This window comes from Euprymna scolopes, chromosome 25 (genome assembly GCF_053919585.1).
Source record: "Euprymna scolopes isolate OS-2025 chromosome 25, ASM5391958v1, whole genome shotgun sequence".
Classification (NCBI taxonomy): domain Eukaryota; kingdom Metazoa; phylum Mollusca; class Cephalopoda; order Sepiida; family Sepiolidae; genus Euprymna; species Euprymna scolopes.
Genome location: NC_136506.1, coordinates 74,579,207 through 74,703,020, shown reverse-complemented (window position 1 = coordinate 74,703,020; position 123,814 = coordinate 74,579,207). Strand labels below are relative to the sequence as shown.

The 123,814-nt window shown below is 32.3% G+C and overlaps 2 protein-coding genes and 1 pseudogene across 3 annotated transcripts; 2 read left to right on the top strand and 1 right to left on the bottom strand.

The window, feature by feature from the left end:
- Positions 1 to 40,791: 40,791 nt before the first annotated feature.
- On the bottom strand, positions 40,792 to 67,477 carry LOC145247436 (peroxiredoxin-6-like). Its single transcript, XM_080109199.1, has 6 exons — positions 67,049 to 67,477; positions 55,332 to 55,488; positions 51,560 to 51,697; positions 49,128 to 49,201; positions 43,807 to 43,879; positions 40,792 to 41,191 (listed from the first exon to the last, which is right to left on the bottom strand). Exons 1-6 carry the CDS (start codon positions 67,132 to 67,134, stop codon positions 41,060 to 41,062), a joined length of 660 nt encoding a protein of 219 aa, XP_079965325.1. The 5' UTR covers positions 67,135 to 67,477; the 3' UTR covers positions 40,792 to 41,059.
- On the top strand, positions 57,443 to 57,576 carry LOC145247697 (U2 spliceosomal RNA; annotated as a pseudogene).
- Positions 67,478 to 86,626: 19,149 nt separating the features above from the next.
- Positions 86,627 to 97,084, top strand: LOC145247433 (DNA repair protein RAD51 homolog 2-like). Of its 2 annotated transcripts, none has more exons than XM_080109196.1 (2): positions 86,627 to 88,214; positions 90,180 to 97,084. In XM_080109196.1, the coding sequence occupies exon 1, from the start codon at positions 86,755 to 86,757 to the stop codon at positions 87,868 to 87,870; it is 1,116 nt and encodes a 371-aa protein (XP_079965322.1). In that variant the 5' UTR covers positions 86,627 to 86,754; the 3' UTR covers positions 87,871 to 88,214; positions 90,180 to 97,084. The 2 variants fall into 2 exon arrangements, 1 of the variants encoding a protein (XP_079965322.1); XR_013863262.1 differs by lacking the exon at positions 86,627 to 88,214 and adding an exon at positions 89,322 to 89,739.
- The last annotated feature ends 26,730 nt before the right edge of the window (positions 97,085 to 123,814 follow it).

Genomic DNA, 123,814 nt, shown 5'->3' with positions numbered 1-123,814 from the left:
ATGATTTATATCTCTACGGATTATGTGGCAAATTACAGCTCTGAACTAATTGTGGTTTCTGTTTTACAGGTGTTTGAACTGAGTCAGGTGTGAAATGGAGCCTGTTGAATGTCAAACAGTGATCTGGTTTTTGTATTTGAAAGGACGCACACCACATGTGACTTTTGATGAAATGAAAGAAACTTATGGTGATAATGCCCCATCATATGACCTTGTAAAATGCTGGCATCGTAAATTCAAACATGGCCGGAAGTCTGTGGAAACAGCTCCCAGACTTGGCCCCCCCCCCTTCTGCCATTGATGAGGAATCTGTCCGTCAAGCTGAGGCTGCCATTTTGGAAAATTGGCGCATTACTATTTGCCAAATAGCCCAAGATGTGAAACTATCATTCATGACCATTTGCATATGCATAAGGTGTTTACCAGATGGATTCCCAGATTGCTCACACCATTCCAGAAGTGAGAAAACATAGAGTGCTCGAGGATGAATTTGGAGATGTGCCAAGAAGATGAGTCAAAGTTTTTCAAAAGACTGCTTGCACAGGATGAAACCTGGATCCATCACTATGATCCAGAGATCAAAGCCCAGTCAATGCAGTGGAAGCACTTGAACTCACCACCTCCAAAGAAGGCAAGGGTTCCGCCCTCCACTGGCAAGGTCATGCTCACAGTCTTCTGGGACCAGGATGGAGTAGTGATGACAGATTTCATTGTAAAGGGGGCCACAATAACAGGAGCCTATTATGCTTCACTTTTGAGGAAATTTAGGGAAGCTATCAAAATCAAGAGGCGGGGCAAGATCAGCAATGGTACCCTCCTCCTGCAGGACAACGCTCCAGTCCACAACTCTTATGCCGCCAGATGAGAAGCATGGGCGTGTGGTTATTAAATACTCCCCCATCCTCCCTACTTTCCTGACCTTACACCCTGTGACTTTCACCTCTTCCCAGATATGAAGTTGTTTTTGAAAGGAAAACGTTTCCCAGATGGTGCATCCTTGATATCTGAAGTCACGTTGTGGTTGGAGGACCAACCTGGGGTATTCTACAAAAACAGTCTCCAGAGCTGCATCAAACGATGGGAGAAATGCATAACTCTGGGTGGTTCCTATGTAGAGAAAGACTAATAACTGTGCCAAGTTTCGTTGCTCTACTGCTATGGGAAGTGGGTCAGAGGCATTACTTATTGCACGCCCCTCGTATCGATCGAGTCGTGATTTCAAAAGTGAAAAGAAAGTATTCAGGTGCCATCAGCTAAAATCGAAACCAAAGGCAAAACTAGCATTCAAAGCTGGTGACGTTACCACTACCACCAGGACATGCATATGAACTGATTAAAAATAAACTAAGATGAATGTACAAAATTTATAACGATTTTTTATTTTCAATTTTGAACCATTTTTGACCCCTGCAAAACTATTTTAACTGGCTAAAGACCCATAAAAGAACGGTCTAAAAAAATCCAATCATTTGAGGCCCCTAGTGTTGCGGTGCAACTTTTAGTTTCAGAAGTGATAGAATTTGAAAATATGGAGACAGACATGTAGCCTTATATATATATATGAGCAAACAGTTAATAAAACATGTTAAAAAACACTTTGAAATGAGTTAAAAAAAAAAAACATATTTAATCTGAAAAGGAACAACTAGATAAGTGGATAGTCCTTAATCCGCGGAGTTTCAAAGAAATACTTTCCTTCTCATCAGAGGGTAGGAATTAGCACTGCCCGGGTGTTTGGAGGTGAGTATTGAGCAGAAAAAAAGTGTTAGTCGGCAGGGAAGCTTAAAATCGTAACGCACATTGCCCAGGTGTTTGGGTGGGGGGAGTGTTAGGCAGACAGGTTCAAACCTGTGACGCGAAGGCGGAAAAGAAAGTGAAAGAAAACATGAACTTTTACCGCTACGCTACACGAATCCATAGGAACTGAAAAGCGTTAAAATTTAGCAATGTCAATTAAAATGTTGACTTGCAGAAACGAACGTTTGCCGGAGGCTAGTTCAGCTTTCCGCTGTTTCATTTATTTGTTTCCCACCATGTTGGGGAAGACCAGCTCCCCATAAAAAGGGGGTGTCCAAATAAATAGCAATTGTCTGATATGAGGTGTTTCCCCCGGATTGATCAAAGCTGATTGCTTTCTGAGAAGCTGACTTCACTTCTGATTCAGTTTCACTTTTATACGAAAAACACCAACAAACACACGAGAGGATGGAATAGCGTGAATTTTATAAAAGTTGATCAAAATAAATGTAGACCTGATGGCCCTTCGCAAATCGTAGATATTCTGATCTAGGAGTATATAAAAAGTTTTTAAAAAATAGTGAAATTGTCTGTGTGTGTACATTTCCCTACTAAATAATTCTGTCAATTTTCAGTCTACAGACTCGAGATTTGACATAAGGGGCATTGAGATTTGAAAAAAAAATTTTAATCGGTTTTCAGCCAGAAATTTGGTTGCCGAAGGGTCAAAGTTCAACAATTTGACCTTTGAAAACGCTACCAAACTCCTCTGCTAATTTTGGGTCTAAAGACTTGAAATTTTAGATGTAGGTTACTTCGACATGGATCAAACTTTTAAATTTGATTTGAACCCAAAATAATAAATGTTAAGGGGTCAAAATTGGAGTCAAAGTTTTTTAAAAATTTGACCTTTGCGATCTCTATCAAATTACTCAGCCAGTTTTTATCTAAATATTCAAAATTTTACATAAAGTGTATTTAGACATAGGGCAAGCTTTTTAAGCGGTTTTTGGCCGAAAATTTGACTGCCAAGGGATCAAAGTTCAAAAGATTTGACCTTTGCAGTCTCTAGCACACTATTCAACCAATTTTGGGTCTATACACTTGAAATTTTAGATGTAGGTTACCTGGAAATGAGTAAAATTTTTAAATATATATATATATATATATATATATATATACTTATGCACATAGTTATGAACAGTACATAGGGCCCGAACATGTAGAACTGAACTACTAGTGTATAAAATAACTAATAATATAATGAGATGAATAAATATAATAATATTATTAAAACCTTACTCTTAAGAGCCCTTCTGTGATATGTTAATTAGCATATAAAATTACATAGGAATGAAGATGCATTAAAAAAAATGCTAAAGTATTTTTGATACTAGACAGGCAAATGTATATACATAAGGAAAGAAACCTAGCCATACAAATCTAAAAGTCCAATATAATATATATATATATATATATAGCCTTTGAGATTTAAAAAAAATCACTCGACCGCCGGTCGAGTGTGAGGGAAAATTTACTCACCCCAAAATATTTTTACTCATCCGACTTTGTCTTTGTTTCAGTCAATAATAGTAAATAATTTTACAACAATTCAAGAAATTACCATGTGTATAATCTAACAAGAAAATATTTGTTTAACTCTTGTAAATCAACTATTTTATTACTACAAACATTTCAGTAAATATTCAACAAAACGTTAAAATACAACACCAGTTTCTTTATATAGCATCATTCATATTGTTCCATAGAAATAAGAATCATTTCTTGGGATGCTTGACGGAACGATCCGTTTTTTTCCTCTTTCAAATGTTCGTCTTTACTTTTGTAAGCATGAAGTGTATGTAGTTGAAGAATTTTTTTTCCAAATGAATTTCAAAATAAGAGAGCTAAATGAAGGCGACATTTTGACTACATGCCGAATGTGTGAATTTGACCTTTAGCGTGACCACTCTTTTTTCAATACAATATTCCAATGGTCTCACAGCTAGAGATGAAAGAATTCACAAATAAGACATAGTTCATTCTAAGTCACCACATATTTGAGGGTTGTAAAATAAATGAGTTTTTCCAGTTTCTTTATTTAAAGAAATTTTATCGACTGGCGGACGAGTGATTTATGACTTTTAGTTGCCCCAAGAAATTTTCAATCAACTGTGGCGACCTGTCATGTAAAGTCTCAAAGGCTGTATATATATATATATATATATATATATAAAGCAAAAAAAGATATCCATCATCTGGCAGTTATTAATCAAGCTTCAAGCTCTAATTATTGTTTTTAGATGGCTAACATATATTACATATCTTTAATATAAATCTGTTGTAGTTAAAAAAATAAATTATACTTGTCATTTAAATTACTTCCCTTGGAAATTAATGAAATTAATATTTAAGGCTTTGCTAATTTATCCTTTTTTTCTTCTTTTTTTTTCTTTTTTTTAATCATTTTAATTAACTGCTGTTGTTAATATCAACAAAATTGTACGAGAAGTGAAATTTCACATTTATTCATCTATATTCATATATCTCCCAACAAAAATACTTGCCGTTGTACCGGAATGAATGGAGAACTCTGATTCTGCACCCCCAGCACCGAACAGAATGTTATTGTATTGTTGTTATCAAAATTTATCACCTCCCTTTCCTCCCTACTCAACGAAATCATTTTAACTGCCATCTTTATAAAATGAGGTGAAGTTGAATTTTTAGATTTGGATCTGATCCCGACATTATCAACCTTGTTTTTGATTTCGTCATCAAATAAATTGCACAACAATAATAATACTCATCATTTTCATGCTGTTATTTTTGATATTGTTGATAATATAACTACAACTATTATAATTAATTATAATGTATTAACTGTAATATATTAACTATAATATAATCTGTTAAGCATGCATCTGTTGTTAATGATTGATCTCACAGCAAAATAAATGGTATATTTGGAATCAACTGGTTCCTGTAGATATCTGAACCTGGTTTTAAAGAATTAAAATTGTGTTTTTTTTTTCTTTTCTATTATAATACATGTTTGAGTTATTTTTCATGACATATCAACCTTTTTGGTCATTTACACAAATGCTTTTTTTTTTATTATTTTTTTTTTTTTTAGAAAGTTATACTACTTGACCCCCTGAATTAGGTACAAGGACAGTTTATAGTGGAAATCCAGATCCTCAAAAAAAAAAAACAACCTGGTTGATGTGATCAGCATTTTTTTTTTTTTTTATGCATATGAACGCTTCAAGTTGTTTGAAAACGTCGCATTTGAAAACGGTGAAGGCTTTTTTGTTCCATGGTACTTTAAGGTGTTCATTCTTGATTCTCATTAACCATGATTGGTCGCTGTAAATGAGTGATAAATGAGTGAAGATCGTGTATAACCATTTTAACATTGCAAACAAAATTGACTCCAAGGGGGTGTTAAGGGGATTCATACCTTCTGCAGGTTTTAATAGTTATGTTCAACATTTAATGCTCAGGCGATGCTGGATATATCTGTTAGTTTCTATTCATGTGTATATATGATGTATAATGTACTTTTTATTCATTTTTTTTATATAAACATTTAGGTATCGCTACACAGTTATGAATATGTTTCAGTTAGCGTTATAAATAACTAGACATTGTTACGCAATGTTTTTGTTTTTTGTTTTTTTACAAAAGCGAAATTCTCAATAAAAATTGGAGAAAATTTCACAGAAGTTTTTTGTTAAGCAATCACATAATATTAAAAATAAATTAAAGGTTAAAATAAACGGTTTTTAATTTTGTAGAAAAAGATTGGTATTGAGCACTTTTGTATAAACCTCGTTAAACTCATTGGATGTTTTCACCTTTGAACAACATTAACCTGGAATAAAAAGAATTATAATATATGATGTATATAATTGATGTGCATATATATATATATGTGTGTGTTTGTGTGTATAATTTGTTTGTTTTTCTGTTTGTTTTTTCCAAAAAAGGTAGAGCTATGAAGACAGGAGTAGTACCATTAAAATGAGCGACCTTTTATGCTTCAGAACTTATTTTTCTACATAGTCACCACTATCCTCTATGTAATTTTGCCAGGAATTACATGACGCGTCTTTGCTTCTGACACACGTCCATGACAGGGATTGCTTTCTTTATCTCATATCGTGAATATCTACAACAGAGAGATGAGACTTTCAGATCATGAATGCATAAGTTTGTTGCAATCTCCACTGATCCATTTGTGTGAAATAAAAAAAATAGGAAGCATTACTTTTAGAATACCCTTCATATGTATACCCTTTACTCCTTATCTTTTTAATTTATTCTATAAATTATTCCTCTTAATCGGATAAGTTTCGATGAAAATAGTAATTTAAATTTATTTATTTTTGAAGTTTTAAATAAAATGTGTCATAATTCAGTGGGGGATGTACTTACGTTTTTGTAAATGCTTATAAACTGAGCTAGAGTTTGTAAGGTGCATGGTGAGTTCGCAGAATAAGGTAATGGTTGTTAAACCAATGTAGCTATTAGCTTTATTATGCAAGTTGCATTCTCTCCTGGGGTATTTAAACTTATAAATGATATTGATTCTTTTTAGTGTTTTATTTGTTGAGGAAGAATTGTTTTTTTTTTTAACTACAGAATTTTGGATCTTAAATTAGTAAAAACAATAAGTAATGTTGCTGATCCTCTTCTAAATACAGTAGAGCAACGAAACTTGAAACAGTTATCTTTCTCTACATAGAACCACATCTCCCATCGTTTAATGCAGCTCTGAGGACCGTTTTTGTAAAACACCCCAGGTTTGTTCTCCAATCACAATGCGATTTTGGAAATCAAGGCTGCATCATATGGGAAACTCTTTTCCTTTAAAAAACAGCTTCATGGCTGGGAAGAAGTGAGAGCCAGAGGGTCCAAGATTAAGAGAGTAGGGAAGGATTTCATAGTCATACGCCCATGCTTCTGATCTGGCAACATGTACATTTTGGACCAATATGTTGTCTTGCAGGAGGAGGAGGATACCTTTACTGCTCTTGTCTCACCTCTTAATTTCCTCAAAAGTGAAGCATAATAAGCTCCTATAATTGTGGTACTCTTTGCCAGGAAATCTGTCATCACTACTCCATCTTGACCCCAGAAGACTATGCATGACTTTGTCAGCTGAGAGCCTTGTTTTTTTTGGAGGTGGTAAGTTTAAGTGTTTCCACTGCATTGTCTGCACTTTGGTATCTGGATCAGTGATAAACCCAGGTTTCATTCTGTGTAATGTTTTTTTTTAAAACTTTAACTCATTTTCTTGGCACATATTCAAATTCATTGTGGAAAATGGCTCTCTAAATGCTTACGTCCACATTTTTGTTGTCTGTAAAGGCTATCACTGTTGGTTGGCTGTAAGTCAGCCCATCTCTGGTTCACTCTAGCTGTCCTGATCTGCTCAGAATTTCAAACTGAAAACTAACTCTGACTCCTAAATTTATTGACTCGAATTCATTCTGTGCTTTTGTCTTCTTAGTCACTGCCACACCTGATTAATAGAAACTTGCTACTTCTGCCTTATCAGCCACTCCTAGTAGACTATTTGGAAAGTAACTGGCTGTTAATCATTATCTTGTTTGGATAATTCAAAAGATCTTGGCAGCCCCCATCCCATCATTTTAGTTTTTACTAATTTCTAGTGATGGGATGATTCCAATATTTTTTGCCTAATTCTGATACAATTATCGATTCCATACTAAATTCCCGATTCCGATACAATTATCGATTCCATACTAAATTCCCGATTCCGATACAATTATAGATTCCATACTAAATTCCCGATTCCGATACAATTATCGATTCTATACTAAATTCCCGATTCCGATACAATTATCGATTCCATACTAAATTCCCGATTCCGATACAATTATCGATTCCATACTAAATTCCCGATTCTGATACAATTATCGATTCTGATTCTCTATAAATCTTTAAATGTTTAACTGTAGAGTTGTTATTTGTCCCCGATTACTGTAAAACACGTTAAATGTGCATGTATTTTCTCAAACGTAAAAACACACTTGTGGAGGTATTTTAGTTTTACTGGTCTTTTAAAATCAATAAATATTTATTATTACTACCAGCAGTGGTAAAATTTATTTAACCCTTAGGCTATGCTAGCTGTTAATTTTTTAACACCTAGTTTTCTATTACAAACAATTGCAACAATGGTGTCTCCAAGGACAATGGAATTCTTCTTTGCCCTAACCGCATTAATCAATGAATGAAACCCATGTTTGGATGTTTGTATTGATTTTGATAAAAAAATTATTTTTCAAAGACCCTACCCTTGATTTTATGTGATGTGAAAACATTTCCTCCCACCGTGGGCAAAGGGTTAAAATTGATTTTATAAAAAAAGATAATTAAAAGAATCGTTTTTGGCATCAGAAAATAGGCACAAATTTTTCCGATACCGATTTCAATACCCTAAAAAGTTTCGATTTTTCTGATTCCCGATTCCAGTTAATCGTCCCAACATTACTAATTTTCACATTCTATACTTTTGATCTGCTAAAAAAAATAATTTCCTCCTATTGTCCCTGTAAACTGTTTTTGACTCCTAGTGAGGGGGTATGAGACCAATGAATTTGCCAACCATTTTTATAACCACCGGCTGTGCTAACCAACCAATGAAAACCTTCCAAAGTTACTATAAAAATTGTCGAATTTTGGATTCAATCAGTTTGCCGTTAACTACGTTACGGACTGCATTTGATTCTTGACCGCCATCTTGGTTACTGCGAATTACACTCAGGATCTGATCTGAACTACGTCGCCATCTTTGTTCAACATAATGTCTCAACACTTAACAGTCCCCATCTTGACTGTAGGAGGTGAGGGGGGGGGGCGTTCACAGTATCACAGAAATACAAGAAATGAGATTGATGCTTTTCGTTGGCTGATGCAAGCATTCATATCACACTTAGTATGTTTTTCTGTTAAGCCATTTAATTTGTAATGTTTATGGAGTGCATAGCATGTCTAATTATGGTTATAGTTGTAGCAGTATTTTACAGACTTTCGGCTCAACAGAACAAATACAGCCTTGCTTAATACAGGAAATTCACACCAGGCAAATAAAAAGCAAACAAACACAAAACTTGAATTAAGTCAAACTAATGTTGATAGAACACTTTAATCATATACAAATGATTAATGTAAGTCTTAAAGGCAAGCTTAGATCTGATGACCTCAGAGGAAAATTAACCCTGGACAATATGGAGAGATGTGTGTAGAACAGGAAACTCTGGTGATATGATCATATTAAAGAATGAATGAGAGTTCTTGAGTTAGAAGATGTAGAACAGTTGAGGTAGCAGGATCAGCTCGCAGAGGAAAACCAAGGAAAACACGCTAGAAAGTAATAAGAATGGATCTAAGAGTAGGAGGGGGTAAAAAAAAACTTGGACAGAGATAGGTTAGTTTGTAAGTGAATTTCTTAAAACTGTCCAATGTATGCGACACGTATGAGGGTTGTTTCAAAAGTAAAGCCTTTCTTTTTTTAAACTCAAAAACTAAAATGTTGAAGAGCTACGCAGACAGTAATGGTACCGTATTCCCTCAAATATCACGGTAGATAGGGATCGATATCACTCGTGATATTCGAGAATCCGTGAGGTAGGACAAAATCATTATTTTTATCTTATTTAATTATTTATAGGTTGTTTAAAACCATCCCTGGAATGTTTATAATCCACCCTTTAATATATGAATAATAATAGAAAGATTGTAACACTAGTTAGGTTTTGTACAAAACATTATTACAGTTCAGTACAGCACGTAAATAAATATTCAATCAGTTTTTATGGATTTATGGTAGAAATCTGCAATATTAATATATTAAAAAACCCATCCAGTAGCGAATCCGTGATAATCGAACCGCAAAATAGCGAGAGGTTACTGTACCATTAAAACAAGTGACCTTTTGCATTCCAGAAAGTATTTATAAAGTTAGGTATGCCTTTATATATCTGTATGCATTAGATTCACTCTTAAACTAATTAACCGATCATTATGAATTTTGAGACATTGCAGTCCAAATATGGGTTATATTTTGTTTAACTGAGCTTTTAAGCAATGGGGGTAAAAAGTGGGTGGAAACCTTCCATTTCAAACTCAGATATTTCTGATTTTTGTTTTATATATCAATCTATAATATTCTGCTTGTTCCTTCTTAAGTTAGTCCGTAAGATATACTTTGAAAAAGGCCAATTACAATTTTTGAAAGCGAATTTGGTTTTAAAAAAGTCTAAATTCACAAAATTTGACTTTAAAAGGGTCAATCTGGCAATCCTGGACAAGAATATGAGAGTGCATTCCCTTTGATCTAGCCCTGTTTTTGAATATCATTATAATATATGACCATTGTTGCAATGGTGTGAGAAAGGAAGTCGTAATTTCAATGTGCAGCGATTCATCACCAAAGGAAGATAGCAGCGAAACGTTACATAAAAAAAAGGAATATTCGAAAAGAAACATGGCAAAAAAAAGAACATTTTCTGCCATGAGGTGCTGGACTGAAAGAGTAAATCAAAGATTGTCTTTCACAATGTGATTTTATTATTTACATTGAACTATGTAGCACAATATTACTTTCTGGGTATTTATTACTTGTTAATTTATTTCATTTGGGTCGGTTTTATATTTAAAATACAGATACTATTTTTATAGAAATGTTGATAAACTCATATTTGCTGTATGTTTTTGTTTTCTGCAAAAAATATTCTTTGCACTATCCAGGACAATATCAGCTTTATGAAAACATACGTTTTGATCACATGTATTTCTCATTCCGTGGAATTTACACAGGTCCTGCTAGTATATATAAATCTATAATATAAATCTCATCTGTTTGTTTAAATGCATGTATGTATGTTTGTATGTCTCATAAAAACTTTCAACAGAGGCGACGGATTTTCACGAGATTGGTATCATTTTAAAGCTCGACCCTTCGAACAACAAATATCGAAAAATTGGCCAAAAACATTAATTCCTTCACTCTCAACTGGGCACTTTTCAACAGGGTGAGGTCGCTTTTTCCGCTGATATTTTCATAAATCATCGCCTCTTTTTGATTGTCTAGCCTTAATTTAAACTTACATCACTTCCGGTTTGGTGATGGGCACACCAGCTAATGTGTCACATTTTTTTTTTTTTTCACTTTCTTTTCCTCCTTTGTGGTACGGGTTCGAGACTGCCTGCCTACTACAACTTTTTTTTTTTTTTGGTCAACACACACCTCAAACACCCGGGCAACGCCAGGCACACAGGCTAGCTTACTATAAGAAAGCAAACATTTTACTCTTTTTCACCCTAAACCAGGTATATTACCACTTGACATGTAAGGGACTACTATTTTCCTGTGAGCATTAGGCCAAGGAGTTTAAAAGAAGTACTTTGAGGTAATGTATCTTTAGTTATTGCTTAGAATGTGAGTAATTTTCTAGCATGTTAGATGAAGCCCATCTACTTAGCAGCAGCTTTGGCAATGTCTTCAGTGTATTTGTTCCAGTTCATGTTACCTATGAATGCTAATCCAAGGGGGTTGAAGCATAGACTCTCAGGTAAGGTGTTATTTTTAAATATCTTTATATTAGGAATCCGAAACAAAACAAAGATTTCTCAAAACATTAATGTTTGAAGTTTATTGCTCCCAGGCATTATCAGGTTTCCTCACTAACATCTACTAGATGTCATATTATCTATAATATAAATCTCACCTGTCTGTTTAAATGTATGTATGTTTGTATGCCTGCCTAAAACTTTCGACAGGCGACGGATTTTCACAAGACCAGTATCCTTTTGTAGCTCGACCCTTCAGATGACAAATATCGAAAAATTGGCGAAAAACATTAATTCCTTCACCCTCAACTGAGCACTTTTCTAAAGGGAGGGGTCGCTTTTTTCCACCAATATTTTCGAAAGATATCCCCTCTTTTCGATTGACTGGCTTTAATTTAAACCTTTGCCACTTCTGGTTTGGCGATGGACACCACAGCAAAGATGTCGTGTTTTTTTTTTTTTCACGTTCTTTTCTTCCTTCGTGATACGGTTCGAGCCCGCTTGCCTACTACCACTTTCTTTTTTTTTTTTTTTTTTGCTCAACACATACCTCCAAACACCAGGGCAACGCCGGGCACTCAGGCTAGTGTAATATAGACAATTACATATGACATCTAATAGATGCTAGTGAAGAAGAAAATGAAGAGAAAATATCAAAGTCATTATGTTGCAGGACTTTTTCATAAATTATGAAATCAAGTGACCTATTTTTTCTTTCTTTCTTTTTTTTTTTGTTGTACTTTCTGATTTTTGATTTGTTCTAAAAGTAAAAAGCAAAAACTTTTTTGCTCCAATTATGTCATTTTAGTAAAGTTGTTTTTTCCACCCTTCTTCGCCTCTCTTCCTTTAAAAAAGGTTGGCGAGCATAATATTTCAGTTTTTAGTATGTGTTAAGGATTCTTTGCAGCAGTCAGTTCACAAAATACAAATATATATATATATATATATATATATATATATATATATAGGTGTTTGTATATATATATAAATGTGCGTATAAATATATATATGTGTGTGTGTATGTATGTGTGTAAATATGTGTGTGCATAAATATATATGTATGTGTGTGTGTGTATAAATATATGTGTGTGTATGTGGATAAATGTATATATATATATAATGTGTGTATATACATATGTATGTATATATATATATATATAAAATCTGTTTATTATACAAACATTATTGGTTACATGATACAATTGTATAATAAGCGGACTATATTCCAGCTCTGTCCTCCATTGAGCACTTTTTAATAATCACACGAGTTTCATCGGATTTACATCTAAAAAACTAATCTATACAACGATTATATATATATATATATATATATATATATATATATATATATATATATATATATATATGAACAAATGATTAATAAAATATGTTAAAAAACATCTTGAAAAAGAGTTAAAAACATATTTAATTTTAAAAAGGAAGCACAAGATAAGTGGATAGTTCTTAATCTTTGATTACCTTGGTAAACTTATTGTAATTTATATATATATATATATATAATCTTGTGGGAAAATGCAGAATTTTATAATGGCTATATAGAGACCAAATTTATTCAACATAATGAATTTAAAAGTAAAAATGAAAAACCTAACTAACCGGTTCAGTAAGGTTTGAAAACCGCTAGAGTTTTTATTTTTTACTTTTTAATTCATTATGTTGAATAAATTTGGTCTGTGTATAGCCATTATGCATACATGTATATATTTATTTAATATTTATCATTAGTTTTATGTCCGTAAATAAAACTATGATCTGATAAAAACCAATCTCATTTTATTGAAAAAGTAATGGAGTTACCCAACTTGCCTAATAATAAAATAATTAAAACAATAGCATAATTAAAACAATAACATAATTACAATAAGATCAAAGTGTTGTATCTGTTCCGGCAGATACTGCAAGCAAAGACCATATGTGGGGGCAACCCCACATATAAGACCTTGGTCAATGTAGAGGCAACTCTTCATACCAATTGTCACTATCCAGCTCCCCTACTCCCCGGGAAGTTGGTCCCCATTTCCCCTTCACTCCTCACATTACAAATCGGCCTTGTGCCTAATTTGCTCGGTGGGGAAGCAAATAAATACCCTGTTCTTCAGATGCTGCACTTCAATTTCTTGTTCTCTGTCAAGGGAGGAGAAATCCTTCACGACTGAGACAATTTTTATTTTTGTTCCTTTTTTCTCCACGTTAAAAAACGACCGTGGTGTCTAACTCTGTCCCGTGGAGAGGCATTGTAAATAGGAATGAGATAATTTAAAAGAATAAAATAATTACTATAATAACAATGAAATAATTACTATAATAACAATGAAATAATTACTATAATATCATAATTACAACAATAAAACAAATGTAATAAAATAATTACAACAATAAATATAATTATAACAACATTATTACAACAATATAATAAATACAACAATAAAATAATTACAACAATAAATATAATTATAACAATATTATTAAAAAAATGTAATAAATACAACAATAAAATAATTACAACAATAAATATAATTATAACAACATTATTACAACAATATAATAAATACAACAATAAAATAATTACAACAATAAATATAATTATGACAACATTATTACAAAAATATGATAAATACAACAATAAAATAATTACAGCAATAAATATAATTATAAAAACATTATTACAACAATATAATAAATACAACAATAAAATAATTACAACAATAAATATAATTATAACAACATTATTAAAAAAATGTAAAAAATACAACAATAAAATAATTACAACAATATAATAAATACAACAATAAAATAATTACAACAATAAATATAATTATAACAACATTATTACAACAATATAATAAATACAACAATAAAATAATTACAACAATAGATATAATTATAACAACATTATTACAACAATATGATAAATACAACAATAAAATAATTACAACAATAAATATAATTATAACAACATTATTACAACAATATAATAAATATAACAATAAAATAATTACAACAATAAATATAATTATAACAATATTATTAAAAAAATGTAATAAATACAACAATAAAATAATTACAACAATAAATATAATTATAACAACATTATTACAACAATATAATAAATACAGCAATAAAATAATTACAACAATAAATATAATTATAACAACATTTTTACAAAAATATGATAAATACAACAATAAAATAATTACAGCAATAAATATAATTATAACAACATTATTACAACAATATAATAAATACAACAATAAAATAATTACAACAATAAATATAATTATAACAACATTATTACAAAAATATAATAAATACAACAATAAAATAATTACAGCAATAAATATAATTATAACAACATTATTACAACAATATGATAAATACAACAATAAAATAATTACAGCGATAAATTTAATTATAACAACATTATTAAAAAAATGTAAAAAATACAACAATAAAATAATTACAACAATATAATAAATACAACAATAAAATAATTACAACAATAAATATAATTATAACAACATTATTACAACAATATAATAAATACAACAATAAAATAATTACAACAATAGATATAATTATAACAACATTATTACAAAAATATGATAAATACAACAATAAAATAATTACAACAATAAATATAATTATAACAACATTATTACAACAATATAATAAATATAACAATAAAATAATTACAACAATAAATATAATTATAACAATATTATTAAAAAAATGTAATAAATACAACAATAAAATAATTACAACAATAAATATAATTATAACAACATTATTACAACAATATAATAAATACAGCAATAAAATAATTACAACAATAAATATAATTATAACAACATTATTACAAAAATATGATAAATACAACAATAAAATAATTACAACAATAAATATAATTATAACAACATTATTACAACAATATAATAAATACGACAATAAAATAATTACAGCAATAAATATAATTATAACAACATTATTACAAAAATATAATAAATACAACAATAAAATAATTACAACAATAAATATAATTATAACAACATTATTACAACAATATGATAAATACAACAATAAAATAATTACAGCAATAAATATAATTATAACAACATTATTACAACAGTATGATAAATACAAAAATAAAATAATTACAGCAATAAATATAATTATAACAATATTATTACAAAAATATGATAAATACAACAATAAAATAATTACAGCAATAAATATAATTATAACAACATTATTACAAAAATATGATAAATACAACAATAAAATAATTACAACAATAAATATAATTATAACAATATTATTACAAAAATATGATAAATACAACAATAAAATAATTGCAACAATAAATATAATTATAACAATATTATTACAAAAATATAATAAATACAACAATAAAATAATTACAGCAATAAATATAATTATAACAACATTATTACAAAAATATGATAAATACAACAATAAAATAATTACAACAATAAATATTATTATAATAATATTATTACAAAAATATGATAAATACAACAAGAAAGTAATTGCAACAAAAAATATAATTATAACAACATTATTACAAAAATATGATAAATACAACAATAAAATAATTACAACAATAAATATAATTATAACAACATTATTACAAAAATATGATAAATACAACAATAAAATAATTAAAACAATAAATATAATTATAACAATATTATTACAAAAATATGATAAATACAACAATAAAATAATTACAACAATAAATATAATTATAACAATATTATTACAAATATATGATAAATACAACAATAAAATAATTACAGCAATAAATATAATTATAACATTATTATTACAAAAATATGATAAATACAACAATAAAATAATTACAACAATAAATATCATTATAACAACATTATTACAAAAATATGATAAATACAACAATAAAATAATTACAGCAATAAATATAATTATAACAACATTATTACAAAAATATGATAAATACAACAATAAAATAATTACAACAATAAATATAATTATTACAATATTATAACAAAAATATGATAAATACAGCAATAAAATGATTACAGCAATAAATATAATTATAACAACATTATTACCAAAATATGATAAATACAACAATAAAATAATTACAACAATAAATATAATTATAACAACATTATCACAAAAATATGATAAATACAACAATAAAATAATTACAGCAATAAATATAATTATAACAACATTATTACAAAAATATTATAAATACAACAATAAAATAATTACAGCAATAAATATAATTATAACAATATTATTACAAAACTATGATAAATACAACAATAAAATAATTACAACACTAAATATAATTAAAACAACATTATTACAACAATATAATAAATACAACAATAAAATAGTTACAGCAATAAATATAATTATAACAACATTATTACAAAAATATGATAAATACAACAATAAAATAATTACAGTAATAAATATAATTATAACAACATTATTACAAAAATATGATAAATACAACAATAAAATAATTACAACAATAAATATAATTATAACAACATTATTACAAAAATATGATAAATACAACAATAAAATAATTACAGCAATAAATATAATTATAACAACATTATTACAAAAATATAATAAATACAACAATAAAATAATTACAGCAATAAATATAATTATAACAACATTATTACAAAAATATAATAAATACAACAATAAAATAATTACAGCAATAAATATAATTATAACAACATTATTACAAAAATATAATAAATACAACAATAAAATAATTACAACAATAAATATAATTATAACAACATTATTACAACAATATAATAAATACGACAATAAAATAATTACAACAATAAATATAATTATAAGAACATTTTTACAAAAATATGATAAATACAACAATAAAATAATTACAACAATAAATATAATTATAACAACATTATTACAAAAATATGATAAATACAACAATAAAATAATTACAACAATAAATATAATTATAACAACATTATTACAAAAATATGATAAATACAACAATAAAATAATTACAGCAATAAATATAATTATAACAATATTATTACAAAACTATGATAAATACAACAATAAAATAATTACAACACTAAATATAATTAAAACAACATTATTACAACAATATAATAAATACAACAATAAAATAATTACAACAATAAATATAATTATAACAACATTATTACAAAAATATGATAAATACAACAAAAAATAATTACAGCAATAAATATAATTATAACAATATTATAACAAAAATATGATAAATACAACAATAAAATAATTACAGCAATAAATATAATTATAACAACATTATTACAAAAATATAATAAATACAACAATAAAATAATTACAACAATAAATATAATTATAACAACATTATTACAAAAATATGATAAATACAACAATAAAATAATTACAGTAATAAATATAATTATAACAACATTATTACAAAAATATAATAAATACAACAATAAAATAATTACAACAATAAATATAATTATAACAACATTATTACAAAAATATGATAAATACAAAATAAAATAATTACAACAATAAATATAATTATAACAACATTATTACAAAAATATGATAAATACAACAATAAAATAATTACAGCAATAAATATAATTATAACAACATTATTACAAAAATATTATAAATACAACAATAAAATCATTACAACAATAAATATAATTATAACAACATAATTACAACAATATAATAATTACAATATAATAAACAGGGAGCTGGTTTTCCCCAAAGTTTGTTAAAAACAAACAAACCAGTTTATTCACCTCATTAAAAACTGTCCCGCAGAAAATGTTAACTGCTCAATAGCTATTGCTTACGATCGCTGCATATGCATTAAGCTTTTTTTGTATAAAAAAAGAAGACTTGCACTCAAAGTTCACGTCATTGACTCGGCAAAAACGAGCACCTGCCAGGTCGCACGTTTTTTTTTTTTTTCACACTTTACTATTTTCCAACTGCGCGTCAAGCTTCGTTTTTTTTTTAAAACAACCGACGATTTTTCTTTCCATTTAACCAAAAACACACACACCTACAAACACCTGGATATAAATCTCACCTGTCTGTTTAAATGTATGTATGTATGTATGTATGTTTGTATGTCTGCCTAAAACTTTTGACAGAGGCAACGGATTTTCACAACATCGGTATCCTTTTGAAGCTCGACCCTTCAGGCAACAAATATCGAAAAATCGGCTAAAAACATTAATTCCTTCAAACTCAACTGGGCAGTATTCTACGGGGAGGGTTGTTTTCTTTTTTTTTTTTTGCATCACCATTTTTGCAAGTCATCGTATCAGTTTGAATGACTTTACTAATTTCAACATTCCGGACTTCCGGTTGCGTCATGGAGTAGGGGTAAGACTTATGTTTTCTTTCACTTTCTTTTCCGCCTTCGCGTCACGGGTTCGAGCCTGCCTGCCTACTACCACTTTCTTTTTTTTTTTTTCTTTTTTTTTTTTCTCAACACACACCTCCAAACACCCGGGCAACACAGGTACCCAGGCTAGTTATAAATAAATTTCCCAAGTTTGTTGGTTGATCCCTATTTGCTGTCAGTGTTGTCACTGGAAAATAACCATTGTTTCTAATCATTCATTCCTGTTACTTGTTATTTAAAAGTACAAGAGACTTTTTATATGTGTGTGTGGGGGGGGGGGGTACATCTGATTGTGGAGGCACACATAGTTGTACAGATTCAAACAACCCCTGACAAGCGATCCAACTAGTTTTGTGAATAACACAACACAACTAAAAGCACAAAGCTGGAGACTCCACCAGACCAGATGAATTCTTCTCCTGGAATCCAGTAAGACCAAGAGACCACAAGAAAGGTATGTTATAGCATAACATATTGAAATGTTCAATTGGGGAGAGGAAAACTATGTTCTCGACTTCTTTACTAATTCAGTGTTTGAGATGTAAAGAAGAACTTTAATGGAATATTCGAATAACCTCTTTTCCCACAGAAGAGACGTAGCGAGCTTGTCTCTGCTTTATCATTATTTTCATGGCAGATCCTCATCTGAACTTCAATCTATAGTCCCCCCTTGCCAGACTTTCACGTCAAGCCAGAACCACTATCAACAATTTCCCACACTCTTTATCTGTGCCTACACCTAAACGTAGATTCCATGAACAGGGCTTCTTAGAACTGTTCGCCTGTGGAACTCTCTTTCGATTGCCTGCTTTCCAGCTGACTACAATCTGATTGTCTTCAAGTTCAACGTGAACAAGTTCTCATTGAACTGCCCTCCCCCCCCAAGTAATCCAAGTTATAAAATTCCCACTAATGTTTACTACGCTAAAATCAAAATAACTAATGTATACCCATTAACCCCTATCCTCGAGTGGCCTCTGGGCCTTGATAGGTGATGAGCCCATATAAAAAGAAAATATATATATATATATCTCATATAGAGATTAAGTGTTAATCCCAAGAACGGGGGGGGGGCTTGATTTCTGAGAACTTTGACTGAAGTAAAACGAAACAAAAATAGATTACAACTTGTGTTTGTGTATGACTTGTTTCAGAATGTTCTTTCTGATACTATATGCTCTGAGGTGCATATAGTATAAGACAATGAAGATGGCGTGAATTCAGGTGTTGATCAATTTTAAGTCAAAGTACTAGGTTTTAGATAAAAGGAATAAAGAGTGATAAGTGCTAAATCAGAGTACTAGATTTTAAATAAGAGTTATCTATATATATATATATATATATATAAAATATATTTTAGTCATCGACATACAGATCTGTTTCGTTGTTTCACAACTCATCAGTGCCGCTAGACTAACACCTATCCCAAGCCGAGGATCGAACCTAGAACCGTCGTGATGACAGTCGGCAGTTCTACCCCCTGACTACGGAAGCGGTGGCCGCAATTAATCTGTCCGAATGTCTATTTAAATAAACATCCGTCCGCCGCTCGTAAAGGGCTCAAGCGTTTGTTTGTAAACAAACCGCGAGCTTCGAATTTTTTCAGCTAAATTAAGTGGCGAGTGAGATTATTTACGATAGTGCTCAACCCAAGAGGGGGGCTTTATAAAATATATTTTAGTCATCGACATACAGATCTGTTTCGTTGTTTCACAACTCATCAGTGCTAACACCTATCCCAAGCCGAGGATCGAACCTAGAACCATCGTGAGTACAGTCGTATATAAAAGTGAAATTGTCTGTGTGTGTGTCTGTGTGTGTACATTTCCCTACCAAAGTACTCTGTCAATTTTCAGTCTAGAGACCCGAGATTTGACATAAAGGGGTATTGAGATTTCCGGCCATAAATTTGGCTGTCAAGGGGTCAAAGTTCAACGATTTAACTTTTGAAAACTCTACCAAACTCCTCTGCAAATTTTGGGTCTAAACACTTGAAATTTTAGATGTAGGTTACTTGGACATGGATCAAACTTTTTAATTTGATTTGAGCCCAAAACAATAAATGGTAAGGGGGTCAAAATCGGAGTCAAAGTTAAACAAAATTTGACCTCTGTAGTCTCTACCAAATTACTCAGCCAATGTCTGGTCTGAGCAAGCTTTTTAATCGGTTTGGGTCGAAAATTTGAACTGTCAAAGGGTCAAAGTTCAAAAGATTTGACCTTTGCGGTCTCTAGCAAACTTCTCAGCCAATTTTTGGTCTAAACATTTGAAATTTTACATAACGAGAGTTCAGACATGCAGCAAGCATTTTAATCAGTTTTGGGGCGAAAATTTCGCTGCAAAAAGGTCAAAGTTGAAAGAGTTTACCTCTGCAGGTTCTACCAAACTTTTCCGCCAATTTTGGGTCTAAACACTTGAAATTTTACATGTAGGTAACTTGGACATGGGTAAAACTTTGTATTTTGATTTGAGACCAAAACAATAAATGTTAAGGGGTCAAAATTGGAGTCAAAGTTTTAAAAAATTACCTCTGTGGTCTCTACCAAATTACTCAGACAATTTCTGGTCTAAACATGTGAAATTTTACATAAAGAGTATTCACACATAGGGCAAGTTATGAACAGTACATAGGGCCCGAGCAAAGTCGGGCTGAACTGCTAGTAATGTAATAATTCTATTTTGAAATGGCCATATATGATTGGCTAATCAACTTCAGTTTGGCAGGCTGCATGCAAAAAAAAAAAAAAAACTGCAGATTCTACCAAACTCTTCTCCCAATTTTGGGTCTAAACACTTGAAATTTTAGATGTAGGTAACTTTGACATGGGTAAAAATAGGACTTTCTCCTTAATTTGAATGCGATTTATTTGAATCGAAACAATTTAGCAAGCTGTCGATCTTTACTTTTCTAAAAATCACTTTCAAAGGGTATCCATTGTTTCTAAAGACAGAAAACACTGATATTATTATTATATTTATCTGTTAAATTTTAGTTCATTTAGTGGATATAATTTTTGCTGTTGGAGAAGGTATGTTCTCTACGGAGTGCCATTCAATTTTCGACTATAGTTTTATGATATACATCTATTGTGTAATGGGCAGTTGTCCGTGTGTTTGCATGTCCAGCTAACAGTCGAAAACTACCAACCAAAGAGCAATAAAGTTTATACTTTTTGGATTGCCCGGGATGTATAATATCTAAATTAAAAAAAAAAAAAAATCTTCTTCGAAGGTAAACTGGGCCTGGTTTTGTTAGAGACTAAAGTTAGAGTGAGAGATGGAAGTTTTAATATAAAGATGTTACATATACTATTTAACTTATATTTAGTTTTTTCATGGACCTGTGCAATTAGAGACTGCAATTGTAAAAGAATTCGTAAATGTAATTACTGCTTGGCCCATTAAAATGAAATAATTTTGTTGAAATCTGTTGAGTCATTTTAAAATTGTGATGAGTAATAAAAAGTTTGAACACAATGTGTCACTGTTTAAAATGTCTGTTGAATGTATTTGTATCACCCTGGTGATATGTTTATTATTAAGTTTTGTTTCTCACACAGAGAGAGCAAAAACCTTGGGAAACACAAATTAATCTACTAATAAATTGTTTTTGACAACCAAATTAAAATCGAGATTTGGGAAATAAATAACACTTTCTATTTTTCGTTGTGAGACTAGATTTTAAGAATTCCAACATATAAAACAAAGCCAGTCATATTTTTCAACTTAGACTTACATAGCAAGGCATCTCACAAATCGATATTTGATTCTGACTAGTTCAGCAATGATATTTTTAACGTATTCATTGCCTATTCATTTCTTACAACTATTATTTGACTAACATAACAGGAGGCAAAATTTTTTCTTTCAAATAAATTATATAAAAATTATTTTAAAAAAAAAGAAAAAAAAACTTAAGCGTAAAAAAAGTAACAGAATAATGCTAGGTTATTATAATGCTTATCTCTACTATTATATAAAAGGAACTTTGTCTGTCAGCGAGTTCATTCCTTATGGACTCCACAACGGCTGAGCCGATTTTTATGAAATCTTACACAAAGGTACTTTATGTGTCTGGCAATGTTCTTAGATAGGTTTTGTATCAGAATGTCTTCGATAAGCATCGATAATCGAAATAATCCGATGAAAGAAGGAACGAGTGATTTTGACCAAAGTTAACACCTTACACAGCCTAACATCACAAGTGCATTTGAGAAATTTTATTACAACACAAGCCGTAAGGCTCGACATATAAAATCTACAGTAGGTTCTTTGATATGACAGGGGCGCATTCACAATGAATGTTTCTAAATGCTCTAAAGGAGCACAATTGAAGTATGGTGCTTGATCTAAAGATTTTAAACTCTAATTCAAACCATTATATATATATAAATAATTTTATAAAATCAACAGCAGGTTCTCTACAGTGCAATGTAGACTACAATGTATTGTGAGCTAAGTCACTGCGAGAGGCATGTGAGCTTCCTCCTGGTGCACCGCGATGGGTCCCCAACTAGAGCAGGCAATCAATCAATTTTATTGAAAGATTGGCAATTCCACCGATTTCAATGACAATAAAAAATATAGGAGTGTGAAACGTTCATCAATCATCGTTCAATCCCGGGCAACGTCGTGTTACCCTGCTAGTTAATAATAAACAAAGTGGAAATAAGTAAGAATTACATGATATTTTGTCTTCACTTCCTTCTTTTTGTTTTGTTAATAAATTAATCATTTCTGTTTATACTAATTTTACAGTAGATAAGAATGTAGATAAGTCTGTAAGTATTGATAAGGCATATTATTTCATGTTCAGAATAGTATTACGCAATGTACCAGCATAAACTCCTACCTATTAAATTATTTTTTCGTACATATTCAAATAATGCTTTTGCCCCACCTCCTTTTTTGGCCTCAAATACTACCTTCAAAAAGTTTTCGTGATCAAATAAACCAAAGAAAACCTTTTGCGCATGCGCTTTGAAGGATAAATGATTAAATAAAAACACCAGGGTCCACGTTCCCCGTGAAGTACCAAATTTTCTAAATAAAATGTTTGTTTTATTATTTGATAATACAAGAAGTGTTTTTTTTATTATTTGTTTCGTAATAACACAGGAAATGTTAAAAACTAGAGTATTTTTTTAGAAATATATGGTTTCGTTTTTCGTGTCTTTCGTTCGGTTTCGTTGCATAATCAACCGTATCCATGTCCGGTAGCTTGATTTTTTTCCGAGCAAAATATTATGGGATGTGTATTCTCTTTTAAAAATAATATCTCATTTGTTTTCAATCGATATTTATTCAATAAGGGACCAGTTTTCCTACCTAGCAAAAGGAGACAAGTTTTCCGGGGTTGAGTTTTCCGGGGTTGAGTTTTCCGGGGTCGAGTTTTCCGGAGACGAGTTTTCCTAAATTCATATATATATATATATATATATATATATATTTATTTATTTACCAGTGGTGAAAAAACTGGACTAGAGTGCTCAATGTGTAGTCAGAGCAGTATATAGGAAATTTATTACTGTGAGTCCAGAATGAATTCTGACGATGCTAGTTGAATATTTCCTCTCTTTGAGGATTTTCCTCTAGCTGAAACAATTTGTAAACTTATTCTGGACTCACAGTAATAAATTTCCTATATATATATATATATATATATATATATATATATATATATATATATATATATATATATATATATCAAAACGTATTGCAAAAACAAAAACAAATAACAGTAAAATCCATTGAGTGCGTACGATGGTTATATGAGAAAATAAAGCTGTGTACGCATTATCAATGTTTCTTTTCTGTGTCTTATGTTATACATTAGTACATTAGGTGTCATTTCGAGTTGAAAGTTTATTTACTGCACCCATCTGAACTAGAGAAAATCATGTCTCGTCTAAATAACTAACGATGAATATCTAATATGGCCGACCAGACGGGTGATCAAAAGTCTTACCCGAGCTATTAGCGTTGCCAGCTGTCAGCGCTCTTTCTCGAAACTGAAGCTCATAAAAAACTACCTTCGATCAAAATGAGCCAGACAAAGCTTCCAGAATTTATTTTCATGAGGAAAACTTGGCAATCCTCTCATTCAAAAACAATTTTTTTAAACTATTTTTAAAAGGATTGAAACATTATTAACAACGACACATTTCTTTAATTTTGTGCTTAAAGCGAGTGGTTACACACACGAATTTCAAAAAGCATGGATACAAGAAATTTTTTCTTTTCAGGCGACTCGACCTCTTAATAATAACATTATGAAGAAAAAGAAAAACTACATCGGAGTAACTTCTCCTTGATACAGCTATGTTTTTTGTGAAAATTCGGAAATAACAATAAAAAAGTAAATGAAATAATTTTATCATTTCTTAACATTTCCTTGTTTTCAAATGTTCTCATTTAAATTTATAAATTCAAATTTCAAATATTATCATTTAAATTTATAAAAAAAGTTTTCTAAAATGTGTGACTTTTCATTTCTTAAATTTTTCGCTTAAATCGAGCGATTACACCCAAGGATTTCAAAAAGCGCAGATACAAGACGTTTTTTTCTCTTCTAGAGGCTCGACCTCTTAATTGTAACATTATGAAGAAAAAGAAAACAAAACTATATCGGACTATCCTCTCTTTGATACAACCATGTTATTTGGCGAAAATTCGGACTTTAACAACAACAAAAAAGTAAATAAAAATCATTCCATAACATTTTCCGGTGCCCAAATGTTCTCATTTAAATTCATTATTATATTTTTTGTGTTGCCAATTAATTTGATTAAAAAAAATTTTTTAGAATTTTAATTATACGTTTTTGTTTAGAAAAGCAATATTTGGTTTCTTTTGTTTCATATTAACGTTTACATAATTCCCTTCAGATTAATGTTTACATACTTATTATTATTAAAATTATTGAAAAGAAATTGTTATATTAAATTAAAATTAAAAAAGGGGGATTGTGTAAACATTAATCTGAAAGAAATTGTGTAAACATTAGTTCAATGAAAATAAATATTTTGAGAGCTTTTTGGAATTTTGAAGGTTTTAACTGGTTGTCATATGCCAGCATTGGGAGTACCTATTTACTATGCCTCCCCACGGGACAGAGTTAGACACCAGGGTCGTTTTTTAACGTGGAGAAAAGGTACAAAAATAAAAATTGTCTCAGTCGTGAAGGATTTCTCCTCCACTGAAAGAGAACAAGAAATAGAAGTGCAGCATCTGAAGAACAGATACTACACTTTGATCTTGACCAAACTGAAAGTAACCGTGGGAGTAGGCGGCAAAAGAGGTAATCATATACCAATGGAGGAGGGGGGGAGATATAATCATATACCAGCGGGAGGGGGGCAAAACATATAATTATATGCCGGGGGAGGGCAAAACACGTTATTATATACCGGGGGGGGGGGCAAATTTTACAACCGCCCCGGTCGGCAAAAACTGATGCTACGCCACTATATATATATATATATATATATATGTATTTATTTGTTTTTGTTTTTGCGATACGGTTTGAATGAATTCAATTATATTTACGAAAGTACATCAATTTGGTATCCCCATATGGGGATCGGTATATATATTGTTTTTATTTTTAAATATAATTATCCACTGACACGTGTTTCGTCATCTACAACTCATCAGTATGGCTGAATCTAGCAAGATTCAAAATCGGGAGATATATATGTGGAAGTTTTAAAAGCCAAAAACAATGCAAAGAAAGACCAGAATCATGAAAGTATAGAAAAGAAAAACAGATAAAAAGTAGACGGGTATGTTGGAGTAGAGAAATGTCTAACTGTTTATTCGTCTATCATTCCTCACCTCAGTGTATAATTATTTTATTTTATTTTATATTAATATTGATTATATATTATAATTAAATAAAAAAATAATTATACATTGAGGTGAGGAATGATAGACGAATAAACAGTTAGACATTTCTCTACTCCAACATACCCGTCTACTTTTGTTTGTTTTTCTTTTCTTTACTTTCATGATTCCGGTTTTTCTTCACATTGTTTTTGGCTTTTAAAACTTCCATATATTCTTTTACCAACAATGCTCAAGCAAACTACTACCTACTCTTATATATATATATATATATATATATATATATATATATATATATATATATATATATATATAACTTTAAGATATTGACTTCCAAACTAACCTATATCTTGCCAGATCTTTAATTATCCATCAAATCCATCCTTACCACTTCTGTACATGTTTTCCTTTGCCTTCCTGTGTGAACTGCACCTGCTGCCTCAACTGTTCTACATCTACTAAGTCAAGAACTCTTATCCATCATTTAAACATGGCCATAACCATTGAATTCTTTTCTGCCACACAATTCTGATGAGCTCAGAAGAAAATACTTCTGAGCTCAGCAGAACCAAGCCTGTCTATAACGACTCCATCATATCATTCAAGCCTTACTGACCTGGTTTTACTTCCCTGCATTATCACACTGTATACATGCCTGATATACTCTTTTCTTATTATTCCGGCATATTTCTTGAGGCATTTTATGTTGCATTACCTCCCCTGTTTTTTAGGTGGTGATAGATGATGCGGTATCCCTGACGAAACATCTTCCAACAGATATTATGCATTATAATATATAATATATGTTGCATAATATTATAATAATATAATTTTATTATTATTTTTTATTCATATTTTATTCATATTTTATATGAGAATAAGTGAAACAATGTGAATAATTCTTACTTTTATTTAGTAAATGCGTAATATTTATTTCTTGTAACTTAACTTTTTTTTTCTTATGAAACATATTTTTTTACAGAAAAGTATCATTCTTCTGTAGAACTACTACTATTACTAATAATAATAATATTATTTTTTATATTTTTTTTATATTTTTCAATATTTTTTTACAGAAAGTATCATTCTTATGCCGAACTACTTATAATACAACTGCTACTACTACTACTACTACTACTACTACTACTACTACTACTACTACTACTACTAATAATAATAATAATAATAATAATTTAATTTTTTGTATTTTTTATATTTTTTAATATTTTTTTACAGAACGTATCATTCTTATGCCGAACTACTTATAATAATACAAATACTACTACTACTACTACTACTACTACTAATAATAATAATAATAATAGTAATATAATAATAATAATGAATATTAATAATAATAATAATTCGTCTAAGAATCTGATAAATTTCTTCAGTTAAAATATCTGTTGGAAGATGTTTCGTCGGGGACACCAAATCATCTATCACCGTCTAGAAAACAGGAGAAGTAATGCAATAATGAAATGACTCGAGAAATATACCAGAATGCCCTTTTCTTACTTAAAAGTAGTAACGCTCTGCTGGTTAGTAATGGCAATACATTTAAGTCAATATGATTTTATTTTACAGTCATGCAGTTTTATTTCTTTTTCCCACTCACTGACTTGTGACCTGAAACGCCTTGTTCCCCAAATATATGTCAACAGCAGAAGATAAATAGGTTGTGACAGATTATATTACATTGCCATTACTCAGCTTAAAGTGCAGATGAGGAGAAAAGGAATTTGATGGAAGAGGCCGAAAACTTCACTTGTGGAGAAGGAGGGGCAGTTGGAAAAGAAAGATCAGACATCTAAACAAATAAAATAAAATGTATGTTTGTCTTCTACAGCAATGGCCTCCAAACTATGGCATCTGGCCTGCCAAAAACCCCCAAAAAATTCGGCCCACGGAGCTCTTATGGAAAACATAAAAATATTCAAGACAAATTTTGAAAAAGTAAGAAGTTTCGGAGAACCAGTTTCACTAAAAACGCACAGCTAATAAGCAAGCTTGCATAGCTCTAAAAGGTCAGCAATATGCCCCCCCCCCCCGTTTTTTTAACTTTGGAGACCCCCTGCTCTAGAGCAGTATGTACTGGAACTCTTGCAATAAATACTGATAGAAGTTTTAATAAAAATATGACACACTTTTGTCTGTCTATTAATAACTGATTTCTTTTTTTTCACAGAGTTATTTCTCTTACACAAACTCAAGTTATGTGTGCGTGTATGTCAAGAGAGAAGAATGGGCTGGGTGGAAAAGCAAGAAGGGTTTGGGGAGAGGAAAAGGGGAAACGGAAGATAGGAAAAGAAAGAAAGATAGAAGCTTGTTTGTTTGGTGTTTAACAGCATCATCAACCACTTTAGAATCATTTTAAAGCCAAACTATTTGTGTGTATGTGGGGGGGGGGTATAATTTTTTTTTAAATTTTCTTTTTTGAATCAACATATATGAAATGTAGTTTTGCCAGGGCTAAGGATCACTGGGGCTATATTTATTCTGAAACAAATACAAGATGAGAAGATTGTGGATGCGTTTCTAGTTTGTGAAACCTTTTTGTTTTCTAGAAAAGGGGTGGTTGTTATTCTATTTTTAGATTTTCCAGTTTAGTCAAATTGTTTTTTAGGAAATTTAATATATCTTTTATTTGTACAGTGCTGAAAAGTTTTTCTAGCTTGTTTACTTGGAAGAACTGAGATCTTGTTGTTTCAAGGTCTTTATATTCAATTAGTATGTGCTTAATGGACATAAATTTTTGACATGATATATATATAAAGGGGGTCTTCTCCTTTTAGCAGGTGTAAGTGTGTAATGAAGGTACTCTGGCTAAGATTACTTCTCCATTTTTTTGTTTCCTATATCCCAGTTGCCATTCTTTGATGATAGGGGATATGTGATGTAATTTGTTATTTGGGCAGTTGTTCCATTCTTCCTATTTAATGGAAATGTATTTGTTAATGTTTTGTTAGAAATCTGTGCATGGAATCTTCATACCAGATAGCTTCAATATAATGGCTTCTTTGGTTGTTGAGTCGGCCTTTTCATTTCCCCTGATGCCCGTGTGCCTAGGTATCCAACAAAATATAAGATTTTATACTCCCTGATAATATGGTTATTTTATTTTGTACAGAGTGAAACGATAGAATTGTCACCCTAGAAAAGACGACATGATTCCATTCCCGTTTGATGAAAATCGCTTTTTCTTTTCTTTTTGTTGTAGACCATCTACTATCCCAAGAGCAATAAGAACCTTTTATCATGTCTGAAAGTGACACAATGTTCAATGAGTGAGATTGGAGATGCGCCGTAGTGCAACTCATATTCTCTACAGATCCAAGTTATGACAAGAGTACCATTGCCAGCACCCTCAAAATGCAAATCCGGACGGTTTAATGCTTGAGGGCACAGCTCAACAAAGTTTCCTGCCACAGTTTTGGTCCTTGGTGTGGTTTCAAGTGAGGGTCAAATCATGCCAACTCATGTCTTCGAAGTTGGCTTGAAACTCAAAACCAAAGTGTACCTGGATGTGCTGAAGAGTGTAGTGATCCCTTGATGCAATCAAGTGGCCGCTGGCAGACCCTGGGTGTGGTAGCAGGACTCGGTGCCAGTCCACAAGTCCAAAGAGACCCAGGCTTGAATTCAGAAGGAGTGCTAGAACTTTGCACCCTTCTCTTACTGACTCCCCTCCTTCCTCGACCTGAACCCGCTGGACTACTTTGTTTGGTCATGCATCAAGAACATCAAGAACATCACCAACATGACCTCCCACAACACCAAAGCCAGCCTGATCGCCGCCATCTGCTGAGTATTTGTTGAGCTCCCGCCGGCACTTGTGGAAAAGGCATGCTCCCAGTCCCGGAGCCATATCGAGGCGGTGATTGAGGCTGAAGGTAGCTACATTGAATAGATGTCAGCTCTACTACATAATAAAGTTATCTGAATTGATTTTATCAATAGACGTCTTAAAATAAAGCTGTAGTGTTGTTTTCTTTAGAGTGACAATTTTATCGTTCCACCTGGTAGTCTTAATTTAATAGAACTATTTAATAGGAATGTGTTACACTTTTGTCCTGGGCAACATTAGATAGTTAAACTAGTAATAACTTGAGAAGATCTAAACATGAAACAGAGTGGATAATCAAAGAAAGAACTAGGAAGAACTATACTAATACAAAAAGTAAGTGAGAAAAGAATAACTCCAGATAATTACAGACCAATAACCTGCCTACGAATCATATGAAAAATATCAATGGCACAACCGAAATAACAGATCTACAACTCTCTTAATAACCATGTAGTAGTTTTTCTTTTTTTGTTCAATAACTCTGATTTTTTTTGCAGAGTTATTTCCCTTATGCTGACTCAAGTTATGTGCGTGTTTATGTCTAGAGAGAGGAATGGGCTGGGTGGAGAAGTAAGAGGATTTTGGGGAGAGGAAGAGGGAAAGAGAAGAGAGGAAAAGAGAGAAAAATAGAGAAGGAAGTAGAAAGATGGGAGTTTTAATAGAAATATGTCACTCTTTTGTCCTAGGAAACGTTGGGTAGCTATGCTAGCAATAATATAAAACATGAAAAACTTGAGAAGATGTAAACACGAAACATACCAGAGTAGATAATCAAAGGAAGAACTATATTAATACAAAAAGAAAATGAGAAAAGAATGACTCCACGCAATTACAGACCAATAACCTGCCTACGAATCATGTGGAAATCTAACAGTGCCGTTGACGCTAGGTCATTAGCAGCAGCCATATGCAAATGGCCAAGCCGGCTACACGATGTGACGTCACAGCAGAGATAAAAAGGACACACGTGTTCAAAGAAGGACTCGAGACATAGAGGATTTGAGACGTGTTCAAGACATAGAGGATTTGAGACGTGTTCGAGACAGATGGATAATGTCAGAGTAGAGACACAAAATCACACGCGTCTGAAAAAGAAGAAATGAACTGTTTAAACATTTAGGAAAAAAGTGCATCCTTTGAAATAATAGATATATATATAAAAAAAAGAAAGTGAGTTGAGTTTTTTTCTTTTCTTCTGTTCCTTGTGACAGAGTCTACAATGTGTTGGGTCCATTAAAAGGGTAGCGACACTGTAAAAAATAAGACATACGATGTTACAGAAAATATCCATGGTACAACTAAGATAACAAATCTCCCACTCTTGTGTGCGTGTGCATGTGTGTGTGTGTGTGTGAGTGTGTGTGTGTGTGTGCGTGTGTGTGTGTGCATGTGTGTGTGCGTATGCGTGTGTGTGTGTGTGTGTGCGTGTGCGTGTGCGTGTGCGTGTGCATGTGTGTGTGTGCGTGGTAGCCTTATTTCTCTTCTCTCTCCTCTTTGCATGCATCCTGTATGCTAGCACTTGCCTAGGTGGTAAGTGCAACTGTATTTTTTCTTATTGTTTTTATTAACATTCATTATTATATATCCATTTCAATGTCATTACTGTTGTTTTTATCTTTCTTTAGTTATTGTTGAGTGTAATTTGAGCTTGTTTCGGATAAATTTCTTACCTTTAGAACGGATTAATTCTGTTTTTTTTTTTGTTTTTTTTGTCAAGTGGGAATAATTATTTTGAGATACAATTATTTTTCGAGATATGTCGGCGGTTATGGAATGTATTAAATTCGTATCTCAAGGTATTACTGCATTAGTGCTACAGAGAGTGCATGTAGATGCTGGAATTTTTCATCTCAAAATTCACGGTGGTACAATTGTTTGCAACTAGATTCAGTTAAAAGTATTCATTATGTCCAGGTCTAGGAATAATGCTTGGCCATGAAAAGAAAAACTTACAAAAAAAAAAAAAAAACACAAACAAAGAACTAAACATTTAAAAAATATTTTAGTACCTAGCTTAACTTAACTTCTGTTTATGAGAGTTATGAGAAGGCATTTGACAGCCAAATGATGTTTGTTGTCCCCTCTCGTTTCTCTCTGTAAATCCATTATATAAAGAGCGAATGCCTGTTTGTTTGTCCAGCTAAAATTTGAAAAATACACGACAAACACCCATAAAGTTGGTATTTTTTTTTACATCGTCATAACCCCGGATGTATAAAAAAGATTCATTTTTTGGGGGTCAACTGGCCATTCATATCATTTAATGTTGCACACATCTTTTAATAATATCATGCAAAGGATATGTCCAGAGACCGTGTCCGTGCGTGTGTATGTCCAGAGAGTGGAATGGCCTTGGCAAAGAAGAAAGAGGAGGGGGAATGCAGAAAATGGTGGAGGGGAAGAAAGAGAGATGGATAGAAGTTATGTTACACTTTTGTCGTAAGCAATAGCAAGTAGCCCTGTTAGTCTTAAGTAAAATGTAAATCGCTTGTTTTATTTATTTATTTTTATTTATTTATTTATTTTTTTTTTATCTTACATATCATTTTTCTACACACTGAAAAGTCAGCTTGAAAGTAGAATTGTATTTCAGATTTTAGCAAATTTTTAGCTTGAGAATAAAGTCAATAATCCAGAAAGGTAGAGAGAGAGAGAGAGAGAGAGAGAGAGAGAGAGAGAGAGAGAGAGAGAGAGAGAGAGAGAGAGAGAATGAGATTGGGAATTTCTAACACAAAAAATGTGGCGATATCAAATTGCATTCCCACACTTTTTGAAAAGAAAGAAACAATGGAGAAAAAAAAAAAAATGTGAACAAATGTTTCTCATGAAAAATGAAAAACGAACAACAAAAACAAATTCTCTTTGGAGACAATTTAAAATAATTTTTAGTTGTTTTGTTTTACGACATATTAACCCTTTTCGAGTTATTGAACCTCGAATCTGGTCATTTTGGGGAAAAAAGTTTTTATATTTTCAAATATTTATTCATAGTGTTTGGTTTGGTTGTTTTGTGGATGAAAATTGAATTGAATTCTCGATGCATGACATTGCCAATAAAAAGTGAACAAACTTAATCCATTCTTTCTTTTTTTATTTTTTTCTATTCCTGTATTACTTGTACTTCTATCATTTTCTCATTCTATGTTCGTATAGGATGAATTACATAAACATCAACCAATTAGCTCAAAGAGAAAACATGGAATTAATGTAACGCTACTCAACACGTTGTAGCCTCAGTCGCAAAGGAGACAATAGAAAAGCACTTCAACTGGCTTTTTTTTGTACAACGACATTTATTTCCTTGTTGTTACGGCTGTGACGTCACCTTCACATGATCGTCTTCTCGGGCGTCATTCACATCTCTCACTTGATCTCAAACGTTATCCCTGTCTCTAACATGATCTTTTTAATTTTTATTTTTTTTATTTTTCCCTACTGGTGACGACAGTTGCATATGCGCATCTGTGCTGTTACACTGCCTGACCAAAGACAAGACGTAGTATTAAGCAGAATCAATATACATACTTAACGCACATATACTTACTCAAAGTGGTTCACCTTCTGTGTTCAACTACTCACAGTCAAACATATTCTAATCAACTGAACAAAATGCAGGAATATCAGCAAAAAATACAATCACACACTAAACCACACCATGTTGTTCGTATATGTGCCTACTTCCCAAATAATAGACTACCTAATAAAAAAATAAATCTTTACCATCTTCTATATCAAAAATGCAATTAAATGACTTTCTAAAACTTATCCAATAACAATTTTATTAATATTGGGCTGACTAAATGTTCGTTCGTTTTCTTACGAAGGAGGAACCCAAACGTCAAGGTTAAAAACATAACCGAATTTATGCAATTCATTTTCTACTCTCGAATTGGAAATCTTGAGAATGTTTGCTATTTGCTTGGTTATCAAACGGGAATCTTGTTCAACTACGACTTTCAATTTGACCGATCAGAACGACCTTATTGTTTTTGGTTTCTATCAAACCGAAAAACAGTGGGCGGTCTACCATTTAGACAGGGTCAGGAGGGCCTTACTAATATCTGTATTTTCTGTCCCCCGCCCCCTCAATGAAATTATTTTAATAAAAAAGATTTATTTATGTTCATATTTATTTTAAAAGAAACAAAAAAATCGATTTGGAAATCTTAAGTAGGACGACCCCTGGAGTGAATGTGGTATTATGGTGATTGAAGATTCTTGCTAGGAAAATGATAGACATATAAAAGGTACAGAGACAAGGATGACCATAGACACGCCCCCGCCCCCCTCCGCAACACTTTGAATGGCCCAATGCTAAAGATATTTTTATATTTTTCAGAAATAAATAAATTTTTTCACAACGAAGAGCATCTCTCACTGAAAAATTTCCTTTTCAGAATTGAGCAAATCATTTTTGGCACACACGCTCTGTAACAGCATTCTCTTCATGCACACAACATATCTTTATGTAGTTTTTTTTCCCCCCTTTTTTTGTAGTAAAAAATAAACAAATGCATCAGATGCCTGTAGTTCTCTGCTTGATCTTCCATTTCAAGGGCTGAAATACAAGCAAAAATGTCAGAACGTCTCTATTCAGACGCTTATTACTAGAGCAATGACGAGAGAATATTCTTATCGTTGCTTTGACTCTCGAGTATATATCCGACACAGTTAGACACAGTAAATCAATCGAGAAACACATCACTTTATTTAAAAACATAAGATATTAACTGATATATACTCGAGAGTCAAAATAATGAAAAGAATATCCTAGTTATTACTTTATATTGATGTCAACATACTCGCTACACCAGATACAGTATTTGAAGAATAAAAATATAAAACGATCTTTACTGGGTCAGATGATATTCAGAATGTCTGTGATTTGTCTGGTTATCAGACGGCAATCTTGTTCAACTATGGCTTTCACTGGGTCACTTTTCAGCATCTAACCATTTTTTTCTGGCATACTCACGTAACAGCACTCTTCTCATACATATGGCATTTTTTTTCTTTCTTTTCTGCAGTAAAAAATCCATTTCATTTCATTTCATTTCATTTCAGTAAAAAATCCATTAAAACTTCTATTTGCTAACCTGAAATGCAAGGAAAAATGTAAGAACTTTTCTGCTTGGGGACTAATTACACAACATCTACATACTCGCTGCACCAAATACAAGATTTGAAGAATAGGAATATAAAACGATCTTTAATGTTTCAGATGATTTTCAGAATGTCTGTGATTTGTCTGGTTGTCAAACGGAGATCTTGTTCAACTACGGTTTTCACTTTATCACTGTCGATCATCTTTGCTCGATCAGAGTGAGAAGCATCTCTCACTGAAAAATTTCCTTTTTGGAATGATGCAAACCATTTCTGGCACACTCGTTCGCTAACAGCATGGATATGAAAGCATGTAAATTGAATATATTATTCAATGACATATTACAGGGTGGAACGATAAAATTGTCACCCTAGCAAAGACAACATGATTCCATTTCCATTTGATGAAAACCGGTTTTCTTTCTTTGTTACAGATCATCTACTAGTTGGCCAGTTGTGTACAAGTCCCAAGAGTGATAGGAGCTTTCTATCATGTCTGAAAGTGACACAATGTTAAATGAGCAAGATCGGAGATGTGCCGCTGTATAACTCATGCTCTCTACCAATACAAGTTATGACAACAGGACCATTTCCAGCACCCTCAAAACGCATCGCTGGATTGCCACAAATAACAGGAACGTGGCCAGGAAGATGAAAACAAAGTTTCCGGCTACAGTTATGGTCTTTGGTCTGGTTTCAAGTGAGATCCATATCGTGCCACCTCACATCTTTGAAGTTGGCTTCAAAGTCAACACCAGTTTTGGTTTCGGAAAGTATGCTACGACTTTGTACCCTTCTCTCACTGCCCCCCCCCCCCCACCTCACCCGACTGAACTATTTCATTTGCTCATACGTCGAGAACATCACCAACATGACATCCCACAACACCAAAGCCAGCATGATCGCCACCATCCGCCAAGCATTCACAGAGCTCCCGCCGATACTTGCAGAAAAGGCATGCTCCCAGTTCCGGACCCGTATCGAGGCAGTGATTGAGGCTAAAGGCGTCTACATTGAATAGATGTCAGTTCTACTATATAATCAAGTTATCTGAATTGATTTTTTCAATAAAAGTTTTTAAATAAAGCTGTAGTGTTGTTTTCATTAGGATGATACTATTATCGTTCCATCGTGTATTTAATCAAAGATAAGTTCAATGATTCCTACCTAGTTAACATGACGGTAATAAGTGTAATCAAATATAACATTTTTTTAGGGAAAACTTTACATAAGGATCACAAATTAATTATGATAATTAAAACAAATGGTACTAGTGCAGTTTACGAACCGTGTTGAAATAACATTTAGAAAGCCGTTCTTTCCATAAGGGAGGCTTTTTTATTTTATTTATTTATTTTTTTTTTAACTATTCCGTACTTTCACCTTAGCTGCTGTCATTTCATTGGCTATGCATGGCGACAACTTCCAGAGGTTTATGTGACCTGCCTGGAATATGCCAACAATAACATGGTTCGTACTCTGCATAAGTACCCAAACATTTACAGGCTGTTTGCATTTAATCGCTTAAAACAGGGGTCTCCAAACTACGGCCCACGGGTCAAATCCAGTTCACGGAACTCTTATGGAAGACAAAAACTATCTAGGAAAAATTTTTTAAAATGGAAATGTGTGAAGATATTTTTTTTTTTTTTTTTTTGTTCAGAAAATGATTAAAAGAATAAGATTTGAAAGAACCAGTTTCACTAAAAAAAAAAAAAAAAAAAAGAAAAAAAAAAAAAGAAAAACTAATGAGCAAACGAGTATAAAACACGTCTAGGTCATCTTTTTTTTTTTCTTTTAGTCCCGTGTAGCTCTAAAATACCAGCAATATAACCCCCCCCCCTTCAAAAACTTTGGAGACATATGGCTTAAAACAAGGAAATTCTTGTTTTTTTTTTTTTTATTGGAATTTTTTGAGGGGAGGAGGTGAAGTGGGTTGCAGTTCCCCCCTAAACGCAAATTATTCATGTGAAAACTAGCACAGTGTCTATCAGAAAATGACGCCAGGGGTTAAGGCATAATGCATGTACATGTGTTTACATACAGTTGCTTTCATCACAGCAGAAAAACAGATGTGGAAAGGAGATAAGGATTATAAGAAAACTGTGTACGAAAGATATGCATATTATTCTAAGTACTTTGCAGACCAGTGACATCTGCTAGCAATAAATAGTTTATATATATATTTATATATATATATATATATATATATATATATATAATTTTTTTTTGCATGTACCAATGTGAAGTAGCAAATGGCATAAAAGCTGAAATCAAGATGAATTTCCCAACCTGTAGGCTGTATGTGTGTGTGTGTGTGTGTGTGTGCGCGCATTTATGCATGTCTGTTTGCATGCATATTTCTGTGTGTGTTTTTATGTATATGTTTGTGTGTGCATGTATGTTTTTATGTGTGTGTATTTTTGCGTGTGTTTGTGCACAAACAATAACCGTTAAGTCATCCATTGAGTCGGAGTCAAATTATTTGTATCAGGAAAAAAGTGAGTTCGCAAAGCCAGTTAAATATTAAATAAATAAAATGACAAAATCTAAAATCAGCCTCTTTTTGATCGCTATACCCCCTCCCGATGTCCAAAACAGCCTTAAAAAAAAAAAAAAAAAACCCTACTACAAAGTCAGTTTTAAACTAATAAAATCAAAATTAAAAGAAATTGGATGTAAGAGGCAGGAAGTCATTCTTTGATGAAACAAGTCATCCATCTCCTTCATGCATCCTTAAAAGTAATATTTTCAGTTTGCAGAGAGACAAAAAAGAAAAAAGTTGTTTTTTTTTAAATAAAAGGAAGAGATACAACTACCAGACGTTTGAGTCATCAAGTATACTCGTTTCTTGGTAAAGGGTACAGAAAATCCAAAAGAATAAAAATAGACTCGCCTCAATCTCAAGTCTTATTAAATAGTTAATCTGATAATTGGGTGTACTTTTGACAACCTCGTAACGCTTTCCTTTGACTCCTCACATTCCATGATCTACCCCTACCATACAAAAAAAGTTACTAACATACTAAAAATAAAATCCATTTAAAAAAGACTATTTTTTCATTTCTGTTCTTTTTTGAAAGCAATCTCCATTGTATTTGTCATGTTAAAATACCACTAAGATACCATCCAAAATCAAGAATCTATTCAAGTTTAAAATCCCTTAGTGACTTCTTGGCCATGCTGTATTATCAGCTTATTTCCAAAATGTTGGCATATATTGAAAATATTCTTCAGTGACTTCTTGGCCGCACTGTATATTATTAACTCATTGCACCCTAAAAAAAGACAAACTGGGCGAACACAAGTTAACTTGTATGACGAGGAGTCAAAGGAAAGCGTTACAAGGTGTGTTTAAAGGCTTATCAATGCAAGAACTATTCAGTCGTTGGAAACGAATTATGATAATGAATTCAATAATCTTTATTTACTTTGACTATAGATGGTATATTCCTCAAATATTTTCGGGGGCATCCCCCATTATCAAGAGGTAAGAAATGAAGATCATCTCTATGTTGTTTTTTTGATTTCAAATAAAAACAGCATAGAGTTGATCAGCATTTCTTACCTATTGATAATGGGGGATGCCCCCGAAAATATTTGAGGAATATACCAATTAGTCAAGATAAATGAAGATTATTTAACTCTTTGAATTCTTTATCATAATTTATCTGTTTCCGACCAAATAATTTCTGCATTGATAAGCCTTCAAACACCTTTTTATCTTTAACAATGCTTTAAGCAAACTATGATATACTTCTTAACCTTATATATTTTTTATTTTTTTCTGGAATCCTTTTAGATGAGGCTACATAATTTGTATATTCGTTCTTTTGCGGACTGTTATCCTCATCTCCATAGTTGTCGTTTCACCACGTTTCAGCCAACTCATCCTCTGGCATTCTTCAGGCGATTAACCGCGACTGGATAGGAATGCTGAGTCTTGTAACTGAATCCCTAGTAATTACTGCCTTCCATAGTTGTTGTCACACCACGTTTTGCCCAACTAATTCTCTGGCCTGTTTGTCTGAAGATAAGTTTCAATTCTACCCAATGTTCACCTGGAACAGTAGAGAATCAACGCTTCTATCCACTGCGCCACGAGCCCAAAGTTACAAGACTCAGCATTCCTTATTTGTTAACGTGGTGAAACAACAATTATGAAAATTATGATAACCGTCCCTAAAAGAATGAATACACAAGTTAACTTGTATTTGCCGGATCAAGGGATTATAGAATATCAATATATGGCGTAATCACAGACTCCCTGAAATTAAGCAACCTTGAGTCTGGCCATTACAAGATGGGTGATTAATTTGGAAATACTATTCAACGTGTTATCTCTTAACTGGGCATGTGAATTTGTACTCCCCATTCCGCCTTCTACTTTACAGTGGAAGGCGGAATGGCTAACGCTGGGTGAATACCACACAAAAAAGTTGTACTATTGGCTATTTGAAGTAGCAAATATCAGTAATGGAAAATTAATTTTTAAACAAAAACAATTAAAAGAATCGTTTTGGGCATTGGAAAATGTACACTAATTTCTCCGATTCTGATACCGATTAATGTTCTTAGTATTAGCCAACAAACACAAGTCTTATCTTTGCTGGTCAAGGAGTTAATAATGCCCTACTGAATATATATATATATATATATATATATTTGGGATTACTTCAGAATAGAAGCCGCATGTTTTATTGGTGATTAAATTATTTTTTGAACTTACAAAAAATGACAGACAAGTAGAATGAGAGAGAGAGAGAAATAGAGAGGAGAGAAACATGGTGAAACAACTACGAAGATGATAACAGTTAAAAAAAAAAAAAAATGAATGCACAAATTATGAAGTCTCATCTCAAAGGATTCCAAAATTAAAAAAAAAAAAATAAAAATAATAATACCATTTGGCACGGACCCAACCATGGAATACCAAATAAGAACACACAATTGGATTTTATAAGACCATAAAATTCAACCTAAATTGCCCTTCAGGGCCTGTGGTGCAGTGGATAGAGGCGTTGAGTCACCAAGCATTCAGAAAAGCATTGTCTGAAGATAGTGGTTTCAATTTATACGTGCATTTTAATTATTATGGACAATTTTTTGTTTTCATTTTTGAAAAACGCCACTCAGAATAGTTAGAAAAAAAAAAAAATAATAAATAAAATAAAAATACTGAATTTTTATAAATCTTTATTGAAATTAAATTTTTACATTTTTTAAAATTCTTTAACAGACATTTTAATTGCTTCCATTATTTTTATGCAATAAAAATAAAATAAATTTTGGTTTTATATGTAAAAGAGTAATGATTATTTATCCAAAAATGGCTACAGCAGCAGAAATTGGTTCTTGGAAAAAACCTGTATTAGATCCTTAATCCAGCTGCAGAGTGTTTGGGTGAGGATGTCAGCAGTTGGAATGCAGAGGAGGGAGCTGGGCATTTATGTTGGCTGCGGAGTCTTACGGAGGTAGCATTTTCCAGAAGGCACATTTATTGTTTCAACTCCTTTCGGGAATATATGCTTTTCATCTTCGACTTTGACGGAAGGCACAACCATACATTTGTCACCACACTGAAAGAAAGTGAGAGAAAAATATATTCCGAATTAGCTAAAACAGTAACTAAAAATCAAACAAGATGAACAAAAGAAAGACAGCAAGATTGATTAAGATGCAAAAGCAGTTCTGGAATGAGAGAGAGAGAGAGAGAGAGAAAGTGAGAGAGAGAGAGAGAGAGAGAAAGTGAGAAAGAGAGAGAAAGTGAGAGAGAGAGAAAGTGAGAGAGAGAGAAAGTGAGAGAGAGAGAAAGTGAGAGAGAGAGAAAGTGAGAGAGAGAGAGAGAGAAAGTGTGAGAGAGAGAGAGAGAAAGTGAGAGAGAGAGAGAGAGAGAGAGAGAGAAAGTGAGAGAGAGAGAAAGTGAGAGAGAGAGAAAGTGAGAGAGAGAGAGAGAGAGAAAGTGAGAGAGAGAGAGAGAGAAAGTGAGAGAGAGAGAGAGAGAAAGTGAGAGAGAGAGAGAGAGAAAGTGAGAGAGAGAGAGAGAGAAAGTGAGAGAGAAAGTGAGAGAGAGAAAGTGAGAGAGAGAAAGTGAGAGAGAGAAAGTGAGAGAGAGAAAGTGAGAGAGAGAAAGTGAGAGAGAGAAAGTGAGAGAGAGAAAGTGAGAGAGAGAGAGAGAGAGAGAAAGCGAGAGAGAAAGCGAGAGAGAGAAAGCGAGAGAGAGAGAGAGAAAGCGAGAGAGAGAGAGAGAAAGCGAGAGAGAGAGAGAGAAAGCGAGAGAGAGAGAGAGAGAGAGAGAGAGAGAAAGCGAGAGAGAGAGAAAGCGAGAGAGAGAGAGAGAGAGAAAGCGAGAGAGAGAGAGAGAGAGAAAGCGAGAGAGAGAGAGAGAGAGAGAGAGAAAGCGAGAGAGAGAGAGAGAGAGAGAGAGAGAAAGCGAGAGAGAGAGAGAGAGAGAAAGCGAGAGAGAGAGAGAGAAAGCGAGAGAGAGAGAGAGAGAAAGCGAGAGAGAGAAAGCGAGAGAGAGAGAGAAAGCGAGAGAGAGAGAGAAAGCGAGAGAGAGAGAGAAAGCGAGAAAGAGAGAGAAAGCGAGAAAGAGAGAGAAAGCGAGAGAGAGAGAAAGCGAGAGAGAGAGAAAGCGAGAGAGAGAGAGAGAGAAAGCGAGAGAGAGAGAGAGAGAAAGCGAGAGAGAGAGAGAGAGAAAGCGAGAGAGAGAGAGAGAGAAAGCGAGAGAGAGAGAGAGAGAAAGCGAGAGAGAGAGAGAGAGAAAGCGAGAGAGAGAGAGAGAGAAAGCGAGAGAGAGAGAGAGAGAAAGCGAGAGAGAGAGAAAGCGAGAGAGAGAGAGAGAGAGAAAGCGAGAGAGAGAGAGAGAGAGAAAGCGAGAGAGAGAGAAAGCGAGAGAGAGAGAAAGCGAGAGAGAGAGAAAGCGAGCGAGAGAGAGAGAGAAAGCGAGAGAGAGAGAAAGCGAGCGAGAGAGAAAGCGAGCGAGAGAGAGAGAGAAAGCGAGCGAGAGAGAGAGAGAAAGCGAGCGAGAGAGAGAGAGAAAGCGAGCGAGAGAGAGAGAGAAAGCGAGCGAGAGAGAGAGAGAAAGCGAGCGAGAGAGAGAGAGAAAGCGAGCGAGAGAGAGAGAGAAAGCGAGCGAGAGAGAGAGAGAAAGCGGGAGAGAGAGAGAGAGAAAGCGGGAGAGAGAGAGAGAGAAAGCGGGAGAGAGAGAGAGAGAAAGCGGGAGAGAGAGAGAGAGAAAGCGGGAGAGAGAGAGAGAGAAAGCGGGAGAGAGGGAGAGAGAAAGCGAGAGAGAGGGAGAGAGAAAGCGAGAGAGAGGGAGAGAGAAAGCGAGAGAGAGGGAGAGAGAAAGCGAGAGAGAGGGAGAGAGAAAGCGAGAGAGAGGGAGAGAGAAAGCGAGAGAGAGGGAGAGAGAAAGCGAGAGAGGGAGAGAGAAAGCGAGAGAGGGAGAGAGAAAGCGAGAGAGGGAGAGAGAAAGCGAGAGAGGGAGAGAGAAAGCGAGAGAGGGAGAGAGAAAGCGAGAGAGGGAGAGAGAAAGCGAGAGAGAGAGAGAAAGCGAGAGAGAGAGAGAAAGCGAGAGAGAGAGAGAAAGCGAGAGAGAGAGAGAAAGCGAGAGTGAGAGAGAAAGCGAGAGTGAGAGAGAAAGCGAAAGCGAGAGAGAAAGCGAAAGCGAGAGAGAAAGCGAAAGCGAGAGAGAAAGCGAAAGCGAGAGAGAGAGAGAGAAAGTGAGAGAGAGAGAAAGTGAGAGAGAGAGAGAAAGTGAGAGAGAGAGAGAAAGTGAGAGAGAGAGAGAGAGAAAGTGAGAGAGAGAGAGAGAGAAAGTGAGAGAGAGAGAGAGAGAAAGTGAGAGAGAGAGAAAGTGAGAGAGAGAGAGAGAGAAAGTGAGAGAGAGAGAGAAAGTGAGAGAGGGAGAGAAAGTGAGAGAGAGAGAGAAAGTGAGAGAGAGAGAGAGAAAGTGAGAGAGAGAGAGAGAGAGAGAGAGAGAGAAAGTGAGAGAGATGGAGGCAGATCAGGGAAGAGAGAGATTGAGGTAGATCAGAGGAAGAGATATGGAGCGAGATCAAAACACAAGAGAAGTAAAATTGGATTTCAACAATTTAATGTGAAGTTTGTAAAGTTCATTTTAAATCGGGAGAATTAAAAAAAAAAAAAAAAAAAAAAAAAAAAAAGTTTTGGAATAATTTGACAGACTTACTTTCCAGTCGACAGGAGTGGCGACTTTATGATTAGCTGTCAATTGGAGGGAATCAATCACTCTGAGAATTTCACTGGAAGAAAAAAACAAAAATAAATAACAAATGAATAAAATGGAGAGAGAGGAATGAAAAGATTAATCATACCCAAATAAAAATTAACGTCCATTTATCACAAAAAATTAATTTTATGATTTAATAAACTATTGGGAACTTTGTGTTCTGATTGCCATGAAGAGGAGTGGAAGGACACGTCCTGCTACATGCAATTCCTCTATAAGTCTTTCATGTTAATGATGCACAATATTGGGGACTATCGTGAATTTACGTTATAAAGAGTTTCTTGAGTCAATATTAAATGCCACAGCCAATCAGAGGATTGGTTAAATCTTGAAACATTTTAGATTGAATACTTCCATGTTAACAAAGACACAGATAAAGTGTATTTTCTATATAAGTGGAAATGTGACAAATCCTTTATTTTTTTTAAATAGATTTTCTAATGACTATCTCAAATGACATTGACTCACTGCATGTTGTATGTCCCTACGTTTCCTTATAGCACACTTCGATTCTAGCGTCTGGTTCATAAGGGGCCTGACTCATTTTGATGGAATTAGGTATGGTTCAGTCCTAGGATGCCATCATTCCAAATATTACCTTCTCCTTTGGGAAGGGGATTAGTTTATTGCGAATCATCCAATTTCTGATTCAATGTAACCCAAACTGAAGATTTTAAGATCAGCAAAAATATGCTATTTCTTTAATAATTAACTCCCTTTGCTACTCTCATTACATTGAAATATCCAGCTAGGAAAAATAACCATGTTCCATTGCTGAACAACATTTTCCCCCGTGTCTCTTGTGGATAAAGTAAATTCTGAAAGGAGATTCTTTAAAACTATATTACAATATATATATATATATATATATATATATATATATATATATAAAGTGCTTGTTTAGAATACAGTTGCTAGATCAATTTTAAACGTCGTTTTAAGCAAAAACATTACATACTTAATTGTCATGCCAAAAATGGTAATATATCCAAAAATTATGAAAATTCATCCAGTAGAAAGTTATTTCTAGTTAAAAGTAATTTTTATGGAAAATTGGGTAAAAATCATCTTTTTCTTAGATGTTATGAAGTAAAGAGAAGGGGGGCAGGGGACTAGACTCAGAAAGGAATAATTTTAGATTACCTGTGTCATGGCCGCAATATTTGTTGTCTATATAGCGATAGACTTTATTTTTTTTTATATATACTGAAAACAAAATAGCAGTTCTACGATAAATTTTTGTCATTTTTGGATGTATTACTATTTTCAACATGGCAATTAAGTACGTAATATTGTTTTTGCTTAAAACAATTTTTTAAAAACTGATCTAGCAATTGTATCTAACAAGCACTATATATATATCATTATAAATTTCGAATATATAAGTGTTGAGACTCGGAATCTATAAAATCAGACTTTTGAGGGTATTGGAATCAGAAAAATGTGTGCTTATTTTCCAATGCCAAAAATGATTCCTTATATTATCTTGATTTTTTTTTTTTATTTTATTAGATTTTGTTTAAAAAAAAAATCTTGCACTTCTGGTAGTAATGATGAAATAAATATTTATTGATTTTAAACTTCCAGTAAGAGTAAAATCTCTAGACCCTTCCCCCCCTCACAAGTGGGATTTTAAATTTGAGAAAATATATGCACATTTAACATGTGTTTTTACGGTAATCAGGAAAAATAACAATATTATAATTAAATATTTAGAGATTTATAAAAGAACCAGAATCGGTAATTGTATTGGAATTGGCAAAAATGTTGGAATCGTCCCATCATTTATTTATATATATATATATATATATATACACACACACACACACCCTGCCAAGTGTTGCTGTGTCTCAATTTGGTGTAATGGCAAAATTCCCATATTAAGAACGCCATATTAAAAATGGCTTTTGGAATGAATACCACAGTTCTCCCCACGTTAAGACTTTTTTTTTTTGTAATAAATTGTTAGTTGAAAGCACAGAATAGTTACCAAACACCATCCCCTCCCCATGATAAGAATGGCTAAAGAAAATAAGTTTTCTTTGTAGAAACGTATCTGTATGTCACCCAAAAATTTCTTTAATGAAGGAAAAGCATTCATTTTTTTTTATAAAAATCAACTTGTAAAAAAAAGAAAAAAGTGTATTTTCACTTAAGTTTTCTGGAAAAAAAAGAAAGCTTTAACCTAACAATTTATGGTAAAAAAAAAGCAAAACCCCAACAATCGACTTTTTTTTTTCTTTTCTTTTGGCAGATTAGCCGTTTAGTTGTACAAATTGCCTACAACCCCGTTATCAAAATTAGGGACACGTTGGGTCGCCAACGGAATATATCAAGTTTGTTTACGTATAATTTATTTTAGATTAACCACAAATAAAATGGATTAAATGTGTTTTATTTTATAATTTATTATTGTTTTATAATTAAACATTTAAAACATTAAATACAAATAATACGTTGTTTAACAAATAAAAAAAAAAAATGAAAAATGAAGTTTTAAAATGATTAAACGGGTTTTATTTTATAATGTAAAATTTTTATTTTATAATTTCAATGTATTGTATTTTTATTTCAAGGTATTTTTATAATTTCAATTGTATTGTTCAATGTTTTTTTTAAAACATTGAACAATACAAATAAGATTTTGGTTTGACTTTACATTTTATATTGTACTCGGATGCATATGATGATGCATCTCCACAATAATTCAATATTTAACTTCATCTTTCATTATTTCTTTTAGAGAACAAAAAAACCAACATTTCGTTTATATTGTTTAATATTTTTATTTTTAAATTATACAAATAAAATACATTTAATCATTTTAAAACTTCATCTTTCATTATTTCTGTTTTATTTGTTAAACAACGTTAATTTTAATTAAATTTTAATCACAGGATTATATTTTCAATAATCATGTAAATATAAACAAACTTTCTGTTTACAATATATGTACACCGGTGTCGACTCGACATGTCCCTTTTTTTTTTTTTGATAACAGGGTTGGAGGCTATTCATACAACTAAACAGCAAATCTGCCTTTTTTTTTAATTTCATGCTATCTTATTGTTTAATAATAAATTGTTAGCTGAAAGCACGGTATAGTTACAAAACACCCTCCCCTCGCCAATGTAAAAAATAAAAAGTGAAAAAAAGTTATTTCAGCACGATACGGAAAATGCATAATAAACTGTACTTTCACCTAACAATTTGTAGTTTTAGTAATAAAAATAAAATTTTGGGTACTTATATAGTTTTTGTTACTGTGCTGAAATAATGTTAATATTTTGAAAGGCATTCGTAACATGGGAAGGATAGTAAAAATAAACAAAGATATTGTGAAAGTTTAATTAAAAAAAAAAAAAAAAAAAAAATTTAAAAATAGCATGATATCAAAAATGCATAAGCACCAAAATGTGGTTTAATTTTACAGGAGATATTGTTTCCAGGTGCATACGATGGCAGATGGCAACCGTACTATGTTTACATATATTTTTTTAATATCTAATAAACATAATGTGGAAGCACAAAATAGTTAGAAAACACCCTCACCTACTCCGTAAGAATGGTTTTTCAAATAATAACGATATATTTCAGCATGGCACCAAAACTACATAAGAACCGAAAATTTCATTTTTATTGGTCAATGTTTGTCATTCTAAATAAATTGAAAGACATGTAATCATTTCAAAACTTCATCTTGCAGTTTATTTTTTTTTAATTTGTTAAGCACATGATCACATTTTAAATAAGTATGTTATTATATTTTACCCATTTAAAGGTTGCAAAACATGTAAACAAACTTTTGCTCGATATGGGTGACGACTTTTAAGAGTCCCTTTTAGTGATTACCTGGTGTGAGGATATATGTACAACTTAACGACCAATCTGCCCCAAAAAATCCGGTATTATTTTACTTTAAGGCCTGTCTCACATTCGTATATAAGAAAATAATGCTTTGTAGATTTATTTCGGTGTGCTGAAAATGAATCTGCAGACAGTTTCCATCGCAAAAAAAAGTTTCCATGATATGAAGAAATTACTTTTTCGAAGTGGGTGATCACTTTGCGATGTAAATGTAACTTGAAATGAGCACCCACTTTGTGGCCACGTGAGAGAGCGGCATTTTTTCTGTGTTTATTTTTGTTTGATTTCCTTTGCATGGTAATAACCCCTGGATTCTGGGACTATTTTCCATTTCACAGCCCTAGCTATCGTTTACGCTACACGCGAGCATAAACGAAGGCTGATAGATATGCAGTCGTGTACCAAACTGCCTCGTCAAAAAAACCTTACACGCAATAAACTCGAAAGAAAATGCCTCCTCTCTCAGGTGGCCAAAAAGTGGGTGCTCATGTTAAGTTAAATTTACATGGAAAAGTGATCACCAAGTTTTCGGAAAAGTAAATTCCTCATATGTAAAGTATTTTTTGCGACGGAAATGGTTTACAGTTTTTTTAGCATGCCGAAATCTACAAAAAAAAAAAGGTTTTGTTATATACGAATGCAAGATAAAAAAAAAGCATCCATTTTTTTCTTTTGGAAAAAAACTGAACAATCAAAACGTTATAAAAGTTAAGATGGACAAATGAATCTAAAAGTAAAAAATAGGGAATGTGATTTGTACTTATCGATGAAAAAGATATTGAAATATTGTAAATCAGAAGTCAACTCATCGTACATGGGTAAAAATAGTTCCGCATTTACTGAAAATATTTTTATTTTATTTAATAATAATTTCTGTGTTACTATTTTAATGGATTTTAAAAAAAAAGTGTATTATAGTCAGAATCGTTTGTTTCGTCATTTCAAAATGGTAAACCGGAAGCATATTCGCTAATCGGCTTGGATGAAATCGGAAATTTTCCCTGACGAACAATTTTTTTTTAATAAGGTAATATTTACTTTTTAATATTTAAAAACACATGATAAAGATTCACCGTTATAAAATTTCACAGAAAACGGGATTGTAAATTTCTAGTTTATCGATTTTGAATAAACCAGACGTTCCATTTTTATATATATAGATATATTTCAGCAATACGGTGAGTAACATGAGCACATTACTATTAATATAATTTTTTTTTTCTTTACAAACTTAAACTTTTAAATTTTTAATTCTTGACAGCACCTGTTTCGTAGTGCAGGAATAATCAATTAATATGTTAATTTTAAAAATATTTTCTGCTCTGACCCATCAGAAGAATAAGAACCCATTAACTTTAAAAAGAAAAACCCAATCCAATAATAAAGCAACTTACTCAAAATTTCTTCCTGTGGTTGCTGGGTAGAGGATGCTTAGTTTCAATTTCTTGTCAGGGCCAATAATGAAAACCTACAGAGAGAAATAAGATGAGAAATTAAGGAAAACTGTGTCTTCTGCTTGTATGGTTAGAGAGTACTTCTATTGTTGGCACCACTACAACTATACCATTCTACAGCCTACTTTGCAAGCACAATTTGTAACATTATGTAAACAGTATATATGACAGTAGCAATACCATCGATAGGGTAGATAGAAAAAGTAATAACAATGGCGACAGAGGGAATAACAGTATCAATGTGATAAGGAATATGACGACGATTATGACAACTGCCTTTGTTACTAAGGTAAGTTATAACAAGCCGCGTGTGCGTGGTTCCCCTTTGGAGCTGCATGTCAGATGACGGCACAAAAAAATAGTGAAGAAATGATGAATATGAGAAGTGTGAAGAGACAACGTTGCCTTCACATTTTCGTCAAGTTTCAGAAAAATCTAATGGATGTGGCAAATGTTATGGGGTAAAAAAAAAAAAGTATCATTTTTTGCAATTTTGGGGCATTTCAGCTCCTGGAATGCCGAATCCCAGTGAAAATAGAAAAACAGTGCAGTTTCACGCCTTAAGACATATTTGAATCCAGCACTATGGAAAACCACTATATAGACATACATATCAAGTTTGAGTAATATGAAAAAAGAGCTCCAAATTGGCATGATTTTTTTAGCCCTAAAAGTCCCAGAGGGATGCGAACCAGGATTTTGCCCGGGTCACCGATACTGAATTAACAATGGCCTCCACATTTTGGCCAAGTTTCAGGAAAATGTAATGGATGGATCAAACACTATGGGGCAAAAAGTGTCGTTTTGGGCCATTTTTTTACTTTTTTTGAGCCTCTGGGGACACCGAATCCCAGTGTAAAATGGATAACTGCAGTTTCAGGCCTTAACACATACATTTGAGTGAAAAACCACCATACAGTCAGACCTATCAATTTTTGGTTGAGAAATATGAAAAAAAAGAGCCACAGAAAGGGGCGTTTTAAGCACTAAAAGTTCCCGGGGACGCGAACCAGAATTTTGCCAGAGTCACCCATACTGGATTTATATTAAGAACAATGGGCTCCACAAAATCTAATGGATGGATCAAAAGTTATGGGGCAAACCATGTCATTTTTGGCCATTTTGGAGTATTTTTAACTTTTGGGGACGCAACGGGAATTTTCACAAAAAATTTTTTTAACTGTGCACATCTATGTGGCAACATTTCAGGAAAAACGAATGGATGGTTATCTGGCAATCATTTTAACTAATGGATGCATAGACGGACGCCACTGAAAACATGGGTCCCTCTCCGATAAACCGGGGGACCAAAAATATAGATTAGCAAATTTAGTAAGAAATAACAGTTGTTTGACGAAAGATGGTTGTTTCATGGCATATAAGCCTTTCCTGAAATATTTAATGCCAAATCCAGTAATTTTGGAAAATATTATTCAATTTCTTTAGATATTCAAACATTGATTCATGGTGTTTGGTTTGGTTAACTGGTCCCGCTAGTATCTATATATGGCAATCACGTTGACACACCGGTTCCCGTTGGAGCACTGAAGTTAAGCAACATTGAACCTGGTCAGTACTAAACGGGTGACCATTTGGGACTTCTGAGTGCTGTATGTGCTCTCTGCTTATCTCAGCATTGTTTCTTCCTGGACTTCTCCTTGCCACCGGACTTAAACAGTGTCGATTCAGGAGAGGTGTGGTTGGGAATTGCACAAAATCTTGTTTCACAATTACATGTGCAGCTTCCCCTACAGAGGGTATCCTTTGTCTTTCAAAACTGAACGGAAGCATCAAAATTATGCTGATACAACACTTTTCATTAGATCACCGAAGTTAAGCAATGTTGAGCCAGGTCAGTACCAGATGGATGACCATTTGGGAATACCAGCATTTTTTTTTTATACAAAAGGAGTCACCTCTTAACGCCCTGAGGCCACTCGAGGGTAAGGGTTAATGAGTGTACGGTAAACATTGGGACAATAACATAGTAATCGTTAGTGGAAATTTGGTAAACTGGTTATTAAAGGAGATGACTTATCAAAAACTTGTTTACATTGATCTTGAAGATGACCATATCGTAGTCAGCTGGAGAGCAGGCAAATGAAACAAAGTTTCATAGGTAGGCAGTTCTAAGAAAGAAACTTTTTCATGGACATCCCTGCAAGAATTGCAAAAACCTAACATCATCTCTCCTGTCAGAGATATACAAGCAACTGAAGACTGCTTGTGAATGTTATTACCATGAAACTTCCTCCTTCGAAGGAAACTGGTTCAACCTGGCCAGAGAGAGTACTGCTTCAGTTTGATTTGGGAGGGCTATTATGTCCAAATTACTTTATATAAAGAAAATAAATAAGAATTATAGTGCTTACCGCTCGAGCTGTTAAGGGCATACCAGCCACGTCTTTCTCATCAGGATCGACCATTCCCAACTTGACTGCCAGTTTACGAGTTTTGTCAGAGATGATTGGGTATGTTATGGTATGTGGTGCGCCATAGGCCTCAATATCCTAGAAGAGGAAAGACATTAAAAAATACACACATCAGAAAAGCAGATAAGATCATCTGTAATAATATACATGTTTCATAGAAGAGAAAAAGCTTGTTTGCTAATCTAAAATGGATGTCTTACCAAACGTTGTTTTACAATTATTTCAGAATCAATTTAATTTTATAATTTATATTTTAACACATGAACTTAAATTAATCTTTTTTATAATAATTTTTAAAAAAGTCAGAAAATCTATTCGAAAATATTAAAAAATAAAGGATTTGTCACATTTCTACTTATATATAAAATACACTTTATCTGTGTGTGTGTGTCTGTATGATTTCATTCCCTATGAACTCAGAAACGGCTGGATTGATTTTTTTTTTTTTTTTAATTTCACACAAATGTATTTTATGTATCTGAGTGTTTAGATAGGTTAAGTATAAAAAAAAAAAAAAAAAAAAAATCAAATTAAAGAAAAAGTAATCCAATTTTTTTTTTTTTTACCAAAGTTAACATCTTTATGCAGCTTAACATCACAAGTGTATTTAAAAAGTTTTACCAGTGCACATACAGAAGGATCCAACATAAAAAAAAAAAAAAACACATTCGGTTTTTTGATAAGACAGAGGCATGTTTGAAATTAATGTTTCTGTTTAGCACAATTGAACTATGATATTTGCATTTTAAACTAATTCAAGCTATTATATAAAAATTTTATAAAAACAGTAGGTTCTCTACAGTGCAATATAGACTACAATATATTGTGAATTTGATTGAAAAATGGATGATTACATAGCGATGACAATAAAAGTATTAGAAGTGTGGAATATTCGTTGATCCTCATGCAATCCAGGGAAACATCAGGTCTTCCTGCTAGTGTTAAATACATTTACAATAAAAAAAAAAAAAACAAAAAAAAAAAAACACGTTTTTATAGATTTAACATGTTACATTTTTTTTTTTTTTTATTATTTGTTCATGTTTTGGAAACTTTTTATTAGAGACTAGCGTTGCCTGGGTGCTTGTCGATGTGTGTGTGTGTGTAGGGGGGAAAAAAAAAGTGTTAGTAGGCAGGTAGGCTCGAACCCGAAGCCTTGAGGCAAAGGCAGAAAAGAAAGTGAAAGAAAACGTGATGTTTTACCACGACGCTAAAAGAGGGCAGAGAAAGTGAGAATCGTTGAAATTAAACAATTAAAAAGTTAAGTGAATGAGTGCATAAACATCACGCACTTAACTTTGGCTGCAAGTTAAGGTTGAGGCTTACTGTGTAGCTCCATAAAAAGGGGAGTGTCCAAATGAATAGTAATTGTCTGATATAACGAGTTTTCCCCACATTGATCAAAGCTCATTGCTTTCTGGACACCCCTGGCGGGAAAGCCAACCGACTTTGTTTCAATTAGTTTCACTTTATAAATATAAAAGCGAAAATGTGTATGTATGTACGCTTTTTGTGTATGTCGGGGGGGGGGGGGGGTCGCCTGTCTATTTAATTTGCTTGACTTTGAAAAGTCGAATATTCAACATTTTTCGATCGCCGCATGTGCATTAAGCTTTTTCGTTTAATAAAAGCGAAACTAATTCTGGCGGCATTTTTCCAGAAACGTTCGAAAGCAATCAGCTTTGATCAATGTGAACTTTCTCCTTATATCAGGCAATTGCTATTCAATTTGGACAATCCCCTTTTTATGGGGAGCTGGTTTTCCCCACAACATCTTGGGGAAACAAAAAAAAAAAAAAAATTTTTTTTTAATCCACCCTGCAGTAAATAAAATACTGCCCCGCAGCCAAAGTTGACCTCATTAAGTATGGGCACCTGCCAAGTTTTAATACTTAAATAAATTCAAACATGTTTCCATTACTATTTCGTGGTGGCCCAGTGGTTAATATCGCACGTTTTTTTTCACACTTTAATTTCTAACTTCAACTCAAGGGTTCCAGTTCGATCCTTCATACTTACCTACTAATACATTTTTATTTTATTTTAACCTTTACCCCCCCCCCCGGACACACAAACCTGGGCAACGCCGGGTATCACCCGCTAGTTTATACTAAAAAGTCAAACAAACACTCGGGAAAACAATAGCGGGAATTTTATAAAATAAAAGTTGCTCAAATAAAAGATAGACACGACCTTTTGTAAATCGGTGATATTATAATCTAGGGAGTATATAAAATGTTCTAAGAAATGGTACCCCCATCCCAAACCTTTGCCGGACATACAAAAAGTGCACACACAAACACACATTTTCGCTTTTATATTATAGATTTTGATGAACAGTTTTATTTTTAACTTTTTCAATTTTTCTTATAAATAATGTAATTTAAACTGGTTTGTAAAAATACTTAAACTGGTTTGTAAAAATACAAGTTTATAAAGTAAACTGACTTTGAAAAAATTGGAAAACCTCCGGATATAACATTCTTTTCAGATTAGCTAAACCGTTGTCTAACAAAACTCACCTGTCTGCTTAAATGTATGTCTCGCAAAAACTTAACAGAGGCAATGGATTTTTACGAGATCAGTAACGTTTTGAAGCTCGACTCTTTGAACCATAAATATCGAAAAATTGGCTAAAAACATTAATTCCTTCACCCTCAACTGGGCACTTTTCTACATATTTTCGAAAGTCATCCTCTCTTTTCGATTGACTAGCCTTCATTTAAACATTGGTCATTTCCGGTTTGGAGATAGGAGCAACAGCAAAGATGTCACTTTTTTTTTTTTTCAACGTTCTTTTCCTCCTTCGTGGTATGGGTTCGAGCCTGCCTGCCTACTACCACTTTTTTTTTTTTTCTCAACACTCACCTCCAAACACTCGGGCAACGCCAGGCACCCAGACTAGTCTAACATAATACATATAACTATTTTTGATACTTAACAAATCTTTTATTATACAAATTTGAAAATATTCCTTAATAAAAAACGAGTCTATGAAAGAATTTTTGGATTTTAAACACATTGCTCACTGGGTAAAAACGATTTGAGCTCTCTGGTAATTGACAACGCTTACAGAGATTTTACTTACATTCAGCCAGTGCCAAACAATAGCATAGGGGTTAGAAACTGTCAGAATTTTAATCTTAGCTTGAGTTACTTGCTTATTTAGTTGTACGGATGAGCTGTGATACAGTGAAACAGTGTATGTGAATAACTATAATAACTATAATATATATATATATATATATATATATATGAGAGAGAGAGAGGGGGGGGGGAAGAAGGGAAGAGAGATAAGTATCAACCTAGCATTACCCCGAATCTATTACGTTTAAATTTATTTTATAAATATTTTGATTTGATAATATTGAAGCAAAACTAAAAAAAATCTGTCGCTATTCCCGTATTGGGTGCTCGACTGAGCTTCAATCTGTAATTCCTCCTTGCTATACATTTACAACAAGAGTTTTTTTGTCAAAAACACTGACACAGAATTGCTTCCTGCAAACTACAACACGGTTGCCTACAAGTCCAATGTCAACAAATACCTGCTGAGCCGTTCTTTAATAATCAAATTTTATCCCTTTTGTCAATCAGCTTCAATTCAGCATCAAAATAAGTCTCATTAACCTTTATTCACAAATGGTTTTTGGCCATCATAAATGAAAAAAAAAAAAAAATTCTTTTTATCAATGCTAATTTTTTTACTTACTTTAATCCAGCCATGATGGCTTTCGACGTCATCACAAGACAAGGCACAAAGCTTAACGTGTCTTTTTTTAAATTCTGGTTCCAACTCAGCGACTCTGGAGAGTTCTGTCGTGCAGACAGGTGTATAGTCGGCAGGATGAGAGAAAAGGATGGTCCAACTGGAAAAAAGATTTAAAAAAAAAAAAAAAAAAAAAAAGAAATGTCAGATTAAACAAATAGTCCGATTTTGACCAAAATTAACATCCTTATACAGTCTAACACCACAAATGTATATAAAAGGTTTTACTAGTGCACAAGCAGAAAGACCCAGCATATAAAAATCAACAGTAAGTCCTTTGATATGAGAGAAGCGTGTTTGAAATTAATGTTTCTGGTTAGAGCATAATTGAACCATGAGACCTGACTTTCAGATATTTAAACTTTAATTCAATAATAATTAAATAATTTTATAAAATTAACAAGTTCTCTACAGTGCAATGTAGACTGCAATATCTTGTGGATTTGATTGGGAAAAACAAAACGACGATTTCACTGATTTCGATGACAGAAGTACTAAAAGTGTGGAACATTTGTTGATCCCCATTCAATCCCAGAGTCGCAACATATTGTGGCCTTGTTGGCCAGTAATAATCAGGACAAACAGTGGTATAGTTAACAAAAAGTGCATTAACGAAAATATGTTACAGAAGTACATATGATTCTGCCACAAATCGCTACATCGATGGATTCTTATCAAGAATGTCTCCTATATTAAAAACAAAAATAAGAAAAAAAATCTGATGTATGAAGGAATTTTATTTTTAAAGAAAATTATTTTTAAGCAATTACTTTGTAGGCATTACAACATAAATCTTGTAAGTTTTGATTGTCTAATTATCTCCCTTTGTTTCTTGAGATGGTTTTCAAAATGGCAGACAACACAGTCACTCCTTGATTACTCATAAAATTTGATTTTCTTATTTAACTAGCATTTCAGCCAGGCGTTGCCCGGGTGTTTGGATGTGTCTGTTGAACAAAAAAAATAAATAAAAATGTGGAAGTAGGAAGGCAGGCTCGAACCCGTACCGCGAAGGAGGAAAAGAACGGGGTAAAAACCTAACGTTTATGCTGTTACGACCACCGCCAAACCGGAAGTGACATTTTTAAAAATTAAGGCTAAACAATCTAAAAGGAGAGGATAACTTCAAAAAATATTGGCGAAAAACATGACCCCCTGAAGAAAAGTGCCTAGTTGAAGGGGAAGGTATTAATGTTTTAGCCAATTTTTCAATATTTGTCATATGAAAGGTCGAACTTCAAAATGATACTGATCTTGGTAAAATCCGTCGCCTCAGTCAAAAGTTTTAGGCAGACATGCAAACATTACATACATACATTTATATATATTGGTAACTAAAATTTTTTTGACCCAAGCTGATGAAAAAGCTTGCTCTATCTCTGAATACTCTATGCAAAATTTCAAATATTTAGACCAGAAATTGTCTGAGTAATTTCGAAGAGACCGCAGAGGTCAGTTTTTTTAAAAAATTTTGACCCCTTAACATTTATTCTTTTGGGCTTAAATCAAGTTATTAAGTTAGATCCATGTCCAAGGAACCTATATCTAAAATTTCACGTGTTTAGACCCGAAATTGGCCTGCTAGCATATAATTAAAAATACATTGAGAAAGATCAATAGCAAGATTTTGAGTCATTCCTGTTTGAACAAGAATACTTCATCACTGACACTTATCTCAGAAAACTCGACACGTTTCTGATATTAGTAAAGTCGACCTTTTGAACGGAGGTGCACAGCTACTGCTACGAGAGGTTCTTCATTAATCGGAATGAGTTTATCAGCAGATTATCGTTGCCAGAGGGGAAAAGTTTATATTTGGAGTATTTTAATTTTTATTTTTTTTAAATTCATTTAGAAATTTCTTTGAAGAAATATATGAGCATAAAAAGTCAAGAATTCTTTTTGAGTTTTCCTAATTCATTCCCTCCAACGATCCTTATTAGTATAACATAGGTGTTACATGTCAACACTGACAAGGAAAAAAGACAAGGAAAGAAAGCGATTCACTTTTTTTTTTGTTGGAAAACATTTATTTACAGCTACTTTCATTACACCTTGTCTCTTGGCCTTTTGGTCAAGATCAAAGTGTAGTATCTGTTCTTCAGATGCTGCACTTTCATTTCTTGTTCTCTTTCGGTGGAGGAGAAATCCTTCACGACTGAGACAATTTTTTATTTTTGTACCTTTTCTTCACGTTAAAAAACGACCCTGGTGTCTAACTCTGTCCCGTGGGGAGGCATAGTAAATAGGTACACCTTGTCTCTTGTCCAAAAATCTTGTACTCCAATATACTTTTTTTATAAACAAGGACCTTTACTCCTGATCTTAAATGGAACACGTACATCAAGTCTGTTGCCAAGGTCGCTGGAAAGATGGTGGGATCCTTCTACCGCTCCAGAAGATATCTCACTACAGATGCAATTCTCTATCTATATAAAAGCCAAGTACGTCCAAGGATGGAATACTGTTGCCATATCTGGGCAGGAGCTGCTAAAAACAGCCTATCCTGCCTTGACAGAGTACAAAATAGACTTCGTGGCTTAGTGGGGGATGCCCTTTTCTCTACCCTGCAACCTCTCTCCCACAGAAGAGACGTTGCGAGCCTGTCCTTGTTTTATCGTTATTTCCATGGCAGATGCTCGTCTGAACTCCAATCTCTGGTCCCCCCTCGCCAATCTTTCACGAAAAACACCAGTCTAGCTGAATCCACTGTGAAAAATTTCCCCCACTCTATATCTGTGCCTAAATCAAAACGCAGATTCCATGAACAAAGCTTCTTTCTTAGAACTGCACGCCTGTGGAACTCTGTTCCGTCTGCCTGCTTCCCTCCGGACTACAACTTGGATGTCTTCAAGTCCAATGTTAAATTCCTAATGAACCGCCCCCTTAAGTAAACATTTCAGCAAATCTCCTCACTAACGTAATGTACTTGCAATAACCCTTATCCCTGAGTGGCTTCCGGGCCTTGATAAGTGGTGATCACTGTGTAAAAAAATACTTAACAAGACTGCTTTTTTTTTTTTTTTTTTTTTTTTTGATATTTGTTAGAAGGTTCGAGCTTCAAAACGATATCCACCTCGTGAACAGACATACAAACATACATACATACATTTAAACAGACAGGCAAGATTTATATTATAGAATAGTCCTATCTTAAAGAAAAGAGACCACTTATTTTGAGTTCAGCTTTGTTTGGCAATTCATGATGTGGTTTCAGCAAGATGGGGTTACATGCCATACAGCATGTGATACGATCAATTTTTAAAAATTATCTTTTACATAAAAAAATATCCAAGTTGAAAACTTTAAGGAATGAAATCTTTTGATATCAGATTGTTTCTGTTTTTATATAATCACAATCTGTGTTTTTTTTTTTTTTAAATTGATTTACTATTAAAAGAAAAATATCTAATATTCTGTAAATCATATGAAGATTCAATGTGTTAGCTGTTAAAATGAATCATATGAACCAAGTGATGCTTCCATGCCATTTTTTTTTTCTAAGGTTTAATGATTTTTTTTCAATGTTTAGACCGACTTGACCTACTGATTATTGCTTCCATTAGGATTAATTTTCATTTAGCACAAGATGACATTTTGGAGGATTTCTTATTTGTTTAAAGGATGTAGTTTTAGTTTTACAATCTAAAAAAATGGTTCCTGAACAGGATGACAATAATTTTTGTAAGAATTTTTAACTTGTCAAAAGCACTTTTAGTTACACAATGCAAAAGTGGACTTCTAGAACAAGCGCATACAAAACGGCAAATGCTCTAATTTCCAACAAACTTTTAATGGTCAAATGATTAATTGTGCTACGCAAATAAATTTGGTATCATTGTTAATGTTTTAAAAAGATTATTCTCATGGTTGTGGTAACGAGAGCTATGAATTACCCTAACTCAAAACGCCTCTATCTGTCCTGTCAGGTGACGGAATCGGGTAAGAAAAAAATAAAAAAATCTCATAATTAAATTATCTTTATAATTTGCGTAAACTTACTTCCGAGATCTAAAAATTTGAAACCTTAGATTACATAGCTACTAGTGTTGGAACGATTAATTGGAATCGGAATAATCGAAAGATTTGTGGGTATCGGAAAAATTAGTTATTTTCTGATGCCAAAACGATTCTTTTAATTGCCCCCCCCCCCCACTTTTTTTTATTATTATTATTATTTTTTTTTTTATTTGATTTTGTTTAAAGTAAAATCTTGCATTGCTGGTAATAATGATAAAATAAATATTTATTGATTTTAATATACCAGTAAAGCTAAAATCGAGAAACCATCCTCCATAAGTGTATTTTAACGTTTAGGAAAATATCTGCATATTTAACATGTTTTTATGAAAATCGGGGAAAATAACAACTCTATAGTTAAATTAATTAGATATTTCAGAATCGGTAATTGTATCAGAATCGGAAATTTAGCACGGAATTTGTAATTGTATCGGAATCAGGAAAAATATTGGAATCGTCCCATCACTAATAGCTACCTTGCATTTTTTTTTTCTGCCAAAACATGGCAACTTTTACACCTGACGAAGGTCAGAGGTTACATCGACTGAAACATTGTGCAGATAACACTTAAGATGAGAACAATTCTCCGATTAATCTAAATACAAATTTACTTTTGTTTTATTATTACCTTTTTTTCACAAATCCTGTCACACTAAAGTAACCGAGTAAAAAAAATGCTTGACACGTCTTTTTAAATAACCAAGGAAATTGAGGCAGCAAATTCAGACACCCCTCGCTTGCAACCTAATTGCACGATGAGAAGTTTTGCTTCTTTAAATTTTAAATTTCCAATTCGAGACGTTTTCTCATTTTTTTTTAATTTCACAAAAGTATATGCATCTCAGCGCAAACACTAACAACGGATGATTTATTTTTGACGGAGTATGCACACTTGCTTTGATATGTCGCAGTAAAATTGTGTTGCTACGTTTCACCATTATCAGTAAACACCAGTACACTCCCTGCATATATATATATATATATATATAAACAGGGAGTGTCCGGTTTACTTACAATAGCGAAATGTAGAAAATCTTACTGCGACATATCACACAGGCATGTCAGTGTGAATTAATATTAATGTAAATAACAGTGTTGGGATGATTAATTGGAATTGGAATCTGAAAAATCGGAACTATTTAGGGTATCGGAAGAATTTGTGCATATTTTCCGATGCCAAAAGGATTTCTTTAATTATCCTTTTTTTTTCAATTTGATTGTTTAAAACGAAATTTTCCAGTATTGGTAGTAATAATGAAATTATTGATTTCAAACTACCAGTAACGCTAAAATCTATAAGATCACCCCAACAACTTTATTTGCATGTTTGAGAAAATATATGCGCATTTAAGTGTTTTTACAGTAATTGTGGGAAAAATAGTTTTATAGTTAAATATTTAATGATTTATAAAGTATCAGAATCTGGATTTTAGTGCAGAATCGGTAATTGTATCTGAATCATCCCATCATTAGCATACAACTCCGTTTCTTATTACTTCATATAAGCCTGGTGGAAATATTGTTATAATATATGTATTATATATATTGTAATATATGTATTATATATATTGTAATATATGTATTATATATATTGTAATATATGTATTATATATATTGGGTGACAACAGCATATTCTTTTCATTCTTTTGACTCGAGTATATATCCAACACAGTTAACCAACCGAGAACTACATCAATCTATATAAAACCATAAGATATTAATGGATATATACTCAGGCATCAAAACAATGAAAAGAATATTCTGCTGTCACAGCCCTAGTCATAATATATCTATGATACATTATCTATATATGTATAAAAGTGAAATTGTTTGTGTGTGTGTACATTTCCCTACCAAACTACTGTTAATTTTCAGTCTACAGACTCGAGATTTGACATAGGGGTATTGAGATTTAGGAAAATCTTTTTAATCGGTTTTTGGACAGAAATTTGGCTGTCAAGGAGTCAAAGTTCAACGATTTCACCTTCGGAAACTCTACCAAACTTCTGTCAATTTTGACTCTAAACACTTGAAATTTTAGATGTAGGTTACTTGGACATCTGAAAAAACTTTGATTTGAGCCCAAAACAATAAATGTAAAGGGATCAAAATTGGTGTCAAAGTTTAAAAAAATTGACCTCTGGTCTACCAAATTACTCCACCAATTTTTGATTTAAACATTTGAAATTTTACACAAAGTGTATTCAGACATAGGGCAAGCTTTTTAATCGGTTGTTGGGCAAAAATTTGGCTGCCAATGGATCAAAATCCAAAAGATTTTACCCTTGCGGTCTCTAGCAAACTACTGAGCCAATTTTGGGTCTAAACATTTGAAATTTTACATAAAGAGTATTCAGAAACACAGCAAGCTTTTTAATCAAGTTTTTGAGCGAAAATTTGGCTGCCAAGAGGTCAAAGTTAAGAGTTGACCTTTGCAGACTCTACCAAACTCCTCTGCCAATTTTGGGCCTAATCACTTGAAATTTTAGATGTAGGTTACCCTCGAGTCAAACGTTTTAAAATTATATATATATATATATATATATATATGGACATAAAGTTATGAACAGTACATAGAGCCCGAGCAAAACCGAGCTAAACTGCTAGTGTATATGTGTATATATAATATATATAATACACAATATATAATACATAACATACATAATAACATAATACATATGTTATAATATATGTATTATATATTATGTTATTATATGATTAAGTGGAGCTTTAGTCATTTAGAACTGCTTTAAAGCTTCACCACTCATTTTTCGACCAAATGTTAAACAATTATTACAATTTATTACAATTTATAGATCACCTTCTCAGCTATATACTGAAAAAACGTTTTCAATTTTCGTTCAGTAAAACAAGTTATGATGAATTTTCTGGTGTTCAAAATTGTAAAAAATATGCAAAGAGGTAAGCGGCATTTTTTATGACTGGTTTCCATAGCAACCATGTCGCTTCAGCGAATACTGTTGCTATCAATTCACTGCTCCCGCGAAAAGAGAACAGGTGAAATGAAAGAATGAAGGGGAGATAATGGGGGGGGGGGATTTTATTGAAAGCAGACGAATGCCGTACATTGTTTTTACATGTGTATGTTATGTTTCTGGAAGCAAAAAAATAAGACTGAAATTAAACAAAGAACAAGTGAATTTACTGGAAGCCTGAAAAAATCATGGATCACAATAGAAAGATGTGAGCATGAAAAGTAATATGGTTAAGCTTAAACATGGAAAAGTAAAGGACTAGTTAAAACTAGAAAAGAAAAGGACAATGCAGCATTAAGAATTTTTAATTCAATTTATAACCTTATATAATCAATGAAAGAACGTAAAAAAAAAAAAGAAAAAAAAAGCCAAATTTTAAAAGCAATATGGCGGCTTCGATTGTCGTACATTTAGTCTAATAAAAAAAAAAATGAAAAAATGGCAAACGTGTATTTCAGCGGCGTAAATTTTTTGACAGACAAAAATTTTTATAAAAATTATTTATTTTTATGTGAAACACATTATTAGCCCCTAAAACCTGAAAAAATATAATTTTTTTAACTTTTTTTTTTTTTTTTTTTTTTTTTAGACCAAATGTACGCCAATCGAGGCTGCTATCTTGTTTTGAAAATTTGGTCTTCCTCTTGCCAGATTGGCCTTTTTGAGGCCAAATTTGGCCTTTTTTACGCTCTTGTATGGAACCATGATTTTGGTCGCCGTTTTTTTTTTTTTTTTTGGGGGGGGGGGGGTCTTTTTCTAAATGTACACCACTCCACTGAAAGTGCGTAAATTATTGTTTAGACATTGGTGGCCATTTTTTCCAAATTTTTTTTTTTTTTTTTAAATAAAACATGGACACCAAACATCATGGTCCCATAAAAATACTCCCCACCCCTAAAAAAAAAAAAAAAAAAAAAAAAAAAAACATAGGTACTAGTGGACTTACTGATCCATCTATTTTTTAAATCGTATTTCCAAGTTTAATTAGTTTTATGTTTTTTATTCAATTGTAAGGTTAAAGTATAGAATAGTTACAAAACACCCTCCCCTCCCCATATTAAGAATGGCTCTTTTAAATAACGTTATTTCAGCACGGATCAATAAGTGCACTAGTACCACATAATAAAAAGGCCAATCTGGCAAGGAAGGCCACATTTTCAAAACAAGATGGCAGCCTCGATTGTCGTACATTTAGTCTAATAAAAATGTTTAAAAAAAATATTAAAAAATTTTTTTTCGGGTCTAGGGTCTAATGTGTTTTTTTTTTTTTTTTTACACAGTGGTCACCACTTATCAAGGCCCGGAAGCCACTCAGGGATAAGGTTATTGCAAGTACATTACGTTAGTGTGGAGATTTGATGAAGTGTTTACTTAAGGGGGCGGTTCATTAGGAATTTGTTAACGTTGGACTTCAACACATCCAAGTTGTAGTCAGGTGGGAAGCAGGCAGACGGAACAGAGTTCCACAGGCGTGCAGTTCTAAGAAAGAAGCTTTGTTTATGGAATCCACGTTTTCATTTAGGCACAGATAAAGAGTGAGGGAAATTTTTCACAGTGGATTCGGCTAGACGGGTGTTTTTCGTGAAAGATTGGCGAGGGGGGACCAGAGATTGGAGTTCAGACGAGCACCTGCCATAGAAATAACGATAAAACAAGGATAGGCTCGCAACGTCTCTTCTGTGGGAGAGAGGTTGCAGGGTAGAGAAAAGGGCATCCCCCACTAAGTCTATTTTGTACTCTGTCAAGGCAGGATAGGCTGTTTTTAGCAGCTCCTGCCCAGATATGGCAGCAGTATTCCATCCTTGGATGTACTTGGCTTTTATATAGATAGAGAATTGCATCAGTAGTGAGATATCTTCTCGAGCGGTAGAAGGATCTCACCATTTTTCCAGCGACCTTGGAACCAGACTTGATGTACGTGTTCCATTTCAGATCAGGAGTAAAGGTCAAACCCAGAAGCTTGTCAAAACATGGGGCCTCTCCCAGACGAGACCCATCCATCCCAATTGATGCCAGATGGGGATCAGAGCGTTGATGATGTAAGGATAGGAGTTTGGTTTTAGATGCATTAAAGGTAACCAGCCATGTCTTCCCCCACTGAACCACGCGCTCGAGATCAGAGGAGAGAACTTTGTCATTTACAGCCTTTGATGTGTTGCCGTAGATGGTCGTGTCATCAGCATAGATGTCAACGAATGATTTAAGTATGTGTTTAGGGAGGTCATTGATGTAGATCAGGAAGAGAGTTGGGCCTAGGATTGACCCCTGAGGAACTACAGCATTAATACTGCAGGCCTCTGATTTTTGTCCATCGACCACTACTCTTAAGAGCCTATTGGAGAGAAATGATTTAATGATTGAGAAAACATTTCCAGTTATACCGTAGCTGGGAATCTTGTGAAGTAGACCCTTATGCCATACCTTGTTGAAGGCCTTTGATATGTCAAGAGCAATTGCCCTAGAAAGGAAGCCTTTGTCAAGAGATTCACTAATCCTGTGAGATATAACCCTCAGCACATCTGTGGTAGATCTTGCAGAGCGGAAACCATATTGTGTGTCACTAAGAAGGTTGTTTCTGCTGAGGTGGTTGACTATTTCTCTATTTAATATGGATTCCAGCAACTTACTCATAACACACAGGAGACTTATTGGTCTGTACTGAGAGGGAGATGACTTATCACCTGAATTCTTAAATAGAGGGCAAACTGATGAGGTCTTCCAGGGAGTCACTTCTCCTTAGCAAGTTCTGGTTGTATCTTTTTTAGCACTATAATTGGGATGCCGTCAGGGCTAGTTTCTTTACTGGAATCAAGGTTCTTGATTAGCTTGGCGACCTCATGCACGGATATTTGTATGTTACCTAGCGTGTTCTGTGTTATAGGAGGAAATATGGGGAGTTGATGGCCTTCGTGTTTCATATAAAAATAATTTTTATGAATTTTTGTCTGTCAAATAATTTATGCCGCCGAAAAAAAAAATAAAAATGAAATTTGTTCTGGTTTTATTTCAGCTTTTAGGTCTAATGTGTTTTATATAAAGTAGTTTTTATAAATTTTTGTTTTTCAAATAATTTACGCCGCTAAACTACACATTTACCCTACTTGTTTTTCATCAATTTTCGCCAATACTACTACACTGTGATAAGGCAGTTTGGTACGCGAGTGCACATTTAACAGCCTTCGTTTATACTCGCGCGTAGCGTAAACGAAGGCTGTGAAATGGAAAATAGTCCCAGAGGGTAAATTTTCAGATTAGGTCCACCTCCACCTCAACAATTTTCTTTTAAATGACGACTTACTGATCCGCGCTATTTTTTTTTTAATCATATTTCCAAGTTTAGTTAATTTTTTTATTTATTTTTATTCAATTGTCAAGTTAAAGTATAGAATAGGTACAAAACACCCCCCTCCCCATGTTAAGAATGCTTTTTAAATAACATTAATGCAGCACGGATCAATAAGTGCACTAGTACCGATTTTGTTGGAGTTGGAAAGATTCTAAACATTAACCCAAACCCCAATAAGTAAATTCATTAAAAAAAAAAAAAAAAAAAAAAAAAATGGTGAGTCAAGAACTGGTGGTTCAAAGTTTGCGGCAAACATTGTCAGATAAAACATCTGCATTATACTTTTTTTTTTCATAAAATATTAGATGTTTTATTGTTTGGAATTTTTTTTTTAATACGGCTTTCTTGAAGCAAATTCCCTCGATGATTGCTGATGCTCGTATTCCAAATTTTTGTTCGTTATTGGTAGATTATCGATATAAATGATTGCAGACTAAAAATAATTTAATTAGAAAATTTAAAAAAAAAACCCCAAAACCCAGGGTTTTTTCAAGCAAAGTCCCCCGACGGTTGCTGCGAATGCTGCGGGATTGTCAGCCTAAGCGATAACAATCTCGTTTCATAATATTTTTATCATAAAAGTTCAAATAAAAACTATTAATTTTTATTTTCTTTAATTTCAACAAATTGCTCCTTAGTTTGATAGCATCGCAGCAACCAACCGTCAGGAGACTTTGCTTTGAAAAAAAAACTTTTTTTTTTGTTCTAATTCAGAGTGCCGCTGCCGCGCTATTTTTTTTAAATCGTATTTCCACGTTTAATTAAAATTTCATGTTTTCTTTATTCAATTGTATGGTTAAAGTACAGAATAGGTACAATATACCCTCCTCATGTTAAGAATGGCTTTTTAAATAATTATTTCAGCACGGATCACTCTCTGCACGAGTACTTTTGTTTTGTTTTTTTCAATCATTTATACCCGGCGAGAAGCAGTCCAGTCCACCTCCACCGATGACGTCTTACGAACACAAATTAGGAGTAGGGGTGTGTCATCGGGGAATTTTGCGTGAAAGAATATATATATATATATATATATATATATATATATATATATATAGGTAGGTAATATCCATTGAGAGCGGTTGGTGGTTATATGAGAAAATAAAGCTGTGTATGTATATATATATACTACTTTATAAAATATTGATTTCTTCCATTTTTTTCTTTTTTTACTTTTTAATTTGACACTGGATGCAAACTTTGAGTAAACTGTGCTTCTGATTACCCCCCCCCCAAAAAAAAAAAAAAAAAAAAAAAAAATTAGTATTTTTTTCGGGAAAATATTAACTTAAACTTACGAATCTTTGATGTAATCATGGAATTTAAAATTTCCTATTGTTGTTTCGGCGTCAAAGTCGGGGAAGATGTCACCAAGATTAACCATTTTGTTTTGTTCGTGTTGGCTTGTGCTTTATAATGTGGTGCGCCCAGCCGGCAAAACAAACAAGTGAAAAGAAAGTGGAGAAAGAAAAAAATGCGCAAACTCGGAAAACCGGTGCTCTCCGCGCATGTGTCAATCACCATCTACGAAAAATGCCGATTTTTACCGAACATTAACGATCATCATTTTTTTTTAATTTTACATACATTTTTATTGTTATGATTTATATTTCACTTAACTGTATGAAAAGAGTTTAAATTAATTTTTTTTTCAATAAAAGTTCAAGATTATTCTATTTAATCTCTTCCCCTACCACCCGTTCTTTCCTCTTTTCTTGCTTTGCTTCTTATTTAAAAAAAATAAAATAAATAAAATAAAAAACTTTGACTTTTACGAAAAATACCGATCTTTACCGAATAATCCTCATCTTAAAGTAACGTACTGTTTTTTTTTTTTAAATATAATTTACATTTAATTTTGCTGTATAAAAAAGTTTGAATCTATCATCTATTTTTTTTTAATAAAAGCAGATAATAATTTTATTTAATCTCTCTCTCTCTCTCTCTCTCTCTCTCTCTCTCTCTCTCTCTCTCTCTCTCTCTCTCTCTCTCTCTCTCTCTCTCTCTCTCTCTCTCTCTCTCTCTCTCTCAAAAAGATTGGGAAAATTTTTAACGCAATTGTTTTTTTCCCAATTATATATTTCAAATTTCCTTTTTGGATTTTTTTTTTTTTTTCATCCTGTATTTAAAGAAATCCATATGTTAAATTTGACATTTACCAGTCTTTTATACATATTAAAATGTCAACTGTTCGCTTGCGTGACCTAGTACACGTACGCATGAACGCACGCACAAGCACACACACGATTCTGCTATGTAATACACTTTGATTTATAAAAAAAAAAAAAGACTAGCAGGGTTGGCCAGCATTACCTTTATCGAATAGAATAACAAAACAGGGTAATCGGGTTTGTATTACTGTACACATAGATTCGAAAAAGTTGTCAAAAAACAAATATATAACAAATAAATGTTATCAAAGGCAAGATAAGTTACTTTTCTACCTAACTGGATATGTTTTTAGTGTTTTTATTCAATGTAACATGTTTATTCAGCTCGAAAAACATACAGTGTTTACCGATGTATTAGAAAATTCAAAATGGCGCCCGACACTCTCTTTAACACGGTAAGTTCAGGAAAAGATGTTATAAATAATAAACTAGACAAAATACTGTTAAAAACTCGCTCATTATATGTTACCGTGAAATAAGTTTACATATATTCGGTGGTTTTTAAATAGTATTTTATCTAGTTTATTATTTATAACATCTTTTCCTGAACTTACCGTGTTAAAGAGAGTGTCGGGCGCCATTTTGAATTTTCCAATACATCGGTAAACACTGCATGTTTTTCGAGCTGAATAAACATGTTACATTGAATAAAAACACAAAAAATATATCCAGTTCGGTAGAAAAGTAACTTATCTTGCCTTTGATAATATTTATTTCTAATATATTTGTTTTTTGACAACTTTTTCGAATCTATGTGTACAGTAATACAAACCCAAATAGAGGCATTTGTGCTGCCACACACACACACACACACACACGTGTGTGCGGGTGTTTGTGTGTGTATATATATATATATATATATATATATATAAATATATATATATATATATATAGATTTTATTCTCTCTCTATACGTATGTATATAATCACATATACATACATATAACTACTTCATTTACTCACATAAAATTAATATACGACAGTATAGATTTATGTAAACTTTAAGAATTTACTTCAAAAGTGCTCAATAGGTAGGTAGAGCTAGTTAGTAATTTATAAAATATATATGTAATAATATGTATGTAATTATATATATATATATATATATATATATATATATATATATATATATATATATATATATATATATATGTTTGGGTAGGTTTATCCATTAAAGGCGTTGAGTAAATAAGAGACGTGTTGCATTTAACACTTTAAAGCCAAATAACAACGCGATTTTTTTTTAACTTTATAAAATAAACGAATGTTTATTTTTAAAGAGAGAGATACATTAACATTTCGTTTTCAATCTGTGTGTGTGTATATATATATATATATATATATATATATATATATATATATATATATATATATATATATATATATATATATATTCCTCTTATTCTCCGTCATGATGTTGAATAGAAGAATTTTAAGTTAAGTCCACTTGATGTTAGCTGTGTTTTTTGTTTTTTTTCTGTAGCCGGATAATTACGCGTGGTCGCGCGTGATTTGAAAGTCTTGGTAGGTTTATCCATTAAAGGCGTTAAGTAAAATTTGAAAATCAAATAAGAGACGTGTTACATTTAACACTTTAAAGCCAAATAACGCGAATTTTTTTTTTTAAACTTTATAAAATAAACGAATGTTTATTTTTAAAGAGAGAGATATATTTCGGAAATATACACTCCTTTTTCAATCTGTATATATATATATATATATATATACACCCAGACTTTCAAATCACACGCGACCACGCGTAATTATCCGGCTACAAAAAAAAAACACATCATTTTTTTTTTGCTCCCTGAGCGTTTATTATAAGAAAAGAAGTTATTTTCCCTTTGTTTATATTTTTTTCGCCCACATTTTAAAACGTATTACTTTTTTATTTTATTTAAATATTATTTATTATGGTAGGTTCGATACTTGTCAATAAAGTCTAACTATACTGATGAGGAGTAAAACTCTGAAACATGCATGTATATAGATGACTTACTTTTATGCACGTAGTAATTATTAACACACACACACACACACACACACACACACACATGCGCAAATAAACGAACGTTCATTGATTTTAATTTTCCCGCGCATTTGCACAAAAATAAGTTCTTCTAGGAACGACATAATTTCAAATACGGCCACGCACTTTTCTCACAACAACAAAAGCAAAATGAACATATTTCTGGCGGACATAGGCGAAAACAATACCACATGACAATATCGACCAATAAGAATTTTTAGAAGAGTGTTTTTTAACGCTTTCCCAAACCAAATATCAGCAGCAGCAATCTTGTGCTCGAATCCGATTCCAAAAGTATTTTAAATGCAACAAACATTCTTTCTCTCTCTCTCTCTCTCTCTTTTCGCTCCAACTCGACGCGAGAACATGTCTCTTGTTTTCATCTCATCGTCGTTTTCAAATCTGTCGAAACCATAATTATGCATGCCATGCGGGCATCCCCCCAAAAAAACACACTTATGCACACACACACCCATTCCATATATTTTCTATAAGAATTACTAACAATGGACTACCTTCCTCATGGGACTTTCGAATAAGGTGAACTTCGCCAGTTAAAACAAAAACCTTGAAATAAGGACATTATTTTCACAAAAGACTTCCAATCTTATTATTTTAACGAAGGACTTTTTTCTTTTTTTCTTTTTAAAATTTTTTTTATTACATTTTCACCCCAAACAAGGCACATTGCCACTTTGGTGTAGGGGGCTACTATCAGGGGAAACATCTACTGGGGTACTATGTAGGGATTTGGGCAGCAAGATGTTGGTTCACGTTGGACTTGAACTTATGCATGTCAGTACAGTTGGGGAAGCAGTGACCTGGAATGGAATTCCAAAGTCTAGCAGTTCTGGGGAAGAAACTACTGGAGTAGAAAGATCTTTTACATCTAGGGATCTCTACAGTGTGGGGGTGGGATTTTGCAGCTTGTCGGGTCTGTCGAGGGTGTTCACATCGTGGGGGCACAAGTGCTTGCAGTTCATCAGAGCATTCACCATTAAAATACTTTCATCTAACATGACCTTTTAATCTTAGTAATTTCACAAAGGATTTTTCACCAACTCTGAACATTTTAACCTCAATAATTTCACAAGAACTCTTACTGATCGGACTCTGCTTGTTCATCTTTTTATTTTGTTGAAAAATAAATGTGGCACATTTTAAACGAGAAGGAGGTGTCATTGTGCTTTATTTCTTTCTTTTTTTATTATTATTATTTCGTTTGGGGGAGAGGAATTTAATTTCTCTTAAATTTCTTTTCCCCTACACATTCAAAAGGTAGTCAAAAAATAAATATATAGCAAATAAATATTACCAAAGGCAAGATTTTTTTTTTTTTTTTTGACTCAGGTTCACCCCTATCAAGGCATATCGCCACTTGGACGTAAGGGGACCATGCCTAGGAAAGATTAACAAGATGTCAGTTTCCGATACATTTAAGCTTCTGCATATCAGTACAGTCAGGGAAGCAGGTGGCAGGAAGGGAATTCCAAAGTCTAGCTGTTTGAGGGAAGAAACTATAGATAAGTTACTCCTCTATCTACTTGGATATTTTTTTTAATGTTTTAGCTTATTTTGAGTCATTATGGGAAATCCCAATAATCGCTCAAAATCGAAAATTAAACAGCATACTCACCCAATAGATACTTTTTCCAATTTTAGAAGCATAATACTAACCTTTTTTCCACCTTTATTAGGCCACTAGCGAGGGTACTCGGTGTTGCCCGGGTGTGGTGAGGTATGGGGGTAAATCAAAACAAAATGCAAAATAAAGAATAAGCGAACGATGTTAAAACTTCTTTAAAAAAATCGGAAAAACAAAAACAAAAAAAACCCCAGCGAACATGATGGAAAAATAAAAAAAATCATCGAACGAAAAAAATGGCATAAATAACCTTGTATCAATACTAAGATTTAAAAAAATCGAAAAAAAATGTATATCTGACATCTTGGCTCAAACGTGCAATCTTATGATAATGACGTTGCTACCATACCGACTGGCCTATGACCGCGTCAGCGAAATTGGGTCGTTTTTTTTTTTTTTTTTTTTTTTTTTTTTAATATTTAAACTAATAATTGCTACTTAATTTAATATAGAATATGTGTTTCTGTCTGGTATGATATAATAAAAGTTAACATTACAAATCCAGTTTCACCTAGATTAACAAAGGACATGCATATGGATTATTATTGTTTTTAACAGTAACAATCATAGAACATAAGTCAATAGACAATACAACTTTCAGAGTTATAATCAGAGAGTAATCTAACATAAAGTATTTTTCAAGCAACTTGGACAAAACCAATCTCCGATTGTATCTTGTTCAGCAATTCCAACGCAATCAAAATGATACCACTTATTGCGCATACCATAACATTATCAGAGAAGAGCCATCATTCATAAAGGAGCAAGTTAGACAAAAAAAAAAAAAAAGGTCCATTCTCTTTCTCAAATTCTGTAGTAATTGTAACAGAAGAAGCCCTAATTTCCAAAGGGAATAAATGCTTTAAGGAATGGACTTGTTCGGTCCTATCATTTAATACACAAGCTAAATGAACTCAGCCATTATGTTCACAAATAAGACGAATCACCTTATCAAGACTCCAAAAGGGCCCATATTTCTTTGGTGTTTTAATCAAAACAATCTCATCCACAGATAATTTTTTTCTGGGCATAGATTTCACATATTTGTATCATCTTTTTTTTTTTTTTTTTTTGTCACCACTTATCAAGGCCCGAAGGCCACTCAGGGATAAGGGTTATTGCGTGTACAGTAATCAATGAGATAGTATTGTAGCAATCATTAGTATTGGGGGTTTTGATAGAGTGTCTTACTTAAGGGGGCAGTTTGTCAGGAGTTTGTTTATGTTGGACTTGAAGACGTCCAAGTTGTAGTCAGGTGGGAAACAGGCAAGCGGCAGAGAGTTCCACTGGCATGCAGTTCTAAGAAAGAAGCTTTGCTCATGGAATCTACGTTTGGATTTAGGCACAGATAAAGAGTGGGGAAAATTATTGATAGTAGTTTCAGCCAGACGGGTGTTTCTCGTGAAAGATTGGCGAGGGGAGATAAGGGATTGGAACTCAGACGAGCACCTGCCATGGAAAAAACGATAAAACAAAGACAGGCTCGCAACATCTCTTCTGTGGGAGAGAGGTTGCAGGGAAGAGAAAAGGGCATCCCCCACTAAACCACAAAGTCTATTTTGTACTCTGTCAAGGTAGGATAGGCTGTTTTTAGCAGCTCTTAAGATAATCATTTGGCCACTTCTTTCTGAACCTTTTGATACAGTTCTTTCTTGACCCTTTATGACCTGAATTATGATGTAGAAGATTAAAAAACTACTTATTGTTAATTTTAGTTAGTTCAAAGGGTAATGATACTATGATTGTCTTCGAATTGGAAAAATTATGAAGTTCAATAGTTAAACTGCTACTAAGAGTTTGTACATTTCATAAACTTACCTTGATTATTATCCATAGTGCTTGAAAAAAGTGTGTTTATGACAACAAATGAAATCCTTCATTCTCTGAGACAGATGGCGGCATATTGAATGTAAGCAATGGACAGTTGCAATCTGGAGGTATCTGGAATTTACCCAGATACTGAACTAATACTTGCAAGGCGTGTTTGAATCAATTCTCATTTTATTTATGCCGTTATATTCATCTACTTACGACTGAACGAATTAGTTCAACCAGGTCATAATGGATTAGCTGGAGTGAATCCAATAGTTCAATACTACTGAGAGAGTCAGGACATAATTTATCAACCTCATGATTATTTATTAACAAACGTGGATTATATCCTGTTTGTAAGAAATTATTAAGGGTTAAAATATCAATTCCTTTATCCGATATTGTAACATATGTAAGCAGCTTGTCATTAACTCATTGCACATCAGAGATGATTGTCAGGAAATCAAAGAATTCTACTTTTTTTCTTTCTATGAGCTTTTTTTAAACATTGCTTGAGTGTTTGAATGATTCTTTCCCAGGCACACCCATGCCAAAAAGGAAACAGAGTAATAGTGATGTAGGTGATAAACGTTGATCTAAATTTCTCTCTAAATTCTTCAGACACTATGCCAGAGACTAAAAAAGTTTTGGCATTGTCAGAATAAATTTGGTATCACAAATAAATTAGTAAACCCAATGAAGTCTAATAAAAATGGTTGAGAACTAGCTCCAAGTTGACATCATGCAATCTCATGTATGTAAATAATAAAATATAGGTTTTTGAATCATCATTAGTCTTTATCAAAAAATATCAGATAAAATCAATGCTCACTTTTTTTTTTTTTTTACATAGGACTCACCACTTATCAAGGCCCAGAGACCACTCGAGGATAAGGGTTAAGAGTGTACAGTAGTCAATAGGACAATATAGTAAGCGTTAGTAATGGAGATTCGGTAAATTTGTTAACTTAAGTGGAACAGCTCATCAAGAACTTGTTGGACTTGAAGACAGCCATATTGTAGTCAGCTGGAAAGCAGGAAAACCGAAGACAATTCCATAGGCGTGCAGTTCTAAGAAAGAAGCTTTCTTCATGGAATCTACGTTTAGGTTTAGGCACAGATAAAGAGTGGGAGGAATTATTGATAGTGTTTTCAGCTAGACGAGTGTTTCTTGTGAAACTTTGGCGAGGGGGGACCATAGATTGAAGCTCAGTCGAACACTTTCCATGAAAATAACGATAAAGCAGAGACAAACTCGCACCATCTCTTCTGTGAGATTAAAGTTGCAGGGAAGAGAAAAGGACATCTCCTACGAGACTACAAAGTCTATTTTGAACTCTATCAAGGCAGGATAAGTCCTCTCTAGCAGCTCCTGCCCAGATGTGGCAACAGTACTCCATCCTTGGACGTACCTGGCTCTTATATAGATAGAGAATTGCATCAGCAGTGAGATGTCTACTGGATCGACAGAAGGATCCCACCATTTTTCCAGTGGCTTTGGCAACAGATTTGATGTACGTGTTCCATTTCAGACAGGAGTAAAAGACAAGTCCAGAAGTTTATCAAAACATGAGACCTCCTCAAGATGAGAACCATTCATTTCAATTGATGCCAGATGGGGATCAGAGCGTTGATGATGTAAAGATAAAAGCTTGGTTTTAGATGAATTAAAAAGTAACCAGGCACTCCTTTCCCCATTGTACCACGTGCTCAAGATCAGAGGAGAGAGAATCGGAGAGAACTTGATCGTTTATGAAATCACTTGCTGGAATTATTTTTTTTTTTGCAAACAATACAATGATGAAGAACACTTTTTACCTTCCCTAAGAAATCCTAAATCCCATCAACCTCAACTTAGCCAGTGTTAAACTTGTTCCGAGATGGCAACAATTCAAATGGCTTCTTTGATCACAAGTTCGGTCAAATGATGATGTTTTCCCAACAGAATAGGATGCTTAATCTGATAGGAATAAGCATCAGAATTCTGACTCCTGCCAGTAATTCGTAACAAGCCTTCACTGTAAATAAATAGTCCAAGGGCCGAAACTTTAGGTGGAATATTTCTTCTAGAGGGTTTGTTTAGATATTGTAATTCACAGGGAAATTCCTGTATAGAAGAAAGGAACATTAATTTTGGTATAGTAACAGTATTATTATTTTTATTTATTATAATTTTGATTTATTATTATTTTTCTTTATTATTATTTTTATTTATTATTATTTTGATTTATAATTATTTTGATTTATAATTATTTGTATGTATTATTATTTTATTGATTATTATTTTGATTTATTTATCATTATTTTATTTATTATAATTTTAATTTATTATTATTTTAATTTATTATTTTAATTTATTATTATGTATTATTATTTTTATTTATTATTAATTTTATTTATTATTATTTTTATTTGTTATTATTTTTATTTATTATAATTTTGATTTATTATTATTTTAATTTATTATTTTAATTTATTATTATGTATTATTATTTTTCTTTATTATTATTTTTCTTTGTTATTATTTTTATTTATTATAATTTTGATTTATTATTATTTTAATTTATTATTTTTCTTTATCATTATTTTTCTTTATTATTATTATTATTTTAATTTATTATTATTTTAATTTATTATTTTTCTTTATTATTATTCTAATTTATTATTATTTTTATTTATTATTTTTATTTATTATAATTTTGATTTATAATTATTTGTATGCATTATTATTTTATTTATTATTATTATTTTATTTATTATTATTATTTTAATTTATTATTATTTTGATTTATTGATCGTTATTTTATTTATTACAATTTTGATTTCTTATTATTTTGATTTCTTATTATTTTAATTTATTTTTATTTTTATTTATTGTTATTTTTATTTATTATTATTTTTATTTATTATAATTTTTATTTATAATTATTTGTATGTATTATTATCTTTATTTATTATTATTATTATTATTATTTATTATTATTTTAATTTATTATTATTTTTCTTTATTATTATTTTTCTTTATTATTATTTTGGTTTATTAATATTTTGATTTATTATTAGTTTTATTTATTATAATTTTTATTTATTATTATTTTTATTCATTATTATTTTTATTATTATTATTTTGATTTTTATTATTTTATTTATTATTATTTTTATTTATTATTATTATTATTATTATTATTATTTATTGTTATTTTGATTTATTTTTATTTTTATTTATATTTATTTTGATCTATTATTATTTTGATTTATTATTATTTTGTATAATAATTTTGTTTTCATTTATTTATCAGTTTGTCAATGTTTCAATTTATCGACAAACAGTAAGATCTTCTCCAGGACACTGATCATCTTTGGGAATATCAAAAAGCAAAATATTTCTGTCTGATGTAGCACTATCAGTAAACATGCAGGAAACACTTTTTTTTATTTGTGACATTAAGACACAGTAATGGAGTAACTGTCCAACTGATATTGGACCGATCTACCCTCTCAGGACCATATATCATTATATGACCTTATTATAAAAGGACCTAATTTGGGTAGGTTTATGATCCCTGGATCATAAACCTACCCAAATTTAGTAGAGGATAGACCTCCAGAAAGGAGACCAGCAAAGTTTTCCGAAGAAAGAATATTTGAATTGAGGTGAGATTACCAGATCTACTTTAATTACCTCTAACATCATTTTCCTTACATCCTTTATTCAGTTTTCAACAAAAAGATTCCCTTTAGTTCCTTTCCATTCAGAACCCAAGATTGGGTATCGAAGACGATATATAATGACTGGGTGCCGACAGGTTTCAAGGCTTTCAAGACACTGGTAACAACCTTAAGGGCAAGATAGATTGCCATAAGTTCCAAGGTAAGAAGAATCTTCCTTTTAAGTGGGGCCTTTGAAAAGATTAGAACATATTCAGTCGCTTGCTTCACATACAGTGGAAATCCATACACATCCTTGGAAGCATTGCAAAAACATAGAATTTCTGTATGCATGTTTTCTCATAATGTCCTTCTAGGAAACTGAATTCCACACAAAACATTCAATTCCTTGGCAAGATTCTGCCAAGTGGTTTTTAAATTTTCTGGTATTCCTTGATTTCAGGACAAGCTGTTCTTCCAAAGTTCACTAATTAGGAGTTTACCTTGAATAGTAATTGAAAAAAAAGCAGGCATAATAGAAATCTGAGATAGGATGCTACGCTTAGTGCAGACATTAGCGTCAATCACTGTTGGTGCATGTCTAACTCTAACCCTTTGTGGGGAATAATAATATGTAGGAATAATAATATAATAATAAAATGTAGGAAGAGGGGAGGAAGGAGACTCACCCTTGTCCGTCCTCTCTTGCAAGTCACAGCATTGCATGACTGAAGGTCAAACCTGGTCTCCTTTAATCTATCACATACTGTCTGATAAATTGAATTGAGAGAATTAAGATAGCAACTGAATGTGACCATATTGTCCACATAAAAATTATTGTAGAGAACGGATAGCGATACATCGTAACTGTACTGGTCTTCATGAAATTTGAGAATTTAATTCAAAATAAAAGGACCAGCATTGAAGCCGATGTTCACCCACCTGTTGCAAGTTTGTCTCTGCTGTATCGTTATTTTCATGGAAAGTGTTTGACTGACCTTCAATCTATGGTCCCTCCCCCTCGCCAAACTTTCACAAGAAACACTCGTCTAGCTGAAAACACTATCAATAATTCCCCCCACTCTTTATCTGTGCCTAAACCTAAACGTAGATTCCATGAACAAAGCTTCTTTCTTAGAACTGCACGCCTGTGGAATTGTCTTCCGTTTTCCTGCTTTCCAGCTGACTACAATATGGTCGTCTTCAAGTCTAATGTAAACAAGTTCTTGATGAGCCATTCCACTTGTTAACAAATTTACCGAATTTCCATTATTAACGATTATTATATTGTCCAATCGTCTACTGTACACTCTTTAACCCTTATCCTCGAGTGGCCTCTTGGCCTTGATAAGTGGTGATGCCTATGTTAAAAAAAATAAAAAATAAAAACGATTTTTATCTTTATCATTTCTCAGTCGGACTTGCAAGAAAGCCCTTTTTAGATCTCCCAAGAGCAGATAATCATTGTTTCTAAAGGCCAACAATAGATCCAATAATTTGGCTGTCAAATTGATACCCAAATAAGCAACACCATTTAGAGACCCCCCTCCATACACACACACCCAACGGTTTGAAGGAACGGTTAAAAACTGGACAAATCTTAATCATAATATCCATACCTTCTCTTTTTTTTTTTTTTTTTTTTAAATTTTTTTTTTATTACATTTTCACCCCAAACAAGGCACATTGCCACTTTGATGTAGGGGGCTACTATCAGGGACATAAGCTACAGGGGTACCATATGGGGAGTTGGGCAGCAAGATGTCGGTTCACATTACACTTGAACTTCTGCATGTCAGCACAGTTGGGGAAGCAGGAACCCGGAAGGGAATTCCAAAGTCTAGCAGTTCTGGGGAAGAAACTACTGGAGTAGAAGGCTCTCTTACATCTAGGGATCTTTACTGTGAAGGGGTGGGGTTTTGCTGCTTATCGGGTTTGTTGGAGGTATTTATGTCGAGGGGGTACAAGTGCTTGCAGTTCGTCAGAGCATTCACTGTTAAAGTACTTGTAGAACAGGCAGAGGGATGCTACATTTCATCGATGGGACAGGGGCTGAAGCTTAGATGACAGTTCAGGACCAATCAGGTTTTTCTTTTGAACCTTGTCTAGGAGTGAGAGACTAGTAGCAGGTGCATCAGCCCAAATATGACAACAATACTCCATACATGAGCGAATGGTGGCCTTATAGAGGTACAGGATACTGTCGAGCGAACCTACCTTTTCGCAGCGGTCCTGGCAATGCTCTCAATATAATTGTTCCAACTCATGTTTCCTGTGAACGTTAGGCCAAAGAGTTTAAAAGATGTACTTTCAGATAAAGAGTCTTTGGCCATTGCCATTGGTGGTAGAGAAGGTTTCTTGTTGTTATTGAAGGAAACAAGTTTAGTCTTGGCAGCATTGGATGTGACCATCCATTTTTGTCCCCATTCCACTACAGATTGCACTCATGTATAAAACCATACCAAAAATTGGTTCCATGGAAAGTCTCAAAGAAATAGGACAGCCATTTCTCTTCACAAAGATTACAATAGCAGGAAGAAAGTATTCATCATGCTCTGCCAGAGTAAAAGTTTTACCCACGAAGGGTTTAGGTGACTTAGGACACGTGATTGAAAAATGAGAATTAGAAGGCCAAGACTTACAAGGAAAGGGAAATTCTCTTAGTCCACGGAATTTAAAAAATAATTTATTTTGAAATATTGTTGTTAAATTTAAATATAATTTACTTTGAAGTATTATTATGAAATCTAAAACATAATTTTTTTGGAGTATTATTGTTAAATTAAAAAAATTATTTTGAAGTACTGTTGTGAAATATAAAAAATAATTTATATTAGAGTATTGTTGATAAATTTTAAAATAATTTATTTTGAGGCATTGTTTTTAAATGTAAAAAATAATTTATTTTTAAGTATGGCTGTCAGATTTTTTAAAATAATTTATTTTGAAATATTGAAAAATTAAAAAAAAATTTTTTTTAAATATTGTAAAATTACTTAAAATAATTTATTTTGAAACCCCGTTAAATTTAAAAAAATAATTATTTTGACATATTGTTGTTAAATTGAAAAATAACTTGCTTTGAAGTATTATTGTTAAATCTAAAATATAACCAATTTTTAAGTATTATTGTTAAATTAGAAAAATATTTTGAAGTAATTTCATTAAATTTAAAAAATAATTTATTTTTACTATTGTTAAATTTTTACAAATAATTTATTTCGAAGTATTATCGTTAAATATTAGAAATAATTTATTTTGAAATGTTGTTAATTTGAAAATAATTTATTTTTAAGTATTGTCGTTAAATCTAAAAAATAATTTATCTGGAAATATTGTTATATTTAAAAATAATTTATTTTCAAATATGAAATTAAAAAATCATTTATTTTGAAGTATTGTTGTGAAATTTAAAAAAATAATTTATTTTGAAGTATTATAAAATCTAAAAAATAATGTATCTTGAAGTATTGCTATTAAATTTTTAAAATAATTTATGTTGAAATATATTATTAAATTTAAAATATAATTTATTTTGAAATATTATTAAATTTTAAATATAACTTATTTTGAAATATTATTAAATTGAAAAAATAATTAATTTTAAAATATTATTTAATTAAAAAAATAATGTATCTTGAATTATTGTTATTACATTTAAAAAAATAATTTATCTTGAAGCAATGTTGTTAAATTGAAAAAAAAATGTCGAAAATGAATGCTAATTTTCATAAAGAAGTACATAAAAAATCATTAAAATATTCATAAGAATATTTTAATTTTATTTGACTGCTGCACTAGGTGTATCAGAATTTTTGTAGGAATTTTTGACACCCCTAACACGAAACTGCAAATAAAATATAAAAATCTCGTAATTTCTCTTTTAAAAGTGGGTTGTTTATTTTCTTTATGGATTATACTTCCAAAATAAACTATTAAAGTTGTTTTAAAAGTAATAGAAATATTTTTTTTTATTTTTTAAAAAATAGTAATGAATTTTCCGAACTCAATATTTTTCAATTTTTAAACTTTAAAAATCTATCAAAATTTTTCTATTGATTCTATTTTTACGATATTTTCAGGGTCAATGTGAAATTTTATGCTCTTTCTAATAAACCGAATATAATACTTTAGACAAACGTTTTTTTTTTAATTCACGCCCCCCCATTTTCAAGTGTCTATTAAAAAGTAAATAATTAATTTACTCACCAAAAAGTAAATAATTAATTTACTCACAAATTGAAGAGGAAAGGTCAATAAATAATATATTCAAATTTAAAACAAAAAAAAAGTAGTGTTTTTTAGAAATTTACCTGTAAAGTTCGAAGTTTAAAACCTTTGTTTTTAAACCACGTTATTTGTTTTTTCTTTTGTTTGGTCTTTGCTCCTTTAATTGAAAAAAAATTAGGGCTTGAATTACATTTTTGCGAGTAGTTATAAGCTTGGAAAGACAGGGGGTCGAATAATTCACGCCTCCCATTTTGAAATGTCTATTAAAAAGTAAATAATTAATTTACTCACCAAAGTCTTATATATCACAAATTGAAGAGAAAAGGTCAATAAATAATATATTCAAATTTAAAACAAAAAAAAGTAGTGTTTTTTTAGAAATTTACCTGTAAAGTCCGAAGTTTAAAACCTTTTTTTAAAAAAAAAAACACGTTTTTTTTTTTTTTTTTTTTTTTAATGAAACCTTGATCCTTGCTCCTTTAATTGAAAAAAAAATTAGGGCTTGAATTACATTTTTCGAGGAGTTATAAGCTTAGAAAGATGGGGTGGAATTATTCACTATTTTTCACGAAATTTCTGACACACCTACTGCTGCACTATCTTATTTTACAATTTGAATGAATTCTATGAATGTTTGAGTAATTAATGTTTTTTGTTGTTGTGTTACTTTGTTGCTTTATTGAATTTGACGTTTCTGAATTTTTGAGATGAGGATTGGTTATTCGTATTATTTGGATTCATTGGATTACTGCTCTCATCTTGAGTTAACCTCTGACCTTCTTGAGGTGTATCTTGTTGAACTCGAGAATGTTTCTGTCAAACTCGGGAATTTGGATGGAATTTCGAGCAGAACCCTATAATTACTTCGCAGGGGTAGCATGCTCTTGTTCTGTCAGCCATCAGTGGATCTAAGTAATTCGCAATTGTATTTTTCGGTCGCCCACACTGAGGATTGAACCTTCAACCTTCAGAAAGATATCACTTTTTACAATGGATTTTTCCAAATACTCTAACCACTGCGCCACGGTTCCGCAAGAACATGTGGAATTAATTAGGACCTCTATCCAGTCATGGCTGACGGAACAAGAACATGCTACCCCCGTGAAGTAAATAAAGGGTTCCGCTCGAAATTCCATCCAAATTCCCAAGTTTGACAGAAACATTCCCGAGTTCGATAAGGTACACTTGAAGAAGGTCGGAGGTTACATCGACAAAACGTTGTAAAAATCACACTCAAGATGAGAACAGTAGTCTGATGAATCCAAATAATACATACATTTATCGAATTTGTTTTGAATTACCAAAAATTTATATTATATGTATTGATCTTACTATTATTCTCATCTTGAGTGTTATTTGTGTAACGTTTCGCTTGGTTTGACCTTTGACCGTCCTCAGGCATGTTGGTTGTTGTTTAGAAAAGAAAGGAGAGAAATTACTGGCTCCGTATATATTTTCATATTCTTTGAGTTAGTCTCTATTTTATGGCTGTGGTTTCGTATGTGTGAAAAAAATTGGTTGGGAGGCAACTCTAATAAAGATCAACAAGGGATTATCATCCTTCAATTGCCAAAATTTTAAGGGTGTACAATTTTGTTTTTCCTACAATTAGAGGTTCCAAACCACAGCCATAAAACAGAGACATACTCCAAGAATACGAAAATATCTATGGAGCAAGTAACTGTTCTCCCTTTTTTTTTTTCAAACAACAACCATGAGGATAGTTGAAGGCCAAACTGACCGAATCATTGCACAAATAACACTGAAAAGGAGAACAATAGTCCGATCAATACAAGCAATATAAACAATCAGCCCTCATTTGAAAAATTCAGAACTTTAATACCAGAAAGTTATTTTATTTTACCTCCCTTTGTCAACATTGATAAGATAGTTTAAACTTGAAATTAGTGATCACCTAATAAATCGTTGCTATGATGAGGCTAATTTTGATTTCAATAGTTTGAATTGATTTGTTTTCTTTTATTTATTAAATATGGCGAATCAAGACAAGTGCCTCACTTCCTCAAAAAATTTTAGTTTCTTTAGGTACTAATTTTTATTGCAGACTATTATCCTCATCTTTTCTTAGTTGTTTCACAACGTTTCGGCCTTCATCAGGTGGTAACCGCGACGGCATAGGAACTCCGAATCTCCTAACTGCATTCTCAGAAATTACTGCCATCCATAGTTGTTGTCATCTTGGCCAAGTAAGCAATTACTGCCTTCTGTAGTTGTTGTCTTACCACGTTTTTGGTGAGACGACAACAACTACGGAAGGCAGTTAGGAGATTCGGAGTTCCTATCCCGTCACGGTTACCACCTGATGAAGGCCAGAGGAATAGTTGGCCGAAACGTTGTGAAACAACTAAAAAAGATGAGGATAATAGTCTGCAATAAAAATTAATAAATAATACTCATCTCAATAATGAATTCCAATTAAATAATATATATTCTTTAGGTACCTCCAACGCTAGACAGAGTAAACCCCCGATGTATCTGTAGTTTCGTTCAATATTATCATCGTATCATTTAAAAGAAGAAGCTTCAAATAAACTAGTAATATTTTTAAAACTTTTTTTTACAGCATTTGAAAAAAAATGAAAATGCGAGATGAAAATCGTGTTTACATTATCGATGGCTTAAAACAACACTTTAAGGCTGTAAACACATCCACGTTTAAAAAATCTAGCAAAAATCAACTAATGGTCAGATTTACATGAAATTTTAGATACATATTCAATTTTAAATCAACTTTTATTTTAAAGCAGTTTCGTTAAATATGTGAAGAGGAATATTTTTTTTAGGTTTTCTGCCCCCCTCCCCATATTTCATGTTATAAAAACTAAACAAAATAAATTTAAGTCCATAAAAAATTGCAACATTTTTTTAAAGCTGAAGAGTTCAAATAATTAAAAAATAGTCATTTTATTATATATATATATATATATATATATATATATATATATATATATATATATGTGTGTGTGTGTGTGTGTGTATATTTCACTTATCTTGAAGTTGTAAATAAAAAATAGACATAAAATCAATATTATTATGTTTTAAATCAATGTTTTTTTCTCAATAATATATATCATAATCAGTTAAATTACAACAAAAAAGCAGAATTCTAAAAAAATAATTAATTTGTAAAAGATTTAAATAGAATAAAATTCCAATACCCTGCAATATAAAGTTTTAAACATAGCTTTTTTAGTTAGGTTTTCCAATTTAAAAAAAATATCTTCATATAACATAAAAAAAATGACTATTGGCAATTATAAAATAGCAAATTCAACTTGAAATTATTTTAATTATTAAAAGATGATTATATATAGCAGTGTCAGAAAATCGCCATTAAAAATGCGTGATAAAAATTTGAATAATTATACTTACTATCTTTCGAAGTTTATAACTACTTGAAAAATGTCATTCAAACCCTAATTTTTTTTCAATTAAAGGAGCAAAGACCAACTTTTAAAATAATAACAGGTTTAACAGCAAAATATGCAATATTTACTTTTTAAATCGGTTTTCTTTAGAAAATCAACGAATTTTAACTTACTTCGCATATAGTATATATAATATTAAGCGCCAGAATTAATCTCCCTTGCTGGCTGTAAACAAAAGTTCGTCTCTATGGCCATCGTACTTGAAAAATGATCAATTTCACTCATCGGCTTTTGCCGTTAAAAAAAATTCCACTCGACCGATTTTCAATTTTTCTAGTTTTTTTTTTTTTTTTTTTTTCGAACAAATAAATAATTTTAAACAAGTTATTGAAATTAAAGCAAGTTTGAAGGGTTAACAACAAATTAATCAATAACATGTTTAAAATTATTTATTTGTTAAAAAAAAACAAAAAACTATTTTATAAAAATCCAATATTGCTTTCATTACAATATTATATTAAAATTATATTTTCTTACAAAAACTCTTCAACAAATGTTTTTATAATTATATTTTGATAAATTTTTATACAGTAAATGTTTTTTGTTTCCATTTCCCGTTTTCAGTAATTTATTTACTTTTTTCCAAAGTTCTTTCCGGATTTTTTTGTTATTTATTTCATGCTTCGGCCATAGTTTAAAATAATGGTGTCTCCCTTACATTTGCACAGCAGGTGCGTGAAATAAAATGGCGTCTCCAATTTCGGCAATAAAGTGTAGAAGCACCAAATTAATTATTTTCATTTTAATAGACATTTCAAAATGGGGGGGGTGAATAAAAAAAACAAAAACGTTTGTCTAGAATATCATATTCGGTTTATTGGAAAGAGCATAAAATTTCACATTAAACCTGCAAATATTGTAAAAATTGAACCAATAGAAAAATTTTAATAGATTTTTAAATTGAAAAAATTTAATTCGTAAAATTCAATTCATTTTATTACGTAAAAAAAAAAAATGGCTGCATGGGCGCACGTAGGCACTTTGTAAATACTGTTTTTTTAAATAAAAAAATAATATTTCTATTTTTTTTCAAAAAACTTTAATATTTTATTTTGGAAGTATATTCCATAAAGAAATTAAACAACCCACTTAAAAAAAAAAAAAAAAAAAGAAATTACGAGTTTTGTATATTTTATTCGCACAAAAATTCTCTCAAAATTCTGACACATCTAAGGCGGGGGTCAACTTGATTTTAGCGCCTGTTTTCCAAAAAATGTACGGAAGTCTCTAATTAATAAAAATTAACAAAATATATATACCCCCCCCCTAAAAAAAAAAAAAAAAAAAAAAAAGCGTCGATTCCCTCATTCAATTAAAGCGTCTAGTGGCTTCCGTAAAAGTGCGTAAAATGTTGGTGATTTTACACAAAAATTTGAACATCCTTAACTTCCTTAGTTACAAAAAAAAAAAAAAAAAAAAAAAAAAAACCTACTTGATCAATTTACGTGATTTTGGGAATATGACATTTTTGTTCTGTGGCGGGTACGTCATAAAGGTTTTTTTCCTTATCTTTTATTTTTAATCAGGTTGAACTCTAGACTTGCACCAAATTAAATTGTCTATCGTTTGATAACAGTTGTTTGTAGGGTGCTTATTCAAATTGGCACTTATGGCGGCAATTAAAAGTAAAGAAAACACAGAAAAGTGTACGTACTCGTTACAGAGCGAAGTCTCTAAATTACGTAAATCGATCAAGAAGAACTTTTTAAAACTAAGAAAATAAAAATTTATGATTTTTAACGATTTTACAACTAAATTGTATTGGACAGAAGGCTGATTTTTTTTTTTTTTACTTCGATACTTTGATTTGAGTTGTCCCCACCCCCCGTATTTATTTCATCGGATTTTATTATACTTTCACCCCACTCAAAAAAAAAAAACGTTAACGGGAACATGTTTCCAATTTTACGAAGGAATCAAAACTCCATCTACACCGTTTGGCAACCGGTGTAATCTAATTCGCTGTTTATGATTATTTCTTTTTTTTTTTAACGGATTTTTCTTTTATTAAAACAATCTGATGGCGACCAGAAAAATCCGAAGAACCGTCTGCACTACCGACATGTTCGATCGTTTAAAACGGCAAAATATGAACACTTGTCGGGACGTTTTGAATCGATCGGAGTTCGAGCTGATGAAGATGCTTAACATCCCGTTGCCAAGGGTCGAGAATCTTGTTAGTCGTATCAGTCAGGTCTGTGCACCGAAACCTTGCAAAGCTTTCGAGATGCTCCAGGCATCAAAAGAGAAGGAAGCGAAAGATGGAAAACCGGCGTTTTTTCGCACGTCTTTACCGGACCTCGACAAAGCCCTTCACGGGGGTATTCCGGCCGGGACCCTTACTGAAATAGCCGGCCCCGCTGGATCGGGTAAAACTCAGTTCTGTATGATGTTGACTTTGCTAGCAACGATGCCGGTAGAGATGGGTGGCCTAGCCGGTCAGGTTATTTATATCGACACGGAATCGGCTTTTAGCGCGGCTCGGTTGGTAGAAATGGCCCGGGCGCGATTTCCCGATTATTTCCGAGGAGAGTACAACGAAAGGCACTTGATAAACCTCACCAAGAATGTTACCATCGACTTTCAAATGACTTGCATTAACCTTATGGAGAGACTCCAATCGCTAGAAGCGGAAATCATATCCAAAAATGTTTGTTTAATCATTGTCGACTCCATAGCGTCGTTGGTAAGGAAGGAATTCGGGTCGATGGCCAACCATAATATGGCTGATCGGTCTAACTTCCTTACAAAGGAAGCCGCCCTTCTCAAATACTTAGCTGAATCGTTCCACATCCCAGTGGTTGTAACTAACCAGATCACAACTCGATTCCACCCGGACCAAAACTGCGCATCCCAACCAAGTAGTAATAATAACAATTCGAGCTCTCCCTCGTCGCACGTGACGTCTGCACTTGGGAACACGTGGAGTCACAGTGTGAATACCCGCTTAATAACCGAGTACGTCGATTCCGTTCGTCGTCAAGTGATGGTAGCGAAATCGCCAATTGCGCCATTCACGTCTTTTCTCTACACAATTCAGGCATCGGGTTTAGTACAAGAGAAAGACGGTGCCAACCATTATTTAGGAACAAACCCTAGTATTCAACAAATTCGTCCTAGAACTGCCCTGCTTTAATTAAAATCTACACACAAAAAGATAAATCTTGCGGAGAAATGCTCTGTTTTACGGCTGTTGTGAAAATGGAACGGAAATTTAAATTTCGTTCCGTTTTAAATTCGGTACATTTTTACATTACGTCCGACTCATCGTTCACATTCGACATGTCAACTTTTATAGGTTTTCTTTTCGGGTATGCTGACAAGGTGGGGGGGGGGGGTCTATTCATAAAGCCGTTCTTAACATGGGGAGGTTGGGGATGTCTATTCCGAAGGCTGTTTTTAACATGGAATAGTTGGGGGTGTTTATTCGTTATAAGCAGACCCGAAAACCTACAAAAGTCGACATTTCCAATGTGAACGGTAAGTTGAGTTGGACATGTAATATATATATATATATATATATATATATATATATATATATATATATCAAAAAGGTATACCATATTGACTTCTTTTTCGTTTGAAAATTAAATTATTTCGTTTTTGTTAATAAAATTTTATTTTTATAAAAAAATCTTTATATACAACAGCCATAAAACAGCATTTTCCGCAAGTTTTACCACAAAAAACAAAAAAAAATATGGGTGAAATTGACTTTTAACGGTCCCGTTAGGCTCATTGCGTCTGTAATAAAATTATCAAATCACGTTGCTAGAAAAAAAAACCATACAGGCATTAAAAACTTTGGCGGACGTTGGTAATCTGAGCCTCAAGCCTTACCTTATAAATTCCACAATTTTCACTTTTTTGAACTTTTTTCTTGTTAATATCATCCAATAGAGACTTGTGTATCAGATAATTAAAATAAAAAAATACTTTTTAAAATCATTTTTTATGACTTTTCACGGCTTGTTCAGTTTTCTATTATAACGTTGTAGTAAATTAAACACGAACTTAAGGTCCACCCGCACTCTAAACTAACCGGACGTAACTCAGCGTAGTTAACCCCCACCCTCTCAAATTTTACATTAATACAAGGTTTAATTGAAAAAGATATTTTTAATCGGCTTTCTTGGAAAAAATTCCACGAATTTAAAAATAAATATATTTAGAACATTTAAAATTAAAAAAAATATAGATAAATTCCAATATTTCTTCAAAGAAAACCAATTAAAAAACCGGTGCTAGTGCAGAGACTGATCCGCGCTATTTTTTAAATCGTATTTCCAAGTTTAATTAAAGTTTTGTTTTTTTATTCAATTGTAAGGTTGAAATATAGAATAGATACAAAACACCCTCCCCTCCCCATGTTAAGAATGGCTTTTTAAATAATAACGTTATTATTTACGTCCGAATCACTCTCTGCACTAGTACCAAAAAAACTTGTATTAATGTAAAATTTGGGAGGGTGGGGGTTAACTACGCTGAGTTACGTCCGGTTAGTTTAGAATGCGGGTGGACCTTAAGTTTGTGTTTAATTTACTACAACATTATAAAAGAAAACTGAACAAGCCATGAAAAGTCATAAAAAATGATTTTAAAAAGTTTTTTTTTTTTTTAATTATCTGATACATAAGTCTCTATTGGATGATATTAAAAAGTGAAAATTGTGGAATTTATAAGGTAAGACTCAGATTCCCAACGTCCGCCAAAACTTTTTATTTATTTATTTTAATATTATTATATGAGGAATCTTTTCGAGTTAAAATCTATTGACGAAAACATTTCGTATTGAGAAATACACACTTCAAGTATGTAGACATTAAGTAAAGAATGACAAGTTATCTGGTGCTTTTGGATAATTCGTCATTAGTCTGAGGGAGAAGAGATCCATTCATTATTTTTCATACGAGAATTTGGGACGCTAAATGCAATGCAAAACATTTAACATTAATAACAAAAAAGAAACTGATGAATGTCCTGGAAAAGTCACTTCCGATTAATTGTAAGAAAAAAATGATTTGGTTTTCAACTATTTTATTTACTGTAACAAAATTTTAACATTACAAAAAAAATGAATAAAAAGAAAATGGAAAATGCAACATTGCATTTTTCCATTTTCTTTTTATTAATGTAATGTAGCTACGATGGAAAGAAAATATTATATTCCAACAATCACATAAAGTGATTAACTAGTTTTTTGTAAAAAAAAATATAATTTTTAAGCAATTAATTAGAATTCGTAGCCATTACCAGGCTGCTTTTGATTGCTATTTCTAGATGGTCTTCCTGGAAATGTTCCCTTTTACATTTGTTATGTTGTTTTCATAAAATATTGTTTTTAATTATATATATAGGGTGGAACAATAAAAATTGCCGCCTTAGAAAAGACAAGACATAATTTCATTTTCATTAGATGAAAACCAGTTTTCTTTTTTGTTGCAGACCATCTACTAGTTGGCCAGTTGTCTACAAATCCCTAGAGCGATAGGAGCCTGAAAGTGAAATGATGTTCAATAAGTGAGATTGGAGATGCGCCGCTGTACAACTCATGCTCTCTACCGATCCAAGTTATAACAGCAGGACCATTGCCAACACCCTCAAAATGCAAATCCAGACGGTTCAACACTTGAAGGCATAGCTGAATTCATCGGACAACCCATTCCAGCCACGGTTATGGTCTTTGGTGTAGTTTCAAGTGAGAGCCACATCATGACACTTGACATCTTTGAAGTCGGCTTAAAAATCAACACCAAAGTGTACCTAGATGTGCTGAAGAGTGTGGTGATTCCCTGATGCAATCAGTTGGCTGCTGGCAGACCCTGGGCGCCGGCCTATAAGTCCAAAGAGACCCAGAATTGGTTTCAGAAGGAATGCTATGACTTTGTACTCTTCTCTCACCGGCCCTCTCCTTACCTGACCTGAACCCACTCGACTACTTTGTTTAGTCATATGTCGAGAACATCACCAACATGACCTCCCACAACACCAAAGCCATTCTGATCGTCACCATCTGCCAAGTATTCACCGAACCCCCGCCGGTGCTTGTAGAAAAGGCATGCTCCCAGTTTTGGACCTGTATCGAGGCAGCAATTGAGGCTGAAAGCGGTTATATTGAATAGATGTAATCAAGTTACCTGAATTGATTTTTTTCAATAGAAGTTTTAAAATAAAGCTGTAGTGTTGTTTTCTTTAGGGTGACACTTTTATCGTTCTACCCTGTATATATACTTTTTTTATTTGATGTATATAAGCATTTATATGTCGCTACAGATTTGTGAACATGTTTTACGAACTCTACTTTTGTATAAGCACTATCGCCTGAAAATGTCTCTAGTTACTTTTAACTGGCTGACCAAAACATGCTCATGAATGTGTAGTGACATATTACTGCTTATGTAAAACAAATAAAAAGCATATTTTGCCCTACTTCGGTATTAAGCACTCTTGTATGAACCTCATTAAAATTCATTGGTTGTTTCACCTCTGATAAATAACATATATATATATATATATATATATATATATATATATATTATTTACTATAATAATTAAATACCTACAGACACTAGTAGGTCATCATTTCAGGAATCTTCAGTGCAGGGTGTCACAATTAACACTAGGCTATAGATTCAAACATGCCAACATAAGTCCTCTCTGGCTTGATTAGCAAGGATCATATACATTTGGCTACCGTTAACCGCGTGAAAATAATGTTGAAATTAAACATTTTATTTTTAAATTTTTTTATTTTTTTTTTTTTTTTACATCAATGAGAGTGATCTAATTATTAAATGATGATCTATGCATAAGAGCTAATTTGACCGACTTAATTCAACTGAAAGTGCTGAACAAGAAAAACGAGTTTCTTAAAGGCGCTGACATAATTATTTATTAATTATTAATTAGTGCTTCTTTTCTACCCAAACTTTTCTGATAATTCAAACAAGTTTAATAAAGTAACATATATATATATATAAAAGTGACAATGTCTGTGTGTGTCTTTTTTAAAAACCTTGACCCCAATTTTGACCTCTTAGCATTTATTGTTTTCGGTTCAAATCAAATTATAAAGTTTGATCCATGCCCAAAGAACCTATATCTAAAATTTCAAGTGTTTAAGATCCAAAATTGACAGAGGAGTTTGTCAGAGTTCTCAAAGATCAAATCGTTGAACTTTGACCCCCATAACAGCCAAATTTCTGTCCAAAAACCGATCAAAAAGATTTTCCCAAATCTCAATACCCTTATGTCGAATCTCGAGTATGTAGATCGAAAATTAATAGAATTATTGTGGAGGGAAATGTACACAGACAGACAGACACACACACATTTTCACTTTGAGATATATATATATATTTGCTGTCGTAATACATCGTTACTTTATTAAACTTGTTTGAATTATCAGAAAAGTTTGGGTAGAAAAGAAGCATTAATTTTAGAGTGTCTTCTCTTTTTTCTAGTATAACTCTTCCGAAAATGAAAGCAAAAAAAAAGTACTTCCAGCAAATTAAATTACACTTATGCTAAAATAGATTAACCTTCAACGAGATTTCTTGTTGAATAATTGGCTGAGGCATCGCACAAAGTCTTCTTTGAATGTTAAACTTAAGGTTTCAGGCTCTCTAGACACACATTCCTTTTAAATCAATTCGGAAAAGTATTTTCCTTGCTCTTGTACTGTGTTGATTGCAATATGAGGTGCTGGTCACATAGCAAAGTAGATTTTTTTTTTTTTACAAGGTAGTCACCACTTAGCAAAGCCTGGAAGCCACTCGGGGATAAGGGTTATTGTGTGTACAGTACGTTAGTGTTGGAGATCTGATAAAGTGTCTTAGTTAAGGAGGCGGTTCATCAGGAATTTGTTCACATTGGACTTGAAGACATCCAGGTTGTAGTCAGGTGGGAAACAGGCAACCAGAACAGAGTTCCACAGGCGTGCACTTCTAAGAAAGAAGCTTTGTTCATGGAATCTACGTTTTGATTTTGGCACAGATAAGGAGTGGGGGAAATTTTTGACCGTGGTTTCAGCTAGGCGGGTGTTTATCGTGAAAGATTGGCGAGGGGGTTCAGACGAGCACCTGCCATGGTAGTAACGATAAAACAAAGACAGGCTCGCAGTTGCAGGGAAGAGATTTATGATATTTTCCAGTGACCATAGCAACGGATTTGATGCAAGTCTTCCATTTCCAGTCTGGAGTTAAGGTCATCCCTTGAAGCTTATAAAAACAGGAGCCATCCTCAAGAAGAGAATCATCCATTTCAATAAGGACAAAATAAAGATCTGAGCATTTATGGGGGAAAGAGAGATGTAACAAAATAATCAGCCAAATTTTTCCCAACATGCTTCAAATTAGAAGAGAAAGATCTTAATAATGCTCTTCAAAGTGTTTCCATAGATGGTTGTGTCATCTGCATAAATGTGAACAAATCATCTTAGAATGTGATTTGGGTTAGGGTTCCAAGTTCTCCCTATAAGTTAGCCCTGACCAAATATTAAAAATAACATAGTATCTGAAACTCAAATAAAATACCCTCAGTATGAATAACCTATACTGGCTTATGTGAGGAAGTGATGTTGCCTCTAGTAATAGTGCTGAGATGAATACTCCATCAGACTAGACGAATTCTTGTCCTGGAATTCAGTAAAACCCAGAGACCACAAGACAGATATGCAATAACGTAGTTAACTAGTGCAAAGGGAGATGAGAATATTAATCTAATATATAAAATGTCTGTGTCTGATGAGATGAGAATATTAATCTAATATATAAAATGTCTGTGTCTGTTTCCATATTTTCAAACTCTTATCTCCTCCGAAACTAAAAGTCACAGAGTGGGAGGGGGGTTGGATATCAACGGTATCACATCAGGAAGGGGTTCCTTGCTTTCTGAGAATTTGCACTGAAGAAAATGGGCCATTGTAGATCTCATTTAAAAAGAACATTTCTCTTTAATTAAATTAGGGTCTGTATTACAATCCACAGATACAAAAAAGTTGTCCAAAAAATAAATATATAACAAATAAATGTTATCAAAGGCAAGAAGAGTTATTTTTCTACCTAAGTGAATAAGTTTTTAGTGTTTTTATTTAATGTAAAATGTTTATTCGGTTTGAAAAACAAGTAATATTGAGAGCTACCGGAAAACAAGAAAAAATGTCCGCGATATTCTTTACATCTTTGAAATCTTGATAGTTACTTCAAAATAAGAAATAATAGAAAATAGTAACAGAAATCCACCTAATGAATGTCACAATAACATTTATTGGGTGTTTTGTTTTATTTCTTATTTTGAAGTTTTTGTCAAGACTTCAAAGACATTGCGGCCATTTTTTTCTTGTTCTTCATTAGCGCTCAACATTACTTATTTTTCAAACCAAATAAACATGTAGCTAACCTACTCACTAGCCATTGTAGGGCCCCAATCTGTTATATAAATGTTTAATATACCATATTCGCTTATATTGCATGGTCACTATCTCAGCTTCTTAACTATAAGCAATTATTGCGTGTGTTAGTGTCACATATGGTTCAGAAACCAGTTAGAATGCAGTTTTTTAAATAGACATAATTTTTTTATTCAAATTCTAATTTTCGAATTTTTCATCAGGAAAATACAATTTTTTTTTCTTATGCAGAAATAATTTAGCTGTTGTTTACTATCCCTATCAATGATTAGGATTTTATTATGTTCAATATTAGTGGTTTTGTGCTCTGGTGTGTGCATCTAAGTAAGTAATGAAATAAGAAAAAAATTCAATCTTCGATAAGAACGAAAACTATGGATAAGTTACAGTATGACGCATAAAGAAAGTATTGTCTGTATTTTCCTGATTAAGACTTTCATTTTTGTCGAAAATTAGAATTTAAATAAATTAACTCCAATTGCATCATCTTTGACGTGTGAAAATGAGGCCAATGTTATTGTTTGTTTATTGTTACTGGTGAATTCTTTATCTGTTTAGCATTTATCTATTTGTTTCCATAACTGGCTTTCTAATGTTCCTTGCATTAGCTGTGCAAACTGCATATTTATCTTGCTAACCTACTCGCCAGCTATCACAGAGTCTCAATCTGTTATAATAGTAGGAAAAAATGAGTGAGATCATAGGAGCTAGGAAACCAAATATTAGGTATCATTCAGTTTTTTTTTTTTTTTTTTTTACGTAGGTATCATCACTTATCAAGGCCCAGAGGCCACTCGAGGATAAGGGTTTAAACGTGTACAGTAGAAATGGGACAATATAGTAATCGTTAGTAAATGGAAATTCGATAAATGTGTTGACTTATATGGAACGGCTCATCAAGAACTTGTTTATATTAGACTTGAAGACAACCATATCGTAGTCAGCTGGAAAGCAGAAGACAATTCCATAGGCGTGCAGGTCTAAGAAAGAAGCTTTGCTCATGGAATCTACATTTAGGTTTAGGCACAGATAAAGAGTGGGGTCAATTAGTGATAGTGTTTTCTGCTAGACGGGTGTTTCTTGTGAAAGTTTGGCGAGGGGGGACCATAGATTAAAGCTCAGCCGAGCACTTTCCATGAAAATAACGATAAAGCAGAGACAAACTCGCAACATTTCTTCTGTGAGAAAGAGATTTCAGGGAAGAGAAAAGGACATCCCCTACGAGGCTACGAAGTCTATTTTGAACTCTATCAAGGCAGGATAAGTCCTTTCTAGCAGCTCCAGTTCCATTTTTCGTAAGTTAGATCTGATTAAGCTATTTTTGTTTATCCGTTCTGACATAAAATAACTAGTGTTTGTGCAGTATAATAATAAGTTTTCTGAACAAATGCACTTCTTATTGTTACATTTCATGATGATGATGATGATGAAGATGATGATGATGGCTGAGTCAATTTCATTTAAAAGTACTTAAACACTCTTCAGTGGAATAGAGAACTTAGTAGCTGGTTATAAAAATATTCGTTGTTTATTTCTGTATATTTAAGTTTTTAATGACAGGGTGACAAATCTGATTGCCACGTGATGGGGTTGATAGGTGGTGTGTAGAAGACTGCTGTTCCTCACTTGTTTGTTGTTGTCTCATCCCCCCCCTTCTCATTGTATACCTCTTTTTATGCGGCCTAGAATAACAATTTCCGATTAATCGACATTCCAATCAGCATTGTTTCACAAGAATATGGTCACTCACTTTGACGTCATGTCCTGGGCTCTCCACGACTTGTGACCAACTTTTTTGTTTGCCATCCTTGACCAAACAAAGATTCAGCATGTGACCCTTGGTCACGTTTTCTGGCCAAATTTATTGTTTGACCTCTTATGAAAAATGATTTAATAGAAAAATAATTACAAGTAAAAATGAATTTATCGAATCATCGAGTTTTATCGCATGTTTTAATGTGGAAGAGTTGTGCAACCAATTCTGTATAACAAACTGACTTATCTCCCTTGCTTACCTTGAAACCAGTCATTGAAAAAAAAAAAAAGAAAAAAAAAAGGAAATGTCCGACTGCTAGTGTTTTTTTTTTCTTCTTTTACATGGAGTTCACCACTTATCAAGGCCCAATGGCCACTCAGGGAAAAGGGTTATTGTGTGTACAGTAATCAAAGGGATAGTGTAGCAATAGTATTGGAGAATTGGTAAGGTGTCATTACTTAGAGGGGGGCGGTTCATAGGAATTTGTTTGTGTTGGACTTGAAGACATCCAGGTTGAAGTCGGGAGGGAAACAGGCAAGCGGAACAGAGTTCCACAGGCGTGCAGTTCTAAGAAAGAAGCTTTGTTCATGGAATCTACGTTTTGATTTAGGCACAGATAGGGAGTGGGGAAAATTATTGACGGTGGTTTCAGCTAGTCGGGTGTTTTTTGAGAAAGATTGGCGAGGGGGACCAGAGAATGGAGCTCAGACGAGCACCTGCCATGGAAATAACGATAGAACAAGCTCGCTACGTCTCTTCTGTGGGAAAGAGGTGTCTAATTGCTTTGTGAAAAATTAGAACTAGCACATCTTCTATCAGATAGTATAAATTCAAAAGTTTACAAAAAACTAATTTCAAGATGAAATGTATATATATGATAGTGGTTTTACCTGAAATGCATTTGTACTGAATTCCAAAAGCACCAAATGAACTCTACTCATCATGTAAGACTTACATCTGATGTGTTTGTCGACAACTGGCACATGGTGTTCTTTGGCAGTCGAACTCGTGGTTCTTGTAGGATTACCACTAATGATGTGCTGTACTTACGAAATAAATTTGGATGTTCTAATGTTATCAGCGTATTTGGAATGACTTATGTTTTGATAATGGCGAAAGCTTTGTATTTGGAACCGTTATCTCTTTGTGAACTTTGTAAATAAAAGATAAAGAGACTTTTGAAAATAGTTCTGTTTCTAAATTGTTATATTCAACCTTTATATTTATAATAAATTCTAGTGGGACCTTTGGAAACTCCACAGGGGACTCATTCATATGTAGTATATTGATGTTGGTATTCTGTAGATGTTCAGCGTAAATGGAGATGCTCTGATATCATTGCAGCTCTTTTATTAAAACTGCAAAAGTATTTATCTAAGCTAGCATGAACGCCCGGTAAAGCCCGGTCATTAAAGTATGCTTAAATTATGATATTTTAATTCTTGCAGATCTTGTATATATTATTATAGAGTTAATGTTCTATCGATTTTTATATGTTATAAAGTTGCGATTTCAAAAATAAAAAAAATATATATCCATATGACTTGGGTGCATCAGCTTGAATTGAAACCAAAATAAAAACGTATGTAAAAAATATATGTATATATAACTTGAGTCCCTTCAGCCATAATCGAAACCGAAACCAAAACTTATGAAGAATTCTTGGTAAAATTATTTATGACAAGAAATAGAAGAACATAACAATTAAATGACCCGGATGTAAGCGTTACACTCACGTTATTGTATTAATATATAGATGTGCCTCTTTGTGTGTTGCGCTACAGTTGAGGCTGCTATTCATAATTCTGAGATATATATATATAAAAAAAAAATATGAGGATTCAGCGGAGAAGCCAACAAGTAAAAAAAAAAAAGGGATAAAAATTTCAAATATATAGCAAATAAATGTTACCAAAGGCAAGATAAGTTACTCTTCTACCTACCTGAATAAGTTTTGTGTTTTAATGTATTTTAAAGCTTTGCTTTGGTTTGCAAAGCAAATAGTGCCGAGTTAGTAAGTTAAACCAACAACATGTCCAAGAATATACTGTCTTCGGAGTGTTAGTAATGGCTCAAAACTTGAAAAATAGACAACATACTGATAAAAATCCACCCAATAAGTAACACTGTGACATTTATTGGGTGAATTTCTATTAGTATTTTGCTTTGTTTTCATGATTTAAGCGATTATCGAGACTTCCCAGTTGAATGTCTGATGTCAGACATCTTGATATCATTCTAACTTACCAACTCAGCTCTACTTGTTTCGAAATAAATAGACACTTTAAAATATGTTCAACCACACAAAACTTGTCCATGTATCTAAAAGAATAACTTTGAATTTTGCTACTCTTTTTTTTCGTTTGTTGGTTTCTCTGCTAAATCCCCTAAAATATAAAGTTAAATAATATTCCTGCTACAGTCAAAATAACGTGTCCTCAAATACCTTACACACTGTGTGTGTGTGTGTATATAAGATTCATAAGTGTGTTTGGAATGTTATATTTATTTTTGGGAGGGGGGGGGGCATATAGACACTACAATAAGTGTTTTTTTTTTTAATTTACCTTTTTGCACACTACTCTTCTCCGTTTACTTTTTTTTTTTTTTTTTTTTTTTTTACACAATGGTCACCACTTATCAAGGCCCGGAAGCCACTCAGGGATAAGGGTTATTGCAAGTACAGTACGTTAGTGTGGAGATTTGATGAAGTGTTTACTTAAGGGGGCAGTTCATTAGGAATTTGTTAACGTTGGACTGGAACACATCCAAGTTGTAGTCAGGTGGGAAGCTGGCAGATGGAACAGAGTTCCACAGGCGTGCAGTTCTAAGAAAGAAGCTTTGTTCATGGAATCCACGTTTTGATTTAGGCACAGATAAAGAGTGGGGGAAATTTTTCACAGTGGATTCAGCTAGACGGGTGTTTTTCGTGAAAGATTGGCGAGGGGGGGGGACCAGAGATTGGAGTTCATACGAGCACCTGGCATGGAAATAACGATAAAACAAGGATAGGTTCGCAACGTCTCTTCTGTGGGAGAGAGGTTGCAGGGTAGAGAAAAGGGCATCCCCCACTAAGCCACTTTTATTTTCTCAAAATCCTTTCATATAAAAAATAATGCAGTTTTTTGAGGAACATACACTTGCCTCTGAAAAGAGGTTTAGTAGTCTTCTGCTATTCAACGAACACATGTAAGACGTACCACATAAAATATATAATAAATAAAACTTATGAGTGTGAATGAACTACACCTTTTGGTTTTGGAATCATAACTAATGATATATATATATATATATATATATATATATATATTATAAGTATAATTTTCTTTACGTATACACCCATTATTGGCTACATATGTACATACATGTTTCAGCTTTTTTTTTTTTTTTAGGAATCTCACATCATCAGATATTTCAAGAATCTGGCCTGGTAACATAAGATTTCTAGAGAAATCACTACTGAAACATGTATGCACATATGTAGCTAATAATGTTTGTAAAATCAAAATAAAAAAAAATAAAAAGTATAATAATAAAAAAAAAAATTATACTATAATAATGCTCTGCTTGCCATTGAGCACTTTCTGATGAACACAAGATCTCATTGGATTTACATCTAGGAAATTACAGAAATACATGAACACAAATATTATATATATATATATATATATATATATAATACTAGCAAAAGTACCCGTCGTTGACTGGGTTCAAAAAGAGCCTACAGAAAATAGACTCTGATTTATGAAAGTATGATAGGTTATAAAAAGGAAGGGTTGTAAAGAGATAGCTTCGAATTTGGGGGTATCAAAACCAAAGCAAAATATGATGAAAGTAAAAATAAAATAGATAAACCCCATAATTTATTATAGCATACCTGTTCACACTGAAACACTTATCACAATATTCTGTGGATCTATATTAAAAAACCTTGTTAAACTTTGTGACATATTTCCATTCTATGGAGGTCAGGCGCGAACGAACACCCCATAATTTTATTATACCATATTTCTTCAAACTGAAACATAATTATCAAAGTATACTTACGCAGATAGATATGAAAAGTTTTTATTAAAGTTTGTGTCTATTTCCATTCTATGGAGGCCAGGAGCAAACGCAGACCCCATACAATTTTATTATACCATCCCTATTTAAGTTAAAACATACTTATCAAAGTATTCTGATGTACATCTATATCAAAAACACTTGTAAACGTTTTTTAATTTTTAAATGTTTTATTTCCATACTTTGTGGACCAGGCGTGTATGCAGACCCCACAATTTTAATGAATCATCATTATGCCAGATCAAACATACCCATTCGATACATCTTCTATTATTATATGTGATCAGTTTTCTATGATAGTAAACCATATAGGAGCCTATTCGTGACCACACACACACACACACACACACACACACACACACACACACACACACACACACAAACGTTCAGCTTTATTATATATGTGGGAGAAACTATTTTTCCTGTTCTATTGGTGTTTTAAAAATCAAAGGGACACAACTCTTTAATAACTGGCTAATTGTTGTAAGGGAGGCTAAAAATTATCACATGATTATCTGCATGCGTGTATGCGTATGCAGATGGACTATCGTGTTTATTTGAATATAGATTCAATAATAGAATATAGATTCCTTGTACGCATAACAAAAAAAGCAGTAAAAACAAAAAGATCTTTCTTAAAAGTTCTGATACACCCCAAATAATTAAAAAAAAAAAAAAATGTTAGCTGGTGTTCCTATTTACAATGTCTCCCCACGCCCACGGGACAGAGTTTAGACAGACATCAGGGTCGTTTTTTAAAGTGGAGAAAAGGAACAAAAATAAAAATTGTCTCAGTCGTGAAGGATTTCTCCTCCACTGACAGAGAACAAGAAATTGAAGTGCAGCATCTGAAGAACAGATACTACACTTTGATCTTGACCCGAAGGCTGGTGTTTTCCACTATAAACATTAGTCATTTACTCAGCCACACAATACCCATTATCAAGTGGTAACGACTTGGATCAAGGGGAGGTAATCAATTCATGTTAGTTTCCACCACTTAATTTGAAGTACCGATTGTTAACAGCGAGAAAAAAAAAATCAGGTGATACTGCTATTTTTCAAAATGATTATTTTAGTTCTATAAACCACCCAAGGGACATCCTAATGAATTATAACTGGAGTAATTTTCGGAAAAGATGCTGCATCATTTTTTGCTTTTTGTAAAAACTTCACAGCAATATTGTTTATCCGACGACTGGCGCTTTTTCGGAATAATGAAAATCGAAAAATTGAATTTCAACTAAAAGCAATGTTATCTACTTAATTCTCGAGCTGAAATTAGTAACATAAGCAAAATTTACGAAAAATGATATTGTAGAAAATTAATAATTAATGAAAATTGCTTCCGACAAAAGTGAAAGTTATACTTAAATAGTAAACAGATTCAAAACTATGAATTACTTCTTTGGTTATATTTCAAAATAATAATGGCAGCCAGATCAATGTGATCAGATTTCGTGAAAAATATTGAATAATTCCACTCCTGTCTTTCCAAACTTATAAATACTCGAAAAATGTAATTCAAGCCCTATTTTTTTTTTTCAATTAAAGGAGCAAGGACCAAGGTTTCATTAAAAAAACAAAAACAAAACAAACAACGTGTTTTTTTGGCAGGATTGCAGTTTACAGGGAAATCAAGGGACGCAACTCCTGCCAAACTAAAAAGGACGCAAACAGAATCACCGGGGGGCACCTGTTTCAATTTTTAAATTACGAATTTTAACCGAACCTACTACACGTGGAATAATATAACAAGTTTTAAGATTTCTTTTGAATAGTTCATTTCTTTCTAATTCCTTTGTTTTTTATTCGTTTTACTTCTAAATTATTTTCTTCTTTAATTTTTTGTTTTTACAATCTTTTATTATACTTTTATTCTTTACGTTTTTATTTTTTTTTTTACCAAAATGAGAACTACTATCGTTGACCACGTTATGTCTACGACTGAAGTGGAAGAGCAGAAGTGGACCTATGAGCATTTGTATAATTTGCTGCCACCAAATAACGAGGTACAGTTACAAACAGCGGCCTCATTGGGACTCATATCGAATAGGAGTTTCTGCAGCTCGTGTGAGAGAGATCGAATTCTCTATAAAAACGGAGCCAAAGGGGATGGTTTTGCGTGGAAGTGTTCTGTCTGTAAGAAGGGTGGTTTGCCAAGGATGGGTTCCTTCTTACAGAGAAGTCATCTGACAATAAAGCAGATTTTAGTTATTTTGCTCAGTTGGAGCATGGAGATGCCGCAGATTAAAATTAAACAGGAAGCAAGTGTGAGTAACCATACAATCGTAGATTGGATGTCATTCATAAGAGAAGTCTGTGAACAGGACATGCTGGACCATCCCATCATGTTAGGTGGGAGAGACGAACATTCGACACCTAAAGAAGTGGAGGTGGATGAGTCATATTTTTTCCGACGAAAGTATAATAGGGGACGTGTGAGGAAGGGCGTTTGGCTTTTTGGCACAGTGGAAAGAAGCTCGAATTTGTGCAATTTCGCAATAGTGGAAAATAGGGATCGAGATACCCTGTTTCCAATCATAAATTCATGGTGCCTGCCAGGAACAAGAATTATTTCTGACGGTTGGGCAGCTTACCAAGGACTTGATCGACTCGCTCAAGGAATTTATGAGCACGACACTGTCGTCCACGAAGACAACTTCGTTGATCCGTTGGACCCTTCAGTGCACACACAGACTATTGAAGGACTATGGTCACACGCCAAAAAACATATACGAAAGTTCGGGAATCGACAAAATATGTTCGGCTTGCATCTGATGGAATTTTTATGGCGAAAAAGAGAGAAGGGTGAATGTTTTCCACGAATCATCAGATGCATCCGCGAACAGTATTCGTTTTAAAAATTAACTGTTTAATAAAGTTCTATGTTCTTAAAATAATTCTATGTTCTTCAAATAATTCTTTCTTAAAATAATTCATAACTGTTTTTCGTTTTAAAAATTAACTGTTTAATAAAATTCTATGTTCTTCAAATAATTCTATGTTATTAAAATAATTCTTTCTTAAAATAATTTATAACTGTTTTATAAAGTTCTATGTTCTTCCTTTGTTAAAAAAATAACTTATTCAAACAGTTCATTTAAATTAACAAGAAAAAGAAAAATTGAAACAGGTGCCCCCCGGTGATTCTGTTTGCGTCCTTTTTAGTTTGGCAGGAGTTGCGTCCCTTGATTTCCCTGTAAACTGCAATCCTGCCTTAAAAAAAAAAAAAAAAAAAAAGGTTTTAAACTTCGGACTTTATAGGTAAATTTCTAAAAAAAAAAACAAAAACACTACTTTTTTTTTGTTTTAAATTTGAATATATTATTTATTGATCTTTTATCTTCAATTTGTGATATATAAAACTTTGTTGAGTAAATTAATTATTTACTTTTTAATAGACATTTCAAAATGGGGGGGGGGGCGTAAATTAAAAAAAAAACCGTTTGTCTAAAATATTATATTCGGTTTATTGGAAAGAGCATAACATTTCACATTGACCCTGAAAATATCGTAAAAATAGAATCAATAGAAAAATTTTGATAGATTGTTAAAGTTTAAAAAGTGAAAAATACTGAACTCGTAACATTCAATTAATTTCATTACTGTTTTTTAAAAAATATTTCTATTACTTTTTATACAACTTTAATAGTTTATTTTGGAAGTATAATCCATAAAGAAAATAAACAACCCATTTTTAAAAGAGAAATTACGAGTTTTTTATATTTTATTTGCAGTTTCGTGTTAGGGGTGTCAAAAATTCCTACAAAAATTCTGATACACCAAGCGGATCATTGGATCATGAAAGTAAATATTTTATGCAATGTAATATGTTACTAATTTCGACATGATTAGATAACGTTGCTTTTGGTTGAAATTCAGATTTTCGATGTTATAACGAACAAGCACCCAACAATCAAACCAATTTACAGATGATTCAAATAACCAAATTTCCTTTCCTATTTATTTAAAATAAAATTTTTATTTGAAAAAAAAAAAATCGATAATTGTTTCAATTACGCACACACACACACACACATACACACACACACACACACACACAAATAATTTAGTTTTTAAAATTCCCTTTATTCATAAAAAAAAATAAATAATGATACTTACTCGTTCAGTCTTAGTTTTCGGGCTAGGAAAATGTGGAGATATATGACGACTCCTGGTGTGAATGTGGTATTATGGTGATTATAGTTAAGACTCGGATAAATATTTGTTATTATTTGTGATCAGCAACAGTCAACACCAATTTTTTTCTACACTTTTGATGGCCTTGTGCCTAATTTGTTGTAAATGTACATTAAAAAAATATTTCTGTAAATGAATAATTCAAAGTGTAGTATCTGTTCTGTCCTCGATCGGTAGAGAAATCCTTCTTGACTGGGACAATTCTAATATTTTCGTCACACAGAGTGCCCCCTTTTATTTTATTTTAAATTTATATACGAAACGGATTACTTACCCCAACTTCTAAAATTTTTCTTCTTCCAAGTTTTTCAAGGTGGTAATATAAAGCAGTAGTTCTCATTTTTTTTTCAGTGATTTTTCCAGAAAAGTTAAAGCAAAAAATGTCGGAAAATAAATAAATGTTACTCAGGGCAAGCCAAGTTACTCTTCTACCTACCTAGATAACTTTTTTGTGTTTTAAGTTTTATTTATTTTTTATTTATTTAAAACTGAAGCAAGTGTAAAGTCTGTCTAGTTATAACAAAGACAAAATGATGGTCTCAGTCGAGTCCCAACAATCGCTCAAAAATCGAAAATTAAACAAAATACTAGTAGAACATTACATTTTCATACGATTGTTGGCATTTATTGAATGTGTTTTTATCAATATTTTCTTTAATTTTCGAATTTTGAGCGATTATCGAGGCTTGACTGAGACCACCATTTTGTTTTTCGTTCTATTTTTTAACTTAAAAAAAAAAAAAAAAATTCAAATAAATTAAAGGAAAGAAGTCAGAAACTTGCCCTTGGTAACCTTTACTTGTGTTTTTGTTTTTTTTATTCTTTTATTTATTTTGTTAGCTATTCTTGAAAATCATTCATTTTTTTTCTTGGAGTTAGTTGGTAGCTGAGGGTGTTTATATACGAATTTTGTTTGGATTTTAATTTTATAACAATTTGGTTAAATTGATAATTTAATGACTAAACAATACCGTAATAATATTCCCTAGTTATTACAATATCATTTGGTGTATTAAATTATTAATAAATTAATATTATTATTAATAAAAAAATACTTTTTGACAAATGAAATTATAAATTGTAAAAAAAAAAAGAATAGTCCAAGGGAAATAATCGATCATCTTTTTTAAAAAGGCTTCGCGGTTAAGAGTAAAAAAAATAAATAAAACAATAACAAAGAATTGAAATAATACTGACGCTGAAAAATAATAAATATAAATCTTTAAAATCTCATAAACAAGAGAAATGTATTTCATTAAATATATTTGAATTAATAATCGAGAAAATCAAAATGGCGACTCGTGACTTGTCTCCCTTTATTTTGGCAATTTCTGTAATTCTGTTTTTTTTTTTTTGTTTTTTTTTAATATTGGACACTATCCGATATTTTTCTTCTCGTACCATTTTCTGATTTTCAAATCCGGCTAGTTCGATAGTTAAATACAACCACAGTTAATTGTCCTAAAGTTTGAATAATAAAAATCTTGTAAGTCGGCCAGAGTTATGTGCCTTTACTTTAGGAACATGTCGGTGTTGGACTTATTATCACGAAGCTATTAAAAGTTTAGTTTTATTTCCGTGCTTAATAATTTATCTCTTGCTTATAAGATTTATCAGTTTTCTTCTTCTTCGGAAAACAAAAAACAAAAAGGGTTTAATATATAAAGAAAACTAAATAAAAAGACAATTAAAAATATAATTTTTATTCCCAAAATATGTGCACACATATATATATATATATATATATATATATATATATATAAAAAATTTAAACATTTTGCTTACCTTCTGTAAGTATTTCTCTCCCACGGCGAGAAATATGATACAAGGGTCGAGAAGTTGGATTGAAATGTTAGCGCTCTCAAGAGGGAGCACTCTGCTCCTACAAAAAACAAAAATGCCTAGGCAGGCCTGTCGGCATTCCCTAGTAGAGGCATCTCAGGTGATTAGCAATAAACAAGCCCTTTTTCAAAGAGAGAAGGCTGAGAGGGTGGACCTCCTAGAACTACACAGGACCAGTTTCATACCGCAATAAACAAGGAAAAGGTCATTACAGGGATGGTCTAGATCCTGTTGGTTTTGAGACTTAGGGTGAAAAATATCTCTTTGAATCTTGGTTAACAGAGCTGACTTAAATATTTTTTTTTAAATCGTCTCGAGTAAAGATTTTTTGCGTTGAAGATGATTCTATTTGTCAGTATCAGAAGTTGTTTTCACATTTATTCAATACGAAATATAAAAGAAGTACTGAGTTTCTCAGCAACAATTAAAAAACGAAACAAAAAAATACTCCCAAACTTGGCACTTGTCCAAAATCCTACCTCCCATAAAGAAAAACAAAACAAAACAAAAAAATCTATAATGATGTACGCACCCGTGACGGAAGGAAAATATCGTACACTAAAAAATCATGTTCATTGGTCAAGTAATTTTATTTTTATAAAGAAAATCATTTTTAAGTAAATTTGAGCCCCCTCCCTCCGAATATTAAAAGTGGCTTTCTAAAAATCTTGATTTGAAGTTACCTTCATGGTTCTGTCAATATATTTTCAAGATGACATGGCAAGATTGTCACTCATAGCTTAGCCATAAAATTTGATTTTGATATAGTAGAAGTGCCACTTCCTGCACTAAAAAAATTTGCATTAAATGTGAAAAAATTGCATTGCTCTATTTTCAATTTTTATTTTTTTCCATAAAAAGTTTATTAGTAGAAATGGCTGGGCGTTTTTTTTTTTTCTTTTGAAATTTCGGTACTTGTACAGTTTAATCAAGACATAAAAAAAAATGAAAATATCGAAAAAAGGTCAGATTGTATGTATCCGTTTTGGACTGAAGATCTCAAAAAAAAAAAAAAAAAAAAAAATTCACTTAAGCAAAAAAAACATTTTTAATGACAGCGCATTGAAGGTAGACATCTTTGAATTTTTTTGACACACCACTGGAAGATAACTCAGTTTAAAGCGCCCCATCTTTAATACTAGCTTTTCTTCCTAAAACTCGAACCTTTTGCTTGGTATCATAACAAATTGTTTTTGGGTTTTTTTTCCGTAAAAAAAACAAAAAAAAAACTTGATGAAATTAAGTGAAATTTTTTTTTTCGGAGAACTTCGTTCCACAATGGATATGTACGATTTAAACTTTTTTTCAATATTTTCATTTTTTAATGTCTTGATTAAACTGTACATGTACCGAAATTTCAAATAACTGTATCTGGGAGTGTTCTTAGAAAGGTTTTGTATCAGAATGTCTCTGATAAGTATTGAAAATCAGAAGAAAAAAATCTGATTAAAGAAGGAATAGTTAAGATTTTGATCGAAGTTAACACATTCATACAGTCTAACATCACAAGTGCATTGGAGAAGTTTTATCACCGCACAAGCAAAAGGCCAAGCATATAAAATTAACAGTAGGTTATTTGATAAGACAAAGGCGCATTCGAAATGAATGTTTGCTTAGAGCACTATTGAACCATAATACTTGATTTCTGCATCTTAAACTTTAATTCAAGCCACTATATAAAAATAATTTTATATCAATAGTAGGTTCTCTGCAATGGAATGTGAATTACAATGCCTTGCGAATTAAATCTTCATTACAGTGAGTCTCCAACTAGAGCTGGCAATCAATCGATTTGATTGAAAAATGGGCAATTTTATCGATTTCAACAATAATGGTATTGGAAGTGTGGAATATTCATTGATCCTCATTAAATCCCAGGTAACGTCAAGTCTCCCTGCTAGTCTTAAATAAAATAAATATTGGTGCTAAGGCACATAGACGATCAGCTTCTTAAATCAACTAGAAATCAATGATAAAATTCGAATGCAGATGATAAAAGCATCTTCCTCCTCCTTTCCACTTTCCATCAGGGTAAAAAGGTTAATGTCAGCTTGCACTCAGGTTTTGTAAAAGATAATAAAATTTAATTCCCAATACTACAAACTTGAAGCGGTATTGAAAAGTGTGAATTAAATTCTATTGGACTGAGAGTGACAGGATCCAACAGGAAAGGATCGTTTTATTTATTTTTCTCAAGATATTGAAGAATAAGAAATGTTAATTATTTTGAATATTAGTTTGGCACATTTCATAGGCCCGTTTAATTCTTTGTAAAAATAAGTTTCGTCCACCAAATTCATGCCATTCAAATTGACCCTCAACTTAGGGTTGAGATTGCTAGACTCCAAATCACCCAGACTTTACTAATCTGCTGGTGTCATCGCTTCTTATATTTATATTTCATATCTCATAAAATGAGTTTTTTTGGGTTTTTTTTAGATCCTTTTCACCTCAAGCAAGGGATACTGCCATTTGGAATGTAAGGGCTACTACTTGGGATCAAGTACGGTGCAATCATGTTGACACAACGGTTCTCGCCAGATCATCAAAGTTAAGCCTGGCCAGTACCAAATGGGTGACCATTTGGGAAGGCTGGGCGCTGTATGTACCTTCTGGGAAGGTTGGGCACTCTCACCCTGAAAAAAAAAAAACAACAAAAAAAACTCCTCGCTACAAAAGCATCTACAAAGTTGTGGATGGCCTATACCCCTCCAGATATGGGACTACTTGGGATCATGTCTAACAAGGGATTGTGGAAATTTGAGTAAGGAGATGTTTGTTTACATTTAAACTTCTGCAGGTTAGTATAAACGAGGAAGCAGGAAACAGAGAGGGAATTCGAAAGTTTGAGGAAATAAACTATTAAAGTAGAAGGCTTTCCAGCATCTATGGACTGTGATTTTGCTGCTTGTCAGGAGTTTGTATGCCGAGGGAGCATAAGTGTTATAAGTTTATCAGAGCACATTCCATTGAAGTACTTGTAAAATAGGCACACTGTTAGATTTGAGATTCGGACCGTGGCCCAGACATGGCAACAATATTCGATGCATGGGCGAATTGTAACTTTGTAAAGATATAGAATGCACTCTGGTGTGAGTACTTTTCAAGCATTATAGAGGGAGCCAACTTTCTTTGCAGTAGCTTTGGCAATGTCCTTAATGTATTTGTTCGGATTCATGTTGTTTGTGAATGTTAAGCTGAGAGGTTTGAACGATGAGCTCTGCGGGTGTTATTTGTCATGGAAATTAGTTGAGATTTTTTTGTAGCTGTTAAAGGAAAGCAGCTTAGTCTTAACAGCATCATATGTTATAATTCATTCATGGACCCGATTCCACTACAGACTGAAGGTCGTTTTCTAGGGTTTCTGCTATTGTCTTGGACATGGTTGCAGCACATTCACTGCTTTTTATCAATGTTGTCATGGACACAGTCAGCCAGGATCTTCAATTTTCTGGACTTTGGGTGCTTTTGTATGCAAATGATGTCATGCTGTCTTCAAAGAATAAAGTCAACATGCAAGTCATAAGTGCAGTCCTGGAACACTACGAAGACAGAATATCAGATTACCAATAAAAATGAGTGCCGGATCATACGGATAGATGCCAGGATGTTCCTAAAATAGACAATTTCAAGTATCTCAGGTCAACTATAAGCAGCAATAGCACTGCACTACAGTTTAACCTTTCTTCATCATGATAAGGACGTAAGGACCATGACAACATGGTAGTGCCAAAGCTACCTGGCTAACAGGGCTCTGCTAAAAATCCAGGAGTTAGCATCAAGTTTGTCATCCTTGGTTTGTCTCTGCGCTGATCTTTTATATCTCCTAAGACAAATCTTCTTTCACATTGCATGCAACTGCTGAACCTTGCTGTTCTCAGTGTCAGAGTAAACATGTTTAAATTTGTAAGTTAATACGACTAACAAGGAGTACTTTGTGCAGACTAGACATTTTAACAAAAAAAAAATAAATAAATAAAAATGGCAACCAATCCTTGGACACAATCATGAGTCAAATCAACACTGAAATAGTGTATGACCACTGGTGATCCATGGATCCATGATGAACTCAAATCCAAGATCTACCAGACCGTAGCATGGCCTGATGTTTTGTGTTTGAGTACTGGCCATCTACGAAGGAAACGGCCACGTGATTGCAGGTCCGACAAAACTATCCCGTTTTGAATATTGATATTTATTTGCTTCCACATTAAAGCAAAATATGACGCAAGGTCATTTCGAATGTGGGGGAAAAATCAGCTCCCCATAAAAAAAGGGCACTGTCAGTTGAAAAAATACAAATTGCCTTAGTATAGAAGAGTTTCCCCTATGGACAAAATAAACTTAAGTGTAGTATCAGAACAGATACTACACTCGAATCTTAGCCCAAAGGTTGATATTAATCAGTTACATCATACGAATCTTGGAAAAATGAAGGAAAGTAATCACTGTTATACCTAATACAAGGAGCGTTCAACAAGTAAAGCCCCAATCTACTTCCCATCGCAGTAGAGCAACAAAACTTGGTACAATTATTAGTCTTTATTACAATAGGAACCATCTAGAGTTATGCATTTCTCCCATTGTTTTATGCACCTCTGGTGACTAAATACAGGCTGCATCATATGGGAAGCACTTTTCTTTCAAAAACAACTTCATGGCTAAGAAGAAGTGAAAGTCAGAGGGTGCAAGTTTAGGAGAGTAAGGACGGGGGGTGTTTGATTTCTGTAGCAATCCCTTTACTGATTGCATGTTTTTTTTGTTCAGCTTACCGTGTTCTTAAAAATGTCTCGTTTTCAACAACAAATCAGGATCAGCTTGGTTTAGTTGATTGGGGGGAAAATGTTCGGCAACACTGAAAATTTAATATTTAGTTCAGTTAATTTGTTGGCCAAGTGAAACCAATCACAATGAAAATATTTTTTTTTTTTTTTTTTTGCTGAAAGAAAAAAAATGGTCAGAAAAAATTTGGTGTTTATTTCTCCAGCTGAAAAAGAGGGAAAATCTTTGCACTCCATTTAAAAATTGTCATTTATTGTTTCCAAATGTAATTTTGTTATTTAAGATGCCAATATCCAACTTAAAAAAAAAAAAAAATGAATCAGTCTTGATTTTTGAAAATAAATTCTCCAAAAGAATTCCATAAAATTTAGTATAGAAAATTTTCCAAGTTTTGACAAAATGAATAAAAAAAATTTGTTGCCATGGTGAATGGCAATATTTTCAAGAAAATCAAATTTTACAATTTCTCAAAATTTTTTTTTTTTTTTTTTTAAGATTTTGTAAATTGTGTCACAAAATAAAAGTCGGACGATACTTTTCAAAAACAATTCCAAGAAAAAAATTTTGTGAATCAAGTAAATCTTTAGAATTGCTCGATTTTTGATAAAAACATTTGAATATTTTTTGCCTGTTATTCATTTATTATTTCACTTATTACACTCAAATATCATGAGTGTCACCATTAAATAAACTATAGCAATACACATTTAACCATTTTTGTTGCGTGCTAGAGTTGCAAATACTGATTTTGTGGTTTTGTTTGGCTTACCATGTTCTTAAAACTTGCTTTCAACAACAAATCCGGATCAGCTCGTTTTAGTTGTTTCTGGGGAAAATGTTCAGCAACACTGAAAATTCAACAATGTTTAGTTCAGTTAATTTGTTGATCAACTGAAACCAATTGTAATCCAAATAATTATTTTGCTGAAAGAAAAAAATGATAAAAAAGATTTTGGTGTTAATTTCTCCAGCTGTAAGAAAAAAAAAAAAAAAAAAAAGAGGCGGGGGGGGGGGGGAAGAAAAGGAAAATCTTTGCTCTCCATTTACAAATTCTTGTCAATTTTTTTTTTATTTTTGTTATTTATTAAGAAATATAGACAAAAATATGCCAATATATGACTTAAAAAAATAACTCTTGATTTCTGAAAATAAATTCTTGAAAAGAATTCCATAAAATTTATTTAGTATAAAAATTTTTTTCCAAGTTTTGCCCCCCCCCCCCCAAGAAAAAAAAACAAATTGTCATGGTGAATCAAAACTACTGAGAAAAATGCCAATATTTTTCAAGAAAATCAAATTTTTTCAATTTCTTTGAGTTTTATTTATTTTTCAAACAAAGATTTTTCAAATCATGATAAAATAAATCGGGCCAACATTATGAGTGTCGCCATATTGTCTGCAATAAATAAACTATGGTTATCTTCATTTAAACATTTTTGTGTGCTAGTGCTGCAGCAAAACCTCTACTGATCTCATAGTTTTGTTTACTGCGTTTTTAAAACTTCTCGCTTGCTTTCAACAAATCAGAGCCAGATTAGTTTAGCTGACTAGCGAAAAATGTTCAGCAAAACAGAAAATTCAACATTTCAGTTAATTTGTTGGTCAAATGAATCGCAATACAAATTTCTTTTTTTTTTTTTGCTGAAAGAAAAATATGGTCACAAAATTACGGTGTTCATTTCTTCAGCTATAAAAAGAAAAGAAAAAAAAAGAAAAAGGAAAATCTTTGTTCTCCATTTACAAATTATAGCTATTTTAAAAAATGTATTTTTGTTATTTATTAGGAAATACTGATAAAAATATGCAAATATCTGACTTTTTTTTAAAAGAAAAGTCTTGAGTTGTGGAAATAAACTCTCCTAAAGAATTCCATAAAATTTAGTCTAGAAAATTTTCCAAGTTTTGACAAACTAAAAAAAAAAAAAAAAATTTATTGCTATGGTGAATCAGATCTGCTGAGAAAAATATCAATATTTCAAGAAATTAAATTTTTTTTCCAATTTCTCAGAATTTTATTTGCATTTTTTTAACAAAGATTTTGCAAATTATGACAAAAGAAATCAGGTGCTACTTTTCAGAAATAATTTCAGGAAGATTTTTTGGGGAATCAATTTTTTAGAATTGCAACGGTTTTTGTTAATAAACATTTTTCTTTCTCATTTCATTCATTTAAAATTGGGCTTATTACGTGCCAACATTTTGAGTGTCACCATGTTATCTGTATTAAATAAACTATCTTTTTTTTTTTTTTTTAAATCATTTTCTTCTAGCTGGGGATGGCGCATCCTACTACCAGACAATCACCCACTATCTCATATTTCAACCAGATCTTTTTAAGATTCTAACCGTCCCTTCAAGTGCAATTGGTTTTATGTCTCTTGCACTTAGTTCATCGGGTATATTTGACGGTTTTTAAATAGAAGTACACATTTGAGTGCTTTGTGAACCTTAATTTCAATGCTTTGTACACTTTAATGTAAAATACGTTAAACTTTTGTGCTGCCACGGTCGAATACGGAGACAAAGATGTTATTTACTTCCTTCCCACCACAGGAAGATCTGACAAGGTGAGGAAAGACTCAAGTCAGCACCTCTAAAAGAGGAATGCGCAGACCTATTAAAATTGCCTGAGCAGCCTCGTTAGCGGCACTTCATACAGTAAACAAACTTACTCCATCCCAAAGATGGAAAGCAGCAGCCCGAAAAAGTGGACATTCTAGAATTGCACAGGATGTTTCATTCATTCCTCGGTCAACAAGGAAAAAGCCATTTTAAAAATGGCTTATACTCTGTTGGCTTTGATCTAGTTCACGTCAGCATGAGGCTGAGAATTTGTATTATTAGAACAACTATTCTCATCTTGGCAATTTTACAATTATACCAATCTAACCTGATCTGCTTTAGGTGCATTAAAAAAAAAAAAAAGTAAATAAATAAAAAACCAACTTTTAAAATCTGTGTCAAACTAAAAAACTTATGCAAAATCTCAAACTCAACTCTTTTTTTAATCTTGTTGTGTCCGGTATGACCAGGTATAAATGCTAATCATTATATTGGTTATTTTCATCTGTTGTAAAAAAAACAAAAAAAAACTGTCACTTAGAACTTATTGCTAATCAATGCCTTTAACCATTGTGTCATGGGTCTACGTGGGCAATTCTAGTATGGGTTTCAGAAAAACAATCTTGTTTGATTCGATACTATTACTTCTAATTTCTATAAAAAATATATATATTTGAATATATATATATATATATTCATATTCAAATATATATATTATAAATATTAATATATATGTATATTCAAATATATATATTATAAATATTAATATATATATGTATATTAAAAAATAATCATTATAAATATTAATATATATATTCAAATATATATATAAATATTAATATATATATATATTAAAAAATAATTATAAATATTAATATATATATATTCAAATATATATATTATAAATATTAATATATATATATTAAAAAATAATTATAAATATTAATGTATATATATATTAAAAAATAATTATTATAAATATTAATATATATATATATATATATATATTAAAAAATAATTATTATAAATATTAATATATATATATATATTAAAAAATAATTATTATAAATATTAATATATATATATTAAAAATAATTATTATAAAAATATATATATATATATATATATATATTATAAATATTAATATATATATTAAAAACTAATTATAGTCATTATGTTTGTCCCTATAAGAACTTGGTTCTTATTGTCAAGCACTTTATGTTGAAATGAAATAAGTCAGTCACTTAAGCTCACATGCGCAGATCGTGATGTTAAAAATCACGATTACTCTCAGCTTTCTTGAATAACATTTACGATTCATATAAATGTTAATTTCAACTATATTCTTATTGTGGTTAAAGTTGGCCGAGCGGTTTGTTCCTTGCTAATGGAGTCAGAGATGACTTTGTGGCTGGGTTTGAATCTCTCGACTGGCGGTAATTATGACTCCCTGCACTGATAATTCCTGAAAAAATAAAACACTCATGTAGGACCATGCTATCATTAAAATTTTCTGGGCAGTTTACTTAAAATGCTGAAAAGTGCCAAAATGCTAAGCCAATGAAATCGCAGAAGTCAACGTCATTGGAGAAAACGTTTGCTATCATTGGTTTATTATATAAAACTAAATATTGATCTAATTTTAAAAAAAAAAAATCATTAACAAAAAAAAAAAAAAGAATCATAAACGAAAATAAATTTTTTTTTTTTGTTTGCTATCAGTTATTTGTTAACCAAAAATAAATATAATAAGTGTTTTTTTGTTTTTTTTTCTTGAATTAAATTTTAGTTTTCTTCAAGTTTGGTAAAAATTGTCCAATAATTATTAATTGTATTTTCTTTGTAACAATAAAAAATATTGTTTTCATTTTTTTTTCTAATTAATTTTTCATTAAATTATCTTTGTAATAACAGAAAAAATATATTTTTCATAGTAATTTTTTTTTTTGACCCGTTCTGTTGCAGTTAAAGGGACGTTTAGAATCTTAAAACATATCTAAGTTGGAATGTAGGAGATAGCAGGTCTGGCATCTGGATGCTCCATTCTCAGCTAGAACAAAAAGAGTAACTACAAGACATGTATTATAGATTTTTGCTTTTGGTTTTATGTTTCAAAGTTTGGTAGTAGAGATGCTAATTTAGATTATTCTTAGTTATTGTTATTGGAATTTCAACCTCCAGAGGACTGTTACTTAGAATCGAATGTTAACCAATTTTAGGTTGGTTGGTTGTTTTTGTTTTATGGCATATCAACCCTTTTCAGGTTATTTAATGCCAAATCCAGTGATTCGGAATAAAAAATTTTTAATAGAATATATTTTTTTTTTTTCAAGTCGGTTTCTATTTAACCTATAGTTGGGACCCTAAAAGATACTATCACTCTGGATCAGAGTGGACCTGGGAGCAATGGCAATTAAGGGGTGGCTCCACACTCCCCAAAGCCCGCAAGCTGGGGCCTCACCATCGGATATAGTTTAAGGTCATATCCAGGACCTTAACCAATTTTAACTTTTAACTGTGAAACTATAGGTCCACATTAACACTTCTAACCAGTCATGACTGATGGAATGAGATTAATCTAAGAAGATCAGAGGTTACATCGGCCAAAACATCATGAATATGACAACCAAGGCGAGAATAATATTTCAAATAATAGAAATAATCAATCTTCGAAAAAAAAAAAATAAATAAATAAAATAAATCTGAAATTTTATTTCTTTAACAAATAATTTTTTAATAAAAACAACAAAAAGGATTTGGTATTTATGCAGAATAAGGACCGTGCTACTGACAAAATTTTCCAGGAAGTTTACATAAAATGTGGAAAATTTCATTTTTTTTTTTTTCCCCCCCCACACAAATACTGACCAATTTTTTTAAATGAAAAATATATTTTTGAAATTACGGAGATAATTCAATGAAAAATTAATTGAAAAAATGAAAACAATATTCATTTTTGTTGATATGAAGAAAATAAAATGAATAATTAGAAAATTTTTGTGGAAAATTAATAAAAATTCAAATCAAGAAAAAGAAAACACATAAAGGTAAATTTCATAAATAAATACTGTTTAAATAAACAACCGACAGCAAACAAAAAGTTTTGAATTTTTTTTTATTTTGTTGTTGTTCAAATCCAGATAAATATTTAGTTTTTGTTTCATAATAAAACCAATCATAAGAGTTTTCTTAAATGTTGGCTGTTGATTTTGTTAACTTAGCAGTTTGACGTTTTATGTAAACTGACCAAAAAATTCCGACGATAGCATGTTTCTGTACAAGCACTAGAAATTATTTTTGAAAGTTTCAATCCCCACCCCCCCCTAAAAAAACAAAAAAAACGAACATCTAAAATACAGTCAGTATCTGATGGTGCCAAGATAAGTTTGTACAAGACAATAGGAATCAGAATTTGATTAAACTTATTTGCATTCTGCATGTCAAAATCTGCACAGAATTCAAACAACATCTCTTATTTAATCCACGCAGGTAGCATGCTCTCATTCCATCAGCCATGACTGAGTCAAAGAAATTTGCAATTGTATTTTTGAGTGTTGCCTGCATGAGGATTGAACCATCAACTTCCAGAAGAGTGTCACTTACAAATGAATTGTACCAAGTACTTTATCCATTATGACAAGGGCTCTATTCGAAATTCAGTTAAGATTCCAGAGTGTGACTGAAAAATACCCAAGTTCAACAGAAAGATACACTTAAAGAAGGTTGGAGGTTATATCAACTGAAACGTTGTGAAAATAACACTCAAGATGAGAATGGTAGTCTGAAGAATCCAAATAATACGAATAAGACGTTGCGAGCCTGTCTCTGTTTTATCATTATTTTCATGGCAAATGCTAGTCTGAGCTCCAATCTATGGTCCCCCCCTTGCCAAACATTCACAAGAAACACTCGTTTAGCTGTAAACACTATCAATAATTTCCCCCCCACTCTTTATCTGTGCCTAAACCTAAAGCTTCTTTCTAAGCACTGCACACCTGTGGAAATCTCTTCTGTTTACCTGCTTTCCAGCTGACTACAATATGGCCGTCTTCAAGTCCAATGTAAACAAGTTCTTGATGAGCCGTTCCCTTTAAGTAATCCAATTTACCAAATTTACACTTCTAACGATTACTAGAATATTGTCCTTTTGACCAATGTAAACTTTTTAACCCTTATCCTCGAGTAGCCTCTGAGCCTTGATAAATGGTGATTCCTTTCTAAAAAATAAAAAAAATCCTCATCTAAAAAATTCAGAAACAGTTTAAATGCTTCCAAAATTCCTTCCAATTTTCAAAGAATCACAAAATAATCTATTCATTTTTATTTTTTTACCAAATTTAAAATAGGACTTGAAAGTTCAATTTGAATATTATGGTGTATTTGAATAATTAATTGAATCAGTTTTTTTTTTTATAAAACAATAACTAAATGTTAATTAAGGTAATATTTTTTTAATTATTATCTATCAAATGATTGGATGCAAACAGTTTCCAAAACTTTCAATTTTTTAATTAAATGAAAATTTGCTAAGACACATATAGTTAGAAGTAATATTCAATCCAATAGTTTAAATACTTTCAAATTTCAAAAGGTCACAAGGTAATTAATTCTTTATATTTTTTCAACTTTTCTTTTTTGAACCATATAGTCACTGTTCATCAAGGCCCAGAAGCCACTCAAGGATAAGGGTTAATGGGTACCATGATGGACATTTGATAATTTATTTTAGAAGATGGCTCATCAAGAACCTGTTCACGTTGAATTTAAAAGCAACCATATTATAGCTGTGAAGCAGCTCCACGATATTGTGTTCTACAGATGAGGAGTTCTAGGGAAAAAAACAAAAAAAAAAAAACTCTGCTCATGGAATTTTTGCTTAGATTTAGGCACAGATAGAGAGTAAGGGAACTAGTTGATAGTTATTGTAGATAGTCATATATTTGCCTTGAATCACTAACAGGGGGAACCATAGAGTGAAGCTCAGTTGAGCACCTACCATGAAAATAACGATAGAGCAGAGAGAGGCTCGCAATGTCTTTTTTTTTTTTTTTTTTACAGTGATCACCACTTATCAAGGCCCGGAAGCCACTCAGGGATAAGGGTTCTATGAGAAAGAGTCAGCAAAGAAGAGGAAAGGACATCGCCCACCAAATTTTGAAGTTGGTTTTGTACCCTGTTGAGACAGGGAAGGGTGCTCTGTTTCTTTATAAACAAAAGAGCCTTTTTAATCCTTTGTTAATAACCTGGAAAAAATAAATAAAAATAAATTACTTTGTGACACTTTGAAATTTAAAAATATTTAAACTGACAAATAAAACGTCACTTCCGGCTTTACAAATCCGAGCAAATTTTTATTTAATAAAAAACGTAAGTTTTGGAAGCTGTTTGCATCCAAAACTTTTCAACGTTTTAATTAAAAACAGCTTCCAAAACTTTCAATATTTTAATTGAATAAAAATTTGCTAAGACTTGTAAAACCAGAAGTTACGTTTTATTTGTCAGTTTAAATACTTTTAAATTTCAAAGTATCACATAGTAATTTCTTTCTTTTTTTTCCCCCGATTATTAACAAAAGATTTAAATCTATAAAAGTAAGAATGTGGGTATATGTGTGAGGACAACTCTCAACCTATATACGCAACAAATTTTTGATCTACAGACTTAAAATTTGGTACATAGGGTAGTCAGACATGTGGAAAACTTTAATCGGTTTTCATCTGAAAAAAAAAAAAAAAAAAAATAAGGGCTGCTAAATGGCCAAAACTGAAAAATTGATAAGTGGGAGGGATTGTCAGATTTTTATATTTGTCAAATGTTTTACGATTGAGCATGTACGAATCGTTCACATGACAGCTTCCTTATGTTAAGAATAAGTAGGTTTGAAAACACTTTTTAAAGATCGTTGCAAGCTAACCTAATAGTTATCATATTTGACAAACTGTCTTTAGGTTTTGGTTTCGATCTCAACTCTAGTTTTTTTTTTTTTTACTTACAAGAAGTGAACTGTTTAAAACAAAAAACATATTTGCATGCACATGTCTCAGTTTCTTTCCATTTTTTTTCCTTTTTTAAAGGAATTTAACGTTACGTTTAATACCAGGAAATGTCAGGTACATCTGCTAATAATTTTATAAATGTCTGTAATTCGCATCAAAATTTCAGTAAAAAAAAAAAAAAAAAAATCCAAAATAAATGCTTCTAAATTTTTAATTATAAATGAATTGGGAGAGTTAGGATTGGATGAAATAAATTCATGGCACTTTTGTCATTAGAAACCAGCAGAGCATTTCTATTGTTGACTAAGGGTAGAGTCTAGCAGTATGCACTGTAATTATGTATGGAAGTGAAACCTGGCCAGTGACAGTTGAGGACGTGTTGCATGGAGAGAAATGATAAAATAATGATACGATGGATATGTAATGCAAGTCTTAAAAGACAGGCTTAGATCTGATGAAAGGAAGATTAAATTTAGGTAGTATAGGGATGTGTGCAGAACAGGAGACTTTGGTGATATGGCCACGTTAAAAGAATTGATGAGAGTTCATTATTACGTATGTACCAATATCTAAAACATAAATAAATCAACCATAGTTGAAGGTGATCAGAAGGTTTCCTTTTCGTTAGTTCTTTATGAGTGTCGTTCAGTCTTCAGACAATGACTATCCCCTATACGGATGGGTATGCCTGTAATTATGAAGCAAGGATTGCACAATCTCCAGCTACACCTCTCTTGAATTAGCACTGCTTGATTCCAGTGGACAGAAGAAGTTGAGAGAAAAATACTGAGATAAGGAACAATAAATTTAGACAATTTAGGAAGATGTGTGCAGAACAGGAGACTTTGATGGTATGGCCACAATGAAAGAATGGATAGGAGTTCTTGGTTTAGTAGATGTAGAACGACTTTGAAAAGTGCTGAGATGAGCAGAGAGCACATACAGCACCTGGTATTCCCAAATGATCACCCATTTCAATGTAAGTATACCTATTGTTAGTGGAGTTAAAGATCTGGCCAGAGATATTTTGGAAGTCAATTTCTTAAAGCCATCCAATGCATGTAAAATGGAGTTTATAAAATACATTTCTCCCATGGCAGTTAGGGTTTTTTATGTGTTCCTCCCAAGACTATCTTCAAAGATTATCATAGAAATGTATGACTATGCCAAGTAGTCCATGTCTTTCATGGTCTTAAAAGGTCAGCAAGGCATGCTTAGATCTGTGACTTCAGAGAAAGATTAAATGGAAAAATGTGCAGAGCAGGAGACTTTGATGGTATGGGCACATTGAAAGAATGGATGAGAGTTCTTTGTTTAGTAGATGTAGAACAGTTAAGGTAGTATGTTCAGTTCAGAGGAGAAAGACCAAGGAGAACATGATAGGAAATGATAAGAATGAATTTGAGAGCAAGAGAGAAAAATGAAGGCCAGGCAGAAGATAGGTTAGTTCAGAAGTCAATTTTTAAAAACTGACTAATGCCTGCCACCACCAAAAAAAAAAAAACGGTTAGATCAGATAACTTCAGAGGAAGATTAAAGCTGAACAGTATAGGGAGACATGTACAGAGCAGTAATCTTTGATGGGATGGTCATGTTGAAAAAAATATATCAGAGTTTTGGGGTTAGCAGATGTAGAACAGTTAAGGTAACAGGTTTAGATGACAGGGAAAGGCCAAAGAAAAAAATTGAATAGAGAGAAATGATATGAAAATGTTGATGGATGTGTAATGTGAGTTTTAAAAGACAGTCTTAGATCTGATGACCTTAGAGGTAAATTAAACCTGAACAGTATAGAGAGATATGTACAGAACTGGAGACTTTGATGGTTTGGGGTTAGTAAATGTAGAACAGTTAAGGTAGCAAGTTCAGTTCGTAGGGGAAGTGATAAAGATGGAGTTGAGAGAAAAAGGGATAAATAAAGACCTGACCAGAGATAGGTTAGTTTTGAAGTCAATTCCTTAAAGCCATCCAACAGGCGCCAGGATGTAAAACAGGCATTAAAACCAAATATGATGATGCGAGAAAAATCTTATGCAATTGAACCAATTTTGCAATTAAACTCACCCATCATAAACATGTTTTTTTTTTCTTATGTGTTAATTCCAAGCAATGGCAGAGTGCGCAATGATGGAATTTTGTCTTCACTTCACACGAACTTCGTCAGGGTGAAGGCTATTTTTACAGAGATTCCAGGTGTCTGCTTATTTCATCATTGGCTTTCCTCTCGATCACTTTCTAACGATTAATTCAAAAGCAAGTTTCGTAACAATATCGTTGTTGACTCTTGGCACATGTCCAAGCCATCTGAGCTACCAATTCCTCGTCTTTCCTTTAATCGGAGCGATTCCTTAATTTTAGTTATCAACATTTTCATGGCATAAAATTGAGAATTCTTCATGCAATATGAAGAAGTAAGACCCAGATAAGACTTTGGTCCATATTTACATGGTCAGCAGAGATATGCAGTCTCACAACCGATTTAAATTCTTGTTATTCTTTAATACAACTGAACAATATTAAATTATTATTCAAACTTAAATCAAGACAGTATTGGAAGATGTGTGCAGAAGAGGAGACTTTGTTGGTTTGGTCACACTAAAAGAATGCAAGTGCTTAAATTAAAGGTAGAGCAGTTGAGACGACAGGAAAACATGGGGAGAAGTGGTAAGGATGGATTTATGTGAAAGAGGAATAAAGACCTGACCAGAGATAGTTTATTTTAGGGTTCAATTTCTTTGTCCAACATGTAAAACAGACGATAAAACCAAATATGATGTGAGAAAAATCTGTTATACAATTGTTCATCTTTGCAATTAAAATGACTCATCATAAACGTAATTTTTTTTTTTTTTCTCAGGTGTCTGTTTATCTCATCATTTCGGTCGCTTTCTCATGACTTCTAATTCAAAGGCAAGTTTTGTAAACGTCTTTGTCGGTGACTTCCTGATGACTTCTAATTCAAGGACGGTTTTACAGAGATCATTATGCAGGATGTCTGCTCATCCCATCACCGACTTTCCTCTTGGTCACTTTCCCAGCAACTTCTAATGTAAAAACAAAATTTGGCCCAGTGTTGTTGTCGGCAGCACATGTCAAAATCATCTGTTTCCATTCCTACATCCTGCTTTTGATCAAGGTGCTGCTGTAGCATCTTTGAATGTCATAATTACAGATGTAATTACTTACTAATATTTTTTTTTATGCAACAGGTTTTGTTTTTGCCATTGGTTTTTATGGTTATATAGTCAGCTAACGTACTTCCTAATTTCGGGTGTAGCGTTACCAGAAGCGGTTACAATGCAAATCAGTTCCTTTGCTTTTTTTTCTCTAACGCCTATAAATTATGTTATTTTGATTTCAATAATTTTATTTTTTATACTTTCATGAAAATATTTATTATATGAATTCAAATAAAAAACTTATTTTTAAAATGAAAAAAAAAAAAAAACTTATTCTTATACTTTCATAAACATTTATTATAAAATAAAAATTTTTGTTATTAAAAGTGCAAATAAAAATTGTGTTATTTTATCTGTATAATGTTAATTTTTATTGTATACTTTTCAATAATGACCTTTTCTTATATTTTACTAGCAGGGGTGTCTGGCGTTGGCCGAGTGTGTGTAGGTGGAGTAGTAAGGACCTCCGGAGGGGGGGTAGTAGGGGGAGGCTCAAAACAACAGTAGGCAGTTTGGATGGAGAGAAAAAAAAAATTGGTAGTAGGCAGACAGGCTTGAACCCGTAAGCCGAAGGAGGAAAAGGTTAAAAAAATCGTGACGTCTTAGCCAATGACTCCATCGTGCAACCGATAGTCCTGAACATTGAAATTAAGCGTGGTCAATCCAACCAAGACGATGACTTTGCGAAAATGTTGACGCAAAAACCGACCCCTCCTTGTAGAAAACCGCCCAGTTGAGGGTGAAAGAATTAATGTCTTTGGCCAATTTTTCGATAAATGTTGTCTGAGACGTCGAGTTTAAAAACGATACTGATCTCGTCAGGATCTGTTGTGTCTGTCGAAAGTTTTTGGCAGACATACAAACATCATACATACATTCACACAAACCGACGATTGAGATTTATATTATAGACTAGGGAGTACCCGGCGTTGCTGGTTGTTTGGAGGTGTAAAAGAAAAAAAAAGGTGTTAGTAGGCAGGCAGGTTTGAATCCGTGACGTGAAGGCGGAAAAGTGAAATAAAACATAACATGTTACTGCTACACTACGAAGCCATAGGAAGTGAAAAGGATTCAAATTTAACGATTTCAATAAAAAAGTTGACTTCTTAAGTGAATGAGTTCACACAGGTGCAAAAATAAACGTTGGCTGAAGGTCAGTCCAGTTTTCTGGCATTTTGTTTATTTGTTTCCCCCATGATGTTGGGGAAACCAAGCTCCCCAAAAAGGGGGGAACTCTCAAATGAATAGCAATGTTTGATATGAAGGGTTTTTCCCACATTGATCAA

Bases quoted from the DNA above. Each gene is read 5' to 3' on its own strand.
- LOC145247436 (XM_080109199.1), bottom strand. From the start codon at position 67,134: ATGGTTAATCTTGGTGACATCTTCCCCGACTTTGACGCCGAAACAACA. The intron at 51,698-55,331 runs GTAAGTAAAAAA...TTCCTCTTCTAG, and splicing joins GCCATCATGGCTGGATTAAA to GATATTGAGGCCTATGGCGC. The intron at 49,202-51,559 runs GTAAGCACTATA...TTCTCTCTGTAG, and splicing joins TGCCCTTAACAGCTCGAGCG to GTTTTCATTATTGGCCCTGA.
- LOC145247433 (XM_080109196.1), top strand. From the start codon at position 86,755: ATGGCGACCAGAAAAATCCGAAGAACCGTCTGCACTACCGACATGTTC.